General features: G+C 49.5%; 1 protein-coding gene across 2 annotated transcripts; it reads left to right on the top strand.

Moving 5' to 3' along the window:
• The first annotated feature begins 18,829 nt into the window (after positions 1-18,829).
• CPEB1 (cytoplasmic polyadenylation element binding protein 1) lies at positions 18,830-100,804 on the top strand. 2 transcript variants are annotated; one of them, XM_077827963.1, is made up of 12 exons: positions 18,830-18,881; positions 37,020-37,197; positions 49,442-49,630; positions 80,604-80,830; positions 85,263-85,512; positions 85,958-86,071; positions 86,780-86,884; positions 87,821-87,957; positions 90,188-90,386; positions 94,959-95,053; positions 97,485-97,565; positions 99,404-100,804. In XM_077827963.1, exons 1-12 carry the CDS (start codon positions 18,867-18,869, stop codon positions 99,512-99,514), a joined length of 1,701 nt encoding a protein of 566 aa, XP_077684089.1. In that variant the 5' UTR covers positions 18,830-18,866; the 3' UTR covers positions 99,515-100,804. The 2 variants fall into 2 exon arrangements, with proteins under 2 accessions (XP_077684089.1, XP_077684090.1); XM_077827964.1 differs by having other exon boundaries at positions 86,780-86,869.
• Positions 100,805-125,343: the final 24,539 nt, after the last annotated feature.

Consider the following 125,343-nt stretch of genomic DNA (forward strand, 5'->3'; position numbering starts at 1 on the left):
GCGTCCAGTTTTGGGGCCCCCACTACAGAAAGGATGTGGACAAACTGGAGAGAGTCCAGCAAAGGGCAACGAAAATAATCAGAGGGCTGGGGCACATGACTTATGAGGAGAGGCTGAGGGAACTGGGGTTATTTAGTCTGCAGAAGAGAGGAGTGAGGGGGGATTTGATAGCAGTCTTCAACTACCTAAGGGGGGGTTCCAAAGAGGATGGAATTAGGCTGTTCTCAGTGGTGGCAGATAACAGAACAAGGAGCAATGGTCTGAAGTTGCAGTGGGGGATGTCTAGGTTGGATATTAGGAAAAACTATTTCACTAGGAGGGTGGTAAAGCATTGGAATGGGTTACCTAGGGAGATGGTGGAATCTCCATCTTCAGAGGTTTTTAAGGCCCGGCTTGACAAAACCCTGGCTGGGATGATTTAGTTGGGATTGCTCCTGCTTTCAGCAGGGGTTTGGACTTGATGGTCCTGAGGTCTCTTCCAACCCTAATCTTCTATGATTCCCCAGCCTTCAGCAATGCATGGGATTCTTCTGTCCTCAGTGCAGGAATCTGCACTTCTCCTTGTTGAACCTCATCAGATTTCTTTTGGCCCAATCCTCCAATTTATCTAGGTCACTCTGGACCCTACCCTCCAGTGTATCTATTACACACTACCCTCTGGCATATCTGTCTCTCCCCCCAGCTTACTGTCATCCACAAACTTGCTGAGGGTGCAATCCATCCCATCATCCAGATTATTAATGAAGATGTTGAACAAAACCGGCCCCAGGACTGACCCCTGGGGCACTCCGCTTGTTACCAGCTGTCAACTAGACATAGAGTCGTCACTATCCATTGAGCCTGACGATCCAACCAGTTTTCTCTCAACCTTACTGTCCATTCATTCAATCCATACTTTTTTAACTTGTTGGAAGGAATACTGTGGGAAACCATATCAAAAGCTTTGCTAAAGTCAAGATATATAGTGGCCACCACTTTTCCCATATCCACAGAACCAGTTACCTCATCATAGAAGGCAATCAGGTTGGTCAGGCATGACTTGCCCTTGGTGAATCCATGTTGACTGTTCCTGATCACCTTCCTCTCCTCCAAGTGGTTTCCTTGAGGACCTGCTCCATGATTTTTCCTGGGTCTGAGGTGAGGCTGACAGGTCTGTAGTTTCCCAGGTTCTCCTTCTTCCCTTTTTTAAAGATGGACACTATATTTTCCTTTTTCCAGTCATCTGGGACCTCCCCCAGTTGTCACGAGTTTTCAAAGATAGTGGCCAATGGCTCTGCAATCACATCAGCCAACTCCCTCAGCACCCTCGGATGCATTAGATTTGGACCCATGTGTCACGGAGTGTGGGGGAGTCCAGGCCCTGCACCCCTCTTCCCGGGATTCACTGAGACTCTCAGCCAGCCAGTAAAACAGAAGGTTTATTGGACAACAGGAACACAGTCCAAAACAGAGCTTGGGGGTACACCCAGGACCCCTCAGTCAAGTCCTTCTGGGGGAGCAGGGAGCTTAGACCCCAGCCCTGGGGTTCCCTGTGTTCCTCCACCCAGCCCCAAACTGAAACTAAACCCACCCAGCAGGTTCCCTGCTGCAGCCTCCGTCCACATTCCTGGGCAGAGGTGTTACCTCCCCCTCCCCCTCCTGGCTCAGGTTACAGGCTCTCAGGTCTCCCATCTCCAGGGCACATTCCCAGGTCAATACTCCCCCCTCCCTGCTGCATCACATCGTCACATCTCTCCCCCCTTCGAGACTGAACTGAGCGGGGTCACTGTGATCAGTGACCTGGGGAAGTTCGGGGCCCCCTCTCCGGGACAGCGCATCCGCTATCAGGTTGGCACTTCCCTTCACATGGACCACATCCATGTCATAATCCTGCAGGAGCAGGCTCCATCTAAGGAGTTTGGCGTTGGCTCCTTTCATCTGGTGCAGCCAGGTCAGGGAAGAGTGGTCGGTGTAGACAGTGAAGTGTTGCCCGAAGAGATAGGGCTCTAGTTTCTTGAGGGCCCGCACCGTGGCCAGGCACTCCTTCTCGATGGCCGCATAGTGTTGCTCCCAGGGTAGCAACTTCTTGCTCAGGTACACAATGGGGTGTCTCTCCCCCTTTTCATCCTCCTGCATTAACACCGCCCCCAGTCCCGTGTCTGAGGCGTCGGTGAACACCATAAAGGGCTTGTCAAAGTCTGGGTTTGCCAGAACTGACCAGAGCCTCCTTCAGCGCCTGGAAAGCCTCCTGGCACTGCTCGGTCCAGACCACCTTGTCTGGCTTCCCCTTCTTGCATAGCTCAGTGATGGGGGTGGCGATGGTGCTAAAGTGGGGCACAAATCTTCGGTAGTATCCTGCCATCCCAATAAAGGCTTGGACCTGCTTTTTGGTGTGGGGAGCGGGCCAGTCTCTGATCACCTCCACCTTGGCTGGTTCCGGCTTTAGGCGGCCGCTCCCCACCCGATGGCCCAGGTAAGATACTTCAGCCATCCCCACCTTGCACTTCTCCGCTTTTACAGTCAGCCCAGCCCCCTGGAGTCGGTCCAGCACTTGTCTAACCTGGGACACGTGGTCCTCCCAGGTCTGGCTAAAGACACAGATGTCATCAATATACGCCACGGCAAAACTCTCCATCCCCCTCAGTAGCTGGTCCACTAGGCGCTGGAAGGTGGCCGGCGCTCCCTTGAAGCTGAAAGGCAGGGTCAGGAACTCATAGAGCCCCAGAGGGGTGATAAAGGCCGATTTCAGCTGGGCATCTGCATCCAGCGGCACTTGCCAGTAGCCCTTTGTAAGGTCCATGGTGGTAAGGTACCGAGCTCCTCCCAGCTTTTCTAGGAGCTCGTCCGGCCTGGGCATGGGGTAGGCATCAGATACAGTGATGGCATTGAGCTTCCGATAGTCCACACAGAACCGGACCAACCCATCCTTTTTGGGGACCAGCACCACCGGCGAGGCCCAAGGGCTGGCCGATGGCTGGATCACCCCCAAAGCCAGCATGTCCCAGACCTCTCTTTCCAGGTCCTGAGCAGTTTTCCCTGTGACTCGGAAGGGGGAGCATCTTATCGGCGGGTGCGACCCCGTCTGCACCCGGTGGACAGTCAGATTAGTGCGTCCAGGCTGGTTGGAAAACAGCTGTCGGTACGGATGCAGCACCCCCCTGACCTCAGCTTGCTGGGCAGGGGTTAGCTGATCCGAGAGGGGAATTGTTTCCAGGGGGGAACCAGCTCTGGTCCCAGGGAATAGATCTACTAAAGGGTCATCTCCCTGCTCCTCCCACTGTCCACACACGGCCAACACCACATTCCCCCTGGCATAATATGACTTCATCATATTCACATGGTACACCTGGCGGTGGTGCGCCCGGTTCGACAGCTCCACCACATAGTTTACCTCATTGAGCTGCTTGATGACCTTGAAAGGGCCCTCCCAGGCAGCCTGTAGTTTGTTCTTTCTCACAGGGATGAGAACCATCACCTGATCCCTGGTGGCGTAGGCGCGGGCCCACGCCGTGCGGTCATACCAGACCTTCTGCTTCTTCTGGGCTCTGGCCAGATTCTCCCTGGCCAGGCCCATGAGTTCAGCCAGTCTCTCTCGAAAGATCAGGACATACTCCACCACTGACTCTCCATCGGGAGTGGCCTTCCCCTCCCACTCGTCTCTCATCAGGTCCAGGGGGCCCCTCACCCTCCTTCCATATAACAGTTCGAAAGGTGAAAATCCGGTAAACTCCTGGGGCACCTCCCTGTACGCGAACAGCAGGTGAGGTAAGTACTTGTCCCAATCCTGCGGGTGCTGGTTCATAAAGGTTTTCAGCATCATCTTTAGCGTCCCGTTAAACCTCTCCACCAGCCCATTGGACTGGGGGTGATAAGCTAAGGCCCAGTCGTGCCGGACCCCACATTTCTCCCACAAGCACCGGAGCAGGGCCGACATGAAGTTGGAGCCTTGGTCTGTCAAGGCTTCCTTGGGGAACCCCACTCGGCTGAAAATGGTCAGGAGCGCATCTGCCACGGTGTCCGCTTCAATGGAAGCTAAGGGCATTGCCTCGGGGTAGCGGGTGGCAAAATCTACCACCACCAGAATGTATTTCTTCCCCGACCGGGTCCTCTTGCTGAGAGGCCCCACGATGTCCATGGCCACCTTCTGGAAAGGCTCCTCTATGATGGGCAAAGGTCTCAAAGCCGCTTTCCCCTTGTCCCGGGCCTTCCCCACCCTCTGACAGAGGTCACAGGATTGGCAATACTGCCGGACCGTGGTAAAGATCCCGGGCCAGTAAAAGTTCTGTAGCAACCTCTGCCGGGTGCACCGGATTCCCTGGTGCCCTGCGAGGGGGATGTCATGGGCCAGGTACAGGAGCTTGCGGCGATATTTCTGGGGGACCACCAGCTGCCTCCTGATCCCACAGGACTCTACTTCCCTTGTGGGAGCCCATTCTCGGTACAGGAACCCCTTCTCCCACAGGAACCTCTCCTGGCAGCCTCTCCTCATGGTCCGTCCCACACTGAGGTCGGCCAGGTCCCTGACCTTCCGCAAGGAGGGATCTTTCCTCAACTCGGCCTGGAACTCAGTGGCTGGGGAAGGGATGGGGCCCGGTTCCCCCTCAGTGGCCAGGTCTGAGGCCTCCGCCTCTCTGAGCTGTGCCCCTCGGCGCTCCCTCCCCACCAGGGTAGGGCCCTGCTCCTCCGGTGTGGTACCCTCCCCAAGGTCAGGGCGCAGTGCCCCTTGCCGGCTCTGGCTACGGGTCACAACCAGGGCGGTCTGGGGCTTGCTTGGCCAGTCCTCTAGGTCTCCCCCCATCAAAACTTCAGTGGGCAAATGGTGGTGTACCCCCACATCTTTGGGGCCCTCCTTGGCCTCCCATTTCAGGTGTACCCTTGCCACGGGCACCTTAAATGGGGTCCCGCCCACCCCTGTCAGGGTCAGGTAGGTGTTGGGCACCACCCGATCTGGGGCCACCACCTCGGGCCGGGCCAGCGTCACCTCCGCGCCCGTACCCCAGTATCCATTGACCTTCCTCCCATCCACCTCCAGGGGAACAAGGCACTCTCTCCGGAGGGACAGCCCCGCTCCCACCCTGTAAACCGAGCTCCCTGAGTCCAGAGCCTCCAGCCCTCTGGCGGAGCTGGCCTGGGGTACTCTTTCCTCCTGCGCAGGTGGTAAACTGGTAGCCCCCCTTTCCCTGGGTCGTCTGCCCCTCGTCCAGCTGAGTTCCTACCCAGTTAACCCTGGGTAGGTTGGGTCTGCTCAGTTTGTCCCTGAGCCCAGGGCACTGGGACCGTACGTGGCCTCTCTGGCCACAGTGATAGCAGCTCAGGTCACGTTGGTCCCCTCGAGCGGGTCGGAGGGGCCCGACGCCAGGCGTTCCCCTTTGGAGGGGATTCTCCCTATTTCCCTGCTGGGAGGCCCCATGGTGACTCTCTCTCTGCATCGGGGGGGAGCCTGTTCTTTTGGGACTCCTCCCGGCTACCCCCTGACTGACTGTTCACAAACTTGTCGGCCAGCTGCCCTGCATGCTGGGGGTTCTCTAGCTTTTTGTCCACCAACCATAGCCTCAGGTCGGAAGGGCACTGTTCATACAGTTGCTCCAGTACGATTAGGTCAAGCAGGTCCTCTTTAGCTTGGGGCCCCAGCTGTCCACTTGCGGGCATATCCCTGCATCCAGTTGACCAGTTGTAGGTAGGTGACCTCAGGCGTTTTACGCTGACTCCGGAACCTTCTCCGGTACATCTCGGGGGTCAGCCCAAATTCACGGAGCAGGGCCTGTTTGAACAGTCCCCTGCCTCCACCCCGTCATTCGGCTGTACACCTCCACGGCTTTGGGGTCCAGTAAGGGGGTGAGGAACTGGAGCCTGTCTGCAGGGTCAACCCTGTGCATCTCGCAGGCATTCTCAAAGGCCGTCAGGAAGCTATCTATGTCCTCCCCTCCTTCCGCTGGGCCAGGAAGCACTTATCAAAGCTCCTTGCAGTCTTGGGGTCCCCCCGCACTCACCGCAGCCGGGGCCCCACTGCTCCTCAGCCTGGCCAGCTCCAGTTCATGCTGTCTTTGTTTCTCCTTCTCCTCCTGCTCATGTTGACGTTGTTTCTCCTCATGTTGACGTTGTTTTTCATGATCCTCCAGCTCCCTCATTTTCATCTCCCTCTCCCATTCCAGCCGCATCCGCTCCAGGGATGGGGAGCTCCGCCAGGGGGATCCCCTGCTGGCTGCTGGGGTCAGGGTGCCCTCGGTATTCGCTGGGCTTCCCCCAACCCCTCCCCCAGGCCTAGGTAGGAAGGGTCTCGGGATGTTCTCGGCAGCAGTCTGACCCCTCCCAGCCCGGTCAGGCCCCAGGGCCCACGCTGCGTCCACTGGGCGGCTTCCCTCCAGGACAGGGATCGGGTCATCCAAGCGATCCCTCTCCTCCAACTGGGCAATCAGCTGTTCCTTGGTGGACCTCCCGATGCACAGCCCCCTCTGCCTGCACAGCTCCACCAGGTCGCTCTTAAGGCATTTAGCGTACATCTCCCTGCTGGCCACTCGCAGGCCGGGCAGCTTTCCATGGTTTCCAGGAAAAGCCCCTAGTGTGCCAGTCCTTCTGGAGGTCACCACCTCTTTGCCAGGGTTGAGCTGCAGACTCCTCCACTGCAATCCTCCGGGGGACCCTGTTACTGCAAAAGTCCTTCTCTCTGGTCACACACTCCCAGGAGTTAACCGCGCCCTGGAACCGTCTCTCTCTGACTCTTCAGCATGCCTGGTCCCCGTCAATCCCCCTTCATTTTACTGTTCCCCAGTCACTTACTGCAGGAAGCACCGTTCATGGGGTGCAGTAGATCCCACCGCTGCCACCAGTTGTCACGGAGTGTGGGGGAGTCCAGGCCCTGCACCCCTCTTCCCGGGATTCACTGAGACTCTCAGCCAGCCAGTAAAACAGAAGGTTTATTGGACAACAGGAACACAGTCCAAAACAGAGCTTGGGGGTACACCCAGGACCCCTCAGTCAAGTCCTTCTGGGGGAGCAGGGAGCTTAGACCCCAGCCCTGGGGTTCCCTGTGCTCCTCCACCCAGCCCCAAACTGAAACTAAACCCACCCAGCAGGTTTCCTGCTGCAGCCTCCGTCCACATTCCTGGGCAGAGGTGTTACCTCCCCCTCCCAGCTCAGGTTACAGGCTCTCAGGTCTCCCATCTCCAGGGCACATTCCCAGGTCAACACTCCCCCCTCCCTGCTGCGTCACATCGTCACACCATGGACTTGTGCATGTCCAGCTTTTCTAAACAGTCCTTAACCTGTTCTTTCAGCACTGAGAGCTGCTCACCTCCTCCCCATACTGTGCTGCCCAGTGCAGCAGTCTGGGAGCTGACTTTGTGAAGACCAAGGCAAAAAAAGCATTGAGTACTTCAGCTTTTTCTACATCATCCATCACTATGTTGCCTCCCCCATTCAGTAAGGTTCCCACACTTTCCCGGACCTTCTTCTTGTTGCTAATATACTTGTAGAAACCCTTCTTGTTACCCTTCACATCCCTTGCTAGCTGCAACTCCAATTGTGCTTTGGCCTTTCTGATTACACCTCTGCATGCTTGAGCAATATTTTTATACTCTTCCCTAGTCATCTGTTCAAGTTTCCACTTCTTGTAAGCTTTCTTTTTGTGTTTAAGCTCACCGAAGATTTCTCTGTTAAGCCAAGCTGGTCACCTGCCATATTTGCTATTCTTTCTGCACATCAGGATGGTTTGTTCCTGCGCCCTCAATAAGGCTTCTTTAAAATACAGCCAGCTCTGCTGGACTCCTTTCCCCCTCATATTAGCCTGCCATGGGATCCTGCCCATCAGTTCCCTAAGGGAGTCCAAGTCTGCTTTTCTGAAGTCCAGGGTCCATATTCTGCTGCTCTCCTTTCTTCCTTTTGTCAGGATCCTGAACTCGACCATCTCATGGTCACTGCTGCCCAGGTTCCCACCCACTTCTACTTCCCCTACCAATTCTTCCCTGTGTGTGAGCAGCAGGTCAAGAGAAGCACGGCCCCTAGTTGGTTCCTCCAGCGCTTGCACCAGGAAGTTGTCCCCAACACTCTCCAAAAGCTTCCTGTCTTGTCTGTGCACTGCTGTATTGCTCTCCCAGCAGATGTCAGGGTGACTGAAGACCCCCATGAGAACCAGGGCCAACTTTCTACTCACACAAAACCAAACACCCTTGTCCTGCCCCTCCTCCAAAGCCCCGTCCCTTCTCAGAGGCCCCGCCCCTGCTCACTCCATCCCTCCTCCCTCTGTCACTCACTCTCCCCACCCTCACTCACTCGCTCATTTTCCCCGGACTGGCTCAAGGGGTTGGGGTACAGGAGGGGGTGAGGGCTCTGGTTGGGGGTGCAGGCTCTGGGGCGGGGCCAGAAATTTGGAGTTCAGGGTGCAGGAAAGGGTTCTGGGGTGAGGCATAGGTGCCAACTCCGTGAGTGCTCCAGGGCTAGAGCACCCATGGGGAAAAATTGGTGGATGCTCTACACCCACCGGCAGCTCGCTGCCCCAGCTCACCTCTGCATCCACCTCCTCTCCTGAGCTCAACTTCCCCGCTTCTCCTCCCAGCCCTTGATGCCGCGAAACAGCTGTTTTGTGGTGTAACAAGCTGTGGGAGGGAGGGGGGAGGAGTGGGAATGCAGTGTGCTCAGAGGAGGAGGCAGGGAAGAGGCGGAGCCAGGGCAGGGATTTGTGGAAGGAGTCCTATAGGGGTGGGGGGGCAGAGTTGGGGCGGGGACTTTGGGGAAGGGGTTGGAATGGGGGCGGGGAAGGGGTGGAGTTGGGGCTGGGCTGGGGGTAGGGGGGTGCGAGCACCCACCAGCGCCAGGAGAAGTTGGCACCTATGGGCTGAGGCAGTGGGTTGGGATGTGGGAGTGGGTGAGGGCTCTGGCTGGGGGTGCGGGCTGTGGGGTGGGGCTGGGGATGGGGGCTTTGAGGTGCAGGAGGGGGCTCCAGGCTGGTGCAGAGGGGTTGGGGTGGATGGGGAGTGAGGGGTGTAGGCTCTGGGGTGGGGCTGGGGATGACAGGTTTGGGATGTAGGAGGGTGCTCCAGGCTGGGACCGAGGGGTTTGGAGGGCAGGAGGGGGATCAGGGCTGGGGCAGGGGGTTGGGGCACAGGGGGAGTGTGGGCTCTGGGGTGGGGCTGGGGATGAGGAGTTTGAGGTGCAGGAGTGGGCTCTGCGCTGGGGCAGGGGGTTGGGGTGCAGGGGGGTGAGGGCTCCAGCTAGGGGTGGAGCCAAGGGGTTTGGAGTATGGGAGGGGGCTCTGGGCTGTGGCAAGGGGTTGGGATGTGGGAGCGGGTACCAGCTCTGGGCTGGGGGTGCAGGTTCCAGGGTGGGGCCAGAAATGAAGGGTTCAGGGTGCAGGAGGGGGCTCTGCGCTGGGGCAGGGGGTTGAGGTGCAGAGGGGTGAGGGCTCCGGCTGGGGGTGCAGGCTCTGGGGTGGGGCTGGGATGAGGGGCTTGGGGTGCAGGAGGGTGCTCCAGGCTGGGGATGAGGGGTTCGGAGGTCGGGAGGGGGATCAGGGTTGGAGCAGGGGGTTATGGCGCAGGAGGGGGTCAGGGGTGCAGGCTCTGGATGGCATTTACCTCAGGCAGCTCCTGGAACCTGTGGTATGACCCCCTCTCCGGCTCCTATGCATAGGTGTGGCCAGGCGCATGTGCCAACACAGGTGTGTTAAATCCCATTGAAGGACACCATCACCTTACAACAACCCAGCCAGAACTTTCTTGCGTCCCAACAGCTGCCGTCCCCGGCTGCTAGGGCCTGCCCAGAACCAACTGGCAGGTAGCTGCAGCAAGGGCTGGGACATGGGGCGTACCTGACATGGAGCCCAGAGCTCTGTTAAAGAGCAGGTAGCTGCAACGAAGGAGGGTGGGGAGAGGGAACCAGGTCCCCTGCTTGGGAGTATCTTCAAACAGCTACTTGAGGGCTGGGAAGGTGGGAGTGAGCTCATGGGCCGAGGGAGGGGAGGAACTGTGCTGGAGATGGAGTGAGCCACACATGAGGGGCAGCTGGCTCCATGGTGCTCAGTCAGTGCTATGTTCTCAGAACATGAGAGGCCCAGTGGCAAAGGATCCATGAGGGCTATGAACAGATGGACACTACAGCGGGGCAGCGAATCTCAGCCCTGGCACATGCCCCTCATGCCCAGGTTAGTTGTTTCCTATCCACCCTAACAGGAATTTATAAAACAGAGCCAGGATGGTCTTGTGACTAAATCACAGGCTTTGGATTCAGGAAACTGGGTTCTGTCTCCAGCTCCATCAGTTAGTCTCTTTGTGGCCTTGGACAAGTCCTTTTCTCTCTCTACTCCTCAGTTTCCCCATACATACAATGAGGATGACAATATCTCACATGGGGAGGAGATATGAGGTGAAGCTCAATGGCGCTTTGAGATCTTCAGACAGAAGGTGCTATAGTTGGGCAAAGTATTATTATTATTAATTATTATTAAATGCCCAGCATAAAAATCTGCATATAAGTTTAAGAGTGTATGTGTGGACATGATAATATTAGAATCTTACATTCATACAACACTGTTCAACTGAAAGGTCTTCACAAACAGGTAAACTAGCCAAGGATCTCTTTGTCCACAGGTGACGTGCTGCCTAAAGTACAGACCTGCTTACTGTTGCTCAGCAGGAAGCAGAGGAGAACGCTATCTCCCCCAGGCACCAGGGGGATGGAATTAGCAAGCTCAAATTTGTCCACAGCACCCAGACTCTTTCTGAAAAAGCTGGATACAATGTAATGAGCTCATATAGTCGGGACCTCAGTTTTATAGCTCACTCAATGCCCCCTGACACCAGGCTGGGGGCATTCCTCCCTGCCCCCCCCCAAAATAAAATAAAATAAATAGTGTGCTCCCTCCTAAAACAGCAGCACCTTCCTGCAGCTACTAAAGCGTTCCCTCCAAGCACTGACCCAGTTTGATGTCACTGAGTTTATAAGATTTCAGTAGATCTCAGAACCAAGTGGCATGTACAAACAGAACACTGAGCATGAGGGATTACAGGGCAACGTTTTTAATGTGTTTTGATGCCATCAGTTCTTACATTGCACTGCATTTCATGAGCGGCTCTTTGGTACTGCTCTGGAGTAAGCTCTGGGGAGACTCCTCTCCCCAGTGACTTCAGGGGGTTGGACCATGCTAGAGTGGCCTCGTTAGCATGAACTGTGGTGAGAATTCTCCTCTCTCTCCTCCTGGCAGCTGTTGACATGGCAGCAGACGGGCTCTGCCCCCAAAATGATGCTCTTTCGCTAATGCCAATGAATGCTGAGCTCCTTCCAGGTGCTCCTACGATGAGTTTCCTGAGGCAGAGCGGACAACTCTTCGCTAACTTAGAGGGACTTTCACATCTGGACAACTTTGATATTAGAAACCATTCAGACATACTGCTGCTGAGTTCCTGATTTTCCCCTGCAGCCTCTGTGCTAGTAAAAGAGCCAGCCCCCCTCTCTCCCCAACTCAGCTTCTCCTTCTGCATCACTGCTTTGTGAAATCACAGGCCCTGTATTCAGGACATCACAGTTTGTGGCCATGAAACTAGGCTACTGGCATTTCCAGTCCTTGCAGCTGCAGGATCAAGCAGGCTATGAAGATGGGCTGCTCCCTTCTTCACACAACTGCCTTGGAACATTAGCAAAAGCACAAAGGGAGTTATTAGAAACAGGGAAAGTAAACAGCCCTTGGTTCTAAGAGATTGGGGAATTCTCTCCAGTGCAGCTTTGAGACCAAGTGCATCTTTCCACTTGGGGCCCTTTCCTGCTCCCATTGAAGTCAATGGCAAAGGATCAAGTTAAGTCTCTTTGGAGCTTTGCTTCATCAGCGCCCCCTAAGAGAGCTGCAGCCTAGAAACCCCACTTGGTAATGTAGAGGGTTCAGATTTGTAGATTCCAAGGCCAGAAGGGATCACTGTGATCTTCTAAAAAAAGAAAAGGAGTACTTGTGACACCTTAGAGACTAACAAATTTATTTGAGCATAAGCTTTTGTGAGCTACATCCGATGCATCCGATGAAGTGAGCTGTAGCTCACGAAAGCTTATGCTCAAATAAATTTGTTAGTCTCTAAGGTGCCCCAAGTATTCCTTTTCTTTTTGCGGATACAGACTAACACGGCTGCTACTCTGAAACCTGTAATCTTCTAGTCTGATCTCCTGCATAACACAGGCCAGACACCTGCCCTGAAATAATTCCTGTTTGAACTAGAGCAGATCTTTTACACAAACACACAGTCCTGTTTTACAAATTGCCAGTGATGGAGAATGCACCACAACCTTTGGTAAGTTGTTCCAATGACTAATTACCCTCACTGGTAAACATTTACACATTAGGCTTGTTTCCAGACTAAATTTGTCCAGCTCCAACTTCCGGCCATTGGATTTTGTTATACCTTTGTCTGCTAGATTAAAAAGCCCATTAACAAATAGTTGTTTCCCACCTAGGTACTTATAAGAACATAAGAACAGCCATACTGGGTCAGACCAAAGGTCCATCTAGCCCAGTACCTTGTCTTCCGACAGTGGCCAATGCCAGGTGCCCCAGAGGGAATGAACAGAACGGGTAATCATCAAGTGATCCATCCTCTGTTGCCCATTCCCAGCTTCTGGCAAACAGAGGCTAGAAACCCCATCCCTGTCCATCCTGGCTAATAGCCATTGATGGACCTACCCTCCATAGATTTATCTAGTTCTTTTTTGAACCCTGTTATAGTCTTGGCCTTCACAACATCCTCTGGCAAGGAGTTCCACAGACTGATTGTGCGTTGTGTGAAGAAATACTTCCCTTTGTTTGTTTTAAACCTGCTGCCTATTTCGTTTCGTGACCCCTAGTTCTTGTGTTATGAGAAGGAGTAAATAATACTTCCTTATTTACTTTCTCCATACCAGTCATGATTTTATAGACCTCTATATCATCTTATCATTTTATAGACCCCTTAATCATCTCTTGTCCAAGCTGAAGAGTCCCAGTCTTATTAATCTCTCCTCATACAGAAGCCATTCCATACCACTAATCATTTTTGTTGCCCTTTTCTGAACCTTTTCCAATTCCAATATATCTTTTTTGAGATGGGGCGACCACATCTGCATGCAGTATTCAAGATGTGGGAGTACCATGGATTTATATAGAGGCAATATGATATTTTCTGTCTTATTATCTATCCATTTCTTAATGATTCCCAACACTCTGTTTGCTTTTTTGGCTGCCACTGCACATTGAGTGGATGGTTTCAGAGAACTATTCACAATGACTCCAAGATCTCTTGAGTGGTAACAGCTAATTTAGCCCCCATCATTTTATATGTATAGTTGGGATTATGTTTTCCAATGTGCATTACTTTGCATTTATCAACATTGAATTTTAATTATAGACTGTGATCAAGTCACCCCTTAACCTTCTCTTTGCTATGCTAAATAGATTGAGCTCCTTGAGTTATCACTAAAAAGCACATTTTCTAATCCTTTAATCATTCTCCTGGCTCTTCTCTGAACCCTCTCCAATTATTCCACATCCTTCTTGAATTGTGGACATCAGAACTGGACACATTATTCCAGCAGCCACATCAGTGCCAAATATAGAAGTAAAATAACCTCTCCGCTCCTACTCAAGATTCCCGTTTATGTACCAAGGATCACATTAGCCCTTTTGGCTGCAGTGTTGTACAGCAGGACAGTGGGGTGGGAGGAGGTATTGTTTCATATTCTCTGTGTGTATATAAAGTCTGCTGCAGTTTCCACGGTATGCATCCGATGAAGTGAGCTGTAGCTCACGAAAGCTCATGCTCAAATAAATTGGTTAGTCTCTAAGGTGCCACAAGTACTCCTTTTCTTTTTGCGAATACAGACTAACACGGCTGTTACTCTGAAGAGTGTTGTACTGGGAGCTCATGTTCAGCTGATTGTCTTCAATGACCTCAAAATCTTTTTCAGTCACTGCTTCCCAGGATAGAGTCACCCATCTTGTAAGTATGGCCAACATTCTTTGTTGCTAGATATATGACTTACATTTGTCTGTATTAAATGCATATTGTTTGCTTGCCTTACCTAGTGATCCAGATCTCTCTGCCCTCTTCATTATCTACCACTCCTGGACAGCAAATTTTATCAGGGATGATTTTATGTTTTCTTCCAGGTTATTAACAAAAATGTTAAATACATAGGGCCAAGAACTGATCCTGCGGATCCTCACTACAAACACACTCACTCAGTGATGACTCCGTTTACAATTACATGTTGAGACCTGGCAGTTAGCCAGCTTTTAATCCATTTATATCTGCCATGTCAGTTTTGTATTGTTCTAGTTTTGTCATCAAAATGTCATGCAGTACAAAGACAAATGTCTTACAGAAGTCTATTATAGCAACACTATACCTTTATCAACCAAATTTGTAATCTATGGGAAAAAATTGAGTTAAGTTGATGGGGTCTATTTCCATAAATCCATGTTGATTGGCATTAATCATATTATCCTCTTAATTCTTTATTAATCAAGTTCTGTATTAGCTGTTTCATTATCTTCCCCAGGATCTACAGGGCTGACAAGCCTAAAATTATCCATGTTGTTCCATTTACCCTTTTTAAATATTGGTATGACATTAGCTTTCTTCCAGTTTTTTGTAACTTCCCCAGTGTTCCAAGAGTTATTGAAAATCAACATTAATGGTATAGCTGCTGAGCCAGCTCTTTTAAAACTCTTTAACGCAAATTAGCCAGACCTCCCGATTTAAAAATGTCCAACACTGGTAGCTGCTGTTTAACATCCTTCTGAGTTACTACTGGAGTGGAAAGTGTTTCATCATCATCATCATCATCATCACCATAGGACATGACTATGTCATCTGTTTTTTCACCAAATACTGAGCAGAAATATTATTGAACACTTCAGCCTTTTCTGCATTATTATTGATAATTCATAGAATCATAGAATATCAGGGTTGGAAGGGACCTCAGGAGGTCATCTAGTCCAACCCCCTGCTCAAAAGCAGGACCCATACCCAATTAAATCATCCCAGCCAGGGCTTTGTCAAGCCTGACCTTAAAAACTTCTAAGGAAGGAGATTCCACCACCTCCCTAGGTAACGCATTCCAGTGTTTCACCACCCTCCTAGTGAAAAAGTTTTTCCTAATATCCAACCTGAACCTCCCCCACTGCAACTTGAGACCATTACTCCTTGTCCTGTCTTCTTCCACCACTGAGAATAGTCTAGAACCATCCTCTCTGGAACTACCTCTCAAGTAGTTGAAAGCAGCTATCAAATCCCCCCTCATTCTTCTCTTCTGCAGACTAAACAATCCCAGTTCCCTCAGCCTCTCCTCATAATTCATGTGTTCCAGACCCCTAATCATTTTTGTTGCCCTTCACTGGACTCTCTCCAATTTATCCACATCCTTCTTGTAGTGTGGGGCCCAAAACTGGACACAGTACTCCAGATGAGGCCTCACCAATGTCGAATAGAGGGGGACGATCACGTCCCTCGATCTGCTCGCTATGCCCCTACTTATACATCCCAAAATGCCATTGGCCTTCTTGGCAACAAGGGCACACTGCTGACTCATATCCAGCTTCTCGTCCACTGTCACCCCTAGGTCCTTTTCCGCAGAACTGCTGCCTAGCCATTCAGTCCCTAGTCTGTAGCTGTGCATTGGGTTCTTCCGTCCTAAGTGCAGGACCCTGCACTTATCCTTATTGAACCTCATCAGATTTCTTTTGGCCCAATCCTCCAATTTGTCTAGGTCCCTCTGTATCCTATCCCTGCCCTCCAGCGTATCTACCACTCCTCCCAGTTTAGTATCATCCGCAAATTTGCTGAGAGTGCAATCCACACCATCCTCAGATCATTTATGAAGATATTGAACAAAACCGGCCCCAGGACCGACCCCTGGGGCACTCCACTTGACACCGGCTGCCAACTAGACATGGAGCCATTCCATCATTTCCAGCTAGTAACAGACCATTACCATTGTCAGGATTAGTTTATATAAATACATTTAAAAACTCTCTTACTTCCCTTAAATCTGCTGGCCATAGAGTTCTCCTTTGAGTCAGTATGTGGTAGTGTGGCATACATGTTTGTGATGCTTTAAGTTCTTGCTTTCCAGAATCTAAGAAGTCTTCATTGCCCTCTGCCTAACCTCCCCAAATTCCCCCACATCTCTAGCTGATCAGGTTGCTGAGAGCCTTGAAAACCTGAACCAAGTGAAAGTGATGCAGTGAAGTCTGCCTGGGGAACCAGAAATAATTCTGAGAGATGTGAACTGCCTCTTTCATTTCACTGGTGGCTAACTCATTCACCCAGTGATATATGTTGAATGTCAACATTGTGGACTATTTCACCACTCATTAAGGCATGGCAGAAATGAGACACAGGATGATAGTATGAAGATCTGCACAACCTCCTATGAATGACAGCTCAGCCCCCCTTGCCTACGGGGAAACCAAGGTCAAGAAGCCCAGTGGGTTGGGGTATACCTGCCCCACCGAGCCCAAGATGGTGTTCTTGGATCTGAGTGAGGAAGAGCTGAGTTCATGGAGACCAGACAGCCTGTGCAGGCATAATTGTAATTTGAACATCTGTACAAACTACAATGAGCAGCATCTCATGTGGGCAGAGTTTATTTTATGGGCAGAGCTTGGAAAAGCACCTGTTTTTCTCCTCAGTCTGACCCCTGCCTATACCATTCTCATTTCAGACAGGTCTTGTTCATATGAAGAATTTTTTCCTAAAATTTGCTAGTGTTTGTAGCAAAACTAGGAATGCTAGGGAACCAATGGCTTTTTAAGCAGCATATTATGCAGATATGCTCCTAGCCGAGTTGAATAGCATGGTACTTAAAATGCCTGTCTATACTGTTCTTGATGTTATAACCACCAGTGTTAGCAGTAATAAGAAATTTTAAAGAAAAGGGCTAAAAACAACCAGTGAACTTACAGTTAAATAGTGGGTTATATTAGGCATCTCCAGAAAGGCCCAAACAATCAAAACCAAATAAAAAAATATTTTCAACAAACCAGACAAGAATAGTCAGTTAACTAACACAGTCAATGCACAGACACAATAGAGCACAGTATTATAACCTGGGCCCCAATCCTGCAGATTTATTAACATGGTGCCAGACTCTCAGCTGGTGTGAATTGGCATTAGCTCCAGTGAAGTCTGTTCCAGCTGAGATCCAGACTCTGAGTAATTTGATGCACGACTACCCGCAATGGGTTACTTTTGTGCTTAAGACTTTAGAGGATTAGGGGATTGATGTAAATGCTTGCTAGATATGCACAGGTTGGACTTTGAACACTTAACTGGTCATTTTCAGAGTCCAGCGAAGGGCAACAAAAATGATTAGGGGTCTGGAACACATGACTTATGAGGAGAGGCTGAGGGAACTGGGATTGTTTAGTCTGCAGAAGAGAAGAATGAGAGGGGATTTGATAGCTGCTTTCAACTACCTGAGAGGTGGTTCCAGAGAGGATGGTTCTAGACTATTCTCAGTGGTAGAAGAGGACAGGACAAGGAGTAATGGTCTCAAGTTGCAGTGGGGGAGGTTTAGTTTGGATATTAGGAAAAACTTCTTCACTAGGAGGGTGGTGAAACACTGGAATGCATTACCTAGGGAGGTGGTAGAATCTCCTTCCTTAGAAGTTTTTAAGGTCAGGCTTGACAAAGCCCTGGCTGGGATGATTTAATTGGGGATGGGTCCTGCTTTGAGCAGGGGGTTGGACTAGATGACCTCCTGAGGTCCCTTCCAACCCTGATATTCTATGATTCTATGATTTTCCTTAAACTTAAAAATTTGTTTCAGAGACCAATCTACACTACACACCTATATCAGTACAACTACATTGATTGGGCGTGTGAAAAATCCACACCCCTGACTGACATAGTTGTACTGACCTAACCCCTCGTGTAGACAGTGCTATGTCCACAGGAGAGCTACCGCCTCCCAGGGAGGTGGATTAACTATGCTGATGGGAGAAACTCTCCCATCTCCATAGTAGCATCTGCACTAAAGTGCTACAGTAGCACAGCAGCAGGGGTGCAGTTGCATTGCTATAGCACTGTATGTGAAGAAAAGCCTATAGTCACTGAGGGCTGAATCCTGCTATGGATCCATGCACAATTCTCCTGCCTGCCCATTGGTTCGGGGGGATTGCCTGCTGGCACCTGGCGCCTGTGCAGGCTGCACTGTCATGTTAAAGATGAGAGAGGGTCATTGCAACTTGGCTACATTTTACCAAAATGGCCTTGTGATGCCGTGCTTGGATTTCTAAGCCATACGTGCAAATTTCTAGCAATCCTGGTACTTCATGAGTACCCAGTGCCTTATTCAGCCTGGCCATCTGACTGCACACCTCACCCAGGCCATGGAGTGAAGAGCAAAGCACAGTGAGGGGTGAGAGGGAATGGATTATAGAAGTCCTGGCTCCCAGCCCCCTCTGGAGCTGGCACAGAACCCAGGAGTCCTGAATCCCAGGTCCCTTGTTCTCACCAATAGCTACCACTCCTCTCCCTGAGCTGGGACAGAACCCAGGAGTCCGGGCCCCTAGCCCCCCCCTGCTCTAACCACTAGATCCCGCTGCTCTCCCGGCTCCAGGGCAGAACCTAGGAGTCTTGGCTCCACCGCTGCGCAGCAGCCAAGCCAGCCCCGAGAACGCGCGGCGCCCCCTTTAACTACCCTTAGGGAGCGTCTGCAAACTCCCCGGGGCCACGGCCCCGCGGCGGGCGCGACGGGTGTGGGCTGTCCGGCCGGCCCCGCCCTTTGGCGACGCCCCCTGGGCCCCGCGAAGCGGGCGCCGCCTGCGCGGGCGGCTATAAAACCCTCCGGGGCCAAGCAGCGCCCGTTGCTGCTGGTGCGAGAGACCAGGCAGCTCACCCGCCCCGCAGCAGCGACCCCGCCCGCCCAGCGCCATGGCCTTCCCTCTGGTGAGTTCCCCGCGCCGCACCCCTCCCTCCGCCGAGCCCCGGGGGCGGGGCGGCACGTGCTGGCCGGCGCGGGACCGCGTGTTGACTTTCACGGGCGGGAGGGGGCGGGGCGCGGCGCGCGAGACTCCTCGTGACGAAGTGTTGGTGGTAGGTGGAAGCGGCTGCTGTGGCGGGGGGGCAGGCCCCCCCCCCCCGCGCGCCTTGTCTGAGCCCTGCGCAGGGCCCCTGGCTCGCGGTGGGCGGCTCGAGCCTGGAGCGGGCCGGCCGGCGGGGGCAGGTCTCGGGCGTTGCGGCCCGCGGGGAGGGTCCAGGGCACCCGTGGCGCAGCCAGACCCGCTGGGCTGGGCTCTGACCGCGCTAGTTTGGCCGCTGTCGCTACGCGCAAGTTTCTGAGCTTTTGGCCGTCCGCGGCCGGCCTGGAGCAAGGGGCGGGGGTGCAGTGGCCAGCAGGTGCCGGCGTCAGCGGCTCGCCGGGGCGTTCAGACCCGCCCTCTAGCTCCTCCTGCAGCCCGCCCGCGAGCTCTACTGCGGGGGCCGGCGGAGTGCGTGTGGGCTTCCACCCTCGCTGCGCAACGTCCAGCACCCAGGGCTCCCCTCTCCGCGGTGCTGCTGGCTTGGGCTGCGCGACCTCGGCCCCCGGGCACGGGCTGTGGGACCTGGCTGCGTGTCTGGGAGGGGAGCAGCCTGCCGCCCTGCCCGGCTCGCTCCAGCTGTGGAGTTCGCGCAGGTGCCCGGGCGCAAGGGCCGGCGGCTCCGGGGTGGTGAGTGGGTGGGGGCTGCTGGCTCGGGTGTCCTGGCGCCGGCTGGAGACCTGGACGGCGCTAGGTCCCCGCAGCGGTGGGGCGGGGTCCTGGCGGGGCGCTCCGCTCTCGGCCCCTTTAAGGGCCGGTCCCCGCAGCGCCAGGCGGGCCGCCCCCTCACGTGGTTTCACACGTTCGCGGAGGAGCCCGGAGCAGCAGCCTCGGCGGAGCCGCCTCCCGGCCCGGCAGCCCAGCGCAGCGCCCCGGCGCGGACACGCCCGGCCCGGCCGGGGCAGCGGCACCTGTTGACAGCGGCAAGAGGGCGACCACGCCAGGTGAGGGCCGGCCGCGGGGCGACCCCCGCCGGAGGATGCTTGGTCATCGCTGTTCCCCCAGGGCGCCCCGGCCTGGGGATGGGGCCCCGGCGCTGCCGAGAGGAGGGCTGGGGGTCCCTGCCTTGGGGAAGGCTCCAGCCGCCCCTGCGGATCTGCCCGCGGCGGGTGAGGGGCTCGCACTGCCGGCGGGGCGGAGAGGGACCCGGCCTGCGGGGCAGGGTGAGCCGGGTGTGAGTGCGGGCTGCCGGCGGGGCTCTCGCTGTGGCTCCCCCACCCGCGGCTGGGAAGGGCTGGGCCGGCAGCGCTGGCTGCGGGTCATTCACCCCTGCCGGGCGCCGCTCGGCCTGGCGCAGAGGCCCTGGGCTCGCACTGTCTCCAGCTTCTCGGGTGAGAGCAGCTGTCAGCGTGGGGCGGGGAAGGCCGGTCCAGCGTGAACAGCGGTTCTGTGCTGCCGCACCTGCTGCTGCTCAGGGGTAGGGGAAGGAGCCGGGGGAGTGACCACCGTGCTCTTAGACTGCCTGGAAAGGTGGTTGGAAAATCAAAGTTTGAATTAACTATTTATGGCAAAAAGAAAAGGAGTACTTGTGGCACCTTAGAGGCTAACATTTATTTGAGCATAAGCTTTCATGAGCTCACGAAAGCTTATGCTCAAATAAATGTTAGTCTCTAAGGTGCCACAAGTACTCCTTTTCTTTTTGCGAATACAGACTAACATGGCTGCTACTCTGAAACCTATTTATGGTAAGAAATTGGCATAAGGACTTGGGTTCAGAGCTCTTCTATAGTGTACCATAGTTTGCTATGATTTCTTCCAGCCTCCCTTCAGGCTTGGGCTGAAGCCCTATTCGTTTCCCTTATGTTCTCCTGTTTGCAAGGAGACTAGTGCTTGGTGCTTCACTGCCTGTTTTTCCTAGTTAATCTTAAGAGACTTGGATTATAGAGAACCTCTCTACAAAGGTACAGCTCAATCCAAACATTGGGGGCTTGTGAAGAAAATACCTAAATCCCTTAGGAAGAAAGGTCTGCACACCATAAGAAGTTGTCAGATAAAAACACTGGCTAGTTTCAGTCTGTCTGCCATAGTTACTGCTGCCTATTGGGGCACATATGGCTAGGATGTCACCAGGGAAATGTGCAAGCAGACCTCTCAGGATTTGCTTTGCTGTAATGATCCCTGGCTAAAAGGTGTGTATCCAGACTGAGAAGTACATGAAGGATATGGGTCCTTGATCCTTCACATTTCATAATGAAAGTTATTCTCTGCTCTTCTGAATTTAGCGTGTGGGTTAAAGAACCGTATCCTTGCCCCTGGAGTTGGGCAAGGACTTGTTTAAACAGGTTTGTTTAAAGTTCCTGTGCTTTAAATAAAGACAGTTGTGCAACCTTTTCCCACACTGAGGGGCTGTGGAGCCCCATTTACAGGTGGGGGCAAATCTGTCCCCCCACTTTACTATTCAGCAGCCTGCACCCCTACACCAGGGGTTCTCAACCTTTCTTTCTGAGGCCTTCCTGATATGCTGTACAAACTCCATGGCCCACCTGTGCCACAACTGTTTTCCTGCATGTCCAGTAGATTAAAAGCCAGAGCTGTTTGGGGGGGAAGGTAGCAAGTAGGGCAATTGCCCAGGGCCCTGAAAAGCAAAGTTGCTTGGGCTTTGGTTTCAGCCCTGAGCGGTGAGGCTCGGGCTTCAACTTTCTACCCAGGGCCTCAGGGAGTCTAGTGCCTGTCCTTCTCTTTGGTTTATCTTCTGAAACCTACTCACAGCCCCCCAGGGGGGCCCTGGGCCCCTGCTTGAGAATTACTGCTTTACACAGTCTGAGTCAGTGGCATTGCAACCTGTGCATGGGGTCAGGTATCTCTCAGGTTTGTTCTGTCCAAAAAGTGGTTGGGCCATGACCATGTTGCCCCTCAACTAGGGTGACCAGATAGCAACTGTGGGGGAAAAAATGGGGTGGGGGTAATAGGTCCCTATATAAGAAAGTCCCAAAAAAAAGCATGGCCTCTTTAAAAATAGGACATCTGGTCACCCTGCCCTCAACTCCATTGCCTGTACCCACCAGCTGTTGAATGTTGGGGGAGATGGAAAGTGATTTTTCCAAATTCTTGTCTGAGTGAGTTTGTGCATATGAGCCAAATGCAGCTGTGTGCTCTGAGTTCTGCTTGGCTGCTTAACTGGGAGTGGGGTAAGGGAGAGAATAAGGGCATGGCTACACTAGAAACTTAAGTGCTGCTAGTGTGGTCTTGTGCTGGGAGAGAGGTCTCCCAGCGCTCCTGGTAATCCACCTCCATGAGGGGATTAGCTCTGGCCCTGGGAGCACAACTTCCAGTACTCGGAGCCTGTCTACACTAGTGCTTTAAAGTGCTCAGACTTGTTTGTGCTTGGGGGTGGGGGGGGTTGATTTTTCACACCCCTGAGCCAACAAGTTAGAGCACTATAAAATCTAAGTGTAGACAAGCCCTAAGTGGTACAGAAATGCTCCTTTCTTGTGGCCTCAGTTAGGTGTTGCTCACAATAAATTGTGCAAATCTGATCCCCACAATACTTAGGAGGCATGACATAGCTAACAATGTTGAGATTTAAGTTCTCATTTAGCATGTGGGTTAACACCTCACTGTGATGAATGGGGCTGTTCAGACCTCTCAGAGCTATTGTTCCAGGCTGCCTGAATTCTGTAAATGTCTCTACATCTGTTGTACTCAATCACTTTTTGATGCTTTGTTCACAACCAAAACATCTAGATATGCTTAACAAAAGCTGGAGAACAGGATAGCTTCAGAGATGTGCCAGTGCACTGTACTGTCTCGTACTGCTCCCTTACTTGTAGGAGCTACTAAACTTTGCTGAATGATGCTCCACATGAGCCACAGTTGGCAGTGATCCCCCAACACTAGGACGTATGCCACAGTAACTTGTCAAGCCACTTTTCAGCTACCTGGTGACTGCCTGCCTAGCTGAGTGGCTCTGGTGATGCAATATAGTGCTCTAATTATAGCACAGCTTATTTGTCTTAGATAAGAAAGTGGGTAAGTTAAAGCGTTAAATGATATTGGGGAATTATGTCCAAAGTGGCTGTCATGCCATCATGTAGTGTTTAACAATAGCCATGGGTATTTATCTTCTCTCACCAAAAGAACACTATATTGAATTAGTTAGTCCAGGGTCAGACTCTATCTAATGGGGTTTTGGCTGAGAGGGGTGGGGTCAGATGCTTGCTGCAGCACCTGGAGAGATTCCCAGACTAAGGCCTGGTCTTGTATTTTAAAAATTGTCGTAGCATAGCCTTCAGAGGTGTGAATGGCACTGGAGCTATGCCAACGTAACCCCTAGTGTAGACACAGCTAGGTCAATAGAAGAATTATTCTGAAGACCTAGCTACTGCTGCAGGATTACCAACAAGCCTGGTCAGTTAAGCTGACCTAACCCTGGCATAAACCGCTCTAGGTCAACAAAAGAGGACTTCTGTTGACCTAGCTACCACCTCTTGGGGAGGTGGATTACCTGTTCTATGTCAATAGGATCAACCCTCTGTCTAGATGGGGTTTACACTGGCATAGTTGTAGTGTTTCAAGTGTAAACAAGCCCACAGTAATGAAAGAGCAATGGAAGGTGTTGTAGGAAGTGTCAGCTGTATGGTGCACTGTGCTGTAGCTGTCCTACTGCAGTGTCTGTAGTGTAATCAGGGCCAAAAAGCATAGTGGGGCTCCATAAGCCCCAACTTCACTTGGGTCCAATGGGCAGCAGCTCTTAGAATGGCCTCCTTTTTACTGCCACAGCTGAGGGCTAGGCTACTCTCCCAAATAGGCCAATATAGTGCTGGTGCTCAGGGGTGTGAAACTCACCCTGAAATGTAGTTAAGGTGACCTGGTGTAGACGCTGCTGGGCTGATCGGGGTCTTCCATAGACCTAGCTGCTGTATTTCAGGTAACTTTACTGCAGTAGTAAGCATCTAGGCTGTTGTGGAGCCAATAGTTCTGAACCAGGGGTATGCAGAGGCCTTCCAGGGGATACATCAACTCATATTTGCATGGTTTTATAACTGGCTACATGAAAAGCACTAGCAAAGTCAGTATAAACTAAAATTTCATACAGCCAATGACTTGTTTATACTGCTCTAGATACTATACACTGAAATTGGTACCATTGGAATTTTTGTTTCCTTTTCCTAATCTGTTCTGCTCCCCATCACTAGTTACTTTACTAATTCAGTTTTCCTGCATTTGTTTCTTAAGCGATGTTGTAACTCCTTGCATTTCCTTTCAGAAGGACCTGTAGTCTAAGGTTCTTATTAGGTATCTTAGATGTATGTATCAAGAGAATCCTGGGTCTCAAAATCCTGAGACATGTTAAATACAGAGTATTGTAAATTTCCACCAAACAAAAACATTCAGATCTGTTGTGCCCAACTAGCTGTGAGGCTGGGTTGAGTCTGATGTCAGGCTGGCCTACAGAGGTGGTCTTCCAGAGCTGCTGTGGATAGGCACTCTAATCTCAGTAAATCAGTAATGGCCAGAATGGTTCAGCATCTTGCTAGCAGGAACTGTTCAACATGGCTTCCTGGCTAGTATAGACAAGACTAAACTATGCAATACAGTATATCCTCACTCTGATATAATACTCTTCTGCGCTGCCTCTGCTGGCCTGGGAAATGGTATTGAGCACTGTTAGAGCTATTTAAGACTGATCTCAAATGATAGAGCAAATTCAGCTTAGTTATGGTTTGGGCTTGGGCATGAATGTAGGAGTCCAAACCCCGTCCACCCACAACAAAGCCCCTACTAATGTCAATGGGAAGGGTTCATAAGGATCAAAGGTGGAGTCTGGCCTTTGTTACTATTTAATATTCTACTGTCCCACTTAATTGGGGGGACAGTCACTCCTACCATCCTGCTCTTCAGCAACTGTTTCTGCCCTATATCTCTTGCTTCTCCATCCTCCTGTGTGCTTGCTTCCCCTGTTCTGTGTTGCCTTTCTTGCAGCAATTCCTGGGCTTCTGCCTCACCCCTCTCCATTCAGTCTGTTAAAATGCAGTGCAGTAGCTAATCTTGATAGCGCAGTGTCATGCTATTACACCCCAGTTTGTCTCACAGGGCACCCAGAGAAATCAGCTGGGCAGGCTCTGTCCCATGCATGCTGACACCCCAGCTTAAAGATAGTTAAGGCAAATGGTCTTGCTTGGGTCCTTTCTACGCTACAGAATCTCTCACATACGGAGGTGGTGGTGGTCTAAATTGTGGCACAGTAGTTGGCACCATTATACTGCAAAATGGGGCTAAAGCGTGCCTTACCCATGTTTCCACAGTATGAAGGTTTTGGACTTCATGTTATTTGGGAACACTAGAATAATCATTTGTTCCAGTTGGCTGGAACAATCCCTGGGCTTGTGATTTGTAAGGATTTCCTGTGTTCTAACCAGGTCCCTGACAGTTGACTTTGTCTGAAGCTGTAGGACAGCATGCACAGCATATGCTGTACAACAAATCCTTGCACAACCCTCTGGGCCACCTAATTGGTCATCTAATTGGTCATCACAAACTAGTATGATATCCTGAGGTAGGCCCAGATCGTGAGGGTGAAAGGGGAAATGTTAGCCAGACGGACGAGGGTAGGTTGCCCTGTCCTGTCCCCAATGAAGAAAGAGGTAGTGAGGAAATGGGAAAACAGGAAGACTATGTGCAGGTCTGCACTTAAAATGCTGCCTGGGCACAGCTGTACTAAAGTGAAGACAGTTCTATGCTGGAGTGAATCCATCTCCTGCAGAGGTGATAGGAGGTGCTCTCCTGTCAGCATAGCACTGCTACCCCAGGGGTTAGGTCAGTAGAACTACATGGCTGATGTGGATTTTTCACCTTCCCCTCCCACAAGCCTGTAGTTATACAGGTATAGGTCTGTAGTGTAGACCTGGCCTATGATGCACAGTGCTTAGGTGACTACTTAGACATGTTACTGGAGCTGTGTAAACGTCATGATTCCTGAGTGCAGGGGAGAGGGAGAACTGGGTCAGACTGCTGCTTACTGACTGTAACTAGGTTAACAGGGCTAGTATTAATTGCTTTTTGCAGGGCCAGTTGCTTTATTGTGCACTCTGCTCCCTGCATTTGGCAAGAATTAACTTGTTTGAAACCAGAGCAGCTGAAGCCAGCATGGCTCTTGCTTCTGTCTGTGCACTAGCGTGACAATATTGATGCTGTCAGGAATGTGCTGTGCACATCATTTCACAATTTGTATAGTTGTGGTGTTTGCTTGTGAACACTAATGAGCCTGGGTTGCTAGGAGAGGCATTACCCAATGTAGTTTGTGTTAACACCAAAATGGCAGCAGCTGGTTTTGGAGAGGTGGAACAGTATGCAAAGCTGGCATCCATAAAATCTTCACTAAAATCTTGAGGTTCAGGTCTGCTCTCACATCTGAGCAGGTATGTGGTTCTTGTTAATCTGTTTGTATTCCCTTAAATGGGTCTCAACACCAACACTCAGTTTCAGTGAGAATTAATGGGAACTTCAATGCTACAGTGCTGGAACCTGCAGGATGCACTGTTTCCAGGAATGTAGTGCTCTTGTCCTTACTGTGATAGTATGTGAGTCTCCGTTTAAACACCTTATATTTGGTGGTAGGAATTTAAGGAGGCCTAAATAAAGTTCTTATTAGAGTGGCTTTTGTATGTCTGTCTTCTATCACTGGGCAGTGTCTGCATGGAAACAGCATAGCAACAGAAGACAGGCCCCAAGCATTCTTCTCAGGTAGTCAGGGCTCGAGTTGTGTTCCAGACTTTCCACACAGTCTGTACCCCAGGGGAAGTGAAGTGTTTTACTCTAACAAGGCAGCTGGCAGTCAGATTGGAAACACTTTCTTTCATAACCTCATTGGGGGTTTGGTTGAACTTGAATTGGTTCTCTGGAAAAACATGGCAGCATTAAGGGCTGGATAGCTTTACCCCGTCACACCTTCAAAACTGTAAACTGCTCTTTTACCTACCAATTGTGAACTGAATGACAAGGCTAGAAAAACTTTGATGGACAGTCTTTCTACATGAACACTAGTGTCTAGGTCTCTTATCTAGCTGACACTGAGGGCAGGTCTACACTACTGCAGGGATTGATGCTCTGAGATCGATCCACTGGCAGTCAATTTAGCAGGTCTAGTAAAGACCCACCAAATCGACTGCAGATCGCTCTCTAGTCGATCCCTGTGCTCATCTTTTGATGAGAAGAGTAAGGTAAGTCAATGGGAGATTTTCTCCTGTAGACCCCATGGTAACTCGACCTAAGGTACGTTGACTCCAGCTACATTATTCACGTAGCTGGAGTTGTGTAGTGTAGGTTGACTTACTACAGTAGTGTAGACATAGCCTGAGGTAAGAAGGGTTCTCTGAACAACTAGGGGCTAGTCTACACTGGCAATGTTAAAGCGCTGCCATGGCTTGTGTAGTTGCAGCAGAGCACTGGGAGAGAGCTCTCCCAATGCTCTGGAGAGAAAAAAACCCACCTCCACAAGGGGCGTAGCTACCAGTGCTGGTGCACTGTCTACACTGGGGCTTTACAGCACTGAAACTTGCTGCACCTGGGGGTGTCTGCTCCCTGGCACTCTACATTTGAAACCAGTATGGTTCCAGTTAGAGCTGTGCAGAGGACTTTGAGATCGAGGTTTTGTGATGGTCTAATTAGGACCAAACCCCAAAATTTTGAAATTCTTAAGGAGAAAATTCTGGAAACATCACTTTGGGTTGATCAAAATGTGGTGTTTCAATGTTTGGCAAAATCAAAACTGCATATCTTGGATTCTACTTTTATTAATGAAATACAAAATTCAAAACAGGTGGCTTCAAAACAAAGTCAAAATACTTCGCTCTAAAAAATAGCAAATGGGATGTTTTGACATCAGAACTTTCCATTTTTTTAAAGCAAAACTTTGGCAAAAGCAACACAATTGCGTGAAGTGTTTCATCTCAAAAGCAATGTTCTCTGACAGTGGTTCTGAGATTGTTCTGACCAGCTGTTTCTAGACAAAGCATTTTCTAAGGGCCTGTCTTGACTAGATTGCAAGATTTCCCTCACCAGTTCTTCTCCACTGGCATTTGGAGCATTGAGACTCCAGGTATTTTACGTGGAGTTAGACAGCTTAGGGCTTGTCTACATGAACTTATTTTGCTGCTTTAACTGTCAGTGTAGTCAGGGCTGGATTTAGGGGCAGGTGACAGACAACTGACTGAAGTGCAGGGCTTGAGGGGTACTGGGCTTGGGGTGCTGTTTTTATTGTTAGTGATAAGCTTAGAGGAAACAATATTTAGTTGCTTATATATGGCCCAAATAAATCAGATGCACAAATCCTAGCATGGAAATTTATTGTCTTATGATAGGGATAAACCATGCATGCAAATTGTATATTGAACTTATGAAATGGGCTACCAATTTAATTAAAAATAATATATGCAAAAGTTTAACAAAAGGTAGGGAGGGGCAGAGGCCAAAAATACTCCTCACCTGGGGCACCATTTGGTCTAGGGCCATTGGAGTGTAGTTAAAGCAGCAAAAACCCTGGTGTGCATGCAGTTACACAGTATAAGTGTATATGATATAGCTTACTCCTGTTTAGAAAGGGAAATGAGCTGTACCAGTGTAAGGCACCTGCATTCACACCAAGGCTTGCTTTTTTAAAAAAAATCAACCTTACCTATCTAGTTATACTGGCATAGCTCTTGCAGTGTAGGCCAGGCCTTGGCATTTCAAGCCCCATTTCAGAATCCAGCTTGTCTGTACTAGGATTCTTGACATCACAGCCAGTGATGGAACGGAACCCAGGTTAGCACCAGTGGGAAGCTACTACAAAATGTTCCTTGTGTGGAAGAGGCTTAAGTTTGCTTGGTAAGCAGAAACAAACCTCACTATTCTAGACCAGGTAAGGACCTAATCTAGAACTTGGTTTTGCCTAAACTACCCTGGATGACCACCCATGTTTGACTTCCTTACACTGTTCAAATCCCACATGAAAACTTCATGTTACATTCTAAAAAAAAGTTTTTCCAGCAAGCTTAGATGGAGCTGGCTCAGGCTCCAGGGCTGAGAGCTTTGGTTAAGGGAAGTTGGGGGGGAGGGATAGCTCAGTGGTTTGAGCTTTGGCCTGCTAAACCCAGGGTTGTGAGTTCAATCCTTGAAGGGGCCATTTAGGGATATGGGGCAAAAATTGGGGATTGGTCCTGCTTTGAGCAGGGGGTTGGACTAGATGACCTCCTGAGGTCCCTTCCAACCCTGATATTCTATGATTCTAAGTCCAGCATGAGCAGCATTACTGGAAAGTACCCCCATACATAGAATCATAGAATATCAGGGTTGGAAGGGACCCCTGAAGGTCATCTAGTCCAACCCCCTGCTCGAAGCAGGACCAATTCCCAGTTAAATCATCCCAGCCAGGGCTTTGTCAAGCCTGACCTTAAAAACCTCTAAGGAAGGAGATTCTACCACCTCCCTAGGTAACGCATTCCAGTGTTTCACCACCCTCTTAGTGAAAAAGTTTTTCCTAATATCCAATTTAAACCTCCCCCACTGCAACTTGAGACCATTACTCCTCGTTCTGTCATCTGCTACCATTGAGAACAGTCTAGAGCCATCCTCTTTGGAACCCCCTTTCAGGTAGTTGAAAGCAGCTATCAAATCCCCCTCATTCTTCTCTTCTGCAGGCTAAACAATCCCAGCTCCCTCAGCCTCTCCTCATAAGTCATGTGTTCCAGACCCCTAATCATTTTTGTTGCCCTTCGCTGGACTCTCTCCAATTTATCCACATCCTTCTTGTAGTGTGGGGCCCAAAACTGGACACAGTACTCCAGATGAGGCCTCACCAATGTCGAATAGAGGGGAACGATCACGTCCCTCGATCTGCTCGCTATGCCCCTACTTATACATCCCAAAATGCCATTGGCTTTCTTGGCAACAAGGGCACACTGCTGACTCATATCCAGCTTCTCGTCCACTGTCACCCCTAGGTCCTTTTCTGCAGAACTGCTGCCTAGCCATTCGGTCCCTAGTCTGTAGCGGTGCATTGGATTCTTCCATCCTAAGTGCAGGACCCTGTACTTATCCTTATTGAACCTCATCAGATTTCTTTTGGCCCAATCCTCCAATTTGTCTAGGTCCTTCTGTATCCTATCCCTCCCCTCCAGCGTATCTACCACTCCTCCCAGTTTAGTATCATCCGCAAATTTCATCAAAAACATCAGCATACTTCAGCCCCAAGTGAGACCCCACTCAGCGCAAGAAGAGAGTTCAGTCTCACTGGGCCTCTTGAAATGTGGTCTCAGCTGAAAAAGCCAGTTAAAATCCAATTGGAACTCATAAGAGACCAGAAGTGTCCACTTCACTTCTGAAGCCTCACAGCTGGCAGATGGTAACTCCCTTTGGTCACTAACTCATGCTGGGCCTTACCTCTGGCTCATTGGTTCATGTCCTCAGACTAATCTTCTGAGTCGTCGCTTCCATTGTCTATCATGAATCCCTGCTACTCATCTCTGGGTTCAGTGAAAACCCTTCCTCTCACCATCCCTCAAGACTGAGCCAGTGATCCAGCTTCCCTCCTGCTATGTCACTCTAGCCCATCCTGTTTCCTCTTTCAGTAGTAGCTGTGTGTAGGCGCTTCAGGGAGCTTCATATGTCTAAATACGTATGTTCTTGGCTATGAGTGAGGCTGCTCATGCTTCTGGTAAACTAAACACATCCTTGCACTAGCTTGTTTAAACCATATCTGGTCACCCTTTTATGTAGTAATTTTGGTTCTGCACAATCAGTTGGAGACAACCCAGTACAGAAAGACCCCTCTCTGCAAAGACTAATGCTTCAACAGTTCTCCATGCTGTCACTTCATCCTGCATCAGCACAGATGCTGCTTGTTGGAGCTGGTTCTCCAGACCTTCTGCACTGATGCTTTAGTCGGAGTAGCCCAGTATCACTTGACCAAGGAAGCAGAGATGAAGGTATTGTACCAAAGCTTGTGGCAGCATCCACTGCAGTGATTTGAATCTTACCTCTTTGTTGGCTAGTCTTCACTAACTAGTAAACCACTTGTGCTAGTAATGTGTGGTCTTTATGCTACCAAGATCTAGAAGGATATATCTAATTTGCATGCGACTTTACATCACATTTCTGGAGTACCCATCACCATAGTATCAATATACTGAGTGGAAGTCTCTTCTGCCCATGAATCAAGGCCATGTTTCAAATATTTGAGGTGGGAGGAGTCAAGGGAGATGCAATGTGGGCAAGATATGAACAGTCTACCTTTTACAGGAAGGCTTGTGGGCTGCAGGGCAAGGATTTCTGGCACAGCTTCCCTGGAACCAAAGTGTTGATGTCAAGCTCTCACTTGAGATGACCATGTGACTTAAGTAATGTAGGCTTGTGTCTGGGAGATTAAAGCAATATTCATATTATGGATTTGAACAAATAGATCTTCTTGTGACTCTGCATATATCACTCTGGTGTATAGGCCTGGTCTACACTAGAATTGTAATCCGTATAGTTACAGCTCATGGGGTGTGAGAAATCCACACCCTTGAGATGTAGCTTTACTGGTTGAACCGTGGTGTAGACTGTACTAGGTTGATTGACCCAGCTGCTGCCTCTTGAGGAGGTGGATTACCTACACCAACAGGAGAACCATCTCAGTGTAGGTAGTGTCTAGCTACCTGTGAAGCACTACAGTGATACAGATGAGCCACTGTAATATTTTAAGTGTAGACAAGACCTTAGTAAAGCTACCTCAGATCAGATCATTGTAAATCCATTCTAGCTGAACTTGAATCTTGAAGGTGACATCTAAGGAGGAAGTACCCTTTTTTGCTACTTTTGTACAAAGGCTTAGAAGTTGAGTTGGTTCTGCTTTTTGCTGTTCCAAATTGCCACTCAAATCAGCATGGAAGCTGCTTTACTGAGAGGTTGTCTACACTAGCACTACAGCAGCAGTGCTGTAGTGCATCAGTGAAGAGACTACTTATGCTGATGCCAGGGATTCTCCTGTCTGTGTAGGTACTCCACCTCCCTGGGAGGCGGTATCTAGGTTCACGGGAGAATTCTCCTGTCTAAACCAAGGATTAGGTCAGTTTAACTGCATTGCTTTGGGATATGGATTTTGCACACCCCTGAGGAATGTAGTTATATCAGCTTAATTTCCTGGTGTAGACCAGGCCTGACACTGTAAAGAGCCCTGCAGAATGGCCTTCTGCATGCTTCCTCCCATGGCAGCTTCTGAACTTCCCACATTAGTTAAGCCTGACTAGCCTTAACATGGTTCCCTGCTTTCCTACTGTCCTTTCCCAGAGCTCCCTAGTCTCTGTATCACTAGAGATAAAAGTAGGGAGTAGGTTTTATTCTACTCCATAGATTGAGTCAAATTCAAGGTCTTTAATTTGGGAGAGAAAGCATGGTCAAGCACCTTTCCTTGGGAACAGTGGAGCTGTCAGCTGCACTGGCGTTAAATAGGTGTTAACACTTAAAACTATCACTAAAATCTGTTCCATCATTTGCCTAGCTTCTACCTGATGACACAGCAGGATTTGACAAATCCACAAGTTCTCAGGTATCATAGTTATTCAGGGTACAGAATACCTCAATTTCTAATCTAAAAACTAGAAGAAACATTAAGGCTTGAAAGTTTTCAAAGTTATAACTGCCCTTGGAACTAGGAAGTAAAGAAAACTGAGAAAGTTGTACTGATAAAGCTAAATATGTTTAAACAGGTGCAAAAACACTGGTGCTGGAGCCAGTGGATGGACTGAGGAACATGGGCTATGTACTTGGGTTTAGGATAAAGTTGTAAAGACTTTCTGATTCACACCTGCCAGGTGGATCCTGCCTTCTGAGCCAGTGGTAGCTGTGCGTGTGTGTATATATGAGGAATTGGAAAAGGTTCAGAAGGGCTATAAAAATTATTAGGGGTATAGAACAGCTTCCATTTGAGGAGAGTAGTAAGACTGGGACTTTTCAGCTTGGGAAAAGAGGCAACTAAGTGGGGATATCAGAGGTCTGTAAAATCATGTGTGGTATAGAGAAAGTAAATAAGGAAGTGTTTACTCCTTCTCATAATACAAGAACAAGGGGCCACCAAATGAAATTAATAGGTAACAGGTTTAAAACAAACACAGTATTTTTTCTTGCAATGAACTGTCAACCTCTGGAACACCTTGCCAGAGGGTGTTGTGAAAGCCAGTACTATAACAGGGTTCAAAAGGGAGCTAGATTCATGGAAGATAGGTCCATCAATAGCTATTAGCCAGGATGGGCAGGAATGGTGTCCCTAGCCTCTGTTTGCCAGAAGCTGTGATTTGGTGACAGGGCATGGAACACTTGATAACCTGTCCATTTCCTTTGGGGCTCCTGCCATTGGCCACTCTCAGAGGACAGGATACTGGGCTTGATGGACCTTTGGTCTGGCCCAGTATGGCAGTTACATTCACTTACAGGAGAACTTTAACAAGGCTTCTAAAAATAAAACCAGCCCAGCAACTGTCTATTCAGTCTTTGCTTGATTTTGTGCTGATAGCAGCATTTCTGGCATACAAGCCTTCCTTCCCATACAAGCGTTGTAGTGAGACTGCAACCGCTGGTTATGAATAAAGGAGATTATGTATGTCAGGTATCAGGGGGTATCAGTGTTAGTCTGTATCCACAAAACCAACAAGGAGTCCAGTGGCACCTTAAAAACAGATTTATTTGGGCATAAGACAAAAGCTTATGCCCAAACAAATCTTAGTCTTTAAGGTGCCACTGGACTCCTTGTTGGTTTTTGTGGATACAGGCTGTGTCCAAGATTCCTGAAGAGAAATTTGACTTTTGCATAATTCTAAGTCGGTACATATTGACCAAGCACATGTTCCGTCTTAAACAGAGCAGAATGTTTTCCTTCATTTCATGGGAGGAGATTTAATGGCTGGTAGCTTCAACAGCCTGGCCTGTATCAGCTTTGCTGCAGTTGTTGTGTGTTCTGTTCTCGTCCTAGGAATCGAGCATTGTAGCCAGCTTGTTAAAGGCTGCGGAATCCAAGGTTGCACAGTGAAAATGACTCCTTTGCCATTCCAGGGGTCAGGACTGCAGGAATTGTATTTTCCTGCCCCTGTTTTAAACCTTCCCTGCAAGACTCCATCAGTGATAACTTTTGTGTGCCTGTGCATGGGACTTACACAGACACCCACAGGAGCACAGCTCTTGGCTGCATTGGCACTTCAGTTGGATGAGTGGGGCAGGTGTCCCCAACCCAATAGTACAGCACAAAGTGTGGCATCTTGCTCCTGGGTCAGCAGAGGCTTGAGAACGTAGTGCTAACACTCTGGGATGGTGCCAGGGAGTACATTGCTCTCCCTTCCCTCTTCTAGAGGGTCACCATGAGGCAGGGCTTCTGGGAGGACAGGAAAAGACCAACACTTAGTTATGCTTTTCCTCCCTAAAATCAGGCTAATGCTCGGCTTACTTTGGCTGTCATTCCAGTTAATAGCTGCTGACTGGAGTGATGGGCAGGGGACTAGCTCCCAGTGCTGTCCTGTTGCTCTGCAGTGGCTAAAGAGCATGAGTACCAACCTCAGGACAGACTTAAGAACCAGCATGCAAGCACCAAATTGGCTGTGAGTTCTGGACATACATTTCACCAACCACTTACCAGGCATCAACTCCTCAGGTGCTATCAGCCTTAACATGGAGTCAGACAGTCCTGTTGGGTACCCCGATCTGTCTCACCACCCAGGTGGCTCTATCTTTGCAATGGTCCCTTACACCATGAAGCAAGTCAGGTTACTGCAAGTCCCAAAGGGCCAGTCACTTACCCCAGGTCAGTTGAACCTTAAATCTCACCATACACTACACTTGTAGCCAATCCTATAACAAACTGTCTATAGGTTTATTAAATAGGAAAAGAAAATGAGTTGCTTAAAACAGCAGTTCTCAAACTTTGGTGTGTGTGGACCACTCAAATTGCTGAGACCCTCAGCAGACCACTTAATCTTTCCAGATGTTTTTTGTACCATTAGCTAACTATTATAAAGCACTTTGGATGAATGTGCTATATAAAAAACCTTAATGATTAACATTTTTTGTTCTACAAATAAAAGCGCACAACTCATATTTAATATCCGTAGTCTTACCTTTCTATGCAATGATGTGCCCTCTCCCCCTGAGCTGAGGAAAGTTGCATGGCTCCACTAATTAGGTGGGTGGCCCTTCATTCTCTCATGTGGCTGACCAGGCGTGCACCTTAGAGGGAACTATGTGCAGACCACCTGAATGGAGGTCACGGACCAGAGTTTGTGAACCTCTGGCTTAAAAGGTTAAAGCAAGTGTAAACAGACAAATGAGTTAAAATCTTCAGTTTCAAAAGGTACTAAAAACTTCAGTAATAAGTGAGCTTTGTGTGCTCTTAAGGCTAACCCAGGCTCATCATTGGCATTCTCTTGCTTATGCCTAGAAAACCTTGCCCCCAGAGTCTAAGCAATAATGGTATAGTTCCTCCTTGGTAAGGGTTTTTGTTCCTTTCCTCCCTCTGACTTTGAGCTGCAAACTACATCAATTGGATGAATTCGCTTGCAAGTCTCCTGTGTGTGAGACCTCTAATGTTCCACTCATCTGTCGATGGGCCTTCCTAGTTGGACAAGGCATAACGCCTTTTGTAGGAGGCCAGCATTTCATGCTAGTTAATGCCTCTCTGCTGTCTGATTTACGGTTAGAGGCTTACAATGCAAATGTATGAACATTACCTTACAATACAATGTTATAAATGTAATTAATATATGCAGCATTTCACAAGCATTCCATAAAGTCTAAACACATTCATATAATTCTAATACCTATTTTAACAGGTGAGCCAGACTGGTTCCAGCTCTGTATTTCAGTATTCAGCTGAGACATGGGGACCTTGGCAGGAGCTAGCACCTGGTCTGCCAGGATCACAAGTGCTCCCTCCCACTTCCCTCTAAGTGAAATCATTCCTGTAGACTTCATGGTACCTCTCAAAAGCAGGTGTTGTCACCACCTTTTTTTTTTGCAAGAGGGTGGCTTTCTCACTAACCCCACTGCTCTGATTGCTGAGTTGGGCCATAGTACCTGGAATTGCTGTGTCCAGAGCTCCATACCTAATAGTGAAAATCAAGTGAGGTTCTCCTTCCCCAGCAGCTAGGGGGAGGCCTAGGCAGAGTCTGACTCAATGCAGTATGTTAAATGCTAACTGCGATCAACAGAAATTTGCTGCTAATGTGGGCAAGGATGGTTGTGGTTAATGTTAGTGGGGCATGGCTAGCCTTGGGGGCACCACTACAGACAAGGCATGTGAGCTTTGCTGCACCCCAAAATGTCCAAGGTTTCTTTTCCTGCCCCTCTAGCAAGTAAGTGTCCAGCCACTGTAGGTGCTTCTACACAATCTCTTCAGAAGAAACAAGTGTTTATACAGGTACCATCTAGACTGGTGGGTCAGACTATGACCACTGTGTGTGTGTCGTCAAAGCAATGAAGAAAGTGTTACCTATGGGCAACCCCCACCCCCAGACTGTGCAGTGCAGACAAACTACAGAAGGGTAACTGTGTTCAAGATGGTGTGTTTGGAAATCCTATATTGGCTCAAATGTATCTGTACTCTGGATATGCAAAATTCCAGGACCTTGTCAAACCAGAGCTAGGTGGCCTCTTGCACATCAGTACTGAAAGGGTTCTCAGTAGCTGTTGTGATCTGATCATAGGACTGGAAGATCAGAACTGAGTCCCATATCTGTTATGCTGCTGACTTGTGCAGCCCCAGGCAAGACACTGCTTGACTAGGTTGTCTTTTACAGAACAGGGTAAGACTTGAGGAGGGGTGTTCTGATTTCACTGGTCATTCTTTATACTAACAAAAGCTTGCTAACCCATGCTCTTGGCCCTCTTCCTTTGATACAAAGGAACTATACTGAGATGTGGCTCTAAGTGTAGAGGCCTAAAGGTAAAAGTAACCAAGTATTGAACTTAAAACCAAACTGTGGCTGTAAAAATCATACCTTGTTCAAAGTAGGCCAGCTAACATCTAATTAGCATGGCTAGGCACTAACACTTTTCACTTTCTGCCTAGAAGGAAGATATTGGGAGGACCACCAAAGACTGCTGGGATAGCCCTGATGCACCTGCTCTCTCTACTTGCAGCAATGCAGATATCTTCCGCAGAATAAATGCCATGCTGGATAACTCTCTGGATTTCAGTGGAGTCTGCACGACACCCATCACAAAAGGAAGACGTGACCTTTTGCCAGGTGAATTGGCTGGTTTGTGCTCCTATGAGCACAGAGCAATGTCAGATGGTTGCAATACAGGGATTCCATAGCTGGAAGTAATATGTAAACCTGTCTTGCTTGGTATTTTTTAATGTCTCTTTGAAGAGTACTAGCAAGTGGGGAGCATAATAAAGATGGTTTGTGAAGGAAACCACTGCAGATCTGTGTGCAGCCCTGTGATGCGTAAGAGCCTGAGTCTCTTTCAGCAGCTTGTTTCTACCATAGAAATATCAAAAAGGGTCAAGTCTCTTTTCCTGCTGGAGGGCTGGTCAGGGTCTTCATTCTGGTTTACACACAACTTGCACTGAAACAACTAAACTGTCACCTTTTGCAAATCTGCTTGGTGCAAGACTTATTTTGGATTGTGTCCTACTTTGATGTTTAAACACTTTCTTAGGGCTTATCTTTGTGTACAGCAGAGCAGCCACACCACTGCAACCCTTCAGTGAAGACACTACATTGACACAGCTTCTCCCATTGGTGTAGTTAATCCATCTCCCCAAGAGGTGGTGGCTGTGTCAATAGGAGAAGCTCACCTGTCAGCATAGTGTGATCTACTTGGGGGTTAAGGTCAGTATAACTACATCACTCAGGGATGTGGATTTCACACCCCTGAGGTGATTTAATTATACCAATATAGGTCTGTAGTGTAGATCTGGCCTCAGGCCTTGTCTTCAGTAAAATTTTGCCAATATAGCTATACTAGGAAAATGCTCCTAGTGAAGACTCGGCTTATGCTTGCAAGCCCCAAAGAGAAGGAGTCCCTCTATTCATTCAGCCTGCTGCTAGTAAACCTCTCCTGGGTCCTTTCAGCCAGTGGATCCAAGTCTTCTATTTCAGGAGGAGTGGGTATGGTTATGGATGTATCCTACTCTCCAGTCAGTGTGGAGCACAGTTGCCATAGGATGGTGTACGCTAGGAAACTAACTGGGCAGCTTTTGTCTAATAGGCATGTCTGTTACTCAGTCACATTTGAGTTCCAGATTATCCTTGTGGAGAGCCTTCATGACACATACAAGGGCAAACTATGAGACTTTGGCATAAGTTTGCCTTGATTGATATGCTGGTCTTAAAATATCAGACTTCATATGTGACTGAAGAGACTGCCATTCCAAGCACTGTAATTACAATATGTATGCAGTCTTGTTCTGTCTTGCACAGTATGTTGTGCTCTTCGCTGGCTTCTCTTTCCAAAGTGGTTCTTGGATTGGCAAAAGCCATAACACTAGCTGAATGAGAGAATAAAAATATTTAAGGGGTCTCTCTAAAACCAGCTGAGACCAGTCTGTCAAGATCAGATCTCATTCTCTGCAACAGGAGGCTAAAATCCTTGTTCCTTGAAATAAGGTTGCAGCTCACTTAAGTACAGAGGATGAAAACGTTGCAGGACTGGTGTAGGGATTAAAAACCCTAATAAATTAAAAACATGACTAATCAGTAGCATCAAGAAGATTTATAGAGTGTAGCTTCCTAAGGTTTCTGCAGGAGGCCATCTTGGATGTGGTGGGGCCAGAACATCAGAGGGCCACAAGACCCAAGCTATCACCACTTAAGTCAGTTTTTATTGATGGTGCGGCCCCTTCACAAGCATGGGCAGCTTCAGTTACATCTCTCCTCTTGGCAAAGGGGAAGATGCTTTTGCTGAAGGAGCCCTGCCTTATCTAGTTTATATTAGAACACTTGCTCTCAGTGCACCAGGAGTTTCCATATTTTGGAAAATGTAGAGTCCTGTATCAGTGAGTGTACTTGCATGGGGACAGGGCATTAAATGGTGGGGTCTAATCAGTATCTGTTAATGATACTTCCTTAAGCTAGAAAATTTAACCGCATTAATGTTGTACAATTAATCACTAGTCAAGAATGCCAAAACTCATGTTGTCCACGTGATTCTAATTCTGCCCCTGTGCAGTTGCAGTAGGATCAAGATCACTTACTGTTTCTTGAAGAATGTAGTCCTAGCTGCTTTGTCCAAACTCTTAAGGACTGAACAAGGCAGGATCCTGCAGGAACTGTTCCTCACTCACTGTGCAGTCCTATAGTGTAGTTGTATAACTAAATGCTGTACATAATTCACATGAATAAAGGGCAGCATTATGGTTCTGCATGCATTCTCAAGTATGGCATTCCTCACCTGAGAGCTTAACTGTGCAACTGTAAATTAATGTAGCTTTAATAGTTCTACAGTTTTTATCTAACTTACGCTCCTGGAAAACAGTTAGGAAAAGGACTTAACCCAGTAGGGGAATCATTCATGCTTTAATTTCTGTTGCTAGTTATCTCCATTGACTTCCTCAGCTCATCCTGGATTTTGTTTGTGCTTCAGTTTTAGTTTAAGATGCCCCTTTCAGCATGTGTAAAAGGATTACACTCAATGTAGAATAAAGATTTGTAGAGGCTTGGACCCTTTTCACTAATACTTAAATAATTGTCTAGTGCAATTGAGGAAGTGCACAAATGCATGTAAAGATCCTTCACTTCAAGAGTGGAAAGATGTACAGACACAAGAAAGGGAACAACGCTATAAGCTTGGTGGTCCTGCAGATAAAGCTTTAAGCTTTCAATTGACTGATGTAGTTTATATGGCTGGAGAGTCATTCAGACTCTCAAGAAGTTGTTTGACATGAAGGAAAAACTAATACCAGTGGGACTGAATGCTCCATACTAAGCCGAACAGTATGTCAGCCTTTTAAAAGGTCACTATTTTCTTTGTGGTTGTCTTAACACTGGTTAAGATTAAACAGCTGAGTCTTATGGGGTTGTCCCTAGTAATGTTTCATAGATTTAATGAATTGCTCCAGAAGTTGCCCAGAGCTCAGCTTCACTAACAATCCAGGTTACTCAGATGTCCAATACAGCATTATATTGGTTGCTGGTAACACTTGCTCTAGCTGTAGAACCTGTCTGGCAGCCTCTAACACTGCACTTGCAAGTATAACACTCCTGAACGTTTGCCTTTTAGTTTGCAGCCTGTGCTTGGTCTCAAAGGTGGCATTTTGGAAATATAATGGCATTGGGGGACCTGTGTGCTAGGAGACAGTCCCTTCTCCAAAGAGCGTTAAGTCTAAACAGCTGAGATTAAGGATTGGAGCAGAAGTATTTATCCTCATTCTACAGATGGGGAATTGAGGAACTGAGATGAAGTGACTTCTCAAAGGCAGAGCCAGGAATTTAACCCAGATCTCCTGAATTCCAGTCAGTGTCATACCCACAAGACCATTTCCCTGAGCATAAGGAGAATGCCTTAAGCAACTCTTGTTTTGGGGGGAGAAGAAAGTACACTTCCCACTATCTCAAATTAAACCCCTGTTCTGAGGGTCTGGAATTTGTAATGGGGCATAGTGCTACTCCTTAAGGCAGAGGATTCAGATGCCTACCACACAAGAATTGTTGATCCAGCCCATAAGGGTCATTCTGCAGGATCCAAGCTTTCATTTTAAGGTGGTTCTAGCAGTCACAAAAATTAAAAGCTTTTTAAAAACACCACACATCACCACATAGCATGATCACAACTCATACCATTCCCCACCTTGTTCAGTCTGCAACCACAGGGAAATATTCAACTAAAATGCCAGGTGGAATAGATTTCTTCACTTGCACCTTTGAGTTTGGGCTCCTGAATACTTCTCCAGCATGTTGGGGTCAGAAGCAGTGCCCCAAAATACAGAACTATCTTGAAGCCTTAACCATAGTTCTGCAGGGTATAACATGGATATCCTAGTTCAGGCACAGGTAAGATTCAACAATAGAAAATAACTTGTGACTTAACCTGCAACTGGGCCAACATCAGGAAAGCTGAGAATTGTTACACCTGCATGGGAGGAGATGCATAGCATCTCAGATGTCAGACTTTAAAGGGTGACTTTCTGTGTGGACTTCAGTAGCTGTTTCCAGCAACTCATTAAAGTGGGTCTCCATCAAATCTGACTCATCAGTGATGGGAAGCAGATCCCCCTCAACTCTGGGTCATGTAGTAAGTCTTAAGGCTTGTCTAAAGTGTGGGAGTAGCTTCTAAAGTAAGTTAACATGTTGCATATTAAAAGATCTGTGTGGATGCTGCTGGTGTGCACTAAAGGTTCCCTAGTGCGCTTTAATGTATTACCTGCAGTGTGCACTAGCTGGTTCTACACTGACCAATTAATGCATGACATGTTGGTGCAATTTAAAAATCATACCCCTGGTGTAGGCAGGCACTGAGATGATAGCCTCTTCTCCACCAGCTGAGCTGGTTTTTGGGAGGGGGGGGAGGGTGAGAGAACCTGGATTTGTGCTGGAAATGGCCCACCTTGATGATCACTTTAGATAAGCTATTACCAGCAGGAGAGTGGGGTGGGAGGAGGTATTGATTCATGGTCTCTGTGTATATAATGTCTTCTGCAGTTTCCACAGTATGCATCCGATGAAGTGAGCTGTAGCTCACGAAAGCTCATGCTCAAATTGGTTAGTCTCTAAGGTGCCACAAGTACTCCTTTTCTTTTTGCGAATACAGACTAACACTGCTGTTACTCTGAAACCTGAGCTGGTAATGTTAGCCTTCTAGTATGTTTGGATTGTGTAGTGCTCTTGCAGCAGCTGTGTTAGCTGGAATTGCTCCTCTTGCTGGTGCAGACTTTAGGTTCTCCTGCAGTGGTTTCCTGATCGCTGCTGTAGTAGGAAGTTCTAGCTCTGTCAGTGAAATGGATTTGTGTATGATCTAGGCAAGTATATCCTGTGGAGTCTAACTCCTACTTCCTCCTGCTGCAGAGGCCAGGAACAAAGAATGCCTTTCCCCTCTGTGGTTCTTGAAATTGTCATTAATCATTGGCCTTTCAGAGTTAATCACAAACAAGGTATACTCCCCCACTGGCTCTGAAGCAGTTAATACACCATTAAATGTCAAGTTTTGGCACTACTCAGAGTATGTCTACCCAGTAAAGAGAACCCCATGACTGCCCTGTGCCAGCCGACTCAGGCTTGGGCTGCAGGGCTATTTAATTGCTGTGTAGACTTCAAGGCCAAGGGACTCCTACCCCCAAAGGGTCCCAGAGCCAGGGCTCCAGCCCAAGCCTGGACATCTACAAGCAATGAAGCAGCCCCACAGCCAGAGTTGCACTGGCCAGCTGTGGGGTTTTTTGCTGTGTAGACATGACATACCCTCAGATTATGGGAAAAGCAACACTTAACTGAAAGCCTTCAGGGTTTCTTGCCTGTTCCCTGGCTGCAGTGGGCAGAAAGACCCACTATCTACAAACAATAGATCTCAAAGATTCCATGTTCTTTAAGGGCTTGTCTACAGTTCATGGGGAAACTGGGGTGTGAATCCACCCTACACTAGCCTGCTACAGGCTGTCCATGAGGACCCTGCTGCATTTGTTAATGTGCTTTGACTTAATCCCATTTCAGTGAGGACTTGATTTAAAGTGAGTTAATGAGCTGTTAATGTGTCAGGAGGGTCCATGCAGTGGCTGGCTAGTGCAGGATGGATTCATGCTGCAGCTTGCCACGAACTAATTGTGTAGACAAGCCCTTAGTGTGGTAAATGTGAATTCTCAAAGACCTTAGACACTAACAGCCTTAACTCCAGTTCAGTTTCATTATGGGCAGAAACCCTTTAGCAAGTGAATTCTCATTCAGTGGCCTAAAATCTTCCACCTAATGCCAACCATGAGGAGGTAAAGAAACATATGCTCAGAGCTAGAGCCACAAAGGGATTTAAGTACCTGGGTCCAAAATTCAGATACTCAAAACCCCTGCCCAGCTGCCATCAAACCCTGCAGATGCTTAGTCCCCTGGCATCTAAACTGCTGCTAGACATGCACACAGTCCCCTCAGTCCTGGTACTTAGCTGTGAAGTGGGTGTAGGTCTCATGAAGGCATGCCTCATGCCTCTCTAAAAACACTGCCATCCAATGAGGTGGCTCTGATAATTCTTAACCCAGTGGCTAGAGCACTCAGTCAGGATGTGAGGCCTGGTTCACTTTCCTCCTCAGCCTGATGGGGAGCAGGGGCTTGGACCTGGGTCTGACTTATTCTCTCTAGTAGAATGCATGGCTGAATCAGAGCAGAGGGAGATGCCCAGTCCTAGGCCTGGTCATCACTGGAAAATCGGGGAGATGGATTACCTGTGTCAGCAGGAGACTTACTCCTGGTAATGTAGGTCCTGTCTACAGTGAAGCACTACAGTGGTGCAAACCTGAAGGCACCTGACTTCCTCTGAAGTGTGGGGTTAGGCCACCCCCATTTCCTATTGGCTAGCTTAGGTTGCTCTGCACTCAGCTTGCTGGCTTCTGTGAGTTCTGTTCTTAGGTGCAAGTGCGCTCATGCAGTGTCTAGGGAGCCTAAAGCCAAACTTGAGGCTGTGGATTTTGCTAGGCGGCAGGGTGTTGGGCATTGCAATGTGGCATCTAAGGACCAACATGGATCTAAACCACAGGGTCTTACAAAGACCCTGAAACGTCTTGCCTTCTGTGAAATGAGGGGCATTGTAATGGGGGGTTAGCTAAAGATGCATCCTGTACCTTTGGATTTGAATGTTCACTTGACTTCTGTGCTTTATGGGGTCACTGGGCTTGAAAGCTAAACTTGGCAGGGATGCAGGAGTGCACTTTGCAAGACTGCGCTGAGTGTGGAGGCAGCAGCTAGGGTTTGTCTAACTGATCTGAGTGACAGATTTATACAACTTCAAGGAACAAAAAAGGTCTTTCCTACATTAGGTCTTACCTAAATCTTACTAGAAGGCTGCATACTGGAAAGCTAGGGAGGTAGTGTTCTCAAGCAGATTCTGGAAATTGTATTATCTAGCATCTTCCTGCATGACCTGTACCTATCTTCTGCAAAGCTGGGACCCTCTTAAAAGTAAAGCATGTTTGTGTCATGCTAATTGTCTATTCACCCATAGTGAATGGATGCAGGAAAGCTGTAGATGACCTGAATTGCCAGGCTTAAAAATAAATTTGGAGTGTCTCAGGCCTTTCTCATTATAGCAAGGAGGACATGAACTCATTCCTTCCTTTGCAGGTCACCTTAAGATGCCATTAGAAATGTTAATTACTGGCAGCCTTTCTGCTGAAAATGTCTTGTGGTCTGTAGGGTGTTTAGTTTAGGCCAGTATGACATGAACTAGAGTGTGCAGAGTCTGACTTGAATGTGCTGTCTAATGTTGTGGTTCTCAGCCTGGGGTATGCAGAGGTCTTCCAGTAGGTACATCAACTCATCTAGATAGTTGCCTAGTTTTACAATAGGCTACATAAAAAGCACCAGCAAAGTCAGTACAAACTAAAATTTCATACAGACAATGACTTGTTTATAATTGTACTTTTCAGTATAAAGTCAATTGGAATATAAATACGGTAAATGAGATAGTAAGCCTTTCAGTAATAGTGTGCTGTGACACATCTGTATTTTTGTCTGACTTTTGTAAGCAAGTAGTTTAAGTGAAACTTGGGGGCACACAAGACTAATCAGACTCCTGAAAGGGGTACAGTATTCTGGAAAGGTTGATCACTGTTCTAATGCATATTGCCCTCTTTCCTTCTATTAAACCTGGAGGTCAGGACAAGTTAGTCACTGTAGTGGTTTTTAAAGTGCAAGTCATCAGTAGAAAGATGGTTCCCACAGACTTGGGCTATGGCACTCCCATAAACAGCATATGTAGAAATGTTGCGTGATCATGAGAGCTGAGTTATGGTTGCTGTGGGAACTAACTGAATTGCCTGGAAAGTGTCTTTAATACAGCATCATGACTAAGTTTAAAGACTGTCAGGCCTCATCTGAAACAAGTTGCACCTCTAACTATACTACTAGAGTCAAAGTAGTTCCATACCCTAGTGTGGCTATAGGTAGAACATAAGTTTATCTTTGGTGTAGCTTATACCTGTGCAGGAAGGGGAGTAAGTTGTACCAGTATTGCATGCAAAAACTACATGAAGATCATGCAGCTTGCAAAGGCAAGTACTCAAAAGTTAAGAAATGCCAGTTTGCCTCTGCAACTTCAGCTCAGTCCCCTTATGCATATGCCTCATGATAGTCCTCAGCACAGTCACAGGTCACGTTTCAGTCAGTGCACAGAATGGATAGTGCTCAGTGAAGGAGTAGCTATGTACTTTGTTCTCACTGTTCAGCATAATCCTAGGCCTCATACTGCATGCTAGTCAAACCCTGCTCTAAAGACAGAATTATTTCCTCGTGGGCTCTTCTGTGGTTCTCATCTCAGTATGAAGCTTCACAAATGTTCCTGTGAGTTGAGTGGTGGGATCCCTATTGCCCAAGTTAAGGTCAGAAGTACCTACTGATCCAGGGTGCCCAATTTGAGACCCCTTACAACCTGATTTTGTTTCAGAATCCTTAGCATTATATAGCACTTAATTATGTTGACAGCACAGCTCCCATTTGAATTCATTTGCCAGCCAAGAGTGGTCAGCACATGTGTAAATCAAACCAAAGGTTTTAAATTGGGCACCCAGAAAATGAGGAACACTTTGTGACCCCCCTGTGAAGTTTTAAGTGACATGCCCAGCTTTACATAGGAATTCTGTGGATGAGGCAGGGGTAGAATTGAATTCCTCAGGAGCATTTAACTGCCTTAATCATGAGACCCTCTGTCACAGGTCAGGCCCATGGCTGTGCCTGCACACCCTTGGGGCTGTGTAGCCAGTCTCACTGTCAGGATGGGCTGCCACCTCAGGGGACAGTGGCCAGGATGGGGGACCCAGGCCCACCCTCTCCACCAGGTCCCAACCCAGGGCACTCTTGATGGCAGGGATCTGGCCGAAACACACCAAGCTAGCCTCCTGTTGTCCATTAACTCTCTGGGTTATTTCCTGCCCACTTCTCTGCATCTCATGGCTTCCTAGTTCCCTCAGTTCCTTCTCCCTCAGTTTTGTCCAGTGTCTGGGGGTTGAGGGTTGCTGTCAGCTGGCTGGCCTCCACATTGTAGGGTGCTCACAGCCCTTCAGAGGGGCCAGCAGCACACCACGTTCCCCTACAGTGGTCTGCCCAGACTGAGCCAGGCTGCTTCCTCTTATACTGGGTTTGCTCTCTGAGCATGCCCAGTAGGTCCATGAGGGCATGGCTTCCTCAGCCCATAGTGAGGGGTTAACCCCTGCAATCCCAGTGTGGGGCATGCATGCCCTGTCACACCCTCCTTTCTGCAATCACCTGCCTCACTCACTACTCACCTCCAACTTCCTTGACTAATGAGGCAGGGATCCTACAGGCACCTTCACTAACAGCCCTGACCTGTCCCCACAGCAGCTGGACTCCATGCAGTGAATGAGGCAGGGTCCTGTCGAAAATGGTGTAATGTGATGAGACTGTTGTAATACATACATGAATTAAGGCTGCACCTGAATTCTGGCATTTCTGAACTCCTGAGTGCTTGACTTGGCAGTGTTCTCAGATAGCTTTTGTGACCTGGACTGGATTCAGTTAATTGTTTAAAAACTCAAATTTTGTCTTATTGACACCCTATGGGTCCCAAGCTGGGTTGGAACCTTTGGATCCATAGACAGACGTCCGCCAGTTGAGGGAACAGAGTAACTGGCAGAAATAGTACGTCCTCTGCATGGAGCAGCACTAGAGGTGGAAGGGTCACCTTGCCAGGTATTTGCTGGCAGCAGAGGAATGCTGAGACTTGAGAACTTTGGTTCCATTCCAGGTCCTTGGGGGGGGAAATGTGCTCTTCTGCCCATTGCCTCCAGTTGACCCCTTTGTGCCCATACCCCTTTTACTGGTACGAGTTTTTTTCCCCACCCCAGTTTAGTCCTAGCCCTATTCTTCCCACTTAGTCGCCACTTATCAGGCTTTCAATCCCAGTCTGCTTGCCCAGTAAGCTGGTCTCACTGCTCCAAACTACCCCACTCCTAGTCTCCTTGCCCAGCCAGTTCCTAGTCCTTCCATGTGCCCTACCTCTGTTCCCAGTCCCTGCCCACCCCACATTACCATCCCCACTAACTCCTAGTCTCCCTCAGTTTTCTCATCTAATCTGGCCCCAATTCCCCTGGCTCCTTGTCCCAGTCTCCCCCATCTGATCTCCGTTCCCCCTGCCTTGAATCAAATGACTGCCTGGATGTCAGCTGAGGGTAACAGAGGGGCTTCTTGCTCTCTGTTCCAGTGGCCAGCCCTGCCCTGGCCCAGAGCAGCCATTACAGGGAGAGCCTTCACCCCTGGCCAGTGCCATGTGCTTGATCAGCACTAGGGGCTGAGAGACTGGAGCATGTGCAGGATGGAATCTTGTTTATCAAATCCCTGAAGCCTCTTCTCAGCATGTGCAAACAGTTTTGAAAGGTTTGTCATATGGATGGATCTACAGCAGCCTTTGGATCAGGGATGTGCCTTTTGCCAAATTCCAGGTCCCTGCTCCAAAGCATGGGGATGCTAGAGCATTTCAAAGAAATCTCCTGTTTTTTCCATGGTAAAGTTCTGCTTTTTTCCCTAACCTCACTCTTGGAAACAGATGAATGCTTAGGCTGATCTTTGGGGAAATTTCTGTGGAGGCTGACACATGGCACAAAACTTTCAGCCCAAATGGTTACAATTTGGCAAAGTTACAGATAACTGAGAATGGCCTCATTAAGGTTGCACCAAACTTCCCATTATAGGCAGGGCTACTAGCCCTGCCAGTAATAAGCACCTTGACACCATTGTGTCTACACTAAAGGCTGTACTAGTCTGACAATCAGTTTTTTTAAAAAGTGTACAGTGTGTGTAGGCCTTAGTCATGAGGGTGGTGGGGACAGAGTGCTGGCTGTCAGCAGGTGTGGCTGCAGCATTACCATGTCCTATTCTCTCTGACCTGCAGGTCCCAGACTTCCCAGGGATCATCATACTGTATGTGTTAGGAAACTTTGGGGTTCCCAATCTGAGGGTTAGGTAGGGTCCATCTTCTGCTGTAGCACAAACCTGGTTCTACCTTAAGGTATTTGACTGGTGTCAGCATCTGGAGCTGTGCTAGGCATGTAGACCAGTAAATCACTTGGGATTCTGCTGTGGGGCCAGAAGGGAGGTCACAGAGCTGAGTTCCAGACTGGTAGTGATGCGTGGGGTAGCTACAGTTACATGTGACAAATGTGGCAAGCAGGAGTCACTGCAGCACCCTGCTGAAGAGTGAGGGGGTGGGGTGTTCATTGCATGCCATGCAATGGTGGGGGGTATGGGGACAGCATGGAGGAGACTGTCCTTCTGCTTGGGAGCTGGCTTACAAATGCCCTGAGTGACTCATGTTTTGAGTAAGGTAGCTGAGCATCTTGTGGCTTAATCAGCCCCCAGATCCTGCATCAAACTGGCATTCTCGTGCTAAACTGTCTGCCTTTCTCTCTAGCATGCTGGCACAGACACCTAAACTAAGGCAGGAATCCAGCATCTTTAATAGCTCTGGCTGGAGGACACCCACCCCCCATGGGGGGGCAGTGGGGTGGGGAGGGATAGAAGGTCAGTGAGCCATGAAAATTCCTGTCTAAATGTGAACTGGGAATTCTGCTCTGCCTGGCCAAGTTTTTCCTAGTGTGACATGTAGGCTCAGACTGGTCTGCAATATAATGCACTTCTCTTCCTATTACTGAGGATTTTTTTGAAGGTTATCCATATTATTGAATAGTAAACAATGCAGAGTCAGGGAGGCTCAATGGCCAAGTTGAAGCAAATAGATTATGCTAGCAGAATTGTGAAGCTTTGCGTTGGGTGGCTGAATCGGGTCTGGAGCCTGTCCAGGACTAAAGTGTTTTTGGGTTTGTGGGTGGAGGGGGAGGGGCAGGGACAGGAGAGCTGGATAGCACTAAACTAGTGGGTCAGAGCTGTTGCCGCTGCTGAGGATTGCTGTCTCGATCCTCTTTTCCACTGTGCTGTAGCTCACGGCTTATTTGTGCTGGCTGCCTCCCTTGATGTACTGTAGCTGTGCCTTTTCCTTTCTGCATGCTGTCTCGTCTTTCAGGGGAAATCTCTCCTCTATACCTTTATTTTGTAATAAATGATGCGGTTATGTTGCATGCCTGAGTGACGTCACTGTTAGCACAGTAAGCATCAGCAGCCTGATCACATGCTGGCCCAGTCAGTAATGCAGACAGGATAGGAAGGTGGAGGGGGGGCAGAGGAGGGAGGGGGCTGGTTCCTGGACAAATGGCAGTCTTCCGCTTTGGGGTGAAGTTGTTAGTCTCAGTGGCTTCATCATAGGGCAGGATCTGGCTTGAAGCTGTGGAAAACTCCTCCTAAAAATTCCTGAACTCTTCAGCTTGTGTTTGTTCCACCTGAGCAGACTTCCAGGACTCTGAAGGAGCAGTGGCAAGCAGGATGCTTTTCCCCAACTCTGCTCAAGAGTCTCCCCGTGGGCTCCCGGACACAAACGACCTGTGCCTTGGCCTGCAATCTCTCAACCTGACTGGGTGGGACAGACCATGGAGCACCCAGGATTCGGATACTGCAGCACAGACCAGCACACAGTCTGGTGAGTTGCTTTCTGCTGGCACACAGCAACAGTTGTTGATTATTTGCTTTTTTAAAATGTGAAGCTATTGCCCAGAGAAGTGGCTGTTACAGGAGCAGATTGACTGGTTGAGGGATTCTCTTAGCCTTATAAATGCTCTGAGTGTAATGGGGTGGTGAGTTCAGGGGGACAGAATAAGGGGAGGTTTTGGTTCTTAGTGTTCTGCAACTATTCCAGTCTTGGCTGGAAAAACAGGAAACTTAACTTACAAATACCCAGGCTTCTCCTGATCCTGTGATGTCTGGGGAGGGATTAATGTGCTGATGGGCAAGAGGCTTTATTAAAAACTGCTCATACCTTCCTTCCAAGTAGGTTAGGATGTATTTGAAGATTGAGTTAAACACCTACAATGCAGTGTGGAAGTGGCGTTAAACTCACTCCACTCCAGATAAATCAACTGGCAAATTGCTACCTGGGCAAAATAGGTTGTGCCGGCAGAAAGCTGTCTCTGTACAGGGAGGGGGCTGCATGCTTGCAGAAGAACCCCCTGCCTGGCAGCAAATGCTGCTGTAGCACACAAGCTTAGGCTCTTGCACTCACTGGGTCTGCTGCCCACACTCTGCAAATGGGGTGTGGTAGGGGTGCAGACTGAGCTCCAAGTACCAAACTCAACCAGAAGGTTCCCAGCTCTGTAAAAGGGCTAGGAGGGACTCTCCCCAGAACATGCTGCTTTGTTTTAGTTTGAAAATGGAGAATGGCACTTGGTCTGTAAGTTAGTCTCTCCCCAATAGCAGAGTGAGGGCATGGCAGCAAAGTATTGGCTTCTTGTTTTGCCCTTCCAAATGCTGTTCACCCTGGCTTTCAGCTGGGTCTAGCTCAGCATCAGCAGTATGGAGTGCTCTAGATCTGAGCACTGTTCTAAAGCCTGGTATTATCTATAGAAACTGAAGTGAAGAGTAATGCTGTACCCCTCAGTTTTCTAGACCAGGATTTAGTGGCATCCTTGTGGTGTAGTCAAGTAGGGAGCAAGAGGGGGAATGGGGACTCATCTTTCAGGTCCTTATAATAAAGATCTGGAGAGAACAATCTCACAGATGGTGTTACTTCAGTGAATGTATCAGTCCATGGAAATATCTCCTGCTTCAGCAGAGTTTGCACAAGTTCAGCCTGGTTGCTACAGAAACTCCTCCTTTTTATAGAAGCAACCTGCTGCTTTGTTAAAAGGCTAGTGCATCTTTGTGCATTGATGGGGGTGACCTAGAAGGCCCCAGGCATGTTGCAGGTGCTGATAGGAATGTGGGTTGCAGTGTCTTGCACTCTTCACGTGGGTGGCCATTCTGGGGTAGTTCTGGAAGAGTGTAAGTGACCACTGCTACCTTCCCTGAGCAGGATGTAAAGTGTTGCAGGCTGTTCCGCTCACAAGCGTCATGCCAAAGCTCACAATTGGTAGGAGCATGTCTTCCTTCCCACTAACACCTGTCACTTGGTTGTAGCAGTGGGTCACAGTCTGCCAGGGGCAGCACCAAATGTCACTTCAGATACTGCAAAACTGATCTGCATGTTACCCAGAGCAGGCCTCCTGGAGGTGCAAGTGCATCACTGCGGCTTCCTCCCATGGCTGGGGGTGGGACTTGTCAGGTGACCGTTGCAGAAGCAATATGCCACTGTAGGGGAGGGAGCAATGAGTATTAAACAGGCGTATGCACAGACCCCTGGAAAGAAGTTCCTGTTGAGGGTTTTCCTAGGAGCCATTGGCACTCCAGTAGGCTTGGATTCCTGTCCTGTGCGAATTCAAAAAAAATCCATCTGGCTTCCCCTGGTGACCCATAAATGCTCCATATAGCACCAAACAAGGGATAGTACTTTCCAGGCAGCAGTTGTGCCTGATCTTGTCCTACCTTTGCTTATGTCTTGTCTGTCTTGCCCTTTCCAGTGAAGCTGGGAATAGAGAGCTGATGGCTGACTTTCCATCTCTCGGTCCTCCAAAATGGTGGTGGGGGAAATCTGAGTTCTTAATCAGAGCTGAATGGAGCAGCTGCCTTGGATAACTAATAGCATAGATCATTTTGGGAGGTGTCTGATAGGCAACTGGGTACTGAATCTGGATTATGGAAGCTTAACAAAGGCCCTGTGAACAGCATAGTTGTACATAGGTGCTGGAACTGAGGGTGCTGCTGTACCCATTGGATTGAAGTGGTTTCCATCAGATACGGGGTTTATAGTTTCGTTAAATGGCTCTCAGCACCCTTGCAGTTGTAACCAAGCCAACAACATCCAGGTCTGACAGTACTTCCTAGTGTTGTTACAGCCATAATGTGTAAGACATGATGCACAATGGCAGTGCAAAGCAGTTTTGTGTGACAGCCTCTTGCTGCTGCTGCTGCTCTGAGCCCCACATGATCAGCTATAGCCGTCTCAGATGTTTTCTCAGCCAACATCCTGCCTGGCTGTTTTGACAAAGCCTCCATTCTCACTAGCTACTGTTACTTGTATGGCAGCTCTCTGCTATTCAGTGGGATGAAATGGTACATTGCTCTGTGGAAGGCTTAACTGTGAATTGCATGTTGAGGAAGCAGCAAATAAAAATGGATATTTATGCAACACAGATCACAACTCCACTATAAACTTCATATGAATTCAGATTGTGCAGCTTAAAATAGCCTCTGAATCAATAGAAAATTCAACTGGAAACTAGTCTGGGGTACTCCAATGACCTTCCTGATCACTTAATTATTTTGGTGTCTGTAGAACACATCCTTCACAAATAAGGTACTGAACTACCCACAGCTCTGTAGTGCATCACATATATTTCTGAGTTCCTCACTAATAGGATTGCAAAGATCAGTGGAACTGATGGCAGGAAAGTACTAAGTACTTGTGATACTAACATGCTCAGGAACGCAGGCCTCCTGGATGCAAGGGCTGAGTACCTTGCAGTGGTGAAATACCCTGTTTGAGGGTGAGCACACAGAATTAAAGCCTCAAAGGCTTGCATTCCTCCTACCACCCAGTCACTATCGATTAGAGGGGTAGAAGCCCCACAATATAGAAAAAGGGAGTTGGTTTTGACAGAGCCTAGACTGGCCCATGTGCAAACTTGCAATCTACCCATATTCATATACCCGGAGCCATTTGTTGGCAGTACCATTTCAGTCACTATAGTCTCTCCACCCCAGTGGAATGTGCTGGCTATGTTCTCATAGTCTAACTGCTGTGCATCCTGCACCAAGCAGAGGGAAATGGGAGACTGAATGGAGAAGCGGGAGAAGTGGCACTTGAATGGGCAACCATGGCTTATCTTGCTGTGGGTATGGCATAGCTTGGCTCAAGAAGTGAAATGCTGGTATTAGCGTGCAGCTGTTCCATTGTTCATCTGCACCTCCCACATCTGCAGTCTCATCCCTCCCTCCCTAGGACCAGGGAGTTGCCATGAAAAGCTTTGCAGGAGGTAGGGCTGGGGGGATTCAGACTGGGTCTGGAACGCTTTGGGAAGCGCCGTGTGAAGTGGCTTCTCTTCTGTTTGTGAGAGGGGTGGGCATAGGGAGTGTTTCCCCACTTGAGACCCTCACTAGCCTTCAGAGGGGCCAGCAGGTATGGTCAGCTGGTATTGCCCAACCATGCCTTGTGTAGCAAAGGCAGAGAACAGCATGTGAACAGTCTAGTGCCTGTCAGTAATCTCTGGCACTACAGTGATGCAGGTATTGATTCCCAGCTGGCTGCCCCCAGTCCCTCATTGGTGCTGCAGCTGGCATTTCAGCACTGAGCCAGGGGTGATCAGAATCAGGAAATCCTGACTGCAGATGCACTGGGCTCAGCATTGGGTTGTCTCTCTAGAGCCTGGCTGGGAGGGGCAGGTGTTGCCAGCGAACAGCAGTTGGGATGGTTCTAGCAGTGACTCAGCTGTATGAATCCACAGGGAGCTGGCCAGGAGGATGGAAGTACAAAAAGTTAACAATCAGTCTAAAATTGATTGCTGATTTGGTTTCCTGCAGTGTCAGTGCTTGAGCATTGGTGAGCTGGAATTCAGGTACTCTAATCTGTGGCAGACTTTCCTTAAATCTGCATACAGCCATTGCCAGGTGCTGGCTGTACCTGAGCCTGAAAAAATGTCTGGTAATAGGGAAATTATACTGGTGTCACCTTGTGCCACCTATGGAACTGGTGTACAAATACGCTTGATATTGTAGTTGTGTACAGGGCCCCAGTCAGGGTCAGGGCCCCATTATGCTGGACACAACTAGGCAAAAATGCTGCTTTTGTTTTGCAACACTGAGGAGTTTCTCTTGCAATCAGACTGCTGCTTCATGCCTCCCCAGGGGCTGGGAAACTGCTAAGTCCCAGGACATGGGGCTTGCAGTGCATTTTCTTGCTGATTCTGCTGCATTGTAGAGGAGACAATCCACCTGTGAGAGGGTGGAAGAAACTTTGTCCCTCTGCCAAGGAGCATCCTCTGCTCCTGAAGCTGCTGTCTTGCTTGGGGAGAGTCTCTGCTAGAGGTAGCAGCTGATGCAGTTCAAAATTGCTGCATCTATTGGCTATAGGATTTAATTGCTGTCTTGTGGCAGGAGAAGAACACTAAACCCACTGCTGCCACTAAAACTGTCTGTCAGACTAGGAATATTGACTCAAGTCCCAGAAACCTGTTCTCATGTCCCAAGAAAGGGAAGCTGCAGGAAATAAATGCTGGCCTTGGCTGCTTCCAGCTAAGTGTCCCATGTAATGCAGTATTCCCTTCCCAATTTAACTGTAAATATGCAGTGTTCATAGCATCCAGGTTACCCATTTCTCCTTGGGGAAGGGTAAAGGGACACTGTATCAGGACAGTGGAGGAAAGAGATGAAAGTGCTGGTTTAGTTTGTATGCCTGCATAATTGATGACAGTAGCGCACAAGGATATGTGAGGTAGAGCCCTGCAAGGGACTACCTTTTAAATCCTGCTTCCACCCACAAAAACCTTAGATTCTGCAAGACGGCTTCCCCCACTACTTAAAACACAAGAACCACAGTTGGCTAATATATAATGGAATTCAGACACAATTTTTACCACTAAAAATAAAATAAATCTTGATTAAACTATGTAAAAATATTTAAGTCTTGTCATAATAGACATCAAATCTCCATCCCTGTCCTAAATTTAAGTATTAAAACCTTTATTTTTCTTAAAGAGAAATGTGCTTTACATTGAAATTCAGTTTGAAAAACTGAGACTTAGTGTTTTCCCTCAAATTTCTGCAGTCTGGTGGCTTTTTCCCAGTGTAATCCTACCTGTAACAAAGTACATTTTATCCTCTCCTGCTATTATGGCAGCAGGTCCTGTGGGATCCCAGTTGGGCTGCAAGGCTCTGATGGGATGTTTAATACATGTTCAGTCTCTCTGCTCTCGCTGGCAGGTATGAAGCCTGTATACTGTTAACTCAGTACCTGGCATGAGTATGAATGCCAATATTGACATACTGGATCAGACTAGTATCAGCTCTCTAGCTCTAAAGTACATGTGACTCATATGGACAGAGTGACTAGTCCATGGAGAAACATTCTTAAACTCTGGCAGTGCTTGCGTATGCCCTGTATCATAGGGTCTGTCGTCTTTCAGTCTATTTTATATAACTAGATGTTATCCATATAGCTGATTATTTTAATCTTCTCATGACAGTGCATTCCATAGGTTGACTGTATCCTTTTATCCATTTCAGACATAATGCTTTGTTTCCTTAGCTGTCCCCAGTAACGAGGAGTACCCTACTACCTTCCCAAACGCTTGCTTATATATGCCTGTCCTGTCTCTTCAGAGAAGAAATGGCCTGTTCCATTAATGTCCCCTTTTGGAAGCCCCTCTATAGCTCTCACTCTCATTCCCAGTCTCTAGACATGTCTTCTCTCCCATCAGGGTTTGCCACTCCCACAACTGGGCTTCCCCTCTGTGCTGCAGTTGGCTGGGTCTCCTTGCCAGTCAGACTTGGCTGGAGATGGGACACTAGATGTGGAGGGCTGAGTCACTACAGGGACTTCTTACTCAAGTGTCTCTGCCTGGTGGGTCTTGCCCACATGCTCGGGTCTAACTGATTGCCACGTATGGGGTCAGAAAAGAGCTTTCCACCCAGTCAGATTGGCAGAGACCCTGAGGGTTTTTGCCTTCCTCTGCATTGTGGGGCATGGGTCACTTGCAGTTTAAACTAGTGTAAATGTTGAATTCTGTGTAACTTGAAGTATTTAAACTAGGGCTGTCAAGCAATTAAAAATTAATCTCAATTAATCACACTTAAACAATAGGATACCATTTATTTAAATATCTTTGGATATTTTCCACATTTTCAAATACAAAGTGTACCATGCTCACTTTATATTTTGGTAGGATGATTTAGTTGGTGTTGGCCCTCCTTTGAGCAGGGGCATGGACTAGATGACCTCCTGAAGTCTCTTCCAGTCTTAATCTTCTGATTTTTGATTACAAGTATTTGCACTGTAAAAAAAAATCACCTAATAAGTACTGTAGTGCAAATCTTTATCATGAAAGTTGAACTTACAAATGTAGAATTATGTACCAAAAAAACTGCATTCAAAAATAAAAGTGTAAAACTTCAGAGCCTTCTAGTGCACTCGGTCCTTCTCATTCAGCCAATCATTAAGACAAACAAGTTTGTTTATATTTACATGAGATAATGTTGCCCTTATTTACGTCACCAGAAAGCAAGAACAGGCATTTGCATGGCACTGTTGTAGCAAGCATTGCGAGGTATTTGTGCCAGATATGCTAAACATTCGTATGCCTCTTCATGTTTTGATCACCATTCCAGAGGACATGCTTCCAAGCTGATTGTTAAAAAGTGTTAATTAAATTTGACTGAACAATTTGGGGGAAAATTGTATGTCCCCTGCTGTGTTTTACCTGAACTCTACCATATATTTCATGTTATAGCAGTCTCAGATGACCCAGCATATGTTGGTTTTAAGAACACTTTCACTGCAGATTTGACAAAACACAAAGGTACCAATGTGAGATTTCTAAAGATAGCTACAGCACATGATTCAAAGTTTAAGAATCTGAAGTGCCTTCCAAAGTCTGAGGGATGAGGTGTAGAGCATGCTTTCAGAAGTCTTAAAAGAGCAACACTCGATGCAGAAACTACAGAACCTGAACCACTAGAAAAGAATCAACCTTCTGCTGGTGGCATCTGACTCAGATGATGAAAATTAACATGCGTTGGTCCGCACTGCTTTGGATTGTTGAGCAGAAAGTCATCAGCGTGGACGCATGTCCCCTGGGATGGTGGTTGAAGCATGAAGTGACATGAATCTTTAGTGCATCTGGCAAGTAAATATCTTGTGATGCTGGCTACAACAGTGCCATGAGAACACCTGTTCTCACTTTCAGGTGACAGTGCTGCCTGCTTCTTGTTTACAGTATCTCCTGCAAATGTAAACAAACTTGTTTGTCTTAATGATTGGCTGAATGAGAAATAGGACCGAGTGGACTAGCAGCCTCTGAAGTTTTACATGGTTTTGGAGTGCAGTTATGTGTAACAAATGTAGGGTTCAAGTTGCACTTTCATGTTAAGAAGTTGCACTACAGTACTTGTATGAGGTGAATTGAAATACTATTTTTATAGTGCAAATATTTGTAACATACACTGATTTCAATTACAATACAGAATACAATAGATGAAAACATAGAAAAAATCCAAAATTTAATAAATTTCAGTTGATATTCTATTAACAGTGATTAAAACTGCCATTTTTAAATCACAATTAGTTTTGACAGGTTTCAGAGTAGCAGCTGTTAGTCTGTATTCTCAAAAAGAAAAGGAGTACTAGTGGCACCTTAGAGACTAACCAATAAATTAGTTTTTGAGTTAGGCATGTGAGTTAACTGACTAATCAACAGCCCTAATTTAAACCATGATTTGAGGACTTCAGTAACTCAGCCAGAGATTAGGGGTCTGTCACAGGAGTCTGTGGGTGAAGTTCTGTGGTCTGATGTGCAGGAGGTCAGGCTAGATTACGATGGTCCTTTCTGACCTAAAGTCTGTCATCTTCAGAAAAAAAAATCTCCAGTCTCTGTCCTGCTAAGAGCTGGCTTCCTCCCCTGCTGCCTGACCAACCCACAAAAGTAACTTAATCAATGGATCCATAGAAAATCAAACCCTACCAATCAGATTTTATCTTGGCACCTCTCCCCTTTACAAGAACTGGACTATATGACCTCTCAAGGTCCCTTCCAATCTTATGATTCTAGTTCTTGACTCTACCTAGAAGACACTGTTACCACAGCAATATGTGGCAGTACATGGACACAGTGTAGGAAAATTCTTGCTCCTTAAGAAGGGTGCTTAGGTAACAGATGTCACATTAAGTGCATCCCTGGAGGTTCAGTGCTCCCCACTGTGGCAGTCTCTGGTGAGCTGGGTTCTGGGGGAACTTGATCCAGGGCATACAGCAGTCTCCCTTCCCCCAGAGCCAGAGGAAGCAGACAAGCCTGCCAAAAAGCCAGTTAGTGCTCCCCTTGTTGCCAACTTCAGGTATTCTTCTTGTGTGCGCAGGAGCAGCCAATATGATCTTGCACCAGTAGCTTGGGGAAGAGGCTTCAGCTTTCTCTGTACTGGCTCAGCAGCACAGCCCTTGTGGGATTGAGTTCCAGTCCCATCTTTGCGTCTCAACAGTGGTGGCAAAGCTGTCTGCTTATGGGCCTTTCTGGTGGCTGTCACTTTTGCATGTGGTATGAGCAGAGGATGCTGACTACAGTATCTTAGAACAGGACCTTCCATAGTGAGCAGGTAAGGCTGGGTAGAAAGGCAGCTCTAGTTCTAAAAGCTACTGCTGTTCCACAGACCTCAGGGTTCTTCAAGTAGTGTCCCTGTGGGTGCTCCACTTTAGGTGTCTGTGCCCCTGCACCTGTAATCAAAGATTTTTGGTAAGTGTCCCCTTGAGCCCACACATGTGCTCTCCCTCCCTCATGGTCTGTCTCCAGGCTATTTAGCACTGCATGGGCAACCCCCCCCACTTCCTTCTCTACCACCTTTGGCCTCTGATGGAACAAGCAGTTGTCCCTTCCTTATCTGTGTCATTAACATAAGTAGTGTTTTTGTTACCTTTGTTCTCCCTGAAAGTACTCAGGCTAGTCTTTTTTGGCTTAAAGAGAAAAGGGAAAAGAACTTCACTTTCCTTCCCTGGGGGCATTCTCCCCCCACTTCTCCCTCCCCCCGCATCTAGTAGACTCATAATTTTTCTTTTTCAGTTAATAAAAAAGTAGACTATTCTTCTGCGTATTCCTCCCTGCTAGAGGATGACAACCCCCTGCCCAGGGGCTTGCCTGGCTCTCCGCTCCAAGTGGTGCCTCTCCTGCCAGGAGTCCATTCCTGTAATGGCCAGGGACTTGCTGTGCCTGGGAGACCATCACAGAAGTGCTTTACCTGCCACACCTAAAACTGCAGCCTCACAGGAGCTGGGAGCTGAAGTAAAATTCCTCTCTATAGAGAACACTTTAGTCTGCAGGGGACTCCAGTGTGTGTTGACCCCAGATCATCCCCGGAGCCTTCCTCTTCACCACCTGACCCCTTTTGAAGTGAAGAGAGAGGGGGGGAAAAGCCACCAACAGACTCCTCCTGGAAAGGCTCCTACAAGTAGCTGGCCAGCCAGAGGGGTGTTCCCCAGTGCAGCTGTCTCCACATGGATCCCTGAGCAGCTGGCCAGCCAGTGGGATTCCCCAGAGGGGCCACCTCAGTAGGACAGTACCAACAGAGGAACCTGCTGTGAGCTCAACTGCCACTCCAGTTCGGCACAGGGTCTTCCTGCTGTGAGCTCAGCTGCCGCACTGGTTCAGCACCTCAAAGCTCTGGAAGCTGAAACCTGAAGTTTTCCTGCCCTGAAAGGTCTTCCTGCTGTGAGCTCTGCCCTGCTCTGAGCTCTGCTCTCTGCACTGACAAGGGGCTTCTGTAAGCTCTGTGCTGCTCTGAGCTCTACTCTGGGCAACTACTTCACTGAGAGGGGACAGTTACCGTATCAGAGCGACATAGAGAAGCCCTGCTGTCTGCTCTGCTTTGGCACTGAGACACCAGAGGCTTCCACTGTCATGCTCTGAGGCAATGGTACCATCCCCTAAGGAGAAGGGACAGTTACCCTACCATCTCTAAAAGAGCAGCATAGAGAAACCCTTTGGTACCAGATGCAACAAAACTCCCATCTAGGAAGTGTTCTGCACCTTCCCAACCATTGATACAGACTGCAGACACTCCTCTGGGGTTCCAGATGAGCCCATGGTAACACAGGTGCTCTGATACTCTGGAGACCTGTGGCCTCAGTACCCAGGAAGAGACCATTACCATACCATCTCTAAAAAAGTGGCACCAACAAACTTTTTGTATTGGGCAAAACTCTCATTTAGGGAGTGCTCTGTCCAATTATCAGTACTGACAGTGTACCATGGACCTTCCTTTGTGGTACCAAATGAACCCATGGTACTGCATGAGCTCCCCAATCCTGGAGACCTGATGACTGGGGAAGAACCACAATCCCCATTACTTGATACCGGGGTCCTGGTATCAAGCACAATCCCAGCACCCAGAATCGCTCTTAGCATTGGGCTTTATACTACCAATACCCCAGTCAATGGCACCCTTACCCACAGATGAATCTGACACTGGCCAGGAGGAGATTGTTCCCTGGCCCCTCAAGGCTGCCTCTCCCTCCCAAGGCCATATTGTAACTCTTCAGGTATATACACACATGGTGCAACAGTCTCTGGTGTCTCTCGGGGAGAGTCCACTAGATGGTTTGCTACAGCCTGGTACCTGAGCTAGGACAGAGCTTTTTCAGAACAGGAAAGAAGGGGGGGAACCTGAAGAGGTAGCTTCCTCTTCAGCACGCTTCTCATCTCTCCCAGATGAGACACTGCTGCCCACCCCTCATCACTAGGTGAAGATTTAAGAACTTTCTGGATCTTACCAAGAGGGTAGCCAGCAAGCTGCAGACTCCCTTACAGGAGGTGGCAGATGCACATCACAAGTTGGTAGAAATTCTGCACACTACCTTCTCATCTAGAACTGTCCTCCCAATTAATGAGCTGATTCTAGATCCTACCAAAATCATCTGGCAGAGCCAGCCTCCATTGCACCAACCACAACAGTGTAAACAAAAACAATCCTACATCTCTACCCAAAGAGGCAGACTTTTTCAGCATCCACAATGCAGCTCCATCGTAGTGGATGTGGTTAATGCATGAAGCAAGCAACATAATACCAAGTCAACTCCATATGATCAGGCTTTGCAAGGTGGTATATTAATCAACAACGTTACTGTTTAGTCATAAATTACCAAACTATCCTGGCCAAAACAATTTTTGTTAATCTTGGGGAAACCCAGGATGTTTCTGGATCATTACTGGAAACACACAAACAGATTCAGACCATTCTTAGAGAAGGTCAGTTAATAGCCAGACCGGTCCTAGAGACACCACTGGATGTAGCTGTTACAGCTGCCCGCCCAGTCTCCATGACAGTGGTACTGAGGTGGGTTGTGGGTTGGCTTTTTTTTAGGTTCGCTGCACCTGTCTAGATTGCCCAAGAGCTACAGACTTCCAATTTGAAGGGCCAAACTGTTCACAGAGAAGACAGATTTTTCTCTCCACATCCTGAAGGATTCTCAGACGGCACTGCACTCAAGGATCTACACTATGGAACAGAAGAGAAGATGTACCTCTCAACCACGCTACAGTTCACAATCTTCTCAATACTCACCATCTCTGTGCTGTTATGAGCCACAGTGTAAGAGGCCCAGGGCTCAAAAGCGAGAACAGTCTGCACCCCAGTCCATGACCCCTCAAACTGCCTCTGAAAGCACTTTGAGCTGATTGGGGGCTTGAACAATGATACCTTACAGCATCAGCTGCCATCTCTACACTTGTCATGCCACTCAGAAGTCACCTTACCTTCTCAGCAGTTAGGACCAGCTCTAGAGCAGAGAGATTTCTAGGCCTGAACCTACAGGGTACCTACTTCATATCTCAATATAACCATCATACAGGAGATTTCCTACTGCTTACCTTTGGGGCAGGATCATTATAGGTACAGACTGCTCCACACAGGGTAGTCTCCAAAGTTCACTTCATTGTAGTGGCATACTAACCCGGTACAGTGATTGGACTTCATCAGCACCAACCTGATGCAGTACAAGCGAGAGTGCTCCTCACTACCTACATTCACCACCCTGGGACACATCTTCCCTAATATGCTGGGGAGCTCACCTACACAGCAACAAGGTTCAGGACAAATGGCCTTCCACAGAAATGACCTTCCATGTCACTCTTTTGGGGCTAAGGGCTGTCAGGAGTGCCTGTGCACAAACTCTGCCTTTCATCAAAAACACACAATGGCTATGATGGACTTAATGTGACCTGTATGTTTTTGTATAAACGGCCAAGGAGTTGCCAGATCTCCCTCCCTCTGCAAGACAGCATTCAAACTTTGGAATTGATGCACCCATCATAATGTGCTCATGTCAGCTATCTGTCTACAAGGGATACAGAACGTGATAACCAACAGTCTCAGTTGGAATTTTCTCACCACAATGAGTGTATACTGAATTCAGAGGTGCTTCAAGATATAGCCACCCTTTGGGGAACCCAGCCTATGGATCTCTTCACTACCTATCGGAACAAGAAAGGTCCTTTGTTACTGCTCCACGGCCGACTTGGGGAAACATTCACTGACAGTTGCCCTCACCTTCCTAGTGGACAGAGCCCACTTGTATGTCTTTTCCCAGTTTCCTACCCTATCCAAGATTCTGTTGAAAATTCAACAAAAAGCAAGAGTTATTGTGATTGCCCCTCTTGACTATGACAAGTCTGGCTTCCTCACCTGACACAGATGGCAGTATGCCCTCTGTTCCTGTCAGCCCATTCCTCACCCGCTCTCTCAAAACAGTGGGCTGACCCTTCACCCCAACCCATGGGTCCCCTGCCTCCAGGCTTGGATCTTTTTGTTCCCAGGCTTAGAAGCAGAATGCTCTGACAAGCTGAAACACATGTTGCAACACAGCCACAAGTTGACCACTCCACATACCTACAAAATGGAAACGACTCAAAGTTTGTACCATTCCAAACAGACAGACCCAACTTCATCTTTCCTCCCTCTGATTTTGCACTACATTTTAAATTCTCACTCAGCTCCCCTAAGGTACATCTCATGGTGAAAATGGCTTCCCACTTGAAGTTTGCTCAACCACTAATATGTAGATTCTTTAAGGGCATTGGTACTCTCTTCCCCGTGACACACCACCCGCTCCAGCCTGGGACTTTAATTTCATTCTCAGGGCTTGGACTAGACCTCCCTCTGAGTCCAGGGCAACTTGTTCTCTACATCTGTCCATGATGACAGCATTTCTAATTGCCCTCACCTCAGCTAGGCACATAAAAGAAATAGTGGCCCTGAGGGCACACCCATCATTCATGGCCTTTGTCGTTTAAAAAATAACTCTAAGGCCATATCCCAGGTTTCTCCCTAATTTTTCTACATTTTCCATATGAATCAACAGATCAATCTCCCGGTCTTTCCCAAAACCACATTGTGACAACTGGGAGACAATTGTGCATATGTTAAATATTAGAACACGAGCATTCTACTTGGACAGGACTAAGGACTTCAGGAAATCCCCTAAACTCTTCCTTTCGTCCACAGAAAGATCCAAAAGCTGTGATATCTCCTCATACTATCCAGATGGGTCTCTAGTTGCATTAACTACTTAGCAAGGGCGCAACTTGCTCCTGTCCATACGCACTCCATGAGATCAGTTCCTACCTCAGTCACATTCCATCAGGATACCCATATCTCCCCAATCTATAGAGCAATGATTGTGGCCTCTGTCCATACTTTCGCAGAACATTATGCAATCACTGAAGATTTGGCCGCTCCACAGTACTCTCTAGTAAGATTCTGCTCCAAAGTTCCAGCCTCCAGTGGTGGGTACTGGTCACCTAAAGTGAAGCACCCATAGGAACACTAGCTTCCTCTTTGAGTACTCACCTTGTGCAGTAACAATGGTTCTTCGAGATGTGCCCATATGGGTGCTCCACAACCTGCCCTCCTCCCCTCTACTTCAGAGTTCTCTATAGGGCTCTGAGGTTGGGAAAGAAGTGAGGGGGTTCACCGGTGCTGCTAAATAGCCTCAAGGCAGACCACGAGGGAGGGAGAGCACGTGCACACGGGGGAGGGCTCAACAGGACACTGCTACCAAAAATCTCCAATTAGAGGTGCAGGGGCACACAGACTCCTCAAGTGGAGCACCCGTAGGGACACACATCTCAAAGAACCGTTGTTACTGCACAAGGTGAGTAACTTCCTCTTCCTGCAAAAAAACCAAACCTCTTCAACCCTGGAAAATGCAGACATCCATAGCTGTTAATTTGACTGCATTTAAGAATATATTGGAAGGTTTGATGCCTTTTACTACTGGTCAATATAGGAAAGACATCTAATGCATTGATTGCGAAGTGGTTGTGTTGAGGCATACAAGACAAAAATAAAAGCCTATCTCTAGGTTATGACTTCCTGGACTAAAACCTTTTGCATCAGAAGAGATCTGTGAAGCAGCAAATTGGTCTTCAACTTGTACAGTTGTCAGACCCTTCCAGCTACAGCCCCAATGCAGAAATGCGCTGAAACATGTGCTTACATGCTGTTTTTAATAGGGATGTTTCCTGAATTGAAGCCTAATGTACAGGTGTTGGCAGACCCAGCCTCTGGTAGGAAGGTACTGTGTGTTGTGTTGCTCTGGAAATCCACTAAATCAAACTGCCATAAACACATGTGGGAGGGTGTTAATCCCAATAGCAGGGATGGCTAGCATGGATCCAGAAGTTGGATCCTGTCGACTATCCAAGCTCACCTTCCTGGACTATCCATGAACTGAATGCATAAGGTCAGTCCAATGACCATTGTTCTATGCACTGTAAATGTGCTTTAATTCAGAGGAAGCAACTTAAACTAGAAGACAATGTATTTCTAATAGTATTGGTCTTCATGGAGGAGCTAAGCTTCTTGCCTTGTCATTATTCAATTGCAAAGACAACTCACTGGTAGGAATGGAATCTGGGTAAGCAGAGAAATGTATGGGATATCAAATATCTGTCTGCTCCATCTTGAGATGTGGGTGGCAAACATTGAACTCTGTATCCAAAGCAAGGACCTACCACCAGGTGATACAATGGCATAATATTTCTGGTATTCTCCAACCCACTCGTTATGCATCTCTACATTTGCTCTCTTGACAGCTGCTGCACCTTAAGCTTCATCAAGCTGTTGACAGTGTCCCCTAGGCCTTTCCCAAGTAGGTACAGCTGACTCAGAAATGAGCAATGTGTAGTAGTGGTTGGGAACTCTTTTGATGTATTACCAGGCATTTGTCAACATAGAACTTCACCTGCTACAAGCTTAGAATAAGCTCTCTAGGTTTATCCTGATTCCGAAAGAGGTCTAGCTTGTCAAGTTTCTCCTGTACGGTCACCGTAGTATCCTAAATGAGCCCTTCTCTCGATTTTAGTGAAAGGGAGACGTCTGAGATCTTTCCTGGGGCAAAGGGTAAGGAAATCTCTACCCACCACAAACAAGGGGGAACAAATTCTTGTCCTCTTGTTGGTGCGTCGTTCATATGGATCTTGATCTAAGTCTTAATCTCTTGATGCTTGCCTGCAGGTGGTCTTAACTGCCTTCCCCCAGCTTTTTAGCCCAGCAGCTACCTCCTTCAAGTTCTGTATGGAGGCCATGTCTACATAGGTGCAGTTACACTGGTGCAGACCTAATAGAGATGTGCTGCATCAGTGCTAACCTGGGCTTGCTTACACTGCTGCAGCAGGAGTGAGTCCCACATAGTGGCTTTGCTGCATGCACAGGGACCAAAGCTGACGTAGTGCTGAAAGGGAGGACCACTAGTCCTGAGACTATTGGAATCCACATCTTCCCTCTCACTATGGGGTTCTGTGCAACAGCTGCACTTCCATAAACTGCCTTGCACAAGCACTTGCCTCATCCCACCAGTAATCCCTACATTAGTGTTCTAAAACATTGTAAATGCAAATAGCTAATGAAGCATTAAACAATTAATTGAACATGTTTGGCTGGCTGTCCAGTTAGAGGGCTGCTCAAATTCAGTTCAGAGAGAACCACTACAGTATTAGAACAAAATACAGTCAAACATCAAGCTTAGACTAGTGCCCAATAGCTGCCAACTGGCCTCATGAGGGCATCTTGGATTCTTAACTGAACCAAATGTCTGTAATATGCATACACATGCTAAAACTGTCAGTGGCTTTCTCAGTGCCTTCTTCCAATGGAAACTGAATTCTGTCTGCTATGCCTAAAACATGCAATCTTAACCCTCTCCTCTTTTTTGAGACGTGTCATTTGACTGACGTGCGTTGATGTAACAGAATACCTATTGCAGCAAAATACATAGGTGCTTGAGTGAACATAACAGTGATATCAGATCTGCTGGTTGGGTTCCAGTTCAAGTGAGGTTTAATCTCTGATCTTGTGCAGCACTGTGTGAAAGCACATAGCACAGAGCCCTCCTTCAAGAGCTTCTTTAAACAGTCTCTGCTGGGAAATCCCACTGCATTGTTGTCTTAAAGTAATTCTGGTAAGATGTAGCCACTGTTAGTGCTGACCCTGCCATTGGTCTGTACTAGTGCAGTGCCATTTGGAGATGGTATTCACTCATTTACTAGGGTAGAGAGGGCACAGACAACTATATCACTGCCTCAACCTGCTCAGAGCAAGGTTAGGCATAATGATGGTATGAACGCCTGCAGTCCTTTGTCCTGGTGTATGCCAGTGATTTGCCATTGTAGCTGCATAAGTGTGCAAGTAGTAGTCAAAGTCCATTGTGAATGCACCTGTTGATCACAGAACCTGAGGCCCTTTGATTTTGGGGGCAGTGACATAGCCAAGTTCTGCTATTGGTGCAGCTTTATAGGGTGTAGATTGACTGGCAGGCTTCACACTTAGCATCTCAAAGTTGAACCAGCCTGTAATCTGGTGGAGGAGAACCTTGGCATTCTAAGCCTGCTCAGGTAGCTCTGAACAGCCCTGGCCTGCTAATCGCTTACAGATCAAGCTCCCTAATCGTCTGCTCTGCATTGCCAGTACTGGGGGTGGCAGCAAGGCATGGAGCACAGCTTCTCAAACCCACACTTCTGTACTACAGCTGAAGTCTTGCATAGCCTCATCCAAACTCGCTTCCACTGGGACAGTTACTCCCAATCCTGACCCTGGTGGGACCGCACTGCTCCACGCTTGTCTCAGGCTCACACAAGAGGTGAGGTGCACACTTCCATAGATTTCAAAGCCAGAAGGGCCCACTGTGACCATCTAGTCTGAACTGTACAGTGCCGGCCAAGAATTTCCCTGAAATAATTCCTAGCACAGGTCTTGGTGGAAAACCATCCAGTCTTGGTACACTAGCCCTGGTGACTGAAGCAAGCAGAGGTAAAAGTTCATATGTGCAACCTGGTCACTATAACATGGTAAACCTGTGGAGGAAGCCCTGTCTTGCTGGCTGTACCTGGCCCTCAGGCCTTCATTGAGAACTGTTAAAAGATTTCTGTTAGTCTATACCAGGCCAATCTGTTACAGCTGTGATCTGTGGCTTCTGGTGTCTGCAGACAGCTGAAGTAAAGCTCTCAGCCCTTCCACTATACATGATTTAAATAGGGTTGTCGGAGGGTTCAGATTGTTTGCTGCCGCAAACAGACTTCAGCTCTTTGGCATTATGCTGCATTGCACCTGGCCATAAGTCTGCTGTTCAGTTGGCATAACTAGGCCATATATTGCTTGATGCTGCAGAATAATGGTCACAGCTGTGCCCATGAGGCTAAAGCCAACTGGTGGGGAATGACACATGCACTGCCAGCAGAAGAGCCATTATGGCTGGTCTGGTCAGACAGACGAGACCCCCGTAGTTTGCTCCTTTTACAGACTGCACATCTGACTGCTTGGCGTCAGATAAACCAGGATCCACGCTTGTCTTTACATCACTGTTACAAAAGGGTTAATTTCATGGTCTGCAAGGGGGAGGCTCTGAAACGGTTGCAGTCAGGGTGTACCTGCCTGACCCTAGGCTTGAGATTTCTCAGGTGTGTCCCGAAACATCTGGGAGTGAAGGGGTCTCTGCACAAATGGCAGGGAGTTTCCTCTAGGGAGGCTGCAGGGGGTATTCCTGAGCCTCTCAAAGCAGAGTCAGTGGGACAGGAGCAGTCTTCCTGGGTCTCTGTGACAAAAGCACTTTCAGAATTGAGCTGAGATGCTGGGAGCAGCCATGAATGCTCTTGAGGCTCCCAATTTGTTTGGCGTGGAGACCTATTAAAGGCAGTTCCCAGCTAGCCAAGTGACCAGATCGGTGGCATGTATCAGACTCAGCCCACATTAGTGGACTTGATCTTGATTAGGGGAGTTGGTTAATCACATCTTGGCCTCTTCTGCATTGCATATCTTGATGTGTAACTGAGTCCCCAGATTGCTTTGTCATCTTAGTGTGGCTGGGCCCTAAAGTGTCAAAACAGCTGACTCACAGGTGATGGCTGTGCTGCTGCCATTTGGAGCCAGCAGAGTCCTCCTTTTAGAGAGCCTCAGGACTGCACAGCCTCCCTCCTGCTAAAATGCTCTGCCATGAAGTACTGAGTAGAAAAGGGTGGAATGGAAAGTGAAGGCGAGTGGAGAATACCCTAAATCATGAGGCAGACACCTCACTGCAGGGCTGGACGTCAGCTATTTATCAGAATCTGATTCCTAGGCTAAAATACATGTGCTTGGGGCAAGAGTCTAAGTGGAAGGAAGAGGGCTGGGATCTTAACCTTGAGCGCATTCTTGTTGTAGTGGAAGCTTGTTTGCTTTGTCAGTGCAACTAGATCCTGGTGTCAGGCTCAGATCAGTTACAAACTGACTTCAACTGGTCTGGCAATATTTTACAATCATAGAATCAATCATAGAATATCAGGGTTGGAAGGGACCCCAGAAGGTCATCTAGTCCAACCCCCTGCTCGAAGCGGGACCAATTCCCAGTTAAATCATCCCAGCCAGGGCTTTGTCAAGCCTGACCTCAAAAACCTCTAAGGAAGGAGATTCTACCACCTCCCTAGGTAACGCATTCCAGTGTTTCACCACCCTCCTAGTGAAAAAATTTTTCCTAATATCCAATCTAAACCTCCCCCACTGCAACTTGAGACCATTATTCCTCGTTCTGTCATCTGCTACCATTGAGAACAGTCTAGAGCCATCCTCTTTGGAACCTCCTTTCAGGTAGTTGAAAGCAGCTATCAAATCCCCCCTCATTCTTCTCTTCTGCAGGCTAAACAATCCCAGCTCCCTCAGCCTCTCCTCATAAGTCATGTGTTCTAGACCCCTAATCATTTTTGTTGCCCTTCGCTGGACTCTCTCCAATTTATCCACATCCTTGTAGTGTGGGGCCCCAAACTGGACACAGTACTCCAGATGAGGCCTCACCAATGTCGAATAGAGGGGAATGATCACGTCCCTCGATCTGCTCGCTATGCCCCTACTTATACATCCCAAAATGCCATTGGCCTTCTTGGCAACAAGGGCACACTGCTGACTCATATCCAGCTTCTCGTCCACTGTCACCCCTAGGTCCTTTTCCGCAGAACTGCTGCCTAGCCATTCGGCCCCTAGTCTGTAGCGGTGCATTGGATTCTTCCATCCTAAGTGCAGGACCCTGCACTTATCCTTATTGAACCTCATCAGATTTCTTTTGGCCCAATCCTCCAATTTGTCTAGGTCCTTCTGTATCCTATCCCTCCCCTCCAGCATATCTACCACTCCTCCCAGTTTAGTATCATCCGCAAATTTGCTGAGTGCAATCTACACCATCCTCCAGATCATTTATGAAGATATTGAACAAAACCGGCCCCAGGACCAACCCCTGGGGCACTCCACTTGATACCGGCTGCCAACTAGACATGGAGCCATTGATCACTACCCGTTGAGCCCGACAATCTAGCCAGCTTTCTACCCACCTTATAGTGCATTCATCCAGCCCATACTTCCTTAACTTGCTGACGAGAATACTGTGGGAGACCATGTCAAAAGCTTTGCTAAAGTCAAGAAACAATACATCCACTGCTTTCCCTTCATCCACAGAACCAGTAATCTCATCATAAAAGGCAATTAGATTAGTCAGGCATGACCTTCCCTTGGTGAATCCATGCTGGCTGTTCCTGATCACTTTCCTCTCATGCAAGTGCATCAGGATTGATTCTTTGAGGACCTGCTCCATGATTTTTCCAGGGACTGAGGTGAGGCTGACTGGCCTGTAGTTCCCAGGATCCTCCTTCCCCTTTTTAAAGATTGGCACTACATTAGCCTTTTTCCAGTCATCCGGGACTTCCCCCGTTCACCACGAGTTTTCAAAGATAATGGCCAATGGCTCTGCAATCACAGCCGCCAATTCCTTCAGCACTCTCGGATGCAACTCGTCCGGCCCCATGGACTTGTGCACGTCCAGCTTTTCTAAATAGTCCCTAACCACCTATATCTCCACAGAGGGCTGGCCATCTCTTCCCCATTTTGTGATGCCCAGCGCAGCAGTCTGGGAGCTGACCTTGTTAGTGAAGACAGACGCAAAAAAAGCATTGAGTACATTAGCTTTTTCCACATCCTCTGTCACTAGGTTGCCTCCCTCATTCAGTAAGGGGCCCACACTTTCCTTGGCTTTCTTCTTGTTGCCAACATACCTGAAGAAACCCTTCTTGTTACTCTTGACATCTCTCGCTAGCTGCAGCTCCAGGTGCGATTTGGCCCTCCTGATATCATTCCTACATGCCCGAGCAATATTTTTATACTTTTCCCTGGTCATATGTCCAACCTTCCACTTCTTGTAAGCTTCTTTATGTTTAAGATCCGCTAGGATTTCACCATTAAGCCAAGCTGGTCGCCCGCCATATTTACTATTCTTTCGACTCATTGGGATGGTTTGTCCCTGTAACCTCAACAGGGATTCCCTGAAATACAGCCAGCTCTCCTGGACTCCTTTCCCCTTCATGTTAGTCCCCCAGGGGATCCTGGCCATCCGTTCCCTGAGGGAGTCGAAGTCTGCTTTCTTGAAGTCCAGGGTCCGTATCCTGCTGCTTACCTTTCTTCCCTGCGTCAGGATCCTGAACTCAACCAACTCATGGTCACTGCCTCCCAGATTCCCATCCACTTTTGCTTCCCCCACTAATTCTACTCTGTTTGAGCAGCAGGTCAAGAAAAGCGCCCCCCCCTAGTTGGCTCCTCTAGCACTTGCGCCAGGAAATTGTCCCCTACGCTTTCCAAAAACTTCCTGGATTGTCTATGCACCGCTGTATTGCTCTCCCAGCAGATATCAGGAAAATTAAAGTCACCCATGAGAATCAGGGCATGCGATCTAGTAGCTTCCGTGAGCTGCCGGAAGAAAGCCTCATCTGCCTCATCCCCCGGTCCAGTGGTCTATAGCAGACTCCCACCACTACATCACTCTTGTTGCTCACACTTCTAAACTTAATCCAGAGACACTCAGGTTTTTCTACAGTTTCGTACCGGAGCTCTGAGCAGTCATACTGCTCCCTTACATACAGTGCTACTCCCCCACCTTTTCTGCCCTGTTTACATTTTGATGCCTGTTTTAGGTGCATTTAAGTTGCTTTTTCTTGCAGTCAGGTGTCTAGCTTAAAGGTGCTTGGCCAAGCAAACCCATGTTTTCAGACTTGTCCTGCATTATAGAGAATTTTTAATCCAGCTATTCTCAGAACTAGGCACTCATCTAGGCTGCATATATAACTGGATAATGGAAAGGAATCTGCTTCCCCTGTTCTTGCATATATTATCAGTCTCTAGTTTGCACCCTAAGCATTGCAGCAGACACTTGTGAGGGAACATCTAATTGATACTTATATATAGAAATGTGTGTTCCTGGGCTTTGCAAAACATCATATATATCAAATTTGACCTGACAGTTTTTTGCTTTTAAACCTTGGCCACTGGAACTGATGCGAATACACAGTGGACACCGTGCCATGCTGCATATTTGTCCCGCTCTCTAAATAAGCATGCAGCTGTGCATGCTGTCTAAGTTACCTACTTGTGCGTACACTAGGCCTGAAGGCATCCGAACTTTCAGCAGAATCTTGCAAATCTTGCCTATTTCTATAAACTCCGTTCTGGCTAGGCTTGATCATTGAGCATCCCTTCTGTCCCTACCCACAACATCCTGGCAAGTCTCTAGACAGCCTGCTTCTCAAGTCATGCCTTGACCAAGTATTCAGGCCTGCCTCTCGCACCTCACCTGCTTGGAATTCTTCTCATGAACTACTTGCATGCTGCCCATACAAGGGACAATGCTTCCAAACGCTGAGTTCAGCCTATTCACCCCTGAGGCAAGAATGCCATCCCTGCTTGTAAAATGTGGAGCTGAGGCGTACAGATCAGGTGACTCCCCATGATATCTGAATTGGTGCTAGAGCCAGGAATAGAACCCAGGAGTCCTGGCTGTTTTGTGTTGTAACTATTGGCTCATGATCCTCCCAAACTTCCTTCTGCTGTTCTGAGTGAGCATGCAGATGGCCACCTGACATCTTAGCATCTCATTTCAAAAATAAACATCCATGCTGTTGGAAGTTCCAGTTAGCTTTTTTATTGTAAAACACTGGCATTTGGTGTTAACCCTAAAACCTTCCAGGTGGTAAGTCTGGTCCTATTAGCAGGGAAGAAAGCAAAGCAGAGGCCCTACAACAATTCTCCGGTAAATATCTACAAATCCAGGGCACTTTCTCTCACTCAAAATGCTTAACCGTGTGCTCATCATTGTGCAAAACTCTGCCTGTGTCAAGACATGGCCTAATACAGAGGTAGGCAAACTATAAGGCCCATGGGCCGGATGGAACCCTCCTGCCCAGCCCCTAAGCTTCTGGCCCAGGAGGCTCGCCTGCAGCCTCAGTGTGCCATGCCGCCGGCACAATGCTCTGGGCAGCACAGCTGTAGCGTCACCAGCCACCGGTGCGCCAGGTAGCACAGTAAGGGGACAGGGAGCCGGGGGGGGTTGGAGGTGGTGGTCAGAGGGCAGGGGTGTGGATAGGGGTTGGGGCTGTCAGGGCAGGGAACGGGGGGGTTGGATGGGGCAGAGGTCCGGCGGGGGGCCGTTGGGGTAAGAAGGGGGTTGGATAAGAGGTGGGGGGCTGGGCCCCCCTGGCTGTTTGGGGAGACATGGCCCTCCATAACCAGCACTCCATACAGTTTTGGAAACCCATGTGGCCCTCAGGCCAAAAACTTTGCCCGCCCCTAGTCTAATATGTCAGGCTACATCATGGGTGGCTAACCTGAGCCTCAGGAGGAGCCAGAACTTACCAATATACGTTGCCAAAGGGCCACAGTAATAAATCAGCAGCCCCCTGTCTGATCCCGAGCACCTCCACCTGCCAGCAGCCCCCACCAGTCAGTGCCTACTCCCCCTGTCCACCACAGTCAGCTGTTCCATGTGCGCAGGAGGCTATGGTGGGGGGCGGGGGGGGGGAGAGCGAGGGTATGTAAGTCTTGGGGGAAAAGCTTGGGGCAGAGCAGGTGGTTGAGCAGTGAGCACCCCCCAGCAAATTGGAAAGTTAACATATATAGCTCCAGCCCCAGAATCGGGGCCTTGGTAAGGAGCCACATGTTGGTTGCCCCCCCCCCCCAGGCTACATGAAGAGGGGTGTGTGTGGCTGTTACCAGATAACTTAACATAGTAAATAAAACCAGTGTTTAAATCCAGGTGCTTCCCACTGAAATAATTGGGAGTGACTTTGCCATAGCTGTGGAAAGTAATATCCACTCCCTGCAGGGAGCTGGAGCATTCCACAACCCCAGAAAGGCTGCCAATTCATGTGCTAACAGATTTAGTACAGTAACGTCAATTCTCAAATGTTCTTAAAATTTGTCTTATGCCGGAAGATAGGAGGCAGAATTGTAGGTGGCCTGGTGCTGTTTGCTAGATTGCCAGTGAGTCCATCCCTGCATCTGGTTCTGCTTTGTGGAGCAGACTTGGTGATGCTAGCTTGCTACCCCTTCTGAGGCTGGGATTATGGCATCAATTGAATGCCATTTTGTCTTGCAGGCGCTTTCCTCATGCCACCTGTCCATACAGATCTTGGGGCAATTCCTGTCACTATTTTATTTTGGCGGACTATAAATATACAAGTTGCTCTCACCTGGCCAGGTGAGAACAGTGGCAAGCTCTTTCTCTGGAACTGGAGTAGGCTGTTCAGGGCATCTGGCTCTTTTGCTGCAAGCTTGCTCCCACAACTGGCACTGAAAAGAAAAGGAGTACTTGTGGCACCTTAGAGACTAACCAATTTATTTGAGCATGAGCTTTCATGAGCTACAGCTCACTTCATCGGATGCATCGGATGTAGCTCACAAAAGCTTATGCTCAAATTGGTTAGTTTCTAAGGTGCCACAAGTACTCCTTTTCTTTTTGCGAATACAGACTAACACGGCTGTTACTCTGAAAACTGAAAAGAAACTGCACGGTTTCAATATCTAGGTCCCCAGATACTTGGCTTCAGTCTCTCTGCCCTCCCCAAAACGTGTGCAATTGTGCTTGGCTTCCCTTGTATCAGTTCTGTTCATTCCTGGACCATTGCAGTGCAATTCCAGGGAGCAGCAGGCCTAGTTCTGAGACCGCGTGGGCACAAGTCTCCATATCTGGCAGCAACGTCCCACCTTTGTATGAGCCATCTTCTGTGTCCATCTTGCTTGGTAAACTGACTCCTTACCACCCCTGTTCTGAGTAGCGCTCAGTTAGCAAGACTGGTTTATCTTCATCGCTGTACTCCAACGTCTGCACAGGCACAGTATTGCCATCAGGCCCGCTCTGGGTTCTGTGTCTGCTGTAGTAAGCAGAGATGTGCCTCTTTCTAAACGGGCGTGGCAAATCTCCGTGGTGCCTATTGTTCCTTTCAGTGTGCCTGGGACACTTAAAATTGGGAAGATTTCCCAGTTCTCATGGAAACAGGTGACCTCTTCACCTTTCCACTTCTAGCTCTTGAGGAGCACCACTGCGTCAGCTGTCTCCTTCCTGAACTGAGCAAGGAGCTGTAAGAGATCCTGACTTCACTGGCTGTTGGTCTTGACAAGGGATGGGGAGGCTTTGGCAGTTTGCTCTGTGCACAGAGTACTCTTGTTCCAGGGTCTCTGTCCCTCTATAAGGAGACTAGAATGTCCTTTTTATAACTAATCTTGATGCAAGTTGTTGGCCAGCTAACAGCGACCAAATGTCTGGGCTTCACAGACTTGCAAATGCAAGCCCCGATGGCTCCTGCAAACAGCAGTTCCCTGCATAGCTGAAGGAAGCCGCTTCCAGAAAGGAGCAAAAATGCGTACAGAGCCTGACTCTCAAAACAAGCGTCTGCACACTCCGTAACACAGCCAGGTGCAGAGCGCATACACGCTACGAGCAACAGGTCTGCCTGGTCACTTGCATGCCTCATATCTGAACGTGGCCGGAGGTTCTGAACCTGCTCACGGTCCAAGAAGTTCCAGACATCTCTTCTTTCCCCGAGTGTGCATGTGAAACACATTAATCCATGAGTTGCATGTGCCTCAACTTCTAAGGAGGCTGAATATGAAGTGCAGGTGGTATACCCCCTGGCCAACACTAACTTGTCATTGTTCACTGTACAGCTGAGCCCAATGATCTTTAGGGGCTGGAGAGCATTAAAGGGAGCAGAACCTTTTGGGTCACCCAAACCTGAGTCCTTCTACACAAGTTTCTTTTCTGAATATAATCTTTACTGGGGTCTTCTATACAACTACTAAGAGGAAAGTTGTTGATTCCTGTGATCAGCTGATCAGCAGATGAGTAGGTTCCTTTGCTGGACAGATGTTTTCCATAAATTCAGTACATGTGACTAAGCTTTCAAAAGGCTCCTCTAAAGCATAGTTTGGAAAAGCAAGTTTCTCATCACTAGTATTTCCCCAAATTAACTAAGCTAGAAGTCTATGGATGATCCTTTTTCTTCAGTGTCTCAAGCAGCCTCTCTGAGGAAATAGAAGCAAAGTCAGTTCTTGGAAGTGAAGTCTCGTGTGTATTGTGACTTTGGTAGTAAGGTGGCAATGTATCAATTCCAAATGCCTTTCCTGATCTTACACAAGGATCAGCTGTGTCCCGTCCTTAAATTGTGCCATTGCTCTTCCTATAATGAAAGGGTGATGGTGGCTTGGCCTGCTGCTTGAGGCTATCTTCCTTCTCTTATGAACTTAGATGTGCCAAGCAAACTTTGAAAATCTCACGCTTCAGACTTAAATGAAAGCTGAAATAGAAAAGCAGCTGGAAGCCTGTATCTACAGGGGAATTCCAGCCATTGGCAGGCAGCTGCTGGTGTAGCTGAAATAGTGTAGACAGGGTAAACAGCTATAATCTGCAGTTTGCACTACTGTAGTAACGCTTGAACCCAGATGCAAATCTACTGTGCCTGTTTTATGCTAGGGTTTTGCAATGTTGGTCACCAACATCTAAATTTAGGTCAGATCCACAATGTGGACTAGAGCGAAGGAGAGTTCACTTTGATAGCCACCCTTTGTGTCCACAGTTCTAGCTCCTTCCATTACACAATCAGCCTCTACCAGCATAGCTGTATTCACTGTTCAGGGGCACTAGCCTGGGTGTGATGCCTTAGCATGGCTTGTCTGTTTAGCAGATACTGCACTTCTGTCAAAGTTCCCGTGATAACATAAGGGATAACCTCTTGCAGTGAACCATGTCAGGGCACGAGGCCACCCGGAAAAGTTTGAGTTAGAGGAAGCTGATTCTAGAGCATCGCTCTGTTCCATGAAACAGACTGCTGAATAAAGGCAGACTGGAGGAGTGTCTCGCCAGCTCATGCAGAAGGGCTGCTCTAAAACTCCTAAACCTCAGACCTTGTCTTGTCTCACGCTAACTTCTGTACATTCTGAAATTTGCAGGCGTGACTCTGGCTACAGCTGTAAGTTTGAAAGCTGCTTCTCTTGCTCCTCTACCAAGGAGAACTGGCTTGTGCCTCTCTCGCCGCTATATGCTGTGTGAAGGCCTGAGGACTGTTCCAGAAATCTTCTACAAGCTTGAAATATCAACACATTGGCTCCTCCCTTGTGTCTACTGAAGGATCTATAAATGGGGAGCTTCCTCATCACGCTGACACTTCAGTCAGGGATAAATCTTTCTCAGACCTATTCTTCCAAGATTTCTCAAGTGGTTGTTGGACCACTTTGTAATTTAACTAAATTTAAAACTAATTGCTCCCCCCTTAAAAGGTTACATTTACATGGCTTCTACGGTCTTGATAATTCTTCAGCTGGCTGTAGTCTGAAGGAAACAGACAAGATGTGCTCTTTTGACACTGGAAGGCCAGCCTTTGACATATATCTTAGGCTACTGAGAGCTTTCGGAGGAACTAAAGTACACAATTAATGGGGGAAGGGAGCAAAGTCAGACTTGGCAGACTCTTATTCTGCATTCCGAATGATGGATACTAACGTGGCTCTTGGTCAGTGACTGAGAGGCTGTCAGTTTTCCAAGTGAATCACTCACCTTGGAGGACTTTTGGCTTGGTGTTTCCTTCATCCATTGAAAGCTGTCTTGTGCGCTGCGGGCACACCTGCTTCCTGTGAGATCCTCCTCTCCTGGAGGTTCAGCACACGAGTCTCCTGTTTCCAAGCTGGGAACAGTGTCTGAGATGTTACGAGTTCCACCTACAGAACTGGGAACTGTGGAGTACAGCTCAGGTAGGTCTAAAGAGCAAGCAGGAAACCTTTAGACTGAATAGCTTCATGCAGTCATCACAAATGGCTTAAAACCTAGGGCCTGCAAACATCCTTCAAACACGGTTTGGTTTAGTGCTTAGCAAGTCCCACTGACCTTGGTGGAACAATGCTCCTAACAAATTTGCAGGATTGGGCCCTCAGCTTTTAACTCAAAGGCTTTCACTTAATTTAACACTGTCTTGAGGGAAAATATTCCCAGCCCCACCTGGAAATTAGCATGGCTCAAGCCACTCAGTATCACTATACAGACCTTGCTAATGTAGCTAGGCACCAAGTTAATGTACCTACTAGGGAGCAGTTATAGGAAAGCCCAGCACAACTGCAGAGATAATTGGGCAGTCCACAAACAAATGAGGCAAATAACTAGTATCCCTTCCCACCCCCCCCCCCCACATACTGTTCTGCTAGGCTTCCACATCTCCTGGAGCTGTTAACCTGAGCTTTGGTTTAACTCTGTCACTGTGGCTCTAACTGCAGAGATGGCTCGTTAACACAAATACTGGATATAGGCAGCTGCTAGTGTGTTGGTATGGCTGTGTTCCAGCAAGATAATGCTGGCTGTGGGATTTACATATAGCCCACAATTAACAAAACTTTCTCCCTAGTTTTGTTTTAAGTGTCAAGGAGAGGTCAGCAATGCTGCATTTGCCAGTTCTGAGGCTTGGGTGGCAGGACCAGCCTGCTATCCGTCAGAGCTTGTAATGTTGAATGACTAATCAGTTTTTTAGACTCTTAACAAATTCAGCTGTCTTCCTTGAACAATACACTAGCTGTATTGCTTTCAAACATGCCATGTGACTTCAGATAAGCTTGAAACCATGCTTACTGTAGCTTGGACAGAATGTCTCGCAACCCATACAACAAACCTATATTCTGGAGGGAGACCCAGTCTCCCCTCATCCCCCTAAGCTGTTGACTCTGGCTTTTCCTTAATGCTTGCTACTGCCAGTTCAGCTCCACCAGCAGTAGCAACAGTCAGCACTAGTACAGAGAAGGCTTCATGGTGCTATTCAGGCTGGTGGCAGGCACCTGGTCTGTGCTAGCCCTCCTGCTGTTCCCCCAGCTACAGCTGAGCTGCTGTTCTGCAGTGGAGGAAAGTCCTGGCAGACAAGGCTGTGGCATAAGGACAGATTGGGAATTAACAGTAGTAAAAACTGACACTCTTGCTTATAGTCTAAAAGGGGCAAGTTAAGCTAGTGCTGTGCAATATCTGGCCTCCAGTGTCCTGAGAAACCAGACCTGCAGACTGGCTGGTTCCTGTGCCATAGGGCAGAGGTTAACTCTGGGCATGCAGAGGTTTTCCAGGGGGTACATCAACTCCTCTAGATCAGTTTCTCAACCTGGGGATTGAGCCTTGAAAGATGGAAATGGGTTTAGGGGGATCGCTAGTGCAGGGATGGCAAGCAGGGCAGTTGCTTGGGCTCCCACACCACAGGCGGCCCCATAAAGATAAGTTACGTGCTTCAACCCCAGGCAGTGGGGCTCAGGCTGATCCTGGAAGGGGTATGGCAGTCTGGAAAGGTTGAGAACCACTGCCGTAGGGATCATCCACGTGCTATGGACACAGGCAGGAAGGAATCCTACTCTAAACTTCTGCATGGTGCTTTGTCAGTGGGTACAGCCCAGATTTTTCAGTGCTTGGTGGGTGAGGATGAGCAAGCACTGGAATACTCCAGCATGCCACTAAGATTTGTCTAGCTTAAATAGCCATAATGCTGCTCTCTAACTTCTAGCAATCTCTTGCCATTCACATTTTAAGCTGCAAGTAGGCACTGCGCAGTGCCGACATGTACATAAATTCTCCATTTCCGACTTGCGAGGAGGTGGCTCTGGTCTTGGCTTGACGGATTAAAGGTAGGTGCTGGAATACATTAGCCAACATGTTCACACTCTCTATAGGAAAAGTGACTGCTCTACCCTAGAACTATAGAACACATTGGCTAATGTTTTCTGTAACACCTCTAGGCCCTAGTCCTGGCCTAAGGGTGGGGTGATGGCCACCTGACCAATGTTGAGCTCTCATGAAGGCTGCCTTTCTGAAAACCAGCTCCTCCTCAGGCTAACTAGGCATAGTCCTTGAAGCCACCGCAGACTTCAGACTAGCTATAAATGCTCTTCTAAACCATGGAACCTGCTGCAGAACTGTCCCTCTGCACAGGTCAGGGCCCTGGGGAGATGGCTCTGCAGAGCCTGGCCTGGGTGATAACTGACTGTGTTTGATCACATCCTTGCACAAGGGAAGTCTCCACTCTTTGGGGTGGGGGTAAGCGTCCAAGGCTTAAACCCACATTTGGAGTTCTGGACCAGGTGCTGACAGGAGATGCTCTGGTAAGGCTTGGCGTTGGATTGCAACAGTGCAGTCTGACCCGGCACTGGGAGGGAATGCTGCTGTGGGAGGAGTGATGTGTCCGTGTCTTCCCCCTCCAGAGGTGGAAAAACAAAGGCAATGGCAATTCCCTGACAATGTCAGAAGGTGATGTGTGCTGTGGGCTGGCTTCTGGGCATGGGCCTGTTGACATGTTTATCAGCATGCTCTGGTAGTGTCAGAAGCCATGGCAGCTACATGTAAGGTCTAGCTGTAACCACTTCCAGTGTTCATGGCCACTCCTATATACCTGTTGTAACCAGTCTTTGTTCCTTCCACCTCTGTGCAGTAGGGTGTCCCATAGTGCATTGCCCCACATGGCACTAGGGTGGTGTGCGTGCCCTCCAGGCACTTGATTCCTTGCTGAGACGCTAAGGGATAGCTGCCCAGACTTCGCCAGCATGCACTTGTGCAACATGTCTGAGACTAAGTGAGTCAAACTGGGAGCAGAATTGTGCTTTTGCAACCAGTGCTAATGGGGCCTTGGCACTCAATTCCTCCGCCCTCCCTGGTCTGGGAGGGCAGCTAATGAGACAGATAGTATTAAACATCCATCTGGCCATCCATGCTGGCACTGCTGACTCTGGGATGTGCATGTTAATCATGATGCTGTTGCATCTGTTTCAGAGCAACCCTGCAGTGTTTTTTTTCAGGAGCCCACTAACTTCCAGACACAGCCTGTCCAAAGGAGATTGGAGAAAGCATGTGTCTAGCTTCTGTCCAACAAACCTCCCCACCAGGCTAAGCCTCCTTGATGCTGCCCGATACCAAAGCCTTTTGGGAGTGCTGGTGGAGATGGGGAAATAAGTCTAATATGCTAATGAGGGGGGTTTCTCTGTTCTAGTTCTCAGCATGCTCAGTAGCCCTCTGGGGAACGTTTTGGGAAAGCCCCCTCTGGGCTTCCTGCCTCTGGACCCAATTGGCTCGGACTTGGGAGAGAAGTTTCCCACGCAGACTCTGAGGAGCTCCCGCCTGGACAGTCGTGCTCTCCTGGATTCCCGCTCCAGCAGCCCCTCGGACTCTGATACCAGTGGATTCAGCTCTGGATCTGACCATCTCTCAGACTTAATCGTAAGATGGTTCTTGTTTTCCTAACCTCAAGTCTTTGCATTGTCCCTCTTAGATCAAACACTCAACTCCTGGCACATTAGGAGAACAGCATTGTGCTGTAGAACACCATGACTCAATCCTGAGACAGTAAAAAGGAATTAATTGCTCCATTGTTCTCTCAATAGCTCCTAGCCTGAAACTAAGGGAGTTGCTTCCCTTCTGGATCTGCCTTCATCCAGGGTTTGGAATGCAGACTGGCTTACCCAGCACTACACTCCCAGGGTGAGGGGAGTAGACCATTGTACCAATTTTTCTTTAAACAATGGACACTAAAGGGGTAACTTACTACTGAGATTTTTTTTTAATGGCCTTGCTTATCAGGGTCCTTAGACTTCAAATCCAGTCACTCTATCAAAGTTCCGGGACAAACACTTGCCCTTCAATCCCCATGCTAACTGTTGTGACTTCGGTCATTTCTCATGTTCAGAGAAGCTGCTTTGGTAAAGCTCAAACAGCTAGAGCAGCAGTTCTCAAACTGTGGGTTGGGACCCCCTTTGAATGGGGTCACCAGGGCTGGCTTAGACTTGCTGGGGCCCAAGGCTGAAGCCCAAGTCCCACTACACATGACAGAAGCTGAAGCCCAAGGGCTTCAGCCCTGGGTGTCAGGACTCAGATTGCAGGCCTCCTGCCTGGGGCGGAAGCCCTTGAGCTTCAGCTTTGGCCCCCGTCCTGGGGTTGTGAAGTAACTTTTGTTAAGAGGCGGTTGTAGTACAATATTTGAGAACCCCTGAGCTAGAGTGAATGCCCTAAAGGAGGGGGCAGTGAATTGACGTGGTGGTGGGAGGATGCCATCAATTGTTGAAAGCAAACTGAGTAGTCAGGTATTTTTTACCTGTCACTTAGTGTTGTGCCTGTTACAAATATCCTTCAGAAGTGTTCTTAAAGTTGCCAGTGTCCTTTTAAATCTGACCCAAATCTTAAACTGTATTAAACAAGGCTTTAAAATTGAAGGCTGAATACACTTCCCCACATCTTTCACCAGTTCAGAGAGAAACAGGTTTCTAAAATTTAATTGGTTGGTTTCTTTTGATAGTACTTGCCATGTGCTTTTCAAACACAGTGCCCCTGCCCCAGAAGTTATGAACTAGTTAAAGGAAGGGGAAATAGGTAATTGGCCATGTTAGAGCAATAAAAGTATTTTAGGATAGAAGTTATCAAAGTCCTATTGCCTGTGGCATGGCTAGTTTCTTTTGTAGCAGTCTTGGCAGAAGGATTTGCAACTCAAACGCTGCAGCACTGAGAGTAAAACTGATAGCTTCACTAAGCTGAGGGAAATGCAAAAAGCAAAATCAAGTCTTTAACTTTCACTAATATGGAGTGCTAGTAACTTGGGAAAGACTTCTTTAATTTTCAGAAGGGACAACAAAATTAGTCTGGGTTGTAGTTCTCAAGCAACTTGAACTAGCCACCTTCAGACATTTCTCACCTTCGTGCAATCTGCCATTCCCACCACCTCTGCAGCTGAATTGGTGCTGGCGATCAGGAGATTTTTTTCAGGAAAAGTCTGATGTAGACAAGGCTCTAGTCCTACTCCAGATGGCTCTGAGTCTAGTTGTCACTGGGGAAGGTAAAGGATACAGTCTTGCTTCTCATGTTCTGTAAGGGTAGCTTGCACATTACAAGTCTCTGCTTATCCTTTTATCACACTTATACACCTGACTGGCAGGGCTTAAAGTGTAATGTCTTTCCTAGTGTGCAAACAGGATTTGTGGGAAAGTCTCTCTTACCTACTTTCCCACCCTATGCTGGGCACTCGGATGCCACGAGCAAATGTTGATCTTCACTCTCCACCTGCTCTCTTGGTGACAACCTCACAGGACTGAGACACTGAATGAATTTTGCAGAAGGAAGCGGATTGGCAAAAATGTCAGTTCTATGGACATCTAATTGTATGTTCTGCACATGTCACTCAAAGCGAACTGCTGCTTCCTCATCTGGTGGTCAAGGCCCACGTACTTACAATCAACAGCATGCGGCTCACTATACAGTGTTCTCCTAATGCACTTGATTGGTTCACAGCTGTGTGCTGTGGATTCTAGATTAGCAGACCGTGGATGTCCAGATGTCTTCAAATTCTAGTCTTAGATACCAAACCCATTTGTCCTGGGAGAATCAATTAGCTGATTCTGGGCAGCTCTTTTGAGGCTCATTAACTTTGGGTTCAGTGTACAAATTCCTCCAAGCCTGTCAGCACCATGCAGTGCCTCTGCTCTGGTTTGCAGCTTGCAGTTCTCGCCCACCTCACTTCTCAGACCTCTTCTCTGCATACCCGCTCTTTCTGCCACAAGCAGTCTACTGCTCCGCTAGCCTGAATAATATGTCATAGGAGTTTCCTCTCCTCTTCTGAGGTGTTGCTGGAGATCCCTGTGATCAGCACTTCCTTGCAGCCTCTGTTTAGCCTAAGGTGCTTTGGGTTTTTCAGACTGGGTGTTCAGAGCATCCCTGTAGCCAAACCCAAAGGAGACCTGCAGGCTACTGTATACCTACCCAAGACTTTCTCCCCAAGCCACAAAGGGAAATGGTGCAAAATCCAGCAACACTAGGTACTTCAGAAAGTCAGGCTCTCCCTGGACTCCAGATAGTCTGTTGAGATGGCCTTTAATCCTTGGAAGGCCTTAGCCCCTAAGGATGTGAGTAACTGACCATATGGGGGGGTGGAGAAAGAATTTCCCCCCAGGTCAGAATGGCAGTGACTTCGAGGGATTTTGCCTTCCCTTGCAGTGTGGTTGGGTCACTTGCCAGGATGATCTGGGTATCTTTCACTTAATCATTTCCCTGCTATTGCAGGGGCACTGGTGCACCTCTGTCCCTCTTATTCTCTGCCTTTGGCACATCATAGTCCAGCCTCCCATGGGCCGTAATACTACTTGCTAATTTTAGAGACAAGATGGGTAATCTAATCTTCTATTAGACCAAGTTCAGTATGCAGCTGCTATGTGGCACTGATGGCCTGTGACACACAAGAGGTCAGACTAGAAGATCTGCTAGTCCCTTAGGCTGTAAACACCGACCTAGATCTCTACAAGTGACGTGGCCTGGTTGCTGTAGAGCAACCTTGCCTGGGACCAGTAGAGGAATTAGTCTGAGAGGAGAGCGTTTGTGTTCAACCTTCTTCCATTTGGAGTGAACTTTGACTCCTTATGGGCAAGACGTATCGCATCCAGAGCATTACTTCTAGCCTGAGTGAACTGATCCTGATCCCCATGCCCAGTGTCCTGTGCCTGAAAGTTCTACTCTAGCTGGTATGTTAGTATGTGGTCTCCTAGATCAAAGTGTGGCTTCCCCCTCAGCATTGTAGTCTGAAACAGACTTCTCTGGGACCTGCTTCCATAGAGCTCTAGGTACTCTGGAAGGAAGGGAGTGGATCAGAGCGACACCTCTGGAATCTCAAACACCAGGTGCTAGCTGCAGGCCTGTCACCTGCCTCACCCAGTACCCTGCTGTGGAGAAGCAGTGTCTGGAATCCATGCTGTGGCATATCTTGCCCAGCTGAAGAAGAGTATTGAAAGGCAGTCTCATGTCAGGAGGACTCTGGATTGCACTCTGCCAGTCTGGCCATCATTTGGCTCCCTGTGGCCCAAATACTTGCCCCCCTGCAGCCAGCCTAAATGTCAGTGACCACCCTGCAGTGATCAGTGGTAGATGCTGCGTAAGAACCCTGCTCTCTGTCTGACAGACTAGTACTAGGGCAGCCTGGGCTTGCCCCATGTGGGTACCAGGAGGGAACTCGCTGCCCCCTGAGGGGATGAGATTTCCATTGTCTGCATTCTTAGGGCAGATGTGCCTGAGATGGCCACGGCTAGAGCAGTAATGCTACACTGGGTCTCACACCCCAGTGGAATCATGACTAAGCAGATTTCCTACTTGATGGTGAATTGCAGATTTATGGACCAGAATTGCTGGCCACCTTCAAGTGGCTTTGCCACATGGCAGGCAAGGCACATATTTGGATGCTAGTGGTTCTCCCCTCCACTGCTGACAGCAGTGAAGACTGAGCTATCCAAACATCGCAGCCTTGAGTGCCTGCCCATTTCCTGTGTTGCATTGTGGTAGCACATAAAGGCCAGGCTCCAACATGCAATGTGCTGGACACACAGTCCGTGACTCTAGTTACAGTGACAAGACAGCCCTAAGGTGGAAGGAGGAATCTGCCTCCTGCAGATGGAACACAGCCTCAGATTAAACAGGGAGCATCCCAGACTAGTGATTTAACCATGCGATTACTCTTCAATAGACATAAACCCAAAAGGACCCTGCCTTCTGGCTTGCATAACTGGGTAGGAACACCTGCTCCTCTTGTCAAGTAGGAGGGCTGCTGGCTGCCCTGTAGGAGTTCAGGCTGTCATGGGTATCCCCTTGGACTGGGGATTACAGAGCACTTTGTTTCTTGCAGTCAAGCCTTCGGATCTCCCCACCTCTGCCCTTCCTGCCCCTCAGCGGTGTGTCAAGGGACCCCTTAAAGATAGGTGTGGGGTCACGACTGGATCAAGATCAAGCTGCATTGGCTGCAGTAACTTCCTCCCCAGCCAGTGCATCTAAAAGGTGGCCTGGGGCATCTGTATGGCCTTCCTGGGACCTGCTGGACTCACCAGAGGACCCTTTCAGCATTGAAAGAGAGGCCAGGCTTCATAGGCAAGCAGCAGGTAAGTTGGGGCTCGGGGTCTCATCACTTATTTTACATTACTATGGGCCCAGTCTACATCTCCTAGCACACTGGGGCTGTGGTCTGAGAGACAACAGGAAGATGGTCCTGGCCCCATGGACCTTACAGTCTAAGTTGGCAGTGTGCTCCATAAAGTTGTCACCTAACTGCTGACCCTCGCTTGTAGGGGCTAGAGGAGACTGGCCTCTGCAGCGGGTGGTGCTGGGATGCGAGAATACTGTTCTTTGCAGTTCTGGGTCTGGTAGGCTGGCAGAAAAGTAGCCTTGTATGGACAAGTGTACCTACTCTTGACTAGAAGCTGTATCCTTATTTGAGTGTGGCAGCCTCCTGAGACCATATCAGACCAGGGAGCTAGGCAGAAACTTATCCATACCTTGAAATAGCTCCAAATGGTCCTATAAAGCTACTTTTGCATCTATTTTAAGCTGTGAACGAGGCAACCTGCACCTGGAGCGGGCAGCTCCCTCCCCGGAACTACAAGAACCCGGTCTATTCCTGCAAAGTGTTTCTAGGAGGTGTTCCATGGGATATCACGGAAGGTAAGTAGCCTCCTGCACTCCCTGGGCTGCAGACCTCTACGAGAGCCAGTCCTGAAGCTGTTGCTAGGGTGCCTCAGGAAGGGCCCTGACACTACACCCCTTTCCTAGGGCTGTCAGCTCTCTCCACAGCTCCACGCTGCAGCAGGCAGTCTCCATGCACCCAGGGTGTTTAACCTGCCAGGGCAGGACTAGGCTAAATACAGAGGGCTTTCTGTACACAACTTGGCAGCTGGCAACAACTGGATGTCTCCAAAGGAGTCTGTGAAATACCTTCCCCAGGGCTGGTGTGGGGAGGGTCTCAAAGGCTCGCTATTCTCTCTCCCACCCCCACCCCCATGCACTCAGAAAAATGTCAAGCAAATGGCTCTAAAGGCCCTGAGTATCTGGGGGTTAACCCACCGTTGTCCCATTTCAGCACAGTACTCAAACACTTAACTCTGAGCATGTGACTAGACCCAGTGAAGTCGCTGGCCTCTGGCCAGTGAAGTCGCTGGCCTAAAAACCTACATGCTTGTTGGGGGCCCTGGTTCAGCACTGAACTCTGCCGCCTTGGCCATAGCACAGCTCCATTCAGTCCCTCTTAGAGGGGGGCTAGTCGTGCACACAGGCATCAGCCCCTAGGGAAGGGATGGCTCCAGGGATCCCAGTCCTTGCATTTCCAGGGTGTGCTCTCCCGCTGCCTCTGAATGAGACTTTCTTTGTGTGCAGCGGGACTGATCAACACCTTCCGTGTGTTTGGCTCACTGAGCGTGGAGTGGCCTGGTAAGGATGGCAAACACCCTCGCTGCCCTCCCAAAGGTAATATGCCTAAAGGTAATGGAGACATGGTAGGCCTATTTTTTTCCCATGCTATGTTACAGCACTGATGCTGGGATGGCACGGCTGCATGCTGGTGACTAGATGGGACCGAGCACTGTAGGGTGAACACGCCGCTCTCTCCCTGTTCTGCACAAGGGTAGCACGGCTTCTTTTCTCTTACTAAAATGCTGCTAACCTGTCCAGAGTTAGGCAATGCATATCTAGACTGGAAAGCATATGGGGAACTCCTGCCCAGAGCTAAGCTGGTGGTCCAGAACCCCGAGGTGGGACTGGATTGCCAGGCACCATAACCAGTGTCAGCGTCCTGCACTGGCGCACAACACCAGGCAGTTAAATACAGTACGTGGCTGCTCGTTACAGTTAATCTGCTGCAAGCTGAATTCTGTCCCCCTGGACTGTCTGCCCAAGAACAGTCAAACTAATCAGACTAATGGGTAACTGTTAATCAGATGGTTTGGTTAGGTGCCCAGTGGCCTGGCTCAGTGTATTAAGTCGTCTTGGGATCCAAGCACTAGCACTTAATGAAACACTTCTGTGCTGTCCTCCGTGAACTTAGAGCTCTGAGTTGATGCATCATAGCAGTGAAGCCAAGGATGCTGGTCTGGGAGCATGTTCTGGCCAGAATAGTTACACCCATCACTTGTGACAGTGATACCATCACTGTATGCTGATCCCAACCACGTAGCTGACACAGAGGTGTTGAAACAGATTCCAGTGAACATACAGCGTGATGGTACAGGTGGAAGGATAAAGCACAGGGCTGAGCGCTAGCTGTTCCTTTGATCCCATTCCATGCAGCAGAAGACTAAAGTGGATGCAGTTCAAATGGGGTTGCTGAGGGGCCTTTAAAAAGGCTTGGGCTGGGATAGGGATGATCCCCTCTTGCAAGTGCTGCTGTTCTAACTCTGTGCTCTTTCCCCCTCCCCCCAGGGTATGTCTACCTGGTGTTTGAGTCAGAGAAGTCTGTGCGGGCCCTGCTGCAGGCTTGCTCCCAAGACCTGCTGAGCCCTGACGGCCTGAGTGAGTACTACTTCAAGATGTCCAGCCGCAGGATGCGCTGTAAGGAGGTCAGTGGACTTAGTAGCCCTCCGGCTCAACTAAAACAAGACACTGCTGAGCTCATGCTTGCTCGACTAAAACCAGGGTCGGTGGCTGCTTTATGGTGCAGCAGTGTCCTTGGTACTGCTCTGCTAGGAGGCTGAAATCCATAACTCATTGGCGAGGAAGCCTTTGGAGCCAACCTCTGCAGAGAATACTTGGCTGATGGGCTGTCTGCCAGCCTCCTGCCCCCACCTGCTAATCTGGGTGTTAACGCAGAGCGGCAGCATGGCCGATAGAAAAGGTCCTCAAATGCTCTCCACTCAACCCTTGCTCCCATGAGCCTCATGCTTCACAGCAAGAAACCATGGGTGGGTGGGGCTATGGTGTCGGCTGGCTATCCTGCTCCCGGGAAGCACTGCTTAGACATGGAGCTGGCTGAGCATGGAGCAGCAAGGGTCAGTCAGGCAGCTGGCTCTTGGCTAGCTTTGCCCAGAGCTTTCCTGCAGCAGAGGCAGTGTGGACAGAGGATGGGGAGGAAAGGTGAGAAGCGGCAGCACAGGAGAGCAGAGCTGCTTAGCCTTTAACCAAAGGCTGGCAGCTCCTAGGATTTCCCTGGTATATCCTGCTCCTATGTGACTCATGGAGGTTGGGAACCCTCACTGGAGGTCCCTGCTCAATCCACCAGCCCACAAGACTGATTCTGGATTTGCCGTGGACTCTGGCCTCATGCCAGCAGCTGATCCTCTGTTTCAGCATGTATAGAATGAGAACCACTTACCACCTCAGAGAGCCAGGGTTATTTTTACACTGCTCTGTGGGGAGAGGGGCTTGGCTCCCTGGATCTTCCATCAAGCCTGCCTGCTGCTTGCAGAACAAATGGCCTTCATGCATAATGCATATTGCTATTCCAACTGTGGATATGTTTGGTCCCAGATGTAGTCTAGACTGCCTGTCTCAATCCGGGGGCTGGTGATCTTAGGGCTGGTAAAAGGTGCTCGATTGGAATTTCTGAGACAGAAGCCTGCTCTGACCACAGGGCAGGTGCAGCCTGGACAGTAGCTGTACAAGTTTGCATGGTTACAGAATTGAGATTCAGTTCTTATCTGGACAGGAACAACAGCACTGTGCTCTAGACAGCCCTCCTGTTTGGCCACTGATAGCACATTCAGGCTTGGTGATTTTTAGCTCTGAGCCCTCTATCAGCTGTCCTACAGGAGCTTCCATCTGTAAAAATTGACAGTAGGTGGGACGTTGCATTGAGTTGTTCCAGCAATAGGTCTCTGCAGGGCGATGTGACTGGGCAGTAAATATAGGTACAGACAGTGGGTAAAATCAATCTTGCCTGGCTGGTTCCTGGCTGCCTGCCCCAAGGGACTTGTGCTTTTGGTTCCAGCCTAACACTGCAGTGTTGTGTTGGGGCATCGCTCCAACAGATGGGACTGCTCCCGTGGCGTGTGGTGCTGGCGTGTGGTGGCTGCAGCGGTGCAGATTAGGATCAAGGCTCTAATGGAACTGGCTGCTCAAGAGGCAGAAACATTTCATAGACTATCAGGGTTGGAAGGGACTTCAGGAAGTCATCTAGTCCAACCCCCTGCTCAAAGCAGGACCAATCCCCAACTAAATCATCCCAGCCAGGGCTTTGTCAAGTCTGACCTTAAAAACCCTCTGAGATGGAGATTCCACCACCTCCCTAGGTAACCCATTCCAGTGCTTCACCACCCTCCTAGTGAAAGTGTTTCCGAATTTCCAACCTAGGACACCCCCTCCCTCAACTTGGTGGTGCTTGTTCTGTTATCTGCCACCACTGAGAACAGCCAAGCTCCATCCTCTTTGGACCCCCCCCTTCAGGTAGCTATCAAATATCCTGCTGGAATAGTACCTCTGCTGGCTCAGGACAGGTGGGGGAGCCCAGTTAGCTAGCACTGGGGGAAATGGAAAATCCAGCAGAGAGATGTAGTATCCATTACCTCTTAGTGGGGGCAGTCTTTTGGCACTCCCCTAAAATGGTGCTGTGCAGAGTGGGCTGAGCAGAGCACTGTAGCTTGTGATAATGGGCAAGACCTGCATGGTGCAGGGAACTCTGGACTCCAAAGGCAGCAGGGCCCTGCTACAAGGCCAGAACAACAAGGCTCCTGAGGGGCCGGAGCCTATCTGCAATGGACCCAGTAACCCACTGATATTAGTATTGGGCAGCCCCAGGTTTTAGCTTACCAGGCTGTAGCTCACAGGTGACTTACCTGCTTATGGGGGTTCCAGGTGCAGGTGATTCCCTGGGTCCTGGCAGACAGCAACTTCGTGCGAAGCCCATCCCAACGGCTTGATCCCAGTAAGACGGTCTTCGTGGGGGCCCTGCATGGGATGTTGAACGCAGAGGCCCTAGCAGCCATCATGAATGACCTATTTGGAGGGGTGGTCTATGCTGGTATCGACACAGACAAGCACAAGTATCCTATTGGTAAGTGTGAGCCCTGCAGGCCTTGCATCACCTCGAGCTGCATGTAAACATCCCCTTGACACTTCTTCTGGCAGGGCCCTGCCCACTCTGAGGGGCAGAGAGCAGCCCAGCCACTCTGCAAACCAGGAGTTCCCTTGCCCCAATGACTGGAGTGCACAGGGGGAGGGAAGAAGGTGAAAAAGACTATCTGGTTTACAAGGGCAGAGTCCCAGGCAGTGTATGAATAAGTGCAGCCCAGTTCCCAGAGTGTCAGGTATGTGGCTAGGAAAGCTGGTGGGACCCATGACAGGCCTGCAGCCCCTAACAAAAGGGCTGTTCTAAGCAGTGTCTGTCTGTCTTACCTGGGAGGGAGGATTCTTACTGTACTCCTCTGCTTCCTGCGACTAATCTCAACTCTTCCACCACGGTGGACAAGTCACTCTTCAAGCAGCACTTGCTTGATGCTGCTTAAGGCTGATGGAATGAATTGCACTATTAGCCCCAGGGGTCTATGTCTCCTGGGAAAAAGCATTTCTTTGGGCTGAGGTCCACAGCACTATTACAGTGGGCAGTGTAGGTGGCTGGGGGCAGAACCAGTCCTGGCTGTCAGAATGCCCCATCTCCTGATGGTCCCTCGAGTGTTCTGCCTCCTGCTGTCCTCCCTGTTGCAGTTCCAGACATTACAATAGCTGGTTCCCAGCTGAGTCCTGGGGCTACGTTTACCCTTCGGGAGATGGTCCCTTCAGCTCTGCTCCCACTGCGAAGATGTTGGCAGTGGCTGGTTTCATGCCAGACTGAGGGAGCAAGGCTGGCTGAGAACCTGTGGCCGAAGGAAGTCTGTCTTCTGCTCCCCCTATTGCTGGGGAGCTCAGCCAGGTCAGTGACTAGGACACAGTATGCCCCCCTGCCCTGGGCAGGAAAGGAGGCAGGGTTGGAATAGAACTGACTCCAAGGCAGGTGGCTCCACCTCCAGGAGGGGAGTGATGCCAGAAGGGCAGCACGACAGGTGGAAGATGGCACCTAAATCCCTGTGGCTCACACCAGTATCCTCACCTCTGACTGCAGAGCTCAGCCACTCCCTCTTCTCTGCAGGTCATGTATGGACGGACATTGCTAGTGCAGTAAGGGGCCTTCACACCCAGCTCCCTCCCCCTTGGACAGCCCCCTTTGATCCCTGCTTTTATCTGAGACCTCCAAACAGTCCTACCTGCCCTTGTGGATTCCATGCATAAAGGTGTTGAGCTTCTGGGGAGCCTTTCATTGACACCCCACCAGGGCTGGCCCATGTTGGGGAGGGGAGACTAAGCTTTCAGCCTCTCTGAGATCACTAGCCATGGGAAGTGTTTTTGGAGCAAACCAAGCACAGTCTTGTTCACCTGTGAAGCTGGATTATGGGGACAAACTCAAAGTGGAAATGTATGATCAAACCAGGGCTGGATTCCCACCTTCATGGGGTGCAGCAGGGCAGATCACACCTGGTCTTTTCTTTTTGCATTGGACCTGCTGCTTGCACTAGGTGTGCAGGGACATGGAGTTATTCCTCTGAGGAGAAGGGCCAGCAGCCTGAACCAGAGTTTGTGAATCAAGTAGTAAAATAGTTTTAAACTGGGGATGACTGTCAAGCAAGAGTGTACAGAGTATTGTGAACTACACCTGGAATCTGCAGCAGCACTGGAGAAGATAGCTTTCAGTCCTCTGTCTCAGAAGGTGTGTAGGAATGGCAGGAAATCCCTGTCCCAGTCCCCACACTGGGAAGTGTGGGCTGTCGTTACCAGCTGCCAGTGTGGAGCACGGTGCCCTAGAGTCCTGGCTTTCTCCAGCTTCTGTTTAGGGTTGCCATGCCGCACCACAACCTCCACCTCCTACCCCAGCACATGGCTATCAGGTGATGAGTAGCAGCTTGGATATGGAGGAACCAGCAGGCAGTAAAGGGCTGCTAGGCCCACCATTTCTTCTACCCCAAGGTTGCATTCTGTAGGGATTGAAGGATTCTCAGTGTGCACCAGTCAGTTTGTCCTGGGATCACCACCAGAGATGTGCCTATTTCCATGGACTCTTACCTGAAAGTGGCCGCCTTGCTTTACTGACCCTTCACCAGCCAAGTCCTGACAGGTCTCATCTCAGCCCCTTCTTCCACCATGGGAGCTGTCAAGCAGCATCAGGCCAACAAGAATAAAGAACTGAGCTGTCGTCTGTCCCCCTCTGGTCTCCTGCATGCTCTCACAAGCAGTGTGACCATGGCTGTATGGCCTCTCTCGACCTATAAATCACATGGCCTGAGGGGGTCTCACCAGCAAAAGTGGGATTCAAATCTGTTTCATGCTGGTATATTGGGCTTTGGTCTTTGATCAGGGGCTCACATATGAGTTCCCAACTGTCTTAGTGATACAATGAGAAGTGTTATAGAAAGCTGAGGCTATTCAGAGTAATCGGAAAAGGCAATTTCCAATCCTGACTCCTGCCAGACTCAGAGGAATTCAGGACACATGGCAAGCTGAAGCCATCCGTGAACTAGAACAGGAGAAAATACCTATTTACAAGTGTTAACTAGAACAAGTGCCAGGTCAGTAGTTGCCCTTTGATGCCAGGCTCTCTTAGACAGCAAAAAGCCTACCTATAGCTTTGATCAAATGAGGTCTGCGGTCACTGTCCAGAGGAGGCACTTGCTGGGATTGGGCAAGAATTTCAGAGCCAGCTTTGTCCCAGCCCCAGTCTCCACAGCCCATGGAAACATCATGACATGAATGAAATCAGCCATTGTAGACTTCAGATGAGAGCATTACAACCCACTCCCCATGCTGTTCCCAGTTTCTGTATATCTGAGATAAGTAGAACAAGACCCTGTCTGAAACATCTAAGTTCCTAATGAAAGCTTATCTTCAGAGCATTCCCATTTTACTATCATCTGACAACTTACGTGTTGCAGACAAATAGAAACCATCTTCTTTTCCTAACTTTGATCTTGCATGTGCTCCCAGGGACTCTCCCCAGCATCATAGTGGCAGTAACATTGGCTTTAGGAAGAAGGAAATTCATTTTGCTGGTCATGGACAGTGTTTCTGATCAAGGCTCTTTATTGAGGAAAGCTGAAGCAAACACAGTGGAATGGTTCCTAGAGTATCTTGAATTCGGGACAAACGCATGGTACTGAGGGGAATTACATTACAGGATTCCTCTTCAGCTCAGGCCTGTAAGTACAAGCACTCCTCTCAAAGAACGTGAACAAGATTAAGATGGCCACAATGAAAAACAAAAGGCCGGTCTGTGTGGTGCATCTACTGGGAAATCTGATCTTGTGTTGCCATGGCCCATAGGGCTTGCTATGGATATGAGTTGTCCAAGCAAAATAGCAAATCTGAATACATGAGACTTTACCAAACAGCCACATTAGCCATCAGTACATAAATTCACCAAGTTCTGCATGTTGGTCATCCAGTTTTCGCCAACACCACATCCTTTCTTTTGGCAGAACACTGCTCCTTGCCTTAGTGCACCCATGGAGACTTGTGTAGAAAAAACCCTTGTTTTGGATCATCCTGTTTCCTACCCTGGAGGCACACTATGAAAATCCCATTGTAATGAATCCATGGACCTGAGCTCAGCCTGGGGAAATATATGCATGTATGTCTGAACTTTTTTCATGGATCTGGCCCACTCTGGAGACAAATGGATCATCCAGCATAGATGGAAACTTGACATCCAAGTATTTGGGTTTGTCACTAGGTAGAACTTACCCTGCAGTAGAAATTCTTTCTCAGAGCACAGTTAGGCTTGGCAGGACATGATTTTTATTTTTTCTCTAATTTTGACAGAACAGTAATGGGCATTTATCAATTTTAAATTTTCAGTTGTGAAAGAAGGAGGGGTCAGACAATTAACAGATGCTGAGTTTCAAAAAGTTAAAGCTTTAGAATTGTCAACGTCACTTGTCAAACATACAACGTAAATACCCTTAAATCAAACTCCTTCTCAAACTGTTCCTTATTGTGCATGTCTGTAAATCCATGGTTAACGTTGGAAATGTTATTTCCTCATTTTGTGTCTGTCAGTGATTTCACTGCACACATTTACTGATAACCATGCATGAACTTGGAAGGGTTTGATTAACACACCTAGGTCAGGAAAATAGACACAAGACTGCTTCTGCAGCCATGATCATTCAACTGGAAGGAACTCCAGGAGGCAGGGTATCCTGACTGCTAGTGACTGGTCGTCTTCTGTCCCCAAGCAGGCAGTGTACCCAGTGTATCCCCCCTGCAGAACCAACACTGGAATGGACTTTACCATAAACCACATTGAACTCCTATGCTATGCTTCCATGTGTTCCCACAAGTGTGGGAGTTGGGGAGGCATAGCCACAAAGCCTTGATATTCTTTGGATGGAACATGCTTTGATTGCCTCATACTAGGAGAATTAGGCTAGCTGCCTTGGTAGCTTTTCCTCAGGCCTGAAAGAGCAGAGCCTGGAGAAGCTGCAGTTCAGTTTTTTGGGTGGTTCTGGGGTTGAGTTGGTGGCAGCTCACCCTGAAGATTCTCCACCAGCTTCTGAATAGTTTCCTCTTAGTGTTGCACTAATGGTCTGGCTCATTTCAGGATCTGGCCGAGTTACCTTTAACAACCAGCGCAGTTACCTGAAGGCAGTCAGCGCTGCATTCGTGGAGATCAAAACCACCAAGTTTACTAAAAAGGTAAGTGGGGGGTCAGTAGGAGAGGTTCTGCTAGGGCTACCTGACTGGTGGGCAAATGGCACAAGGCTCTACCTCTGGACACAGTCTGAACACCACTAGTCTGCTGGCTACCTATAGCCCAGCCTCAGGCCATCTGTCTGCAGAGGAAACCAAACCAGGACACCGCCAGCTCCATGCTGTAGAGTCAGTCCAGTCTGTTCCTTGGCCTCATCCCCTGTAACAGTCCTGTCCAGAGGCCTGGCTGGGATCCTCCCAGGGGTTGCTGATGCCTGTCAGAAGCAGGTGATGATGGGGTGGAAAGGACGAGCAGTGTTTGGGCCTGCCTCTGCTCCTATCCCACATGGCAGCTTGCTTACCTAGCAATCAAGCTGGGCTTTGGGGTCCTGAGAATGAGTTCCTTTTAGGCTACAGGATATAGCTGTGACTGCACCATCATTAGGGGGCCAGTCCACACCCCAAGCATGCTGGGAACACTGACTCTAGGTCCTCTGCTGTCAGGCTCAACTCCTGAAGGGCTCCTTGTGGCTGGCGGTGTCTGCACTCCAGCACAACTCCAGAGGTGGTGGTCAGTGCTCCAGCTCCAATACGAGCCCTGGGCTGTCTTCACTAAGAAGTGGTTGAGGCTAGGTCAGGGTTACCCTGCCTAATGACCAGTCCTGAGAGTTCCAGCTGGAGCCGGATGAGACCAGTAAATCTGCCTGTGCCAGGGATGCTGGGCCCATGAGTGGTGGGGAGATATCTGAGAGGCCATGCTCCTGGAAATGCCCCATCAGTGCTGCTCCAGATAAGCCCTTTCAGGAGTGCTAGCGAGAGAGCGAACAACCATGAGGGCGGAGAGTGAACAGCAGAAATGCTGTCCCTATGTCCATCCGTGGGAGTCCCTCTGGAGTGGGAAAACTACTCTGGGGTTGGTTCTAACTGCAGGGACCCAGGTTGCTCACTCATCTGGCATGGGGTAAATGGGACTGTGCTGGCTGCCCTGCTGTGGTGGGTGCCAATAACTGTCTCTAGGAGCTGGGCACATTTGGCAGGTGGGGCGCTAAGCAGTCCTTCACCCCACCCCTCACAGCCCTACTCACTCCCTCAGGCTGTCACCCTGCCTCCTGTTAGACAGTAGAGGTGCTCAGCCTGTGCTGAGAGCTCTAGCCCAGGGACGAGCCAAAGCTGCCTGGAGTGGGGAGGGGACCCTGTAGCTGGGACCGATGGGAAGTGGCTCCAGGCCTGACTGAGGCAGATGGGCTAGTAGTGGTGGCCCAAGAGGTTTCCCACTCAAACAGCTGCAGTCTGCCCTGCCTCCAGAGATACCTTTGGCGTGTCCCAGGACACCTGCCGGGGGCCTCCTGTTATGAGGGGAGCACAGCCTGTCCTCCGGTGCCACCCACACTGCTGCAGCATGGCATGTACCCTCAAGGCTCATCTGGCCACTTCCTCTCATCTCTGGGGTGGGTGGTGAACCTGAGAGCTGGGTGATCAGGCAGATTTCCTCCTCTGCAAGCAGCTAGTATCGTATCCATGGACCCTGCACTAGAGCAGCCACTCCCCATGGGCCTGGGGAGCAAGCATCTCCAGAGACCATTGGGCAGCAACAGTGAAGTGGCTGTGGTCTGAAAGTGTTGGAGCAGGACATGTCCACTCTCAGGTGTGGCCTGGTACGCAGGTGGTGAATGCAGTGGACACCAGCCAGTCTCTTTTTTTCTTGGGACAGGCCCACTGACTTGGACAGGGGTTGCAGAGAAAGATAGAGGCTTTGCCCCCTGTAAATGGGGTTTCTGGGACTCTCCATACAGCAGTCTGGGAATCCCGCCCCCAGCTTGTGTTACAGGATGGGCCTTGGTTGTGTTGCCCAAACCTGATTGTTACTGGCCTCTCTGAAGGTCAAGAGCTTGCCAGGTGCTGAGCTGTGCATGAGACCCCTTCAGTTTGTCCCTGGGGCCAGCAGTGTGGGGTGGTTTGGGTCCTTTAACTCTGCCCAGGGAAGAGCAACTCCAGCCCCCTGCTGCAACTGATTGGGTACTCTCTCTGTAGGGGAGCTGCTTGCTGCTCCTGGACTGTCTGCCCCAGTCAGCCCAACAGGGAAATGCTCCCCCAATCCAGCCTGGGTGGGCTTCTGGACAAGTGATGTTATTTCTCTGATCACCCTGGGGCCCCAAGAGCTGAACTTGGGTGGCCTGTTTGCTGAGGACAACCTCTCATCACCCCTGGTCTGAGCTTGTCTGGAAATAGTGCTGAGAACTGAAGCCCCCAGAGGCTTGCCATGCATGCTGTCCCACAATGCACATAACCACCCCAAGCATGGCATTGCCTAAACAGTCACCCTCTCTGCACAGCTGCTGCTGCACCACCACAGGCCCAGCCAGAGCAGAGCTGCTCCTGACCTGACCCACCCGGTATTCTGACTTCAGGCTGATTGACTCTCCTTGCTCTTGTGCAGGTTCAGATTGACCCATATCTAGAAGATTCCATGTGTCAAGTCTGCAGTGCCCAGCCAGGTCCCTTCTTCTGCAGAGACCAGGTAACGCTGCCTTCACTGGGGATTATCCCTTACCAGCCAGCTGTGCTCAATCCAGGAGCAGGAATTTCACATGCAGCATGTCCTTGAGGAGTAGACCACGCTCTGTCCCCAGAGCTCCTGGGCAGTAGTGACAAAGGGGCGCACAGAGGGTACTAGCATACTTAGTGTTTTTAGAGGTCTGCTACAGAATACGCATTGGCACTGGGAATGCTTGTTATCTCTCACTCCTGGTCAGGTGCCTCAGACAGCCCCCCTGGGGGATCCAGATGCCTTCCCAGCCTGCATAGCTAAGGACACTAGCCAGTGCTCGGGGGTGGGGATGAATATGCACTTAGGGGCAGGAAAGCCCCTTGATACAGCACATTGGGGCAGGCAAGGTGCCATCTCTTGTTCCTCATTCTGCATGAAAATCCTGAGTTTACTGGCACTGGCCCTGGCAGGGTTGGTGTTGCAGCAGAAGAGCAAGCCTTGGGTGGAGGTAATAACTAGGCTGATTGCACAGTATGATCATGGCCACTTAACACCAACTCCTGGGAGTGTCTGGTGTGCAGGTAGCGAGGGACTGTAGACTGGAGCCCTACGGCCTGCTGCATCTGGCTCAAAGCCAGATAAAATGGCCTGCTGAGCTAAATCAGTGGGGTATTTTGAGGTCTGATCTGCAAGCCACCAGGGCTAGAAACAGACATAAGCTACCTGCATGTGAGGGCTAAAACCATATCTGTATTGAAGTGGGGTCTGGAGGCAAGAAGCAAGCTGGGAACAGGGAGGGGCCTTAATGCAGGGCAGTCTGTCATGTTTGGTGTCTCAAGACCCTCATAGTTGCACAGACTGAAACGTTTCCAGAGTGAAAAGCTCAGCCAGGAAATGTCTTTCTGGCCCCTTCATCTGGGGGATCCAGCAGCCAGGTGCCACCCCTGACCTAAACTGAGTGATGACAGATTTGTAAGGTTGATGCAAAAACATAGTTAACTTCACTGTTTGACTGGGATGCCAGTACTCCCCTGGAAGGAACAACTCACCTGTGGTAGAAGAGGGATCAAGCTGACTTGAGCTTACTAGGAGAGGGAACCATAGTCTAGAAACACTGATCTACAAGCCTTGTGCAACATGTCACTAACATCTACTGTAACGCTATGAAATAGGCATGGCCTGTGCTGCAAGCTGCAGTCCATGGGTGTAGGAATGCATGGGTGCTTGGGGGTGCTTTACACCCCTGAATTAAGGAGTGCACTCATAAGAGTTTGGAAAAGAGAAGCTCGTCTCTCCTTTTATTGAAAGGGGACAGATTTTGTTAGTGAATGGAACTACCATACTCAGGAAAGCTGAATTCAGCAGTTAATGCACTATAGCCCTCTCTAAGTAATACAGCTCTGCCATGTAAAGGTTTCCTGACCAGTGTACTTCCCGAAGCAGGACTCTTGGACCAGGGAGAAGACTTGGTCTCTGGGTTTTTTGAAACAAGTCTACTTTAAACCCTCATTTAAATACTACCAATGCAAGGGGCCAGCATAATGACCCTGGAGACTGATGTTCCCTCGCTACATGTGCACTGAGGCAGCATCACAATGTTCCCTCTCGCTGTGCCCCTCTGAAACTGAGCATGGATTGAGCAGAGACTGAATTCCCTCAGGAGCAAAGGACTCTTCTGTTGACACCAAAGAGATGAGTGCAGATGCTGGATCACTCCTGGCATGCTCAAATTAACTGGTCTCTAGAGGCAAGACTGCTTATCCCATAAGCCAGTCTCTCCTTTCAGGAGCGACTCGGTTGCTTGCAGCAGTCTTCCCCCAGCTTTGCCATGAGCCCCTTCAGTAATCCCTGCCCATCTCTTCCCATAGGTCTGCTTCAAATACTTCTGTCGCTCCTGCTGGCACTGGCAACATTCCATGGAGGTCCTGCGTCACCACCGCCCGCTGATGCGCAACCAGAAGAACAGAGACTCCAGCTAGAGAGGCAGCAGATGCATCAGGAGCTGCCGCAGTTGCAGGAGAAAGTTCTTTTGTTAACCTGCCAAGTGGAGAGAGCACGAGCGTGCCTGCCAGTGCCAGACCCAGACTGGGAACGCGCTTCCTGAGGACTAATGGGGAAATCTTACATTCACGTTTGCACTTGCTGGTCTTTATTTGTTTCTGCACTAATGCACAGTGAATTTTGTCGGGTTTTGTTTGGGGTTTTTTTGAGGGGGGAGGGCCCCTCAAATGATTCTGCAGTTCCCAGACTTTGGTTCCTCATTTGCTGACAAGAAGCAAAAAGGGCCATGTTTTGAGAAGGTGTCTATGCAGATGCCTTCACCTTGGTTTTTTATTTATTAAAGGCGCTTTTTTACATTCCTTGCAATACTGATGGTAATAATGCAGGTCTCATTGGCTCCATTTTTTTGCAGTTGCCATACAGTGCCTTTCCATTCATTTAACCCCCATCTGAACGGCATAAACTGAATGTTCAGCTGGTGTTTTTTACTGTAACAACAAAGGAGACTTTGCTCTTCATTTAAACCAAATCATATTTCATATTTTACGCTCGAGGGTTTTTACCAGTTCCTTTTTACACTCTTAAAACGGTTTTTAAGTCGTTTGAAACAAGAATTTTTCTTTCCTGGCAGCTTTTAACATTATTGCAATTTGTGTCTGGGGCTGCTGGTTAGAAGACAAGTTTCACAGTTGTGAATCAAGGGGGTTTGCAACGAGAAAAGGACAGGATTTTTGGATTTGAAACTGGACCGGATAAACGATCTCTGAGCTGCTGTATATAGTTTTAAATAGTTTGTTGCACTTTTTTAAGTTGCACTTAAGGGGGGTTGATAGAGGGTTTTTAATCACAAAGTCACAGGACTTAATTTTTTTTTGTAACTGAGCTAAAAAAGGGCTGCATCTTGGTGGGCAGACAAAGGTTCATAGGAGCCCTTTCTCTTAGAGGGGACAAGTCCCTTTCCCTTTGTTTAAGAAATGTAAAAGCAACAGTGCAGTCAACTGAAATGCTGCTGGGATCTCTGAACTTTATAATTTATTTTTTACTTTCCCCTCTATTGGAAGCTGTGTGCCAAAGAACCAGTGTCATATTTTTTCCCTTTTTCCTGCTGAGCTGATGTTGCATTGTTGCATATCCCAGCTGCTCTTTGTGGGGTTTTTGTGAAGCTGTGTGTGAAGTCTCTACCTCATTGTAGTATATGCAGGCAAGACTGCACTCTCCTACAGATGCGTGGAGTAAGCTGTGGTGTAGTTTTTGGCACATAATAAACACGTTGCAGCAGTTCTTAGTCTGTCTCTTTAATGGGGATGTGCAGGGAGGTGGAAGGAGCTGCATAGGAGACCACTGGGGAAACCGATTCCCTGTTGAACAGCAGTTGTGTGCACAGGGAGGGCAGCAGGGGTTACTAGGGCTCCAGCGAGAGGGCGGTACGAGGGTCCCACCGACAGCAATGGAGGCTCCACCACCTGTGGCCCATGCCCCCGAGCGTGCGTGGAGAAGGACTGTCGGGCATGGCGGGGGACCGCAGCATGCCCCTGCTTGCTCTCGCGACAGTGTTTGGCCCTGCTGAGCCTCGCGACTCCCTGGGTTTTCGGACCCCCGGGTGGACTGCCAGAGCTGCTCGACCTCACACGGCGGAGATCTCGGCCGGCTGGCCCCACGGTGCGGAGGGCCGGGCACATGCCCAGCTGCCCCCCCCAAGGAGGGAAGTCCCAATCGGCCCCAGGGTCGGGGGACACAAAGGGGAAGAGGGACCCAATCCGCCTGAACGCCAGATGCCCCTGCGGTCGGGGCGCTGGCCCATGAAGGGCCCTTCCCCTCGCGAGCGTGAGCACCACATCGATCGGAAGGCGAGAGAGGAGCGGGCCCCCCCCACCGGGGGCACTGATAGTTGGAGTTCGCATCCAAGCCACCGGGCCTGCACCAGGGGTGCGAGGGGATGACAGGGTCCCCGGAGGCAAAGAGCCGGAAAAGGGGGGGGCCACAGAGGGCTGGGGGCTGCCCCACCTGCCAACGTGCCCCTTTCCCCCCTTGCAAGATCGGGTACAACGTGCAGATTGGTCCCCAAGGCTCATCTCTGGTTCTCACAGGTCCTGAAAAACCTGTCCTCATAAATCTCCTCGCGCCTGTCAGAATGAACTAGTCGAAAAATCCAACCGCCGTTTTAGTGGGACCAATCTGAAAACCTATCCGACCTTGCGGTTCCCTCGGTCAGCCGAGGGGACTTTTGGCGACCCCATCTGGACATCCATGAGACTGCCGGCCATCAGGTCAACCCATTACTTTGAATGGGGTTGACCTGATGGCCGAGCAGGGACTTAGAAATTTTTTTCAGCCTTTTCATCGGGGTTGACCTGGTGGCCTGGGGGGGGACTTAAAAACTAAGGCCTTGTCTGCACTAAAGTAGTAGGAAAAAACCTGCGGGCTGTTTCTATCATAGGTGCTTCTACTGGAATAGCTTATTCTGGTTCAGTAAAGCTAACTAAGCTACACTGCTATACAGTACCTTATACTAGTACAGCAGCATAATAGAGGCCTGGCCTAGACCTAGGGTGTGTTGACCTGGCTACATCTCCCATGGTGTAAGACTTCTACATACTGAGAGAAGTAGTTGAGCTGACTAACCACCAGTGTAGACACTGCTAGGTGGATAAGAACTCTTCTGTTGACCTAGCTACTGCCTCTTCAGGGCACGACTTATTACAGTGATGGGAAACACCTTCAGTTGTAGATACTTGCTACCACACTACAGCACTATCCGTGCTGCTGTAGTGCTTTCATGAGGATGTAGCCTGTTTGACTGACAGGTTCAGTCACAGAGACCCCCTTGGGACTGTCACCTGATAGGCTCAGGTAGTTTCAGCACATTTTCTTTACCAGCTTGGGACTCCAGAGGCCTATCTTGTTGAGCCAGACACACAAGCCTGCTGCAACGCAGACCCAGGGGCTGAACCATGCCCCCAAAGCTGAAGACTTACCTGAAAACAGCTTAGCAAGTACGCCTGTCTCCAGCACCCAGAGTCCTCTGCAGTCCTCCCTCCCCTAATCTAAGCTTGCCCTGCAGACAGCAAGGCTGGCTCCATCTGGGCAGTGGGGCTGTGAGGTCCAGCTGCTCTGAGCGGCATAGTAAGCGGGCAGGGGGGTGGGGTTGGATAAGGGGTAGGGAATCCCAGGGCGACAGTCAAGGAACAGGGGCTTGGATAAGGCATGGAAGTCCCAAGAGGGCCTGTTGGGGCAGAGGTGCAGTGACTAGGGGTTGAGGGTGGCAGGGGCAGTCAGAGGACAGGGAGCAGGGGTGTTAGATAGCAGGTGGGTTCCTGGGGGGGACAGATTGGGGCAGGAAGTCCTGGGAGTGGGCAGTCAAAGACCAAGGGGGTTGGATAGGTTGAGGGTTCTGAGGGGGGCAGTCAGGGGTGGAAAGGAGGAAGGGGCAAATAGGGGGCAGGGGCTAGGGGTCAGGCTGTTTGTGGGGGCACAGCCCTCCCTACCCAGCCCTCCATACAATTTCACACCCCAATATGCCCCTCAGGCCAAAAAGTGTACCCACCCCAGGCTAAACTCATAAATTGTCCACCCTCTATATCCCTGCTATTCACAGCTGTTTGCTTCCTCAGGTATTAATCACTTTGGATTAATTAATAAACAAGTGATTTTATTAAGTATAAATAATAGGATTTAAGTGGTTTCAAGTAATAGAACAAAGTAACTTACCAAGCAAAATAAAACACAAGTCTAAGCCTAACACATTAAGAAGCTGAATACAGGTAAATCTCATCCTCAGATGTTCCAATAAGCGGCTTTCATGGACCAGACTGGGAAGGAATCTGGGCCCAATCCTTTCCCCTGGTACAGTTCTTGTTAATTCCAGCTCAGGTGGTAATCAGGGATTTCTCATGACTGGCAGCTCTTGTTCTGCTCCACCCCCTTTTATAGTTTTGGCCTAAGGCAGGAATCCTTTGTGGCTCTAGCTTCCCACCTTTCCTTCTAAATGGAAAAGCACCAGGTTTAAAATGGATTCCAGTATCATGTGACATGGTCACTTGTCCTGTGAGACCCCTAGTCTCCATTCTTCCAGGGCTGATTGGCATGTAGCCTGGAAGGTTTGCAAGTAAACAGAGCCATTTACAGGTGCTTGGAAGCCATTAAGGGTGCTTCAGAATCGCTTACCATGTTTACATTAGTGATACAAGTTTAATCTTAGGTTTCAGAGTAACAGCCGTGTTAGTCTGTATTCTCAAAAAGAAAAGGAGTACTTGTGGCACCTTAGAGACTAACCAGTTTATTTGAGCATGAGCTTCCGTGAGCCACAGCTCGCTTCATTGGCTGCATACCGTGGAAACTGCAGAAGACATTATATACACAGAGACCATGAAACAATACCTCCTCCCAACCCACTGTCCTGCTGGTAATAGCTTATCTAAAGTGATCATCAAGTTGGGCCATTTCCAGCACAAATCCAGGTTTTCTCACCCTCCGCCCCCCCCTTCCCCCACAAACTCACTCTCCTGCTGGTAATAGCCCATCCAAAGTGACCACTCTCTTCACAATGTGTATGATAATCAAGGTGGGCCATTTCCTGCATAAATCCAGGTTCTCTCACTCCCTCACCCCCCTCCAAAAACCACACACCCAAACTCACTCTCCTGCTGGTAATAGCTTATCCAAAGTGACCACTCTCCCTACAATGTGCATAATAATCAAGGTGGGCCATTTCCAGCACAAATCCAGGTTTTCTCACCCCCCCACCCCCATACACACACAAACTCACTCTCCTGCTGGTAATCTTATTCTCCTAACTCCAGACAGAGCAATAATACTTGCAAACAAATGGGATGAACACATTCAGATCATAAGCTTGGTAATGATACCATATGAGAGACCTTTTACATAAAGCATATTCTAGTTAATTATATTCACCCTCATAAACCTATTTCCATAAACAGAATGCAACATCATGCTGACCCTTTACTCCATGTAGGAGATGTAATTATCTGCTGCCTGCTTATGACTAGAGCATGACCCAGGAGCTACCTCCTGCAGGCCAGTGCTGTGGCTGTCAGAACAGCGCAGCTGTAGCTCTTTGCAGAGCTGCCTTTCAATTTAAACCATGAATGCAGCAGTGAGTGAGGGCTGCTCAGCCCAAAGGAAAATGCCCTTCTGACCCTGCAGCCTCCCAGCCTGTTGTGGCTATAGCCAGAGGTGAAAGTAAGCTGGTACGGCAAGAGCTGGTGAACTGTACTGGGGCAGCCCGGCTTCCCCAGGGGGCAATTTAAAGGGCCTGGGGCTCCCAGCAGTGGCTGGAGCCCCAGGCCCTTTAAATTGCCTCCAGAGCCCTGCTGCTGGAGCCCTGGGGTAGTGGCTGCAGGGCTCTGGCAGCTATTTAAAGGACCAGGGCAGTAGAAGCAGGGGAGCTGTGGGCCCTTCAAATACCTCCCGGAACCCTGGGCGGCTGCTGCTGCTACCCCAGTGGGTGGGGCGGGCACTTACCTTACAGGGTGGGCTGGGGCTGGCTCTGACCCCCTCAACCCTGCCCCTTCTGCCCTAGGCCACGCCCCTTCCAGGGGCCAGAGCTGGCCCCAGAGTACCAATAAGTCACTCGACTTACTTTCACCCCTGGCTATAGCCAAACAACGAGGGGTAAGGAGGTGAAGCCGCTTCTCTCCACAATGAGGTGCTAAGGCCAAATCTTGTTGGGAATAATTTAAATGCTGAAATTCATCTGGAGGCAAATCACTCGGTCTGTAAACGTGTAGGGGACACAGTGCCTCACCTGAAGGGGAAATGCTCCGTTTGAACCAGAAGCCGGGAATATGCAATTGGCCAGTTCTGTACCAAAGACTTCTAACTAGAAATGTTCATATGTATCTGGTTCACTCGCCCATAGGCCTGACTCCTTGGGTGCTCTGGGGCTGCACCCACCTCAGCTCGCCTTCGCTCCACCTCTTCCCCTGAGCATGCTACGTACCCGCTTTTTCCCCCCTAGGTCCCAGCGCTTGCGCCGTGAAACAGCTGTTTTGCACGGCAAGCACTGGGAGGGAGGGGGGAGATGGGGAAATGCGGTGCATTCAGGGAAGAGGCGGAGCCGGGGCGGGGATTTGGGGAAGGGGCCCAATAGAGTTAGGGAGAGGGCAGAGTTGGGGTGGGAACTTTGGGGAAGGGGTTGGAATGGGGGCAGGGTGAGGAAAGGGTGGAGGGGCGCAAGCACCCACATCTCCAGGGCATGGCCAGGGGTCGGGGGGCGCAAACACCCACCGGCGCCAGAGAAAGTTAGTACCTATGCACTTGTCCATGGTTCAGGACCTTCAGGCTAGGCTGCCTCAGAGAGCTTTCTAGAAAAGCTATTTTGCATAGGATGCAAGTTTTCCAGAAGCAATGGCTTCTGGATAAATGGGAAACAACTGTAACATGTAATGGGAAACACTGGCCTCTGACAATTTCCTGCCAAATGTCCCTCTGCCATGATGGAGGAAGAATGTGAATAGACAGATGATCCTGGATCAATGTGCTGTCTCTTGGGAGAGATGGCCAGTAACCCCACATTGCGTAGCGTAACATCTTGTGATGTTTGCAGTGTTGTAGCTGTGTTTGTCCTAGCATATTAGAGGGACAAGGTGGGTGAGGTCGTCTTTTAGTTGGTCCAATAAAAGATCATCTCACCCACCTTGTCTCAGGTGTTTTCAAACACTTACTCCATAGAACTTGTCTGGTGAAAGTACAAGGTACATAGATGGAGTGAGGATAATTGTTGGAGGAAATAGTGGAAGAGGAGACTTTATCCGTATATGCTGGACATGTCCCCTATTATATTGGATGTCATATCTTAATCAGTTAGTAACTCTTGCATATAGATTACCAAATGATGATTTTTGGAAATTCTCCGGGTCTCTTTCTAGCAGAAACAGCTATTCTCAAAGAAACTAAGAACTGGCCTCACTTGCTAGCTGGTTGGTAACTTATTGGGTAAAGAAATTCAGAGGAAGAGTTTTTTAATAATATAAAAAAAAACCCTAGTCACTCTTGGAAAAATAAATGGTACCAAGCAAGCTATACAGATGCTGAATACAGACTTAAACATTTAGTCAACATTTACCCCCTTGGCAGAGTGCCCTGGCTTGTACAACTCCATTGTTTGAGTCTTCAGTACTAGGTTTGACAGTCTGGATTTGTAAATATGAACTGACATGCTTGTTTGTATCCAGTCTGCTATGCCATGGAATCACAGAAGATTGGGTTTGGAAGAGTCCTCAGGAGGTCATCTAGTCCAACCCCCTGCTCAAAGCAGGGCCAACCCCAACTAAATCATCCTAGCCAGGGCTTTGTCAAGCCGGGCCTAAAAAACCGCTAAGGATGGAGATTCCACCATCTCCCTAGATAACCCATTCCAGTGCTTCACCACCCTCCTAGTGAAATAGTGTTTCCTAATATCCAACCTAGACCCACCCCCCACCCCCCCCACTGCAACTTCAGACCATTGCTCATGGTTCTGACATCTGCCACCACTGAGAACAGCCAAGCCCCATCCTCTTTGGAATCCTCCTTCAGGTAGTTGAAGGCTGCTATCAAATCCCCCCTCACTCTTCTCCTCTGCAGACTAAATAAGCCCAGGTCCCTCAGCCTTCCCTCGTAAGCCATGTGCCCCAGCCCCCTGATCATTTTCATTGCCCTCTGCTGGACTCTCTCCAATTTGTCCACATCCTTTCCGTAGGGGGGGCCCAAAACTGGATGCAATACTCCAGATGTGGCCTCACCAGTGCTGAATAGAGTGGAATAATCACTTCCCTTGATCTGCTGGCTCTCCTCCTACTAATACAGCCCAATATGCCATTAGCCTTCTTGGCAACAAGGGCACACTGTTGACTCATATCCAGCTTGTCATCCACTGTAACCCCCAGGTCTTTTCTGCAGAACTGCCGCTGTTACTGACATAACCTGTGACCGTATAAATGATTGTTGCAACCACTGTTGTATATTTGCAGCAAGTATTGTCCAAAGGTTGTCGTGTAAGGTGTCTATGGAAGGTTATGATTTGCTAATTATGATTATGCTATCTGTGTGTGTGTATCATTTTTGTATGTACTTATATATTGATGTGTTTTGATTCTGAAGTAGCCTTAGTAAAGCATTTGGTCAACTTCTTGAGAAAGGAATTTGCGAATTAAGTGCCCAATCAAGAAACGCTTAACAGACAATGGACCTTGGGAAACTCCAATCCACATAAGAAGTCTACCTGGGGACGTTCAGGATAGCATATGAGCAATAGTTGCCTCCTATAAAGAACTAAGTCATGCATGGACATTTGACTTGCCCATGTGACTCCAAACTCCATTTTTGCTGTAATTTTCCACAGTAAGAACAAAGAGGTGTTCTTACACCTGAAGGAGACTATAAAAGGCTGATACCTCATCTCCATCTGGTCTTCAATCCTGCTTCTTACCTCTGGAGGGACTTTGTTCAAAGCTTCAGTTTGTAGCAAAGGACTGAATGACCCATCCCAGCTGTGGATGTACTCCAGCGACTTGATTTGAACCTGCCAGTTTACTCCATCACTGCTACAAGCCTGAACCAAGAACTTTGCCATGACTGTGTGTAATCGATTCCATTTAACCAATTCTAGCTCTCATCTATATCTTTTTCCTTTTATGAATAAACCTTTAGATTTTAGATTCTAAAGGATTGGCAACCGTGTGATTTGTGGATAAGATCTAACTTGTATATTGACCTGGGTCTGGGGATTGGTCCTTTGGGATTGAGAGAACCTCTTTTCTTTTCCTGGGGTATTGGTTTTCATAACCATCTGTCCCCATAACGAGTGGCACTGGTGGTGATACTGGGAAACTGGAGTGTCTAAGGGAATTGCTTGTGTGACTTGTGGATAGCCAGTGGGGTGAGACCAAAGTCCTCTCTGTCTGGCTGGTTTGGTTTGCCTTGGTGTGCACAGAAACCCCAGCCTTGGGCTGTAACTGCCCTGCTTTAAGCAATTTGTCCTGAATTGGCACTCTCAGTTGCGTCCAGCCAGAACCAGCATCGTTACAGACAGTTATGTGCCAGAGTATCAGTTCCTGCTGCTGACCCCTCCTCTGCATGGGTTATAGATTCCAAGGCCAGCAGGGACCACTGTGATCATCTAGTCTGACCTGATGTATCTCACAGGCCCGAGAAAGTCCTCAGATAATTCCTAGAGCAAATCTGGTCTCCATCTGCTGGAGCCACCAGCACCCATTCTGCAGGGAAAGGATTTGGGCGGGACCAAGCCCTGGCCTGACCCAGATCATCACCTGCCAGAACTCTGCTGGTATCAGCCTCAGGACTGCTGCTGTGAGGAGACCAGTGTGCGCTACCCCTGGAGCAGGCTGCGTCTGCCCACAGAGAAGCGTTGGTACAAGTTGGAGATTTTGTCATTAACCCTGACTGAGCTGAAACTGACCTCCCCACCCCCAAAAAATCTTGCACCCCCTGCTCTACCCTAAATGTGCCTGTCCCACAGCCCTCCTCCAGTTGTGACAGTGTGGCCCATCTGCCTGCATGGCACACCTTGGCCTGCTCACATCTGGTCACTTTCAGATCTGACCCAAACTAAGAGCTCTGACTGGCCAAGTCGTGACTCCCTCAAGATAACTAGCATTTTAGAATGAAAAGCCAGGATCCCTCCCTCTCACTTCCCCCTTTGCTGGATTTAAGTCTTGCAAACTGAAGACACTATCTCAGATATTTCGATTACTGTCTAGATCAGTGGTTCTCAGGCTTTTTAGGCTCAGGACCCATTTGCAAATGTTTACAGCCCTTTGTCTGGGGTGGAGGCTCTGGGGTGGTTTCGGTCAAGTCCTGCCCAGCACTCACCCCCACAGTGGTGGCTCCTGCAGCTCCTTTGCTGTGGGGCTGGTTGGACTTGGCTCTTTGCTCCAGGGTTGCAACCTCTGGGGTTGCAGCACAGTTGAGGTTTGGCCCTGCCCCCCTGACTGGACCAAATTTGTGTAAGTGGAGTTGCAACCCGGAGTTGTCGCTCACATTTGTCCTACCTGGACTCTCGTCATCATGCCAGCTGGGTCAAACCGGAGTGGTGCTGGGACCCCAGAGGTTGCAGTGCCTGGAGCAGCAAGGGACAGGCGCTGCCAAGCAACCCTTTGAAACATTCTGGCATCCCCAATTTTGGGTCCCAACCTATGGGTTGAGAAACCCTGGTTTAGAGGATCTAGCCTCCCTTGCTGCAATTTAAGCTCATTGCTTCTTGTCCTATCCTCCAAGATTAACTAGAACAATTTCTCCCTCTTCCTTGTAACAACCTTTTATGTACTTGAAAACTGTCCCCCCTTCTCTTTTCCAGATTAAACAAACCCAGTTTTTTCAATCTTCTCTCATAGATCATGTTATCTAGACTGTTAATCATTTTTGTTGCTCTTCTCTGGACTTTCTTCAATTTGTCCACATCTTTTCTGAAATGTGGAGCCCAGAACTGGACCCAACGCTCCAGATGAGGCCTAATCAGTGCAGAGTAGAGCGGAAGAATTACTTCTCGTGTCTTGCTTACAACACTCCTGCTAATACATCCCAGAATGATGTTTGCTTTTTTTGCACCAGTGTTACACTGTTGATTCATATTTAGCTTGTGGTCCACTATGACCCCCAGATCCCATTCCACAGTACTCCTTCCTCGGCAGTCACTTGCCATTTTGTATGTGTGTAATTGATTGTTCCTTCCTAAGTGGAGTACTTTGCATCCGTCCTATTGAATTTCATCCTATTTACTTCAGACCATTTCTTCAGTTTGTCCAGATCATTTTGAATTTTAATTCTATCCTCCAAAGCTCTTGCAACTCCTCCCAGCTTGATATCGTCGGCAAACTTTATAAGTGTACTCTCTATGCCATTATCTAAATCATTGATGAAGATACTGAACAGAACCAGACCCAGAACTGATCCCTGTGAGACCCCACTTGGTATGCCCTTCCAGCATGACTGTGAACCACTGATCACTACTCTCTGGGAATGTTTTTCCAACCAGTTATGAACTCACCTTATAATAGCTCCATCTAGGTTGAATTTCCCTAGTTTGTTTATGAGGTCATGCGAGACAGTATCAAAAGCCTTACTAAAGTCAAGATACACCACATTTACTGCTTCCCGCCCCCTCCACAAGACTTGTTACTCTGTCAAAGAGAGCTATTGCGTTGGTTCGACACAATTTGTTCTTGACAAATCTGTGATTTCTTAAAAACAATGAGGAGTCCTTGTGGCACCTTGGAGACTAATAAATTTATTTGGGCATAAGCTTTTGTGGGCTAGATCCCACTTCATCAGGTGCATGGAGTGGAAAATACAGGAGCAGGTATAAATACATGAAAAGATGGGAGCTGCCCAGTGATGAGCTGCCAAAATCTTAACAACGGGTTCCTTCCTCACCCCACGAGGGGGCCGTTGCCCACCCCCAACCCCCAGGACTCCTGCCCCATCCAACCCCCCCGCGTTCCTTGATGCCCCCCCAGCTCCATCCACCCCCCTCCCCTGTCCCCTGACTGCCCCCAGAACCAGGCAGGAGGGTCTCGTGGGCCACCATAGTGGGTGCCCACCCCACCCCTAAGAGCCAGAGGCACCTGCCAGGGGGCAAGGTGCAGAGTTCCAGAGGTGCTTACCTGGGGCAGCTCCCAGAAAGCATCCGGCAGGTCCCTCTGGCTCCTAGGGGCAGGGAAGCGTAGCTGGGGGAGCAGGGGGAGCAACCGCTCCCCACTGATCACATCAAAAGTGGCGCCTTAGGTGCCGACTCCCTAGGTGCTCCGGGGCTGGAGCACCCACAGGGAAAATTTGGTGGGTGCAGAGCACCCACCAGCAGCTCCCTGCCCCGCGCCCAGTCCCAGCTCACCTCCGCTCTTCCTCCCCCCCGAATGTACCGCCCCACTCTGCTTCTCCGCCCCCTGGCTTCCCATGAATCAGCTGTTCGGTGGGAAGTCGGGGAGGGCTAAGAAGCAGGTGGCAGCTTCCCGCTCAGGCCGAGGGTGGCAGAGGTGAGCCGGGGTGGGGAGCAGTTCCCCTGCACCCCCCCGGGTTACCTGCTGCGGTGCGGGCGGCCCTCCTCACGGCCCCCCACCCCCCCAGCTCACCTCCACCTCCCTGGTCCTGAGTACAAAGCCGTGGCCTGCTTCTCAGCCTGCCCCAGCTTCCCACGTGAACAGCTGATTCGAGGGAAGCCTGGGGTGTGGGGCGGAGAAGCAGAGTGGGGCGGCGCGTTCAGGGGAGGAGGTGGAGGCGGAGCGGAGGTGAGCTGGGGCTGGGGCCGGGGCCGGGGGTGGGGCGGGGAGGGGAGCTGCCGGTGGGTGCTCTGCCCCCACCAAATTTTCCCCTTGCTGGAGCACCCATGGAGTCGGTGCCTAAGGCGCCACTTTTGGCCGGTTAAATTTAGAAGCCTTTTAGAACCGGTTGTCCCTCACAGAACAACTGGTTCTAAAAGGGCTTCTAAATTTAACAATCGGTTCTAGCGAACCGGTGGGAAGTGGGAACCAGCTCCAGCTCACCACTGGAGTTGCCTTACCAAGTGTGAGGTCAGTCTAACGAGACAATTCTATTAACAGTAGGATACCAAGGGAGGAAAAATAACTTTTGTAGTGGTAATGAGAGTGGCCCATTTCAAACAGTTGACAAGAAGTTGTGAGTAACAGTAGGAGGAAATTAATATGGGGGAAATTACATTTTGGTTTTGTAATGACCCAACCACTCCCAGTCTTTATTCAGGCCTAATTTGATGGTGTCCAGTTTGCAAATTAATTCCAGTTCTGCAGTTTCACATTGGAGTCTGTTTTTGAAGTTTTTTGTTGAATTGCCATTTTTAGGTCTGTTATTGAGTGACCAGGAAGATTGAAGTGTTCTCCTACTGGTTTTTGAATGTTATAATTCCTGATGATAGATTTGTGTCCGTTTATTCTTTTCCGTAGAGACTGTCCGATTAGGCCAATGTACATGACAGAGGGGCATTGCTGGCACATGATGGCATATATCACATTGGTAGATGTGCAGGTGAACAAGCCCTTGATGGTGTGGCTGATGTGGTTAAGTCCTATGATGGTGTCCCTTGAATAGATATGTGGACAGAGTTGGCACTGGGGTTTGTTGCAGGGTTTGGTTCCTGGGTTGGTGTTTTTGTTGTATGGTGTGTAGTTGCTGGTGAGTATTTGCTTCAGGTTGGGGGACTGTCTGTAAATGAGCACTGGCCTGTCTCCCAAGGTCTATGAGAGTGAGGGATCGTCCTTCAGGATAGGTTGTCGATCCTTGATGATGTGCTGGAGAGGTTTTAGTTGGGGACTGTAGGTGATGGCTAGTGGTGTTCTGTTACTTTCTTTGTTGGGCCTGTCTTGTAGTAGGTGACTTCTGGGTACCCTTCTGGCTCTGTCAATCTGTTTCTTCACTTCACCAGGTGGGTATTGTAGTTTTAAGAACACTTGATAGAGATCCTGTAGGTGTTTGTCTCTGTCTGAGGGATTGGAGCGGTTGTATCTTAGAGCTTGGCTGTAGACAATGGATCGTGTGATGTGGTCTGGATGGAAGCTGGAGGCATGTAGGTAAGTATAGCAGTCAGTAGGTTTCTGGTATAGGGTGGTGTTTATGTGACCATATTATTAACACTGTAGTGTGTAGGAAGTGGACCTCTTGTGTGGACTGGTCCAGGCTGAGGTTGATGGTGGGATGGAAATTGTTGAAATCCTGGTGGAATTCCTCAAGGGCCTCCTTCCCATGGGTCCAGATGATGAAGATGTCATCAGTGTAGCACAAGTAGAGTAGGAGTACTAGGGGACGAGAGTTGAGGAAGCGTTGTTCTAAGTCAGCCATAAAAACGTTGGCATACTGTTGGGCCATGCAGGTACCCATAGCAGTCCCACTGACTTGAAGGTATAAATTGTCCCCAAATCTGAAATAGTTGTGGGTGAGGACAAGGTCACAAAGTTCAGCCACCAGGTTTGCCGTGATGGTATCAGAGATGCTATTCCTGATGGCTTGTAGTCCATCTTTGTATGGAATGTTCATGTAGAGAGCTTCTACATCCATAGTGGCTTGGATGGTGTTTTCTGGAAGATCATCAAAGGACTGTAGTTTCCTCAGGAAGTCAGTGGTGTCTCGAAGATAGCTGGGAGTGCTTGTAGCGTAGGGCCTGAGGAGAGAGTCTACATAGCCAGATAATCCTGTTGTAAGGGTGCCAATGCCTGAGATGATGGGGCATCCAGGATTCCCAGGTTTATGGATTTTGGGTAGCAGATAGAATACCTCTGGTCAGGGCTCTAGGGGTGTGTCAGTGTAGATTTGTTCCTGTGCTTCTTTAGGGAGTTTCTTGAGCAGAAGGTGTAGTTTCTTTTGTTACTACTCAGTGAGGTCAGAGGGTAACGACCTGTAGAATGTGGTGTCAGAGAGTTGTCTAGCAGCCTCTCATTCATATTCTGACCTATTCATGATGACTACAGCACCTCTTTTGTCAGACTTACTTATCACTTATTATCTTCTAGGTGTCTGCAAATTGATTGCTTCATTATTTGCTCCATTATCTTTCTGGGTACAGAAGTTAAGCTGACTGATCTGTAATTCCCCAGGTTGTCCTTTTCCCCCTTTTTATAGATGGGCAGTATATTTGCCCTTTTCCAGTCCTCTGAAGTCTCTCCCATCTTCCATGACTTTTCGAAGATAATCACTAATGGTTCAGCTATCTCCTCAGTCAGCTCCTTAAGTATTCTAGGATGCATTTCATCAGTGCCTGGTGCCTTGAAGGCATCTAACTTGTCTAAAGAACGAGGAGTACTTGTGGCACGTTAGAGACTAACAAATTTATTTGAGCATAAGCTTTTGTGGGCTAAAACCCACTTCATCGGATGCATGGAATGGAAAATACAGTAGGAAGATATAGATATACACAGAGAACATGAAAAAAATGGGTGTTGCCATACCCACTATAACGAGAGTGATCAGGTAAGGTGGGCTATTATCAGCAGGAGAAAAAAAACCTTTTGTAGTGATAATGAGGATGGCCCATTTCCAACAGTTGACAAGAAGGTGTGAGTAACAGTAGGGGGGGAAAGGGGGAGGAATAAGCATGGGGAACCAGACAGTCTCTACGTAAAAGAATAAATGGACACAAATCAGACGTCAAGAATGATAACATTCAAAAACCAGTCGGAGAACACTTCAACCTCACTGGACATTCGATTACAGACCTAAAAGTGGCAATACTACAACAAAAAAACTTCAAAAACAGACCCCAACGAGAAACTGCTGAATTGGAATTAATTTGCAAAATGAACACCATTAACTTAGGCTTGGATAAAGACTGGGAGTGGATGGGTCATTACACAAAGTAAAACTATTTCCCCTTGTTTATTTCCCCTCCTACTGTTACTCACACCTTCTTGTCAACTGTTGGAAATGGGCCATCCTGATTATCACTACAAAAGGTTTTTTTTTCTCCTGCTGATAATAGCTCACCTTAACTGATCATTCTTGTTATAGTGGGTATGGCAACACCCATTTTTTCATGTTCTCTGTGTGTATATCTATATCTTCCTACTGTATTTTCCACTGCATGAATCCGATGAAGTGAGCTGTAGCTCACGAAAGCTTATGCTCAAATAAATTTTTTAGGCTCTAAGGTACCACAAGTCCACCTTTTCTTTTTGCGGATACAGACTAACACGGCTGCTACTCTAAAACCCTGGTGAAGCTGTTAGCAGTCTCACAATGCATGGCCTGCATTAGTCACCAATGCTCCATTGTGGCTTCGTCCCCATGGGGTTTATCTGCAGAAGGTTTAATAGGAAACTTTCCTCTTAAGGCTGCAGCACGTTTCCAGCAGAAGGAAGGAGAATAATTTATAAAGTGCACTGCGGGAAAGTGAATAGAGGGGAAATAGGAGCCGCAGGCGGCCATGGCAATGGACACGTGATCAACAGGAGGCAGCTCGCTCCGGCTCCCAAGAGGAACCACAGGAAGACAGGTGGCCTCAGCATGGGAAGTGCTTCTTACTGGGAATCAGCTGTGACAGATGCAGGGCTGTCGTGGTTCGAGAGGGACTGGCCCTGCCCCGAGCGGAGCTCCCCCCAATTCTGCAGCATTTGCTTTGAGCCCATCTCTAGTTCCCAATGGCTTTTCTGCGCCTCCTGCTGGCGACCCCAGTAATGGTGCCCAGTCAAGCCCCTGTGTCAGGGCCTGCTCTCCCAGTGTCTGGTTAGCTTTGTGAAGATCTTAGAGAAACAAAAATCAGCTGCCACAAAAGGTGCACTTGAATTACAGGTATCTGTGTGACAGCGAATCCAGTGGTTAGAGTGGGGGCTGGGTGGCAGAACGCCTGGGTCCTCATCCCAGCTATGGGCAAGAGGGTGATCTAGTGGTTAGATCAGGGGCCTGGGAGACCTCCTCGTTCTTTTTCTGGTTATGCCACTGACTCACTATGTGAGTGTACAAGCAATTCACGGTGCTGCCTCATGCCTCAGTTTCCCCCTCTGTCACATAACTAGTCTCAGGCTCCTGGGGGTGCCGGGAGGCATGGCTCATGTGGGGGGAGGGGGGCCATGCCAAGCATCTCAGGTGCTACGTGCCCAGCTGTCTGTACACACTCACTAGCTTTGGCAGAGCAGGGCGCCAGCTGGCAGCCAGGAACAGGGCTCATAATGCCAAAGGAGGCCACCAGCAGCTGCCCGAGCCCTGTGTGTCACAGGTGGGAGCAGGAGCCAGGCAGGGGGGTTCAGCTCAGGCCTGCGTCTCTCCAGCCATGTCTGGCTTCAGAGGGCAGGGCCCTGTGGGCAGAGGGGGTGCTGTCTGCCTGTGGAACCCAGAGCCCGCGGCCAGCCCCAGGAGTCTCTGACAAGACCCTCCTGCTCTGCTGCTAGGACCAGATTTTCAACAGCCTTCCAGACAGGCTGGCAAATCCCTAGGGGAACCTGAGCCTCATGTGGGGTGCCTGCACACGGCGCCCTGGCTTGGAACCAGGCAGAGCCTGGGGCTCAGGTGAACCCAGACCATCACCGGAGAACCCTGTGGTTGGGGCCTGCCTCGATCAGCCATGGAGGGAGGTTAGGACCCAGGAGGACAGTCAGTCGCTGGGTCACCTGAACCTCAGCGTCAGCTGGGTTATGTTTCCTTTGCTCTCCCTGCCTCCTGCGCTTGCTAATAGCCAAGCCCCATAGCTGGGTAGCCCAGCCCCATGTCCCGAGCATATCAGCCCATCTTACCTGCTGCCAGCAGGTACCTGCAGGAGAAATGGGATAAGGCAGCCTATCGCCAACACAGGAACAAGGTACGGGACTGGGCGCAGTAGGATGGGGCTGGATGAGGTAGGAGCAAGGAGCCCTGGCCCATAGTCTGGAAGTTCGGGGCACGCCAGGAATATGTGATCAGGCCCTAGAGAATCTATTCTGTGTGTGTAGCTGGACATGGGGAATATAGTGGGTCTTTGGGAGAATTTCTACAAGGGGCTACGTGGTCCAGTGGAGCAGGTACTGGTCTGGAGTCCAAAGACCTGGGTTCTTGGCCTTTCCCATCCACGCACCTGAGCTGCTGTGTGAACTTGTGCAAGCGAGCCCTAGCTTTGCACTAATCCAGTTTGTAATTGTACTGACCAGCCGCTGTTAAATAGCTCTAGCAGAGGTGTGGAGCAGAGCCATGCGTGTGCTGGTCTCTATCGAAAGCTGTCAGGTTTGCTAGAGCCAGAGCCAGCCTGCTTTGTGCACTGCTGTGGCCTGCTGAGCAAACCTTCCAATGGTGCCTGCCACAGGGATGGCTGCCTGAGTCTGCAGAGAGCCTGAAGCAGAGTCTCAGAAGGGGGAACGCCCCGACCTTTAGTAATCTCTCTGGGTGGCAGCTCTAATGGCCAATGGAGACATTTCAGTGGCACAGTAAACAATGGGTTTCAGAGTAGCAGCCGTGTTAGTCTGTATTCGCAAAAAGAAAAGGAGTACTTGTGGCACCTTAGAGACTAACCCATTTATTTGAGCATGAGCTTTCGTGAGCTACAGCTCACTTCATCGGATGCATTCAGTGGAAAATACAGTAAACAATGGCACTGCTGATCATTTCAGTGCATGGCGTGGGGCAGGGGAGGGAGTGGAGCCCAGGGGTGGGAACTGGGAGCTGCTTCAGGGCAGGAAATGCAGCAGGAAGAAAAGAGGAACGACAGCAGTTTGGGGATGGGTGCAGGAAGGGGCAGAGAGAGGAGATTGGGTGAGGAACTGATCCAATGTGGGAGCTGCTCACTCAGCGCTGTTCAGGGTGACAGTGAGATGGGGACAAGTAGAGAGGGACCCTGAGGGCAGCCCAGCCTCTGGATCGCTGTGCATCCCTGCCTGGGCCAGCAGGAGGAGCCCTACAGTGCACTGGGCAGAGCAAGCCCTCTATGCCAATGCTGGCCCTCACCCCAGGATTAAGCATGTCTAAAGCTAAGATTTAGTCACGGATATTTTTAGTAAAAGTCAGGGAAGGGTCACGGGCAATAATGGAAAATTCACAGAAGCCCGTGACCTGTCCCTGACTTTTACTAAAAATACCCTTGGGGGCTCGGAGCTCCAGGGTCCCCCTTCACGGCGGTTCTGAGCTGTGGGGGTCCTCCTGATGCCCATGGGGGCCCAAAGCTGTGGGGGTTCGCCCTGTCTCCAGCAGCCGCCAGGAACTCTGGGGTTCCCCCTGCTGCCAGAGTGGCCAGGAGCAGCGGGAGTTCCCACTGCCATCCAAGGTGGCCAGAAGCTGCAGGGGTCCCTGCCGTCTGCAGCGGTCGGCAGCTGCGGGGGGTTCCCCTGCCGCCTGTGGTGGCCAGGAGCTGCGGAAGGCTCCCGCCGCCTGAGGCAGCCCGTGTACCCCGCAGCTCCCTGCCTCTGCAGACAGGAGGGGGCCCTGCAGCTCCCAGCTGGTGCTGGCTGACGTCACGGAGGTCTTTGGAAGTCATGGATTCCGTGACCTTGATGACTAAATTGCAGCCTTAATCATGTCATTCTCTGGGGCCTGTGTGCAGGAGTTGGGGAGCCGTTCCCAGCGCTGGGGAGCAGAGCTGTGACTGGCAGCACTCACCTTGGGTCACCCAGGGCAAAAGGCTTCAACTCTTCATTAAAGAGCCACCGCTACTAGGCAGCCCTGCTCCCGCTCCCTAGATGGCCACATCCCACTGATGGGAGAGGGTGCGTGGGGGGGAATTATCCCTGCATTGTTTCTGGGGAGGGTTCAGCAGTCCAGCGCAGAGAGTCCTGCCAGAAAGGTGCTGATCAGAGAGGCTGTGACTGCACGACGTGCTGGTGCCCCCTTCAGGCACAAGCAGCGAAGGGGCCCATGGGTGGCTCCTGACTGCTGGGCGTTGCTCTGGGCCAGCAGTGGGTGGCATGGCTCAGGGCTGCAGTGGGGCCAAAAGGAATTGAGGGCTGGCCCTGCACTGTGAAAGCTGGGGCGAGCCTGGGCTCTAGCTGCCAGCGCTCCTGGAGCCGACTCTGTGTGCCCAGCCCCGCAGCCCTTGTGACTTTCCTGTCTGCAGGTGGATTCAGCTTCCCCAGCCGTGGACACCCAGGGACTGCAGCCCCCCAGCCACCTGCAGCTCAACCTGAAAAGGAGGCAGGTGAGCAGCCTCTGGGGCAGTGTGTGGGCTGCCTGCTCCGGCAGGCGGGCGTTGCCGGGGAGTCCAGCAAGGCTGGGGGGAGGTGGTTTGGGGAAGACCCATCCCCAGGGATTTGCTGCTGCAGGCCAGGGCTCACCAGGGCAGGGCTGAAGAGAAGGCCCCAGCCTGAGGGCCTGGTACTCGCAGACTCCCACTGATGTCAGGATGGGACACAGCCCCTTACCAAAGGAGACCTCCCCCGACAGTGTGTTCTGGGTACTGGCCTCAGAAGCCCCTGATGGCAACCCTGGCAGGAGATTGCCTGGCCTGGGCCTCAGGGGGCAGGGACAGGGAGCTCCCTTTCATCTCCCCCACCCCACTGCTCATCCTGCTCAGAGCCTTTATAAACCGCCTGGCAGGGGGTTGGCCATGGCCTTCCACCTGCCATTTGCATGTGAGTGATGTAGTCACCCAGACATGGCCACTGGCATTGGCGAGCCAGCAGCGGGCACTCTTCCCCCAGGGTCACTACTGACCCAATGCCCCAGCATGGTGTTAGGGTGCTGTGCTGCCGGAGGGCCCTTCTGCTGGCTGGTCCTGTCACTTGTGATCATTAAAGATCCCCTGGCACATTTCCCAAGGCTGCCGTGTTCGCTCTGGGGGCCTGTGCAATTCCAGCTCAAGGGCTGCCGGCAGGTTCAGTCTGATACATTATTCCACTTCCATTCCCCTCCTAAGCCCCGGAGCTGGTTGCATTGCACTGGAGCCTTGTCCTGAGACGATTTGTAAAGCACTTTGTTGTGAGAGGGGCAGAGAGCAGGAAGAGCTGACGGGGTGACTGATTGATGACATGATCTGTTAGTGGCCTCGAGGAGGGGGTGGCTCTACACTCTGGATTTTGTCCCCCTCCAGCTAGACAGAGAGCGCCAGGCCGTTAGAGAAAGAGACGACCGCATTCACTCGGCCAGGCTGGTCGCCATTGCGCAGTCCAGGGGGCGAGTGGACAACTGGAACAGCTACAGTGTACGCAGGTCTGTGCCGCTGACGGGGCATGGGGCCGGCATTAAGAGCTGGGAATGGCTGGGGGGGCAGGATCCACGGGACAAAGGGACCCCTGAGTGGAGAGGAGCCAGCCAGTTCCCCCACCCAGTAACATCATCTCAGCCCCTCCCCTGGGTCTGTTTGGACAAGGAAGCGGCTCATGAGCCAGGACTGGCAGCAGGTGCCAACTAGCCCCATAGTGGGCCACGCCCCCTCGCCCCGTAACTTGCTCAAATGTGTCTGGATATTTCAGTCCCTGCAACAGGGGTCCCGAGTCAGCCAGGAAATCTGGGGCAGAGCAGGGGACAGCCCGTGAGCCCGTGAGAGCAGCTCAGAGCCTGAGGACATGCTCCAAAGGGCCTGGGGTAGCCCCGTGGGCTGGGACACTTAAAACTAGATCGGCTGGAGCTATGGCTGAAGTGCTGGAGGGTGCAAGTCCCGCCCGCTCCGAGCCTTTCTGGGGCCTAGGCTGTGTGAGCCCAACAGACAGGTCTGTCCAGTTGTCTCCTCAGCAGCAGCGCGTGGGGAGAGATGGACCCGAGCCAGGACCCCAAGCTGGGACCCCCATGTGGTTCCGGGATTTGTCATCCACAGCCAGGCTCTGGTGTGACTCAGACTCATTGCTGCTCTGGAGGGCGGCAGAAAGAAGCAAGCTGGGCAGAACATTCAGGCATCCCTGCAGTGAGCGCTGAATGCAGAGGGATCCCACCACTCTGCCCCATATGGCCCATCCACCCTCTCCCCAGCTTCCCCCTGCCATTCCCTACAGCAGACCCTTCAACATCTTAGTGCTGCTCAGGCCAGCCACAGTAGTGCCTGTCCTGCTGTCTGCCCAGACTCCACTGCATTTCTAACATCCACCAGATACAAAACCACAATTGGCCCTAGAATTGGCCATGAAAGGTCCAAACCACCCCTTGCTTTTCTCTCCCCTATCCTCCTCCTCTGTCCCTGTCCCAGGCTTCTTCCCTGGCTGCTTGGGAAGGGTTGTGTGAAGAAGTGGAAACTTCTGGGATTGGTCTGATTCCCTACAGCAGGGAGTTCCACCACTTGAGCCACCCACTGGCCACACTCCACCCCCTGGCTCCCAGCTGTCTGATGGGCCATGGCTGGAGAGTGGGGTGCAGTGCCTGGCCCCATCCCACAGGGCTCCCAGGTGCTGAGCAGGATGATGGAGGATGGGCGGGGCTGGGGAAGTCTGTGTGGGATGGACCGAGCTCCATTTGCCCCAGCTGGGCTTGCCGGAGCTGAGGGAGGGCCTGGAGAAACTGGGGGTGGGAGATGGGGCCTATAGGCCCCAGCTGGCATCCGGTGGATTGATTGGGCTGGCCCCCCTGCTTGTCTCTGCCCAGCAAAAGGCAAGGGCAGGGGGACCCCACATCAGGGAGAATGCTGGACCTGAGGCTATTGAGTAAGAGCTGCTGCTGGCCCAGTAGCATCGGGGAGGGACCTAGAGGTGGGGGAGCCTGCAGAGAGGGCTGGGCCCAGGAGGGGAGGTTAAAGGGGCACCACAGCCCCTCCGCTTGTTCTCTGCCCCCAGCCTGAGCAGTGAGAGGCGTCGCTGGGAGCTGGCGCAGATCGGGGTGGAGAACCAGCGGCTCGCAGGGCAGCTGAGGCAGCAGCAGTCAGAGCACGCCCGGGAGCCCTGGGAGCGCCACTGGGAGAGGGTGGAGCTCATCCGCAACGGCATCGCCCGCTACCCCCGCAGCTTGCGGGCTCCCCAGGTAACTGGCTGCCAGGGAGGCCGGGGCGGGGAGGGGTTGCTGCTGCCTCACGCCAGCCCCTGGGGCAGCCTGGGCTGGTCAGCAACTGAGTCGCTGCTGGGCTGGGAGGGCAGGGAGATCTTTAGAACCATTGCTGCTTACCCCCCCGACATCGTCTGCTCTGCCCTCCCGCTTGCTCCCTCTCTGTGGTTCCCACATTCCCTTCCCTCCCCAGCCGTGCTCCCCTCTGGCCAATGTTCCCTCTAATTTTTGACAGGCCGTGTGGGCAAAAAATTTCTTCTGTGCAAATTTTTGTGCATGCGGTGTTTCGCCGTGTGCGCGGGGTTTAGGATCTGTGTGTGTGTGCACACGCGCACAGCTTAGAGGGAACAGTGCCTCTGGCCCCCCGCTTTCCTTCCCTGACTCATCCCCACACTCCCAGCGCTCCCCGTCTCAGCACCCCTCTCCTGTCCTAGAGAGGGGGAGCCCTGGTTCGAGGCTGCTCGTTAGCATGCCCACCACCGGGAGTACCCGCTCCCAGTCCAAGCTGGGTTGTACGCACTCCGCTGGGGTCGGGTGGGGCTAGAGACGCACAGGCACAGATGGGCTGGATCCTCCGAGGTGGGGAGCACCCACAACTCCCATTGGCTCCAGCTGGAGCCCCGCGTGCTCAGCTGGAAACGCAGCCCCTGGGAACTCAGGGGCCGGGGAGGGATGGGGCAGCAATTTGTAGATTTCAGATCAGACAGGCCCATCGTGACCTAGTCTGGCCTCCTGCATAGTGCAGGCCAGAGAGCCTCCCCCAGGAGCCCATAGGAGATTCTCTGGAAAGACACCCAGTCTTGACTTAGAGATCTCAAGTGATGAGGAACCCACCCTGGCCCTAGGGCCTCTGTCCCAAAGGTCAATTCCCTTCTCTGTAAGGACACCTCACTTTGTGTCAGCCCAGCCCCACACATGCCCTGGAGCACCCAGGCCCGTCCCACTGGGCGCTGACAGAATTCACAACTCCGCTGCCCCTAAGGAACTGTGCACACCAGCTTGCAAGTTACACCGCCGGCTCCCCGCTCACAGCACGTGGATACGTTTTAGTCAAAACAAAAGAGGATCATTTAACAGAGAGCAGAGACTTGAGAAGAAGCAAGGCGATTTAATGGCACCAAATGGTTACACATGAAATAAATCATAGCACGCTTTCAAAGCCTAAACTGAACTATCCGGACGTTCCCTGTCCCGTAAAGGTTAGCTCACCCAAAGCGGCTCTCCAACATCAAACAGCCAGACTGGCTGTGCCCCTCCATTCGTAAGACAAGCCAGCTGGCAGCTTGGAACCCTGGGGTGCCTCTGCACCCCCATTTACAGTTCCCCATTGTCTTTACTTGTAAACAAGATGACTCCCCGCTGCTCGGTTTTCCCCTGGAAGACTTTGCAGTCACGTGATTGACCTTTTGCTCAGATTCTAGCTAGGCATCTCTGATGGGATCCCTGGGATGCAGCCTGGGACTGTGGGACCGCTGTGCCCCCTTAATTCTCTCCAGCCTGGGCTGTCTCTCACAACGCCTTGCTAGTGACCAGCAGCAAACCCCTCCAAGTGCTGCTATCACTCAGCACGAACACATGTGGAGTCCCCACACCCAGCTAGATTACATAAATGCTTCCAGAGCAACTAATGAATCACACAGAGAAAGGCACCAGAGCCAAATCCCCCCAGCTCCCAGCACTGTACCCCAGGAATATATTGTCTTGCACTGCTCAAGATAGGCAGTGCAGATTTTTAATTGGTTCACCAGTTCATCAATGGAAAGTGGATATACACCAGCCTTTGCAAAACCTGAGCAGATTTGCTACACACTTCATACAAACTCACTGGTAAAAATAAACAGTAAAACAAATTTATTGACTACAGAAGATAGAGTTTAAGTGATATTAAGTGATAGGCAAAGAGTCAGAGGTAGTTACCAAAAGAAATAAAATATAAGCACGCAGTCTTAACTCTCAACCCTATTAGACTGAGCAACATCTAGATTAAGCAGTTTTTCTCACCCCACTGGATATTGCAGTTCATAGTATACAGACTTCACCCTTGAAATCTGGGCCAGTCCCCTCAGTTGGCATCTTCAGAGTGCCCTTGTTGCTTGCAGCATAGGTGATTGAAGGAGAAAGGCCAAGCATGGGCCCCCTGGGTTCGGCTTTATACCCTCAGTCCATGTGCTTGGAGGACACAAGTCCAGGCATGTCTGGGTGCATTGCTGAGTCTCCAGGCAAGGTTGAGCAATTCCCCTGGTGTAGCCTCATGCTGGTGAGTCATTGAATTGTAGCTCCCTTGCTGGACAATGGTTGTGGATGGGTTGTTTGACACCCCACCTGGGTGTTGGTTACTTTCCTTGCTGTTTTCTCTGGGGAGCTAATATCTGGCTGATTCCCCAACTTACAGCATGTTTTAGTGACAACCATACAACACAATTCTCATAACTACATATGCATTAATGATACACATATATGGATAGAGAAATGACTTTCAGCAGATCATAACCTTTCCCCTGTTACCTTACAAGGCATGCTTTATATGCAGGATCACAATCATATATAAATGGGGTATATGGGGGTTACAGGGCGCTCCCCCAAGCAGGGCTGGTGCAACCACTAGGTGAACTAGGCAGTCACCTAGGGCGCCAAGTGGTTGGGGATGGCCAAAAGCACACTCTGGGGAGGCGGTGGAGCGGAGGTAAGCTGGGGCAAAGGGGCGCGGGGAGGGCCGCCTGCAGCAAGTAGCAGGGGGGGGCGCACAGGGGAATCGCTCCCCGCCCCAGCTCACCTCTGCTCCACCTCCTCCCCTGAGCACTGCCCCACACTGCTTCTCTCCCTCCCAGGCTTGTGCACCAAACAGCTGATTGACGCCGCAAGCCTGGGAGGCGGGAGAAGCGGCGGCGTGCTCGGGGAGGAGGCGGAGCAGAGGTGAACTGGGACGGGGAGCTGTCGCACACAGCTCCCTGGGCCGAGGGAGGGGGCAGCGGGGAGTTGCCGCACGGCTCCCCGGGCTGAGGGGAGGGAGGGGGCGGCAAGGAGCTGCCACGGGGGGAGCACAGAGCTGCCGCAGGGGGGGCACCTCAGGGTGGGGGTGAGGGGGAGCTGCCGCAGGGCTGGGGGGGGGCAGGTGCAAGGTGGAAGTTTCACCTAGGGCGCGAAACATCCTTGCACTGGCCCTGCCCCCAAGGTACAGAATGTCACAGCCTCCATTGAGGAATAGACAGCGTACTCAATCTACACACACCCAGGCAGGTAGAGAACCGTCTCCTGCCTAAAGAAACTTGTTAAACACTTGCTGGTGCCCAGCCCATGTCACAGTGTTAAGAACATGATCCCCAGTATAGCTACATAATTACCGTACACATTACCCAAACGTGCGTCTCTCAGTGATTGTGAGGCCCAACGTGACCCAGGCTTGCAGCAGAGACCTGACACTCTTTGGCAAACAGGTATGAGGCTACCAGGCCCAGGGCATCCCTGTAACCCTGCACCCTCTGGCACTGAG

Source organism: Eretmochelys imbricata, chromosome 10 (assembly GCF_965152235.1).
Source record: "Eretmochelys imbricata isolate rEreImb1 chromosome 10, rEreImb1.hap1, whole genome shotgun sequence".
Classification (NCBI taxonomy): Eukaryota; Metazoa; Chordata; order Testudines; family Cheloniidae; genus Eretmochelys; species Eretmochelys imbricata.

Excerpts from the sequence above, each read along its gene's own strand:
- CPEB1 (XM_077827963.1), top strand. Across the intron at positions 87,958-90,187 it reads GCAGGATGCGCTGTAAGGAG|GTGCAGGTGATTCCCTGGGT; the intron begins GTCAGTGGACTT and ends TGGGGGTTCCAG. Across the intron at positions 95,054-97,484 it reads CCACCAAGTTTACTAAAAAG|GTTCAGATTGACCCATATCT; the intron begins GTAAGTGGGGGG and ends GCTCTTGTGCAG.